Below are 127,796 nucleotides of genomic sequence, written 5' to 3'. Positions count from 1 at the left end.
AATACAAAAAACAAAACAAAACAAAGGGAGAATATTTGTAGACCACGAAGAGTACGGTTAGGCTAATTGTGCAGGAACCCCGCAAGTTAGCATATCTAGTGTGTTACATGTATGTTGGGCTATAGCTATGCTGGAACCCCGTACGTTAGTAGAATGTGTGTGATATCGGACTAACTGTGGTGGATAATCGCACGTTAGTACTTCTTGAACTTTTGTTTTATTTTCGATTTTTATTCAGCGAATACTTGAGCGAGTTTAATACATTGAACTTTCCTTTGAATTCACTATATGGATTTTTAAGGGATTTAACTTTACAATCAGAAATACAAATCAAATACAAGATACGTTCGTGAAACATGGGTAGTATTTTAGCAGAAAGCCACAACTTCATAGAAACTTTAAGGAAACGTAATGATAAAAAAATATATATATCACGCTTGAAAATTCATTGAATAACCAAAGTACTGATGTACTGAGGGGAGTTCATTTTATTGATTATTACGCGTATTTATTTAAAACGTGTATTTATTTAAAAATCAACGATATGTAATTTTGCACGACAAGCAGTATCTTAGCTGTATTGAAATAATTACTCTCAATTGTGTTTTACATGTTTTCTCGGGCTTTTCCGACAATAATTCTGAGCTGTTGATGGAAAATCCTATTTATATAAACTATGCCCGTTGTGTGATATTTAAAGGTAGATTACACACCATCAAACTCAATACGATACATTATGTATCAGTTTATATCAAACTATTTCTGGAAAATTGTATCCAAGCAATTTCTTAACAAACAATTAATAATAAAGTCTAGTCTATATATCCTTTATTCTTTGATTATCCATACGTTTATTAATTTTATGTAATTAATTTGTATTGTGTTTTACATGAAATCTCCGAAAAGGGGAACACCAAAGATTAAATGAACGCCAGTACTAGCTCTATCTATAGATTGAATAATCTCCCCTTGATCGCTACCTTTGTAGATTAAACTCTGGCGTATAAATTAATACAACTATAAAAAATATCTAAATTGTTCGTACCATTCAAAATCTGGCTACATTCAAGGTATTTATATATAAGTTTCCTTAATAAGCAATGCTTTTGAATAGATTACTTCGCATTTAGTAATTATTTTCAAGTACTTTGTTTTGTCAGCGGTGATGATTTGTGCTTAGGCCCAAACACTGTTTCACTTTCGCTTTGCCAGACTAACTGCAGAAGAGAGATGACTAAAATCAACCTCCCCAAAAGGTTCCCTATTTTCATATGTTTTGAGATATCATCCTTTTACAAATTTCTCTGTAAGACACTTTGGTATGACATTGTATAGAAGAAACCTTTTACTAAAAATGTTTTACTTTGAGTCTGTGCGGATTTTGTTTACTTTTGCAGTTCTGCTATTTATAGTAACAATTTGCTGACACATATAGCCAGGATGTTGCTTTTACCATAGTTTGGCTATAAAGTAATTATTATTCTTGAAAATTGAGATATCATAATGTTTCTATGTACCTCATTATTAGAACTATTTGTGTTTGGTTTTTTAAAAAAGTCCCTATTTTTGATTTAAGGAGTATCTGAACGTGAGTTTTTAACTTTGCTGTTTAGTCTACAACATAGAAACAAGCTGTAATACTTAGGACTACAAATTATACAGGGTCTTTCGTTGATCACGACATTCTGACTTACTTTAGTCGTAGCAAATTCAAAATGTATGCCAACAAAATATAAACTTGTGATGATGATTGTAATTTTTATATCTTAGGTATTTTTCTTAACAGGAAATAAATTGTAAAAAATGACAAAAATTTCTAAAGTTTATTTCTCATTTTCACGTTCACATTGTCAAGTAGTATGTGCAATATTAAAGAGGTTCTTTCCTCTGTTTTTGGGCAGCCATTTTGTGTCACCTCTATCCTGGAAATTATGCATCATGTATTGATTCTACTCATAAATTCAAATTTTGTAATGCCAATTAAAATATCTTAAATATGATAGTAAAGGAAGAATTACTTTACAGAGTTTAGTATTGGACTATATTTTGTGGCGGACGGTTTTTAAGAAGAAAATGAACATTTTTCATAACTCAGTTGATTAAGAGTACCTTCACTTTCGCTTCCTTATTTTCAGTGCAAACAAAATTTCCAGATATGTTGTGCATTAGGATATCTTCATTTTGTTACGAAAAACATAATTTTACAATTGTTGAGTATTTCTATCTACACATATTGTCAAATTTAACTTATATTTCATAAAAGTAAATGAAAAATGAATCCCAATTTTTGCCTAAAATCAGCTTATTTTATGCCATATCTCAAATTTTACATTATAGACCCATACTTTTTGTTTTATTTTCTGAAATTTTAAGATATTTCTGACAAGTTTATCATTATTTGAGAAAAAGTTTAAGACTTTTAAATAATTTCATTACATGTTGAATTGGTAATGGATAAAAACAGCGTTTTATCAGTGCAAAAATATCAATTTGGTGAAGAAATTGTAACATTTTTCCTTATATGATAATTTTAATTTTATCTTTTTTAAATAGTATAGATTTGTATTTGATGTCATGGTTCATTCCGATAATAAAATAAAGAAGGAAAAGCGATGTATGTGCAATCTGCACTTTCAGTGCAGAAAGGTAGTAATAAATACACCGTAGCGCTAAATGAAGCATATATAGACCCCAAAATTTTGTTTTGAATTTGGGTTAAGCTATGTGTGTAGATTTTTGAAAAATACTTTAGAATAAAAACTTAAAGACTTTTCATCGCAGGATCCAACGTCCTTTAGTGATAGGTTTGGTTTTTGAATTACATGAGAATACTCAAAGATTGCTTTTTGAATGTACACGTAGCTTAAATGATGGACACACTATATCATTGAAAAAGTTTATTATATGCCACTTCAATATCGAAGTACTTGTATCGAAGTTATTATACATACAAATGATAGAAACATTAAAATTAAATGTATAAACTTTTGTTGAGCCCCTATCTCTCCCTTAAGTTTCTTTTGACTTTGAGCGTAAAATTGAATTTAAATAACTAACGTAGGCTATTATTAACAGCTTCAGAAATTTTAGAGAAAACAAAACCCAGAAAGTAAAAACAAACACAGAATGACATTTTCGCATTTGATTTAATTGCGTTTGATTTTTTTTATAACGTTATGCCGGTCTTAAACTGTTATAACATCTGAAATAAAAAAAAAAAACATGAATTAAGTTTTGTCAAAAACAAATTAGCATTTACTATTTAAGACAGCTTCGATCTACCTCAAGGAAAGTTTTATAAATCCCAATATTTCACTCTAAAAGTATTGCTTAAAAAATGATACTTAAAATATATAGCAATTTTATAGACATTAAAATAAGACTATCAAACTTAAAACATGTCTATTTAGACTGTTTTACTTTATTTACTCAAGAGCTTAACCTTTTTCTGTTTTTACTACCAAGCTTGCTTAAATCGGTTCTTTCATTCATTGCATTATTATCTTTTAATATGTATGCACAGTATTGTTTGGAATTTTATGCACTGTCACAGTGGAAACTCAATTTGAAAAAAAATACGCACTTTGAAAAAAAAAAAACTAAATGCATTAAATCTGGAACCAAATCAACACATCTTCAAAAAAAAAAAAATCAAAGTGCGTTAGATTTGGGTCCACGTTCATGCATTTAATTTTTTTTTAACGTACGTTAGAAATTTACATCTACATCTTTTATTATCACGAAACTTAAGTTAACGCAGCTTATAAAATATTTATATATCACAAATTCTGGAAATTGAATTCCTAATTTGTTGATGGTATGATGATTTGTTAACACTAGTGAATTCCATTTACCGTCTTTGAGCACGGGGGTGGGGGTTGGAGTTAACCACTGAAACATGTCAATTGTCAGTACCTTATCTAATAAACTACAGGAAGAAGGTCCTCTAATTTTTACCTTTGTTTCTGAAACATGCTATTCAGCAACTTCGGATAAACGTATAAAAACGGAAAAAGATATACGCTTTCTTGTGCATGTAACTTAAGTATTGTGATATTGGCAAAACTGAGCTGACCAGACAATGACTTCTCAAAAGGTATGTTAAATAATTTGTAACCTTATGAGAAAAGAACAAAAATGGGATCGAGAAACTGTAGTGTCTTAAAAAGTATAAGTGTAGGTCTAGTGAGTACCTTAAGGAGGCTGCGCCCATCAGATCTACCTTAAAATTCATTATATGATTTCTCGTGCCATTTAGAATTATCATGTTGTCTAGTAATAAAGAGAAAATGAAAATTGTTTGCTTTAAAATTTGAATACTTTATAAACTTTATATTAACACAAGCTTTAGATTAATACAAACCGCATGCTGACTGACGTTTTTCATACTAATTGTTAGACCATAATTAATCACATAGTTGTCTATGTTTTTTTCCCGATTACGACAAAGAGTGACCAGTCAGCAGAGGATGCTCACTCCTCCAAGGTACCTGATCCTACCTCTAACTTTTTAGAGGTCCGTGTTGCTCTACTTTGAATTTGTATTTCGTTTAATGGATTTTTTGAGATGGTTGACAGTTTGTTATTGTCATTTTTTTTTTCATTTCAAAGAAAGTAACTCAACAAAAATGGCGAAGTCTTTAGTACAGTACTTACTATGCGATGCATTTTACCCAGCAAGAATAATAAGAGGAGAAATTGTTTTTGTTTCCACCGCATCCAGAATAGGAAAAGGTTTTGCATGTATTTGTATAGTAGTCGTAGTAATATCTTGTATAATGGCCATTACAGTAGCCACGCTCTCTAGGTTGGAAACAATCATAATACCCCCAATCTGTAAAAAAAAGTGAAAGTACGTAAATATGAAAATGCATTAAGTGTTTTAATTTCACACTGAAATAAATTGATGTCAAACTAGTATTTGACTAAAATTGTATAACATTTTGTATTGTGACTTTGAATTAACATCGAAATAGAACTACAGCTTAGAGCTCAATACTTCAAAGAAATATTTTTTTTTTTCGCGTGAAATGTTATATAACTGTTCTATTGTATACGTTATATTTACATGCATTAAAGCAATATGATCTGTTTTTGATTTTGAATTTTTTTTTATTACTAAAATCTTATTTTCCACTAAAATGACAAAAACATCATGTTTTTCTTAATTTCTGTTAGCCATATTTTTGTGAAAAAGGCCGTTAAGAAGCTTATTTGGATCAAAATTGAATTATTGTCGTCCTGTACAAAAATTGATTTGCTAATATATATTCCTTATCATACTAGCAGGTTTTAGCAGCAAAAAATATTCTTAAAATACAGTTCATATCGCTTTAAGTTAAATAATGTTTACATTAGATTCACTTCAACTTAGCGAAAATTCTGAATTTCTTATTTCTACCTAGCCAAAAACTTGGATTTTCTCACCTGAGTGGTCACCTGCGTTGGGTCAGTTTTAGACTTACATAGTATTACCTGTCCTAAGCAATTAAAGATGTACAGTTTCATTATTTCACATTAGAGGTAAATATTTAAGGGAAATGAAAACGTTATTCAAGGACAAACTTTGCAATGATTTCCCCCATAAATGGCATTTTAATTAAATATAGAGCTGACATTAAAACATTGAATCAACTAGAAACGAGCTTGTTGCAAAGCAACGAATTGGTTTTCCGTCGACGATACTACATAATTGTGATGTTAAACAAAATTGATAACCTGGCCATGATGTGATAAAATTTAAACTAAAACATTAAAACATTGCAAAAACCGTTATAACTTATAGCGAACACACTTCTGCATTAAAGAAATTCCCGCTAGCTTACAGCGAAGTGATTTTCATTCCCCGTGACTTTATCACATCTTGTAAACTTGACGGATGTTATACAATTATTGCTGGTTTTTCTTTTTAGGTCAGAACGATGATTTAGCTACCCGAGAAGTACAATATTCACCGAGCCAGAGCACCCCTGCGAATGTGTTCGGAATGTTTTCTTTATCGATGATAAGTATGTAATAAATCCAGAGGTGCTCAAATAAAAGTTCACGAGACTTCACCGAGATTTGTTCAGATCCTGTGAAATTTCGAGCGGAAGTATAGGTGTTCGGATATTCTCAAAATACGTAAGTACTGGTCGTTTTTCTTATCGTATCCTACTCTGGTTTGTATTAAAACATTAAATTCTTTTAATATGTTTGTCTTATTTCACCATTGAGCGGGTTTTTTTTTTATATATATTAAACGATAATATGAACCACGTGCTGAGTGGTTGAAAATATAGACATTGCGTGGCTGAATAAAATCATATCAATGTTTGATGCTTGTGGTGTGCAATACCATGTTTAAAAAAAACCAATGGGTGTCTGTTTTGCATAAAAACTTAGTATATCGAGTCATTTTCAAGGAACATTCTGCATAAAATAGTATAGTCTATTTCACTATTGATGCTATTACTAGGTCAGGCGCGGATCGAAAACTAATCCTCAGGGGGATCTCTACTTAGCATGTTAATTGTTGCAACAGCAGACAAAAACTATTTCTTGTATTTTCACATTTATTTCTTGAACACATTTTATCCACCAATTAATAGGATAAAGTTTAAAACCAATAAACCTCTAGATTTAATTTTTGACTACTATAGTATGAACTAGACTATAAACACGAGGCACAATTTTTACTGCGAAACTGAAAGGGTCAAATAAAACCACGTGGTCTAAAATTTAAATGACAATATTGAGTGTTATCATGCGAAGATTTTAGTTTGAATCCACAGTCAAAGAAACTGAGAAACGCAATATTTCATTGGAGGATCTACTTGTAGTCCAGTGTAGAGAAAATCAAATTTCTATTGACGTCACGTGCATTTGAATATAACGTTATAATTTTTTCCAGATATTTGGATATGAGCCAATCAGAGAGCTAGGAATTAATTTACAATTTTTATAAAAGAAAACGAATTCCATTAATAACAAAGTAAGTTTTCCCGTCCCTTGAACTTCGTTATAAGCGTGTTTTACTGTACAATGTTTGATGTATGTACCCATAATAAAATTTACAAATGCTTTCGATATACATTAGAGTTTGTTTCATGATGATTTATTTGTGAAATATAATCGCTATCGAGCCATATACATGTACATTATAATAGTTATTTGATATGCCGTCGATATTTTGTGTTATTATTTTCCTACTTGGATCATCTATTGGACTAACCCTAGACAGTCCTTTTACAATAAGAAGACGATGGCGCGTTTTTGTTTATATTTTTTAGGGGGGGGGGGTGGTACCAGAACTCAAATGTCTCAAGAATTTACCATAAATATTAAAAAATCTTTGTATATGACAGCACATAGGAAGATAATGTAATCGCAAATATAATTCCAGAATCAATTTCTTTAATTAAGTGACTTAAAACCGGAACTTGATTTGAGCTCCCAAAAATATCATTTTCCTTTTTTTATGTCTAGAATGGTAAATTGATGCTTTACAGGTTACAAAAGTGAAGTTAAAAACGAAATACAGACCTTAAAAGTCTTTGTTATGTAGATTAGGTGCAGTCCGACCCCCCCCCCCCCTCCTCCGCACTCGTAGGAAAATCAAATTTCCTCAAATATATACAGAAAAACTAGCAAATATATAGGTTAGAACCCCACCACCCTATCCCTACTACCACTACCCCACACTTGGCAAACCCAAATATTCCTCGGACTCCCCCTATCTTCCTAAAAAAAATTCTGCATCCCTGCCCAAAAACTTTCCTTGAAATTAATTGGTACATTTACTTCAGGCGACGTTTTCTTCAATCAACGATTTTTTATTATCCTTCTTTGCATGCCATCTAGCGTTAATTTGGTGCATGACTGTTGGTTTTGCATCAGCGATCGCTTTTTTGCATTGGTGTCTGTTGATTTTGTGAAAGAGAATGTCGATTTTTTAAAGCTGGTCTGTTTCGTATTTTAGCATGTTTTTAAAAGTAAGTTGTTCTTTTTTTGTATAAACGCCCATATACTATACCACATGTTTATATAAGCAAGAGAGATTTTAAAAAAAGTTGTATAAACGGTAGTTTGACTTCCGCATGTTATTTTTGCATGCGCAGTTTATTTTGAGAAACTTAAATGATCATCATCGAAATAGCACATGAGAATCAGATAGACGACAACTTTATTTACAAAAGACATAGCATTTTACACGCATTTTTTATCGAACGCGAAAAGCGCTCGATAAAATCTTTGAAAAATAAAGATGACTTAGTGGTTCAAATTACTAAGTTAGAAGTATACTATATCGTAAGTCAGTTAAAAATACTTTTAATTTGAAAACGTGTCTAGTTCCGAGCGAAGAAGATGAGATCAAAATGGCAGAAGTTGCAAGCATTCTTGTTTTTGTGTATAAAACTGAAATATCATGATGGAGAACGCCTATGAATATCACTTACATCGCTTCTGTAGCTTCTGTTTCGTCTGTGGCTTAGTCTCCATACTGCAGACAGAACACACCTTTAAAAAGATTTTAATCAATAAAGTTTAGATCACATGTTCTTGGTTGTGGTTTTTCAAACTGACTTCTAGATCTCGGGTAAACAACGTCATTTATCAGCGTACAAAACACCACGTACTATTTTTTTAACCATCTTCTTTTACCGTCTTACCATCTTATTTTCAGGGATGGCAATCGATTGCAGAGTTGAGAGTTGGTTGATCGTCATTTGTTTTTACCGATTAACCGGTTAGTTGTTTCAAAATTCGCATTTTTTTTGTAAAAAAAAAAATATTATTTTTTAAAACTGATAAATAACACAGAAAGCACTATGGGAATATTTTGTTTATGTATAAACCAAAATAAAAATATGAAAATTGCAACTCAAAATTATTCAAAATATTGAATAGTTTCACTGCCTACATGCTGCAATTTTGCATTACAGTCAGTTTTTGTAACCGGTTACAATCGTTCCGACCGAGATATCAGTTAACCGATTAACCGGTTAGGAATTGCCATCCCTGCTTATTTTACATTAAAATTTGCTTTCGATAATGAAAAACTAGATACATGTTTATACATTAATCTTTTGAAATATTTACTTTACCAAGCTATTTATCGTTGGCTAAAAACATATGAACTATTAATAAATACCATCAATTACTTTCATGTAACATTGTACAATAAGTATAATATTTCACAAGCATATCGGATGTGTTTATGATGCGTTAAGATAGCTGGATAGATGTGACGGTTTTTGGGCTATATATAAATCCTGGAGAGGAAAAACTGCCTCTCAAAATTAAATAAAAATAAAAATATTGATTTAAGCTTACAAAGCATATCTTAAAATAGAAATAATAAAAAATGGATCCTGTGGTTATCTATTTTGACCACGCATCCTTTTTTTAAGGGAAAATAAACTACACGATAAAGTTCATCAAACGCTTGTTACTGTATTTTTTTTTTATCACAAGACCTCTGCATATTGAATAGAGTAGACTGACCATTTAAAAAAAAAATTGACTCTAGGACATGCAAACGTAAACTTATTTGTTTCTGACTTGATACTTGTGTTATTTGGTTCACATAACTTCTATAAAAAGAGATAAAAGGATACGAATTGAAATGTAATGTTTAATTAATCTAGCTATGTTAATCAATTAAAAAAGAAGAGACGTAAGATGCATTACTATTCATTTTAAATAGTGTTTAAAAGAATGCTAACAACACAGATAAGTGGGAAGATACCCCGCCCCATATAAACAAAGTTGAAATTTTGAATTTAAAAAAAAAATGTCACAAGAACCACAAATAAATTTTTATACAGTTCTTATGATGCACATAACATTATTAACAGTTTTAACAGCAACAAACAAATTGAAAATAAAATTAATAAACTTACCAACACGATGGTGACGAGGAGCAAGACAGCCTTCATTTCTCTGTTTGGTTAAAACGAAACTTGTACAATGTACGAATAAATTTAGCCCAGATGCTGCTGTCTTTTATACCGTTGCCTCAAAAAATATCTTTTTAGGTGAAACAGAGCGAGAATTTTTTTTATATTTTTTTCAAAGTTATACATACGGATGTACACGTGTTTGAAATAAAAATAAAACAAATAAAACGCACTTTCAAATTTTTTAATCAGGATTTTAAATCAATAATTTGGTTAGTCGGTGAATGTTAAAATGATTTTGATTTCAAAATCAGAGTAAGGCCTAAGAATTTTAAATTTTCTTGGTTTTTCCTTTATCGGTATACTTTAAAAGTTATAACACGAATTTGTTTTTTAAAAAGGATAATGGGAATTAAACAATATAAGCAATACAAAAATCATCTGTTAGCTAACCTGTTGCCTTAACGGTCACCTGGGTAGCATATAACCCATACACAGACTTGTCGAGGAGTCTTATATATTCATTAAATTGAGTTTCATTCTCGAGTAGAAAAATTATTAATTTGTAATCACGACCACCTCCTTACCTGAAATCTTTCAAAAAGAACTACAAGAAATCATATTGACGCAAGCGTCAAATGGGCCGCAAAAAATATAATTGTTGTATGAATCATTGGTCGTTTACATAAAAACACACTACAAAGAAGAAAATAAAAGTTTGTTGTACTAATTTTTATGGTAAATTTTGATATACTTTCAGCAACTTTTTTTGAAGTTTAACATTTTACTATTATCATAAAGAATCGAGTTCGTTACTGTAAGCATTTCTAACGGCAATTATATGATCATTGCCATAGTATGAAGTAATGGAGGACACATTGATTTGTACATTACTCTAATACAAAGTTCAACTCATTATTTTTCTCTTGGAGATTATGTATTTCAAACCATTTTGGATTTTTTTTTGTTGCATTGTATCGAATTAAAACTTAATGCATTAGTTTATATGATTTCAACGGACCACTTAATAAAAAAAATGGATCAGTTCAAATTTTCCAGTCAATTCAAAATTTCATATCTGTCATATTTTTTGCGTAAATAATTGATATGGATGTCATTTCATGATATTTTCTTGCACATTTTACATGGAAATGTAATAAATACACACACAAAGCAATTTTATTTGACACGGCACATAGAAATTCAAATATATCATTAATATAAAATTAAATGACATTCAGGTCTTTAGTATTTCAGGTCTTTAGTATGTCCCACATACCGATTCTGATGCATTGTTTTGAAAGAATGAAGAACTCCAAAATTTTCCGAATAGATTATAGTCTCGATAAAAACGCACCAAACACGACAGTCTACTAAGTATGACCTATTTTTCATTTACGAGTAAAATAAAATATATATGATATTTTTTAAAAAGGCATAACACATATTTCTACATGCAAATTTATTTTTAATTCATAAAGAAGCATAATATTAATTCTATTAAAAAAGATCCATCCCGCAGAAACACAGTAACAATATTTAAATGTATATCAAATAACGGACCGCCTTCCGGCGGCCCGTAATGAAACCTATAATTTTGGCGAAAAACTTAAAGATCTGGTCAACAAAATCATCACAGTTTTCCTTTTAGGTGTGTGGGAGTAAAGAAGATAATTTTTAAACATTATATGCATTAACACCTATACATCCATTTTGACCTTGCCCTAGAGTTAAAACCCATTCTCCAGGGGATATGAAATTTAAAATTTTAGTAGAGGACTTCCTGGTAAACATAATTATGAAGTAAGTTTTTCATACAGATGTGTGGGAATAGAGAAGAAGATTAAAAAAAACATATCCAGCCCCCGCCCCCCCCCATGTCCTGAACCCCTGACCCAGGGGCCATGGATTTCACAATTTCGGTAGAGGAGTTAGTGGACATCATAACCATGTATTCGGTTTTTTGCCCACATGTTTTGGGAGTAAAGAAGAAGATTTTCTAAGACTTACTACATTTTTACTATATGGCCATATTGGCCCCCACCTTAGAGCCTGAACCCCTGACCAAGGGGCCATGATTTTACAGTTTGGTTCATGGACATCATAATCGTGCATTTAGTTTTAAACAAATATATATAAGAGTAGAGAAGAAGATTTTTTAAGATCTAATACATTTTAATTAAATTGCCATATTGGCCCCACCCTAGAGCGAGAACCCCTGACCCATTGGCCATGAATTTCACAATTTTGGTAGAGGGTTTTATGGATATTATAACCATGTTACCAATTTTTTTCTCACATGTGTCGGAGTAGAGAAGAAGTTTTTTGAAAATTTGGCTTTTTTGCATATTTGGCCCCACTTGTGGTGCCCCGGGGGTAGTAGAGTCACGAATTTCAGAATTAGATTTATCTTACCATAGAGATGTCTAACACCAAAAATGGTATCAATTTGCCTAGTAGTTTTTAAGAAAAAATTAAACATGTAAAATTGTTAACGCAGGACGACGGACGAAAACGGATAGCAACAGGTCACCTGAGTTTACTAAGGTGACCTAAAAATAGCGAATTAGCCTATGAATTTAATTGTTGTATATTATCATTTGTTGTTTACATTTCAAACTTTACGTCCTCGACAAAACAAAACACTTATTATGTTTATTACTGACTGTTTACAGAAATTTTTTGGGTCGGTAAAGTCGATAAAAGGCTCGGCTCCTGACCCCACAAATTTCTGTGAACAGTCAGCAATTTACCTAATAAGTAATATTATAAGCTTAAAATCGTTCAAACGGGCATTGATATGATTGTTGTCTTTCTCTCCAAAATAAAGCACTGGTTTGCCTGTTAGAATATGTTGCCAGTTGTGACCGAAATAAAGGATACAATGGCAAAGCAAATAAACCTTGAAGTTTGGACTTAGTGTGTACCAAGTTATTTGGTATGTCCAAAGTTGTTCAAGGTGCCAATACTGTTTGACTTTTATTAGTACCTATTCATTCAAATTACAAAATTGATATAAAAGTAATTGAGAAATTTACAACAACTAAAAGAAAAGCAAACTTTTTTGTTAGAAATGAAAATTTTAAAAAATGTATGAAATAAAAATCAAAAAAGCTTTTACTTTGAAATTTCAGATTGAATTTATTTTTATTGCCTACATCTGTAAGTTGATAACTTATATCTAGATTCTTTGATCCGTTAAAAAATAACTTTTCATATAAAATAGGTTAAAATATCGAACAAAGGTCTATGAACTATGTGCATCGGACTTTGCTTATGTAAATAATATGGAATTAAAGAGAGAGAGAGAGAGAGAGAGAGAGAGAGAGAGAGAAAGAAAGAGTGAATAAGTTTATGGTCGTCTTCTTTTCAGAATATGAAAAAAAAAATGTTTATTGCATTTTGCTTGATATAAAAACGTATCCACTTTGATTTCAGATCCCCATTGACTTGAAACGAGTATAAAAAGGTATACTGAACCTTAAGGAGGGTTCATTTAAATAAAAATATTTCTTGCTGATCAAAGATTACCTAGAAAGGTATTTCAGTCCAACTAGATATAGGTTTATCGATTTCCTGTGTGTTTTTTTAAAAACTTATTTAATGTGTGTTTTTACTCTACCACCTTCGAAGTAGAATTTGAAAGGTAAAGTATATATATATTAATATACTTTTGATGCACAAAGAAGTCAGACCGATACAATTTAATGAACATTTTATAACTTTAAATACTGGCGATAATGGCAAGGTATAATTCATATGCATGTTACATATATATAAAACATCAACTTCTATATTTATGTAATGGCGTTTACTTAGGACACATTTAAAAACATTTAGGCATTTGAACATTTGAAACGCGTCAATTTTCTAACTGAATACACAAGTTTTCTTGAAGAACTCATACACAAAAATCAACTTTTGAGAGAGAGAGAGAGAGAGAGAGAGAGAGAGAGAGAGAATTTATCGTTTTCATGTTTCATTTTTAAATTCATGTAAAGTATTCTATCCCATGGCAATACATCATGGCATAACTTGTTGTAAAATAAACTACCAGAAATGTAACTTATATAACTTTTATTATAATGTTCAGAAACAGATATAATGTAAAAGCAAGTTCTATAAATTGGTGTGATTTTAAACATAAAGCCTGAAAGTAGTTCAATATTGGTTTTATCAGGTATTAATATTTTTGTTTGTATTTGTGAAAATGAATCTTTTCTGTTCTTTTCATGACTTTAAATAAGTATAGAGTCATTACGTTAAATGATAGAGATGCATTCCTATGATGATACATATTAGTATTTTGTTTATTTATTTTTTTTTGTAAAATGCAAATTATTGATCATAAAGGCTTATAGTTATAACTGTATAAAGCTGGCAATTCAGATTGACATACATGTATCAATATAATCAGCTAAAAAGTAGTTTTCTGAGAACAAAAATATTCCTAATACATCTGCCATATTTGCACAATCCCTTTTACACTCTGAGATAGCAAAAGTTTAATCCACACAAAGACAGAGGGCTTGTTAAAAGTTATACTTCTAAATGATTTTTTTCTCGTATGGCAAAGTATAGACATTTCAGGATAAAATATGATTCATCTTATGTTCAAAATGTACATGACGGACGTTTTTCTTATTGAACATTTATTTGTGTATCCACCAATTCTTTCGTTAAGACAATCGCGTGATAATGAATTACATGATTTGCACATGAACTTCTTATATTGAAAAAAAAATTCTTGTCAGAAACGAATGCAAAGTACAATGATCAATGAAGAATCTGTATATTGTACATTTAGAAGAGACATTTATATCAACAAGCAAAGACTGTTTACAATTGTCAGATAGACGTTGCTTTCCTTTCGTAAAAATCTCATATCGTTTTAAAAAATCTTCTATAAGTTCATTTATCGAATACTTGATAACATATTCTTAATGTCAAAGCCCACTTTTAATTTTTTTTCTTACATACAGTTTGATCTTATAAAAACAATTCCAAGAAAAATAATAACATAAATTTAAAAAAAGAGAAGATTGAATACATCAAAAAAAAATAATAATACGGCGTTTTTTTTCGAAAAAAAAATAAGATCAGCAAATTGGCAAAGAACTGACGAACCAATTAACAACTCCGTCAGGTAGAAACATTTAATGAATAAAGTCAAGGTCAATCAAAGACTTGTTTACGATTTTCCTCGCGTGTTTGTTTTGCTTTGCTGATGATGGGTTAGTTATAAAACGAAATAACATCAAGAGCATTAGAAAAAGTTTTCACATAGCCACGTGAAAATGGTACGAGCAGTAACTGTACCTTAAAGAACTTGTCATTTCATTAGAGTACTGGTTTTCATTCAGAACTCATACCCTGTAACTCAAAGAGAGCCCGTATCTTGGGGTATTATATTTTTTGTTCTATTCTACATGCAGCTGTATTATTCAGAAACTCGAGTGGTGACAATTACCATTAAATGAACATCATTGTACTAAGAGTCAGATAATTATATAGTTTACCGTCAGGACTGAACTTGAAAGCATATGGACCAAAATCGGCAAAAAAGTTCCCTTGAGTTTTAAAATGTGCATGAGTTGTTCCAGCATTCACCCCCTTCAAGAGGGGCTTGGTACATACGAATATATCAGGTTCCTGTACATCTGAGGTTTGGATCTAATATGTATATTTTCTTGCGGTCAGTTCCATATCCCACTGGCGTAGTTTTTCTGTAATTTATTTAGATTAGAACTGTTCAAGAGTATCACGAAAATTATTAATGGTATTCGTGTGAATTTCAGGCAAAATTGTTTAGCTACTTTACCTATACCACCAGGGGCCCGTTTCACAAAGCATACTTAGGACTTAGTTGTATCTTAGGAACGAACATTTTCCTAAGTTCATTACTTATCCGTTTCACTATTCAATCTTATCTTATGAATTTCCTAAGTTTGTCCTCACTTTAAGACAGGTAAACCGATGTCTTAGGAATAAACTTAACATGGCGACTGTCTATCTTTATGAAATATAAACATATTAAAGTTGAACAAAAAAAGTTCTAAGAAAATACTAGACTACACGTATCACTAAAGGGCTATTATCAAGATTTTTAATCTTTTCAATTAGACGCAATATATGTTCCTTATAATGTAAAAATTAATGACTGGCCCTAAAAATGCGAGATTTATATGGTCCAAATCGTTTATTTCACAGCTTCGGCGATAGAGATATATTACTCTAAACTGAAACCTTAAAAAATTATCGAAATATACCTATATTTCTTCATGATCAGATAATTTTTTGGTGTAGACTTCTAATTTTTACATTTTTTTTAAAGATTATCTGATCGCACACGCAGATTGATAGCGGGTATAGTTATAGGTAGTGCACTGATGTTAATTAAATTATTTACGCCCGGGAATCACTGATCTCTTTAATAGTTTGATAAAATCAGGAATGAATACTCAATTACAGATTGACTGGATGAATTGTCCTATCCCTCCAAGAAATAAGCCTTTTTTACGGGAGGAAATTTAGATGCTAGGTGTGTGTGTGGGTTGTGTTTTTTTTTTTGGGCGGGGGGGGGGGGTGTGAATTGAATTTTTTGTTGGGGGATGGGGGTAGGAATGACCGGGAAGTGTTTTAGGAATGTCGACGCTATATCCTCCATAGGAATGCTGTTTAATACAGTAACTGAAAATCTTGCCTTATATCCTCGTTTCTTCTATCATCCGAGATGCATTTATTTGCGAATTTCAATTTGTTCTTTTTGTAAAAACAAAAGAAAACACACCATTTTCATATCAATCATTACAAGAAAACTAGCGTTATAAAAAACTTAGTTTAAAAGGCCCACATATGTCCATTTCAAATATTCCAAATCAAACTTGTCACTGCATATGGTTATTGTATTCCATTGGGAACATAACGTATGAAACAGTAAAAGCATCTGGCTATTTCAACGATCGTTTTTAGATTTAGGAATAATCATATCAGTATACGATAATACATGCTTTTTAAAATGGACCAACAAGACAAAAAAACACACTCGAACATTTATAAACATAACAGAAATTATAGCAGTGACCAATTTTTTTTAAATTAATTTATGCGGTCCAAAAATAATATCAAAATATAAATAACGAAATATATATATCTAAAAAATAAAAAATAAAGTACGATCTATCTATTCTCTCAAATTAAAAAAAATAAACTATACGAATTTATTACGTAATTTTGATCTATTCTTGTATGCATGTGAATGTAAAAATATCATACAACATTTTAGTACATGTACATAGACACTACACTATGTACACTCTATTTACACGTTTTACTTTTATTTCTAAAATGTTTCTAGGTGAATAAGGGAATGAATTTTTACATTCAATGAAATAGTTAACATTCGTGCCATATTTAAATTTAAAGAATTTAAATAAACTGTATCAATTTAGAATTACCAATATGATATGAAAGTGGCTTACATTGTATCTAAAGATAAGTCAACTGCGATACGCTAAGAAAGTTTTGTGAAACATCTATGACAAATCTTAGGAACTTCCTAAGTTATAACTTAGGCATATCTTAAGTTCTATCTTAGGAAACATCTTAGGAAATCTTTGTGAAACGGGCCCCAGTTGTCTAAAATGATGTTTTATAATTGATTTTAAGCAAAAATTGTGGCATATTTTTTTAGAACTACAGATGTACTTTTAGGAAATGTGTTATCTACAATCGTTTTATGATTATGCAAGGGCTATGAACACTTTTTAGGTCAATGCATACGTGACAACTAATTCTAATACCGAGCGCAGCGAGTATTTAAGATAACACATATATAGAAAAAAGCAGTGATTAAATGAGAGTGGAATCAGGGAACTATGGGCTGTAAAATTTCTTCCAGCCTTTGGCGCCACCATTTTGGCCGCCAATTTGGTTTCAAAAAGTTACTTCTATCATTGAATGATTGGCACATATCAATGTTTAATGCCCCTAAACTTAAGAAAAAAAAACTTTCTAAGGTTTTAACAGAAGGTTATGTGGTTAAAAGAACTAAAAGTGGAAACGTTTTCTGTTAAAATATTATATATTGGATATAAGCAAATGGTTGTTTTGCTTTTGTCTTTACTTCGTTCTAACTGTTAGGACTTTTTGCAGCAGCACCATTTATCATTTGCTTTCATTATCAATGTTAAAATGAACATATATCAATACATGTCATTTTTTTTTACAACCAGTGGCTGGTATAAGGAAGGTAACTCATTCTTTATTTCATCGATTTGATTCAAAACTGATTAACATCAGAAGAACTATGGGTTAAACGTTTTTTCCAGACCTGGGCGCCCCATATTGGCCGCCATTTTATTTCTAAAAAGTTAGTGTGATCATGTAATGCCTGGCACTCATCAATGTTTCATATGTATACCCCTAAACTCGGTAAAAATAATTTCTAAGGTTTCAGCTGAAGGTAATGTAATCAAAGAATAGAAGTGGAAACGTTTGTCTGTTGGTAAAAAATATTATAGATTTTTAAAACAAAATAAATTCATCCACAAGTTTACTTATCGAATTCTTGATAACATATTCCTAATGTCAAAAGCCCACTTTTGAATTATTTTTTAATAACGTTTGATTCTAGATATCAATATAACATGATTTCAAAACACAATTATTTGATGATAGAAAAAAAATCAATATTAAAAAAAACTCACAGGTTTTGAACACTTGAAAAAACATTCTGCCCAAATGCACGATTAATAACTTTATTTGGGTTGACCGTTAACACAAAAAATACATGTATTTTATAATTAATCAAAATGATTTTTTATCTCTATATATGTTTAAGAGTGAAAGTTCTAGACTTTTTGGACGTATTTAGTTATGCTTTCTACAAAGGATAAAAAAAAGACACGATATATATAGTTACATAATGAAATGACTGATGGTATTTTTTTTATCTTTACATGCGTACAACTTTGGTTGAGAAGTGCACATGAGTTACTTTATGTCATGCTTTTTCGGAAATGAACTAAACAGTGCGATTAATCCTTTAGTATAACATACAAACAGTTCATGCTTACAATTAGCCATACTCATACCGATCATTCCTTTAAAAGGAATACTTTATTCAAGTTTTTAAACCTTTGTTGTTAATGATCATTTCTATATGTATTTCCTCAAAGGAATACAACATTGACTGTAAATCGGGAGGAGAGTACGATTACCGTGTCGTCTGCGTATATCAGTGAAAATATGGAAATCTCTGTTAGTTCATATCAATGTATTTCCACTACTTAAAAATATATTAAGATATAGAATAGCGTTCAAATTTTAAAGTTAAAAAATGTTTCTTAACAAATAATAGTTTATATCTCAACAAATCATTTTCAAAAGTATAAGTTGGATCTTACGGTTAATTTATTGACCACCGAGCCTGTCTTACATAAACGTGTTCATGCTCTTAAAATTACAACAGCTCAATCATATAAAAGTGTCATTGTTTTATCGAAGTATCTGGCGACCGTTTCCTAACAATTCGTAGATCTTAAACGCACAAGTACACTTACGTTTTCCGGATGTGCACGTATCCGACGTTTCACAAAACCTATCGTAAACGTAGCACTTACGATTTGCGAGTTTCGTCCAACTTTGCGGAAATCTTCAGTCAACAGCGGTAACAATCTTTGAGAGACGACACGATCCGCGAAATGGACGACAATTTTCGCAAAGCGAACTGGACTGTCACATTCATGTAGATGTATATTTATAAAGATGTGCTAAAATTCAATAGATGTAATAATTATATTTAATACATCCAAAATCAATGATATCTATACATGTATGGTGGTACATGTACTATAAATTTCAACTTGAGCAAACCAGCTTGAAAATGGATGTGATGGAGCCCATTGCAAATGCTTTTAGTCATGTTACCAACTGCTCTTGAAACACTAGCCCTAGAGATATTGTGTAGGTCGCCGCACTCTGAGAAAAAAGCTGCCTTCGACAAGTATCTTACTGTCACTAGAACCTGAAAAAGTGTACGTATCATAAATAGTTGAACCTTTTATTACATACGTGTGTGTCAGAGAGAGAGAGAGAGAGAGAGAGAGAGAGAGAGAGAGAGAGAGAGAGAGAGAGATGACTTGCCATACATGTAGACGCAGATAGGTGTGGGGTGTTGGAAGAGTACTAAGACCTCGATTTCCTTGTATTACTATATCATACATCAATTCACTTACAGCAACTATTCACAATGTCTTTTAAATATTGAAATACGCCCAATATTTACATTATTTGCAGTACAAAGACCACATTCAACCAAAATGGTTGAATTAAATGTTGTTTTGCACTACGATGCCTTTGTAACATAGTATAGAAGATATTTTTATGGGATTGTAGTTTTTAAAGGTTCAAATATACTTATATATACGTATATAATTTTCTATTGTATTCTCATCAATTTTCCATATGCCTCTTTAAAAACACCTGAAGAAGCCGAGTTATTACTGTCGTTTTAGACATTTTCTTAAAAGCAAGTTACTAAGTGCTGTGTTATTTGCATTTTACTTGATATATATTTACTAAATTTTGTAAAATATTGAAAATGTTCTTCTATTTGAAAAGGTGCTACATCGTTGGCGCAATCGTATCTAGGCCTACTTAAATTCCCCAACCTCTCTCTCTCTCTCTCTCTCTCTCTCTCTCTCTCTGTCTCTCTGATGTCTGTCTGTCTGTCTGTCTCTGTCTCTGTCTCTCTCTCTCTCTCTCTCTCTCTCTCTCTCTCTCTATTACTGCATACCTAATCACAGAGCAAACTTAATCATATTCATTGGTCTTTTGCTGAACTGTTTTTACATGTTCTTATATATATTTCATATCAAATTAAATCGAACTGATTGCATTGTGAAATAAAGAAAGATAACTCTTATAGTGTGTCACAAATAAGCATGTAGAAAGTGTCGGACTCGTGCTTCACAATATTTCAATACCTGTGTTGATGTTGGCAAGGAGTTGCTTCATCTTGTCAGCCTTCTTAGCTCACCTGAGCCAAAGGTTCAAGTGAGCTTTTCTGATCACAATGTGTCCGTTGTCTGTCGTTGTCGTCGTTGGCGTCGTTGTTGTAAACTTTTCATATTTTCATATTCTTCTCAAGAACCACTGGGCAGATTTCAACCAAATTTGGCACAAAGCAACACTACGTGAAGGGAATACAAGTTTGTTCAAATGAAGGGCCACGCGTACGCTCTCTTTAAAGGGGAGATAATTGAGAATTATTGAAAATTTGTTGGTATCGTCTTCTCAAAAACTATTCGGCTTGAAAAGCTTAGACTTGTGTGGAGGCATCCTCAGGTAGTGTAGATTCAAATTTGTTCAAATCATGGTCCCCAGGGGTAGGGAGGGGCCACATGAGGGGGATCAAGTTTTACATAGGAATATATAGAGAAAATCTTTAAAAATCTTCTTCTAAAAAACTATCGGGCCAGAAAAGCTCAAATTAAAATGGGAACATCCTCAGATAGTGTAGATTCAAGTTTGTTCAAATCATGGTCCCCGGGGGTAGGTTGGGACCACAATTGGGGGATCATGTTTTACATAGGAATATATATAGAAAATCTTTAAATATCTTCTTATCAAAAACTATTAGGCCAGGAAAGCTCAAATTTGAGTGGAAGCATCCTCAGATAGTTTAGATTCAAATCATGGTCCCCGGGGGTAGGGTGGGGCCAGAAAAGCTCAAATTAAAGTGGAAGCATCCTCATGTAGTGTAGATTCAAATTTGTTCAAATCATTGTCGCCAGGGGTAGGGAGGGGCCACATGGAAGGGATCAAGTTTTACATAGAAGTATATATAGAAAATCTTTAAAAATCTTCTCAAAAACTATTAGGCCAGGAAAGCTCAAATTTGAATGGAAGCATCCTCAGATAGTGTTGAATCAAGTTTGTTCAAATCATGGTCCCTGGGGGTAGGGTGGGGCCACAGTTGGGGGATCAAGTTTTACATAGGAATATATAGAGAAAATCTTTAAAAATCTTCTTCTAGAAACCATTTGGCCAGGAAAGCTCAAATTTAAGTGGAAGCATCCTCAGATAGTGTAGATTCAAGTTTGTTCAAATCATTGTCCCCGGGGGTAGGGTGGGGCCACAATTGGGGGATGCATTTTTATACAGGAATATATAGAGAAAATCTTTTAAAAATGTTAAATTTCTTTTAAACACTGTTTGGCCAAGAAAGCTCAAATTGGGGTGTAACCATCTTCAGTTAATGTAAATTCAAGTTTGTTCAAATCATGGTCCCTGGGGGTAGGGCGGGGCCACAATTGGGGGATCAAGTTTATATATATAGAGAAAATCTTTAAAAATCTTCTTCTCAAAACTATTAAGCCAGGAAAGCCCAAATTCTAGTGGAAGCATCCCCAGATCGTATAGATTCAAGTTTGTTGAAATAATAGTCCAGGGGTAGGGTGAGGCCACAATGGGGGATAAATTATATAGAGAAAATCTTTAAAAATCTTCTTTTAAAGACTATTTGGCCAGAAAAGCTTAAACTTGTGTAGAGGCATCCTCGGGTAGTGTAAATTCAAGTTTGCAAAATCACAGTCCCTAGTGGTAAGGCGGGGCCGTGATGGCGGTTTGAATTTTTACATAGGAATCTATAAAGAAAATCTTTAAAAATATTCTGGGAAAGTTTTCGGTCCAAAACTCAGTACTTAGTGTGAAAGCACAGATTATGCAGATTTAAGTTTGATGAAACCATGATTCCCTAGAGTAAAGTTGGGCCACGAAATGGGGGGGGGGGGCGGGGGTATATAGGAATAGAGAAAAATCTTCTTACAGGTACAACAACAAAAGGGGCTTGGTAATTACCAAAAAGAAGAGGTGGATAAAAATTGGCAGATTTTCAATTTTTTTTAGCAAGATCTACTGTACTTAGTTGTCAAGATATTTTGATACTGTAATGCTAATTTGATCAGAATTAAGGAAATTGTTGCTCTGGTGAGCGATGTGGCCCCTGGGCCTCTTGTTACGTCTTCATTCACCAAGTCGATGAGTTTATACAAAAAGGCTCTAGGTAAGCTTTACCTCTCAATAACCTCTGTATCATTTAGATAATCGAGGGCATTTGTCCGATCACGGAAAATCCTTTGTCGACGAAAATATATCCGAGCTTGTCTGCTAATAGCAAAACGGCAGCCATTTTACTTTTTGTTTACGCGCACGCAAATCGTTTTAAGAGTGCCTCAGATTGCTCCTAGACTACTTAAGAGGAATTTCCATTGTCACTCGCAACTCGCAACTCTTAGTGAAACGCACTTACGTGCTACTTTCACGTTTACGTTTACGATCTACGATACGTTAGTGAAACGGTCGCCTGCCTTTCAGTGGTTTTTTAAACATAAAAATGGATTTATTAAAGTAAATATTCATTCCATATAATATATCATATAATGTATATAAACAAATGGTTGTTTCACTTTTGACTTTAATTCGTTTTAACTTTAACAACTTAAGACTACAAAATTTATCATTTGCATTCATTATCATGGTAAAAATGAACGTACGTCAATATATTTCATTGGCTTTTTACTACAGATGGTTGGTATATGGAAGATAACTCATTCTTAATCCCAACGATTTGATTCAAAACTGATATGAATAGCATTGATCTTTAAATAGTTTAAACTTACTACCAACTGAACCTGAAAAATTTAGAAATTTTGTAGTTTAAAGCTTTCTACCCACGATTCTTTTTTAAAAATCAACAAACTGTGATTTTGCTCTTTTAAACAAACATCAACTACGTACATAAACCATTTATAGAATTATCAGGTCCTAATTTGCTTACCCAATTCAACGAACTCTTTGAAAGTTGTTTTCTAATTCAGTAATTGATTTACTTCGTGTAAAAATACAGAACGAATTATCATAAAAAAGAAAAAAAAATCATTATATAAATGTTTTATTTCAAAAACAGATCAGCCCGTTTAGGAAAACATGATCTGTAAAACTAAACATTGTCTGATCTTGAAACAAATGACTATTTCTGTTTACTTTTTGTTTAATTCTAATTTTTTGTTTGACGACTTTAGGCTGCATAATTTATCATTTGCTTTCATTATCAATGTCCAAATGAACGTTTATCAATATAATTCATTGACTAATTTTACAAATGACGACTGGTATAAGGAAGATAACCCATTCTTTCTCCCAAACGATACAGCTGATTTTATCCAATAATGAATAACTTTGTTCTTTAAAAATCTTTGAAAAAGACGGTAAACTTATTACTAAATTATTGCTGTTAAATCCCTAGAGCTATGATTGTGTTTTATGATCCACACGATGCTCTTTCAAACAAACAGCAACTACAAGAGTTGATCCAAAAGTAATGTCACGCTATGCACCGCGTTTCACACTGGCGCTGTATTGTATAAAATGACACGGTAACATTTTTCTTATCAAAGTTCTAATTTGAAGTAAAATTTTGATGAAATTTCTTTGAATATTTTACAAGATATTGATGTTTATAGCATGATATATTACTGACATCGCCGCATCATGAATTTACGTCTTTTTTAAGGTTTCTATTTATGTATAAATTACATGTTTGAAAAATTGAAAAAGACCAAAACAACACAATTTGTTGAAACAGATATATCATAGACTTTTTCGGTTTTGAAAAAGTACGGAAAATTACCGCCCATTTCGGATATCTACGCAATGCATTTTGTCGTTAGATCAAGGAATAAAAAGACTGGACATACGACGAGTAATACGAGGCATTTTTCGCTTCGATGGATAGAAATCGCTAGACAATGAACTGGAATTGAGATTTCAATTTAAAATTGAGACCAAATTAACAGGGTACCTAACGTGGTTCGAATATCGAATAAAAGTATATGTCATCTTAAATTAAATGGACAGAAGATATACGCTCTGAAGGAAAGCTAAAACTAGGTTCTTACGTATTGAGCTATATCATAAAGCTACGTTCATGACTGCTTGAAGAGATTTCAAGAAACTGATCGCACATTAAAAATACTACCCCATCGGTTACAAAAAGAGTAATTAGTTACTTTATGAAAAAAATGTAAAAAAGAGCATCGTGGCTAATTTTTAAGAATACTAAATTACAAAATTCTACCAAAACACCAACGATCTACAAATGACGTCGCTAGCGTGCGGTGACTATCGGTGCTTCATGCTCTACAAAATATATTATCTTCAGAAATATTTATCATAATGCATTAGAATTTTCAGATCTGAATTGAATTAGCTAGATATCTCAAAGTACAGGTTTTTGTCACTTTACGCGGATTTTTCACGATGTTACCGCATCAGTGACATTACTTTTAGGTCAACACTCGTACATACGCACTTCGATTTTTATTGGATAATCATTTTGTTATCACTGAAGAAATTTGTTGTTTTCTTCATTCAGCACTGATATGTTTAATTTAATCAGTGTTTTTAAAGACAGATCGAAGCCTTCAGCAGATGTTTTTCGTGCGCAGAATTCGATTTGGTTGCGGTTTTCACCTTTTATATTACATAAGATACCCCAATATGTTCATTAAATAAAATGAGACAGTCTTTTAACAGCCTCTATAAAGATAATAAACCGCACTACTGCAACTGCATATGAAACACACACGAGTACTTAATTATGCCAACAAGATAATAAGAACAGCATATTAAAGTTCTTTAGTTTTGCAGAGACAAAAAAAAACACTGTATACCCTCGAGCTGCTCAAGATAATATATTACTTTTTATTGGCAATTCATTTATATATATGTGGCTATAAAATCACATTATAGTGAAGCATTAAAAAAAGCGATTAATTTTCGATTTCATGGCTGATATTCTTTAAAACACTTAAAATGTTTAATTTGTTTTTGTTTTGTTGAAAATTTATATTTGACTTAAATATCATTAGTAATTTGTTTTTTTAAAAAAGTCGTGAAATTAACGTTTTTTAAAGACTAGACTGGCTGGTAATGGTATGAATAATTGTGTTGGTATCATATTTGATGAAAGCATTCTGAATGGCTAGACATAATTACTCCGTAAATAGTTTGATACATTCTTATCCCCCCTTAAAGAATATAAAATTGAAGCCCCAATTTTGTAGTCTAATAAATAACGATCTTTTTGTATTTGTATTTCTTTTGATGTGTTTTGCAACACTGTTTTCCTTTTTAAAAAGGAGATTTGGCGGATGTTTTGACGATAAAAATTGAAATAACATTAAACAAAAAAAATGCTAAGTTTATTGGTAATGAATATTAATGCTTTACAAACTAGTTTAATGCAATTCCAAAAAAATAATGAAACTCATATTTTATTACGTTTTTATATTCATATTTTCTTTAAATCTTCGCTGAAAATATATTTTTACAACTAATTTTATTTAAAAGCTTCAGCGATGTAACACACTCTTTTTTGTCGAGATAATAATCAATTCCAAGAAAATGTTAACATATATTTCAAAATACCGAAGATTGAATACATCAAAGACACTAATTTGGTGTTTTCTCCGAAAATTTAACGATCAATTTGGCACCAAACTGACGAACCAAACAAAGTCTCTCTCGGATAGAAACATCTAATAAATAATGTCAACGTCAATCGAAGACTTGTATACGACTTAACGTGTGTGTTTGGTTTGCTTTGCCGATGATGGGTTAGTAATGAAAAAAAATTAAAAAACATTAATAGCCTTAGAAAAAAGTTTTAACATAGCCGCATGAAAGTGGTATGAGCAGAAACCGTACCTTAAACGAATATATTAGGTATCTGTACAGCAGAAGTTTAGATGTTATATGTATTTACTTATTCAATTGCATGCAGTTCCATCTTCCACTGGTGCAGTTTTTCTACATCTTCTTCAAAATAGAACCCTTAAAGATGATGACAAAAAATAAGTAATGACCTTTGTGTAAAATTTAGGAAAATAATGTTTAAGCGACTTCATGTAACCTTAACCACCGACGGTCCCAAAAATGTTTTATAATGTTATTTAGTCGTTTCATAACAATTTTTAGGTCAACTTTTTGTTTATATCTTTGGACTTTAATCAATATGGGTATTTAAACTTTGATAAAAGAAAACCAAATTATATAACATTGCAGCTGCTTCCATGTAACCCTGTGTTTGGCAGACCATTGACACTCGAATTCTCCAAGACACTCCTGGTGAGCTTGTGTTTGGTATACGAATTAGTGCAAGCATTTATCCGTACTTCGCTGTTTATCTTTATGTGATGGACAAAGCTAAATTGCTTGAATATGCAGACCTCTGTAAAATTTGCAATACTTACACAGGTTCGTGTTTGAGAAGTAAGCATTTATCATATGCTGAATTCTTTGTGCATCCAGGACAAATGCAGGCGAAGTTTTCAACTACTGTAGCGGGACTTTCACCACTTACATGTTCAATGTATATGAAGTGACTGCTGCAAAGAAGACCAGGAAGTTGGTTAACCCACTCTATTGATCTCATTCTTCAATACAATTGGATGGATTCTATTTCTTTCGTGCATCAATTGTCTTTCATGCATTTCATGGGGTATAAGATGTAAGTGCATTGGAGATAATCAAGAAACCAATTGATTTACTTTGTTGCACACAGCCCTCGACATAGTTTGATTTTTTTTCTTTCATGTGTTTTTTTTTATCTTGTTAACCCATGCTTCTCACATAGTCGATGTGATTTGTTTCTTTCATGTAAATGTTTATTTCATGTTTATCGTCAAAAATTGTAACAATAATGTAAGCAAGATGCTTTTTACTCAGTGTGTATGAATTTTTTTATGTTTGGCCTTGGAAACACAACATACCCAACGTGTTGACTTTTAAATGAATTCGATAAAAAAAAATTATGAATAAAATACAAATTTTCCTAATCCTGCAAAGGAATAGAAAAGACCAAACAAATCAGATAAAAATCATTTACCATCTCAAACTATGATACATTGTTTCAAATGCCCTTCAATTTCATTATATTACACAGTTCTTATGTGTAAATACTAATATTTTGGATTTTGAAGCAAATACCCTAGCGTCATTTCAAACGAGATGCGTGACATCATCGGATTGTCATATTAAGAAATTGTAATGTGGAGACATCTATCGCAAACTGAAGCAACCAAATGATGAATTAAATATTTGCAGTAGTGTAAAGCTTGGAAGGATAAATTGAAAATCAAATAAGATGTCATTAGATAAAACACTAGTTACAAAAATTAATTTTCAAATTTGATGTAAAATAAAAAGTTATAAACACATTCACTTCGATAAAAGGCTTATAATATAAATCAATAAAGTTATTTGTAACATTATTTTTCTAGTAAGTAAAGTTGTCAGATATTTCAACTCGTATTCTTTAAACAACTTTATATTCATAATACATTTCCAACGCTGATGGTCAGGATTTAGCAAATGATTCTTCTTGTACTGTTCTTTTGGTGATTGAATCATTGGCGTGACTTTTTTTGATAATTTTTTTTTCTCATATGTTTCAGCTTTACAGGAATTATGAAGACACTGAAAAAAAATTTTAACATTCAATATTCGACATTCAATCACGGGAAAAGTCATTCCAATTTAGTTCACCATCAGCTATCAAGGTAGTCAAGAACTTTTTACTGGCGTTTCAGGAGAAACTCTATGTATTCAAGATATGTAATTAGTCAACAATGAACAAAACTCCAAGATTTCTTCATAATTCATAGAAAATGGCAGTTTATTTTTCCTTGTGTTTACCATAATTTTCACGTTGATTATCACACATTTTAGCGCCGATACACCCTGCACAATTTTTTAAAGAAGCATTATTTGAAAAAATTCAAGTTTCTATGTTATGTTTCATAAACCTGTAGGCACTGTTCATTTAGAAGATTTTGACCTTAATCAACACCATCTCTCTCTCTCTCTCTCTCTCTCTCTCTCTCTCTCTCTCTCTCTCTCTCTCTCTCTCTCTCTCTCTCTCTCTCTCTCCTTAATATTTCTAATCTTCTTGAAGAAATTGTAAATCGGGTTCATTGAAAGTAGCTGTATGATTTGTGATGCATGATAACAAATCACTGAGTCAGGACATGACAATGCAGTTTAGACATGTTTTTACTGTGTGGATTAAAGACTGGTTACCTACCGTTTTGGGTGAGTGACCAGTGATAAATCGAATGACACATCCGATCTACCGGAACGTAGAGCAGCCGTATATTTGGAGCACCACGGCCTTCGCTCTGCATTCCGGATGAATGGTTTAATGGAAGCATACCACGGTCATTAAAAATGTTTAATTGATACTTAATGGACCATACGTGTACCTTACTCTACATAAAACCTCAGATAAATAAACGTACGTTTACCATATCGATGTGTTTTATTTGTGTGTTTGTTCTGATTTCTTTTCGTGGATCTTTGCATTTGCTCTATTGTAAAATATCTAATAAAAAAAAGTAGTGTCAGTGTTTTACTTTTAACTTAATTTCAAACATGTACGCAACTTTAAAGACAAATTGAAAAAAAGGGCATTTACAAAGCTTCTATTATTGCTTTATTAACCGCTTTTTGGGTTTAAAAAACGAAAAATCTCAAATGTTTGGAATACCCGTTTAACACATCAATATTTATTTATTTATTTGTTTGTCTCTTTTTTCCTAATCATTGAAGATATATAACTTTAAAACAAGTATTGTCCATGTCTTAATTTCTCAATTCATCACAAAGCATCAAACAAATCAGCAACCATAATGACAAAAAAAATTTTTTTTAAGTTTAAAAATTGATTTCACTATCACTTTATCAACTAATTTGGGGTTCATAGATCGTTTTCTGTCCCAATATATTTTACAGCGTAGAACATAAATAAGTAGAACATTCCTTAAATAAATTTTGAATTCATGTATGTAGAACCAATTTAACAAGTGTTTGGACTTTGGGTTGTTATGTCAAGAATCAATGTGACGTAGGCCTGTTTGTTTCATTGCTGGTCACTCAGCCATGGCTCTTTCAAATCAACAGGATTTGTCTGGCGAAGACTAAGCAATCATGTATATTTCACTCGAAACCGGCAACATTTTTTGTTTTAATGCAAGAAATAGATTGTGACATCCTACCGAAAGGCCAAGGTCTTAATAAACTGCTTCTAGTTTAATTTAACCTTGGATAGGAAAGACGCTGCGTTTCTTCTTCTTTTTTTTTCATGAAGTGCATTCGTACCCTAAACCTTTAAATGATTGTAACGGGAGCATTGATTTTTAATTTAATTCATGTATATTTATACATTTTATTGCAGTGATCGAGTGGAAAATTTCTTTTTCTTTGATAACATTTGAAAATAAATACTAGAGGGTAAGAACAAGGACTAAAGGAGACTTAAATTTTATTTGTCAATGTAGTATATATACTTTTCTACAAGATCAAAGGTTTCAAAGTCTTGTATTCTAATCTAAAAGTTAAGATAAAAACAACCAGTTTTAACAAAATCATAGCCATCACTCTCCAGTTAGGTAATTAAAATATTTGATATAGTCACATATGTTGAAATTGCATATTTGTCATATTGAGAAGAAGAGATCTGTATGAAGATAACAAAATATGTTCAAATTTTAAAAATAAAATAAGTACATTATTTTATTCTAGATAAAGTTTAAAATTCAACAAATGATATGTAAAGAATTTACAATGTGATTTCTTGTTTATTTTTTGACAAATCAGCCACCTATAAAACAACGATAAACCATTTAACTAGACAAACAGGTGTCAAAATGGGTTACCTTTGATATAATTTGATTATCAAAAGTAGGAGAAGATAGCCAACATTTAGAAAAAGATACAGGTAAAATACAGGTAAATCTGTGTTAGGTAGGTAAGACTGGGGTGCAGATGGGGAACAAAAGAATTAAATTAAATGCAAGTTATAGTCTGTTTTCAGATAAAAATGTGGGGAATAAAATTTTGTACAGTAGAATAAATATGAAACGAGCCAATGTCTCAGTTCTTGCAAATATTATTATCAAAGTAATTCAGATGAATATATCCATAGAATTGTTTAATTACGATTTCTAAGTAATTTAAGAGGCATATATTAGGGTTTGTCTATTCATTGCCTATGATTAAGCGTGGGTGTCAATAAATTGTGATTTATTGATCTTTCACGTTTTCAGATGAATGGTTTCGTGGTTAATCCTATCCATCCCGTCTCTATACATATAGGTACATGTTCAATTCTGGCCGTCAGAAGGTGGTGGATTATTAAATGTATCGACTTCCTTGCATGTCACCGGTTTGTATGCAGAGTTACAATAATTTACAGTCTCCAGGTTGTGTACTTCCTCTCCTTCGTTATTGGTAGTAAATACATCAATTAAAAATTTACATTAATTAAATATAGTGATTATTGGTATACTTTCTGCTTGAAAAAAAAAATGATTGTATCAAATTTTATCGCCCGTTAATTATCTTCAATAAGGTGTCTAGATATAAAGTTTGATCAATCTTTTTTGTTTGTTCATTGTTTATTTATTTTTTAATCATTGTATGTCACATTTGATAAACCAAAAGTCAATATACAATTAGTTTGAGTTAATCAGTTTGTCCAACTAAATTTATGCATATTAAAGTTCATCAATATTTTTCAAGTAATGTTTGTTTTTCATTCAGCTATTGTAGGTAATAATGAAACAAATTTTACCGAACGTTAGATCACTTAAATTGTCATGTTAAATGTATTGCCAATCAACGGAAGTTAATAACATTTTAACTATTAAAGTAGTGACAGAAGTAATAATAGTAGTAGCAGTATGAATATTAGTACATATAGCTGTACTATATGTACTGTATAATATTTCTACTCGCATAGGCGTCGGAACTAGAGGAGGGCTATGGGAGGGAAGAGGGCTGGGTCCCCCCCCCCCCCCCCCCCACGAACTTTTTGTGCAAAAATATACATAACTATAACAAAGGTTAAAAATCTAGCCACCCCCTCCAACTTTCAATTTGCTCCCAATGCCACTGACTCGTGCATATGCATAAACATAAATCTTAGTTTACACCAGATTTTGGACTTCTCTGCATCTTTTAAGCATTATGAATTAAAGAAAAGATTAAAAAAAAAACTAAAAGGTAAATAAAGCAGTGCATTTTAAATTGATAATTTTTATAAGCTGTCAGTTTAAAATATTCTTATTGTAGTCCACAAAAAAGTTTTAAAATATTCCAAGATGACCTTTAAGCTAAAAGAATATATTATATGAAACGGTCTGAATCGTTTAAATTTTACATGCTCAGAACATCAAAAGTACACATCTTGTGTTCATTATATGTTTATGAAAATAAAATAAACTATAAACAAGTGTGGAGTGTCATAAAATTTTATTTAAATCAGTTTAGTCATCATGAAAGTAATAATGAAGCACAGACAAAATTGTGAACCATGGAAAAGGGTTAATGTTTCTCTTATAATTTTTTTAGGACGACATCTGGTAAGCACGGGATACATTGAATGCATATGTTGACTGCACACAGCGTATTCTGATATGCTGATAAAATTTTGTGCACGTAAACAATTTTGTGGAGCCCATTAACAGCCACAAATATCACACAACACACTATTTTATTTAATCCCCACAAAACATGATTTTTAATACTTTTGAATAATGCAACAAGAAAATTAAAAGTGAGCTAAAGAGTTACTGAATAGAATCATATCTTTTTTTTTATAATTTAGGAGGAATAATAAAAATCTTTGTACCGTAGCATATAATAATATAAAATGAGCCTCCGTGTCAGTTCTTACAAATATTATCATCAAAGTAATTCAGATGAAATACGCACGTAATTTAAAAACCATGATTTCTAAATAATCTAAGCAATGTGAATATCAGATTTGTCCATTTCTATCATATTTTGAGTTAGTTACAAGGGTTGATCCAAAAGTAATGTCACGCTATTCACTGCGTTTCACTCTAGCGCTGTATTGTATGAAATGATACATAAAAATTGTTCTTATCAACATTCTAATTTGAATTTAAATTTTTATTAAATTTTGTTGAATACTTACCAAGATATCGATGTTTATAGCATGGTATATACGCATCGTCACCGCATCATGAATTTACGTCTTTTTTAAGGTTTGTATTTATGTATAAATTGCATTCTTCAAAATTTGAAAAAGACCCAAACAACACAATATTTTGAAACATATACATAATAAACTTTTTCTAACTGTTAAAAAAAATTAAGGACGTTACCATCCACTTTGGATATTTACGCAATGCCTTTTGTCTCTAGATCAAGGAACCAAAAGGCTGGACATGCGAATACTGATACAGGGCATGTTTTGCTCAGATGGGTTGAAATCACAAGACAATGTACTAGAGTTGACATATCAAGCTAAAATTGAGACCAAGTGAACAGGGTACCCTTAATGTGGTTCCAAGTTTAATAAAAGCATATGTCATGTTAATAAATAAGTTAGATTTAGACAATTTATATACGCTCAGAAGGAAAGTTAAAACTAGGATCTTATCATGAGCTATATCATAAAGCTACATTTATGACTTCTTGACGCTATCAAGAGACCTCGACAAACTGATCGCACATTAAATAATATCCAATATACTACCCCATCAATTAGAAAACGAGTAATTAGTTCCGTTATGAAAAAAATGTAAAATAGAGCATCGTGGCCAATTTTCATTGAGTACTAAATTGCGAAATTCTACCAGAACGCCAAAGACCTAGAATTGACGTCGTTAGCGTGCGGCGACTTCCCTTGCTTTACACTTTGCAAAGTATTTAATCTTAAAAAAATATATAGCATAATGCATTATAATTTCCAGATCAGAATTGAATTAGGTAGATGTCTCAAAGCACAAGTGCTTGTCACTTTATGCAGATTTTTCATGATTTTATCACATCTGTGACATAACTTTTATATTGGGTTACTAAACTTTAACATTTATGTCCCGTTGGTTTACACGATTTTACTAATTATGGCATTTGATTAAGCGTGGATTTCAATTATTTGTTTTTCAATTATCTTTCATGTTTCAGGATAAATCACTTTGTAGTTTTTTGTTTTTTTTTATCCCTCTGTCTTATGTTGATATCCGGTCGCAAGGAGGTGGTTGATTATAACCTGTTACAATTTCCTTGGAAGACGGTGTACAGTTAAACTCATTTACAGTCTCCAGGTTGTGCACTCCTCTCTTTTGTAATTGGTAAGAAATACAAAAAAAAAATTACATAAACTAAACTCTATTCCAAGCGTCTGCTTCCACCATTTTTTTGCGCAATATCTCGATAATAATGAACTATTCAACCATTTTCAAAGACTATAAAATCTACGGGGATTTCGCATTGCAAAGGACACGAAGTATCCCAGATGATAACGTCAAAAAATTGATTATGTATCCTGAATACTTTTGAATGGAGAAGTTAACATTTCCCATTTTGAATCTTTGTGCGATGTTTGTTTTTCTTCATGTGAAAATACAAACAAATATTTTTTCAATGAAGATATCTTAGATTGTTCCCTTCTATCGATTTGAATTGTTCTTCATTTAGAGGTATAATTTTCTTAATAAGAAATCGCCAAAAAGTCACATTTAAGTTCAATATTAAAAAGATAATTTGATGATATTATTTACGTACTATTTAACAATTTTCCAAGAATATTTTTATCTTCAATAAAAGTGTCTTTTACTTGATAACTGGTTGTTATGTATGGCTTCTTCTGAACATTGAAAATCTTTTAAAAGATTAAGTAAGATTAAAAAAATTGAAATATTACAAAGGCAGTGACAACTTTAAATGCTTTATGTGTTAAAGTTGCCAACATCGCAGATAAATAACCTCACGCGGTGTCTACGCAACTCTTTGAAGCTACAAGTACACAAAGTTGATTTTGAAGTTGTTTTCGCAGAGAGAGAGAGAGAAAGAATGAGAGAGAGAGAATTCGTGTATGAATTGGAAGATATTCTATATACATTCTAGAAAAAAATATTTTTATTTGTGTCTCTTTCTTTTAACGTGAACGTCAAAAAGATGCGTTTGATAGAATTTGCAGAAAGGAAAAGAAATCAAGTAATTAAACACCCTGAAATATTTAGAGCATTAACGGCCTTCTTACCTACGCATGTTGATTACTGAGTATACTCTGTTTAAAAAAGCGTATGCAGTTTAAGCATAATTATGCATTTTCTACAGTAAGGTATCTAAATATACAGCTGCATCAGTGTTTTTGTTTTTACTCTGTATATATTTTCTTTAAATTTTTAAATGTCAAACTTGAAAAACCGAGATACATTTACTTTAAGCCAGAGAATTTGTCCGATATCAATCCCTAGAGTAAATATGGATGCTATATTGATAAATAGTTTTCACTTATTGTTTGTTTTTCATCTAATAGGTTGTATGTTATTATAAAATAAATTTTACTACATTTCAGATGACTAAATTTCTTGGCTATCAATTAAACTTAACGATATTTTACTTAGTAGTGACAATAGTGATACTAGTAAAAGTAATACATATATTAGCTGTAGCAGCTGTATGTTTTTAATTTATTAATTTCTTATTATGTGTGCATAAACTTTTACTTATCTAGCACCATGCCCAACGGGTTTATAGTAAGCAAATACGTGAATAAGTCAGTAAATATCTTATCAGTGACATATTTATGTCAAAGTATAGTGCATCACAACTATACTTCATTAACTTAAACAAGCCAGGCTCATCGAACCTATATATTACTCTGAAACTATTGAATATACAACTATAGTACATATACATTATGTTGTGCGCATGAATTTAATTGGATTTTTACAGCTAATTCTAGCTTACTGAGAAACTTAAAAGTTGAGATATTTGACAAATTGTTTTTGATTTCTTTCTATTTAATACTTATTAAGTTGATAGTCTTAACTGAGTTTTTAGTTTCAATATAATTTTACACAATGAAAAAGAGAGTTCCTATTGTTTATGTAAAATTTGCAATTTAAAAAGAAATGACCTGTCTTTAAACAAAACACAACAGCGTACTTGTAAGGGTTCGTTTCGATAACAACTAGATTCGATCCTGAAAGAAATGATTCCACATCTAAATTGTGCCACCAAAGACCGCTTAAATGGATCTTTTACGCATTATAAATGAAACAAGAGGCCAATAGGCCTTAACGGTTACCCGAGTAGCAAATAACCCATATACAAAATTGTCGTGGAGTCTCACATACTCATTTAATTGGGTTTCATTCTGGGGTAGAAAAAGTATAAATATGTAATGACGACTACCTCCCTGCCTGATATCTTTCAAAAAGAACTATGAAACCTATAATTTTGGCAAACAACTTAAAGATCTGGTCTACAAAATCATGAATTCAGTTTTCTTTTCAGGTGTGTGGGAGTAAAGAAGATCATTTTTAAGGTAAATTGGATTAAACTGAAAATAAAAAAAAAGGGACAGAAAGAACACTTTGTCAAGAGGGGAACCAAAAAAAAATGCATTTAAAAACATACTTTATATTAGTCATCGATTTAAAATGCTCTTATTTTAATCGTCAAAAATGTTAAAAAAAAAAAAAAAAACTTCCAATATGACCATTAAGTCAAAGGTACACATATATAGGACAGCATAAATCATTTAGAATTTTAATTTTCATAACAACAAAAGTACAAGTATTATATCCTGTTTATAAAGAAATAGAAAATAGATTACAGAAACTAGTTTGCCTTTGTGTGAAGTGTCATAAATTTTTATTTGAATCAGTTTATTTACCATAAAGATAAAATCATAATAAAACACAAACAAAATTGTGAACCATGGAAACGGGTTAATGTTTTTCTTACAATTTCTTTGAGGACGTCATCCGCTAAGCAGATCTATGACACATCAAATACATATATTGACCTCACACAGCATATTTTTGACATGCTAATAAAATTTTGTGCGATTTTGTGAGCTCGTAAACATACAAAAAAGCTAATTTTATTTCAACCCTTAATTCATTATATTAGATATTTATGAATAATATGATAAGAAATTAAGAGTGTGCTAAAAAGTTACTGCAGGTAATAAAATGTTATCCTTGTAGATTTTAATGTATAATATGAAGTTCTCAACACAGAAACATGCAATATCACTGTGAAAATAATCCCCAACGAAAACACTTTCTTAGGAATACATATATTAATATTCTTAATATTCATTTTCGATTTTAATCACATTTACGTATCATGTAAACATAGAAACGAAAAGAACATTTAATTTTGCTTTGTAATTTCAAAGGGAGTTGGACACGACTTTAGATCAAAATTTTTTATTTTCTTTTTTTTTATTCATAAGGTGGTTTACTTGCGCATCTTAAATGATTGAACATAATTTGAATGCTAAAAGACAAGTTATGAAGGATATACAGAGGTAAGAAGTTACTGTTATGGAAACGAAGTTCGGATCTTGTTTACAGATAATGTAAAGTATGGAATTTGAAAACAAGGTAATCTAATTCATTGTGTTGATAGTGATATCATTCACAGAAAAAACCCCAATATCTTATTGAACTTTATACCAATAAATAATAACAAGACGCGAACTTTGTAAACAAATCAGATAATTTTAAACTATTTATCTTGCTAATAACTCACTATTTGACTTTTAAATTTTGAAAAAAAAGCATTAAACATTACTATAAATTGTTGATTTACATATTATACGTATCAACTTCAAACCTGTAGTTTACCAGTTATAATAATATAATATAATAATTATATAAATATGATAGTAAAAAAAATAAACCCGCATGGACAACACTTGCGCGTGAGTGTCACCAACAGAAAAAAGCGTAAATCCTATTGCGTCAACAAACTAAACATCAGGTCTACCTCAATGTTACCTTTTAATTTGAGCTTTTTTTTTACGTCCTAATAAAAAAGCTCTTCATTATCAACGAGATTGATACAGTCCAACATGGCCGTGACAATTCAGTCTTCTTAAGCTGTCCTCTCTGAGTATCACTAGCCAAGTGTTACTAACATATTCTTTTTTACACTTATTTAACAACTAAATACTCTCTCCAGAACCATAGTTTATATAGTCTGAAGTGTTGAGCCTGAAATTAAAACCAAAGTTTGAAAAAAAAATATGCATTGAAAGACAGTTCAAATCGAGACTATGTTCTTAAATGTATATTTTGACCTAATCATACTTATATCCAATGAAAAATGAAAAACAAATATTGGTACATTAGTAAATCATAATGCCATCGATCATTTCGTGATGTCATGGCGTTTGCATTAAAGTGCATTCATGCTAACTCATGATTGGTGCTCAAGTCCTAGTAAACAGTACCAAAAAACTGCAACCGGAAGCATATTTATATATATTATCTAAAAAGGGGTATAGATTAATGATTTTTGGAAGTAAAAATTAAACTATTATTATTCCTTTCAAACCCGATATAAGAATACATCCGGTTAGAGCGTAATATCGCGCTTTGATACTGTGTCATTTAAATTTTACGGTTTGAATCAACTTCCAGAAGCATTTATATTGTGGAAATGGTAAAGCTAAATTAAAGCTATAAAATACATCTAACGTAAGCGTTAATTGTTTTAAAGGTTATGTAAAATAATACTGTTTTGAAATCCATAAAACAAAATTGATACTGGAAATTAAAAGTCAATTTAGAATTAAAACCATTTCAATTCCTACAAACTTTGAACTACATTCTCTTAAATAAGGCCATGGATTTTTGGACGTAAATAACGGGTTATTAAGCAAGTTGAAATTTGATGTCGTCTATTGTGAAATATCAATGACTTACGCACGCATAGTTTTTAATCGGAAATGTCTTGTTGATTTGTTTTAATCACTTACTAAATTGTTGAACTTTAAGAATGAAAACAACTGAGCTCAAAATGAAGCTTCTCACAAACTATTCAAAATTTATGGGCTTCCTTTTATTCTATTGTCTTAGTACCCATCTAATGAAATAGCATTTTCACAGATTAATTAATCATACATTCAAGTCAATGCACGCAGAAATCTCGCTCAAATTAATTTCCTTGAGTGTTTCATTTTAAATGCACTTTGTTAAAAATCTTACTGTGTCTGCACATATCATAACTGTATACAATGTTGAAAAACGACATAACTGGAGAATGGAATGTTATTCCAAATAACAAGCAACCCATTGTCTCAATGTCTTTCCTTAATTTCTTTTTTAGTGGAAATAAGAGGCAGAACCATTTTCCTTCAACGATAAATTGATTCAGACAAATTTTGCCCTGTATTACATTATTAAGCATAAAGATAAAGTACATATTAAATGATTCTAAATTGCATTAATACATGCATGTAGTGTACATGTTAAACATCATTTAGATAATAGCCCACTACAGTCGCTAAAGTTCGGTTGAATGATTTTTCGAACATTCACAGTTGGATAATTATATAACTGATCAGTTAAGGTTATCATAAATTTCATCAATTATATAACTCTAAAATAATGTATTTCTGTACTTGGTGTTCTGATGTATATGATTGATAAGTGCATCAATAAAATGCGATCATTTAAGTCAGTCACCGTATTAAAAAATCAAATTCATTTCACGTTATGTGTGAAACCGAGTTTTATTTTATCATTCATGCAATAACCCAAAATCTTGAGAAAAATAATCGCCAATCTTTTAAAATTGATTATTTTTTTTATAACTGAGGAGCATTACTTATTACCAATTATCATCATCTTGTGAAATGACCTTTTCTTCATAGTTTTAAATAACTTTTAGTGTGAAATGACCACTCTTTCATGGTTTGATAGCTTTTAGTGTGTTACGATGTATTTTACATTTCATTTTTAAAACGTTCGTGTTTGGTTTATATTTCTGAATTTGTTTTTTAAGGACTCCTTTGGTAAACGATTTTTTAATCCTATTTTGAATCAGGATTATAAAAAAGGGGGTAGTAAGGTACCGGTGAATGGGATCAATTTACCTATATATAGAACCAGAAATATCTGGATCATATCGGACGTTGTCCGATTAATGACAATGACACGGAACTTTTTGACCTTTCTGCCCTGACTAATGACGTAGAGCCCGGGTGTTTATATTGCTTGACCGTTTCGGGCCGCTGACTTTGTGGGTTGCATTAATTTGACGACAATGGTTAATATTTAGGTCACTGAGTTTAAATATACGGATAAACACTAAAATGGATTTAGATTCGTTTTGAAAATGATTGTTTTAAAGAGAAATAGGAAAAAAATGTTTGAAAACAATTTAAAGACTGAAAACAAAGTTCAAGAATAATTTTTCCAGTGCTGTAAAAATGTTGACTGGTTGATGAGGTGAACTCCCTATTGAAGTACCATCGCCTATCGTTAAAAAATACACACTTTTTAAGTATTTTTTGAAGAGTACCAAATATAAATACATAACAAAAATAAATTAATAAAACAAACTTTAGTTAGAGTTGCTCCAATTTACATATTTTGTTTATGCTTTTATAATTCTGATTCAAAATACGATTAAAAAATCTTTTACCAAAGGAGTCCTTAAAATACAAATTCTGAAATATAAACCAAACACTAGCGTTTTAAAATGTAGTGTAAAATACATCGTAATTTTATTTTTACCTGATGTTTAAAACAGAAAACAAGAATTGAAAATCTTTTCATCTTACTGAGAGAAAAAAATAGATAATAAAATCTTTCAAACATTTTTTGAGAAAATTATAGGCTGTGATCGGTACACGGGACCTTAAAAGAACGACTTTGATAAAAACAGAATTATTCTGTGCATAATTTTACAATTTTAACAAGTTACGCATAATATCCCACTTTAAAGGGGAGATCATTCAAGTGAAAAATGACGTCAATGAGCGGGTATAAAATCTTCTGTGAACGACTTGAATTTTCATAAACCCGGTTTTGTCAAAATGAAGTTTGTTCCATTACTCGCAGTGATTTGCCTGTCATTTTTTCTCATACCAGAATGCCAATCGAAATCCGTAGAAAGTAAGTGTATTACTTTTATAATAATGGTTTTAAGCGATGTAGCCATGTTGTTACTTTATTCCAAACAATGATTCAATTTTGAAAATTCTTATTGTTTTCTCTCTTTTTTAAATTGGTAGGTTATTGCGCCAAGTTCAAATATTTTCTCCGTTTAGTTAGAATTCATCTTTATCTATATTAAGATTAGTTGTATACGTGTAACTTGTTCTCCTAAATGACTTTTAATTAAAAAAAAGATATATATTCACATCGTTTGAAAATAATACCGGTATCTATTGAGTTATTTGTTAATGTGTGTGTGTAAGTATTTGTATGAAAAAGATGAAGATAGAATCATAGACATTTTCCGCCGTTTAAGGAGGTTGAATAGGCTGTGCGGTCAACAAATTACCCCATCAGATATGCCTAAAACTTAAAAAAAAATGATATTTTAAACCATACACTACTAATAGTAAAAAAGAAAACTCAATAATTTAGCTTTAGTATTTGAAAATTGTTTTCTTTATCTTATATAGAGCTCTTCATTTAAATGAGGTAAATATAGCCTTAGAATGGCCACGACCACCCAGGCCCCTTAATAAACGTTTACGTTATCACTATACAACAGATAACTCCTAACATGTATACTACATAGGCGTCGGCGTTTGCAAAGTTAGACATAACCATAATCCCCCCCTTTTTTGTTTGCTTGTCAAGATTTCTAATGAGTCTAGCCCCCCCCCCCCCCCCCCCCCCCCCCCACTTTCGACGCCACTGCAATTTGTTATTGAGTTCAAGAATCGTATATATTAATTATGTGCTACAGGTCAATTTGATGCGTATTTTGCCAATTCCCGATATGCGAGGGCTGCTAATGGAAAGGAAAAGAAAGAAAAAAAATTTGACCCCAAGGAACTTGATAAGGTAATGTTTGATTTGAATTTTTCACTTCTTTTCCGTTTAAGAAGAATGTTTCTTCGTATTTTTCTATCTTTATTCATCAAAATTGCATGTATAAATGCCACGTAAAAAGATGCTTCTCCAGTTTTTGAATTTGATTTAAAAAAAAAAACTTGTCTCTCTTCATATTATTTCTCTCTCTCTCTCTTCAAATTATTATCTCTTTCTCTCTCTCTCTCTCTCTCTCTCTCTCTCTCTCTCTCTCTCTCTCTCTCTCTCAAATGCATTTATGAGAATTCTTTTATCATCGTATAAGTCTATTGTTAAATACCAAATATAGCTTCTAAATAACATTGAACTGTAGAAGTTATTACTAATTTTACACTCATTGCAAATACTATGTTCTGGGCTTTTAAAATTCTGTTCAATTGTTTTGACTAATGTCTATTAGCCCCTTCTTGACGAAAACTCAATTGAAGAGGAGTATGCTGAAAGAATGTTGGTGTTTTTGGACGGCAAGAAAACAAAGGTAATTCAATTCTTAAAATTATCACAGATTATGTACAGTCTCAAAAGTTGTTTTACCTTTCTTGAACTTGAACTTTGCCTTTCAATTTCTACAAATGCTTGTATTATATTTTCTCACAATCTTAAAAAAGTTATTTATTCAGTTAGCTGTTGACACTTTTTCGGACTCTACATTTGTCGTTATAAGAGACTTAGTGTTATGTCTCAAGAGCCGCTTAAACATATTTTAAAACACGAACAATCTTTCAATATCGCTTTATTGATATCATCACTTGCCAATTTTCACCTATTCTTAAAGATCTGTATATGATCGCACTTGTTGATTAAACTGTTCTTTACAAAAATTTTGTTTGATTATTGGGAACAAAAATTTAATTATCAATATTATTACGATTTCGAATAATCTAAATTTCTGCATGTAAAGGAAATAAGCAAAAGACAAAGTATTTCGTATTAGCTGGATTAACTTACAGCGCGAGCAATCGCTGTAAGAAATTAGTTATAAGCTATCTTGAGAAATAATTCAGAACGGTCTTGTTATTAAAAGTTTGTCCATGACCGCGAGAATAATGTAAAACGATATAATGCATGCAAATTCACAGACTTTGGCGGATACCATATTGATACCAATCAACAAACTATAAGCTAGTCATTAAACGTAATAGAAGAAAACGCAAATGAAAATTTCTTTTTAAAAAATCAACACGATGTTGGCAATCCATTGCATAGAATACTTAATCGTGAGGAATTAAATAAGCCAATTCAATACAAATATTTAATAAAATAAAATAAATTTATAAATTTTTGTAATTGAATTTTTAAAACGATAAACTTGTAAAATATACAATATATTTTCAGCATCTTTTTACGCTCCGTGTATTTCACGGTGTATAGAAAAATCAACACCTTGGCGGAGTCTGGTCATTTTAAGTAAATACAAGTTGCTGTCCTTTAAAAAAGGACTACAATACGTGGACCATTTGCATGTGTTTCCAACGAAAACGTGAAAGCCTTAAGTTTATCAGAAATTCCACCGACTCTAACCTTCTGCTTTAAACCACTAAATTTGTACGTTGTATTACGTATACATGTATGTACAGCCGTGACTTTTCATCTCAGAATTTAAAGGATTCATACTTCTAAAATAATTATGATCTATCTATGAATAAAGTTTGCATGTATAGTATCAGGCACTCGGTGAATTCTACTATTTGCGCACACATTACGATTCGCACTACTTTGTTAACTATGCAGTGACAGCTTTGTGTAAATTAAAAATTTCATATTTTGGTGCATTTTTCTTGAGATTTAAACTTTTATACAGTGAAATATTTATTCAATCATACTTAAATGCTTAAAGATTTAATCGGGAAGTTCTCTAGCCTCGCCTACTATAGAAGTAAAGTTAAGTTACATGTGTATTCGGAAAACAACAGAACATTGCAAATTATGCTATTTGATGCATGTTGTAGTTTCGGCATAACATTAACTTATTTCATAATACTGATAATTCATATCACATGCCAATCATTTCTTTAAAAGGAATACTTTGTTTCTGTCCTGTTTACCGACAACATTACACTTACAGCGCCTTTGAACTTATGTGTGCATATGACACAGAATCCCTATCCCGATTCAGATAAACGTGTGCTAGCCTGGTTCCCTGAGCTACCCATTACGCACAGGAACCAGACTAGCTCATGCGCAGGCTGAATTTTCCCCATAGCATCCGGTTTAACCTCGCTTATATATTTTCTGCGTGGACCTCAGGGTCCACGCAATAACACCTGTTTTGACTACTATTTGTCTGTAACAATACGGCCAACCTTGGCCACGTAAGTCCCCACTAAAAGTCCGAGTCCTGAGGCAAATACCAACCATACACTATTCGCTTGTATCATTTTCGTTTGCAATTTGTTAGATTAAAATCAGATACGCAGATAGTAGTGGAACAGCAACATGTAATTTTAATCAGATTTGGTTTGTCTGTTCATTGATTCAAAGTGTTAACATCGTCGAGACTTGTTCAATAAATTCGCAGGGGTGTCGGAAGGTATTTCATTTTGGGGGCGGCAATTCGGGCGGTGGGATTAATCGATAAGATCGATCGATAAGAAGGGTGGGGAGGGGGAGGGGGAGGGGCAGTGAACTGGATTTGACTTATTACGGTCACTTATTTGGTGGCACCCTAAGAAACAAAGCAAAGTTGCACTTAATATTTGTTTATTCACATTTGGCGACATAAAATGTGATAAAAAATATATGGCAATAAATATTTAAGCGTCAGTTTTGATATAACTGATTAGGCTCTGTTGCACTTTAAGAAGGCCCGTATTTGGATTTCCGAGAATCGGGCACTTACAAAAATTCTTTTACGGTAATGTAGGATGTCGGTGAGCAGAATCAGACAATTTTTATTTTCGTGTGTCGTGGTAAAACGTAAATATTCAAAATTAATTTTGATAAGAAGATTTTACAGCAGCAGAAAATATTCTGATTTACTGATATTTACACGTGCCCAGTCAGAATTTACGGTGACAATAACATTGAGTAGAACCTAAGCACCTAGCTATATTTAATGCAAGGATCACTATTTTTAAAAAAAATTTCAACACTTAACAAGTAACACATGCAGAAAATGTTACAGGTAAAAACTTACAAAACTTTATGTATACCAAGTTGTCGTAAGACTTATTGTTAAGTAATCGGTGCTTGGATAATTTGTTTTATGCTTGAAAAGTGCCATGTATGCAATTGCATACGACATGCTTACACATTATGAAGAACTATCTTAACTTAAAAGGTAACATTAAAGGTAAAATAAATCAAAATCATTCATAGTTTTATGCCATTAACAAAACCAGTTTTGTAAATACAGAATTGTCGTCTGAAAATCGTTTGGCAATCGGTGCGTGAAGAATTTGTTTTTGAAAACAAAAAAATCATTAATTTTTAGCTTGAAAAGTAAAGTGTTTGTACCTTAAGGTAGTCCATCCATAACTGTCATATTTCATATCTAATGAATTGCAAGTTTGATTACTAAAATCTTAGTATGATTTCAAAGGGTTTATTTAATAATAAAGATTCATCTTTAAAATTTTTAAAAAAATTTGAATATTAACAAATTTATCCCATCTCCATGTTAACACTGCAGTCTATGGGAAAAATGCATTTTTAAATATATCTTTATAGTACAAAAATTTTTCTCACAAATCTCTTGGAAAAAGTTGCAAAAGCTTTCCTTTTCTTTGATAAAATTAATTATTTACCGTACATATTTTTAATAATATAATTTTATTAATTCATGCAAGGGGTAGATAACTCTTTAAAAAAGTTCCAAGTGCAAAAAGTTCACTTAATGGACTGCATACATATTCCCGAGTTTGGTTTATGTCGGCCTCATAATAATTTCAAAATAGATAATCAATATAGTTCATATCAACCAACTTGAAAGTTGTTAAATTCACCTCAGTTATGGATGGACTACCTTAATGGAAGCAATACTGCATACATACTAAATAGGAAGAAATCAAAGATAAACATTAAAAAAAAAACCTCCATAACTTTATTCAATTAAACGATAACGTTGGGTTCATGAAATTGGTTGAGGGTACATGTTCAGATTCATCGTGAAAATAATATTGATAAAAAATAAAATTGAATAGAAAAAAAATCTTCAATGAATTGTACTTGCTGGTTAACACCAGGGGCTTTGTTTATCCGTAAATCGTTACACATGTACAGTTAATGCATTATACGAAGTCGGAATCAAAGAACTTGTAGTTGTAGTTTATTATCTTTAACATCATTTAAGGAGGTTGGGTGGTCGTGATCATGCGTAGGCTTTATTTACCTTCTTTTGAAGAAGAGCTCTATATAAAGATATAGGAAGTTGCTAAAATTTTGAAGCCGAAGTATTTGGATTTTTGTTTAGTAAAATATTATATCAAAAAGTTTAAGGCAAATCTTACAGTTAGAATTTATTGACCAACCGGCCTCCTTAAGTGCAAGGCAACCTTAAGCATGGAATTCAATTCACTTTTAGCAGAAATAAGAGATGCTTATGCTATTATATAACATCTTGAAACAATTGGTTTTTTTTTTCAGATTAATCACTTTGCCATTGTTAATATTACTATCATAATATCTCTTTACACATTTACAACAAACTGTTAAGAATATTAGTAGAGATTCGGGGAAAAAAGCACATACCCTGGATTTCGTTTTAACCATGTTTCAACAAAGTGACTATGCCAGTAATTTTAACTTAAAACGAATGCATGGTTTATAGTTTAAATTCTATTCAATGTGCATAGTAAGTTATGTCAAATAAAGAGATGTAGACTTAATCATAAGTTTAAGATAGGTTTTGCTTTACAAATACAAAATACCGATCTATTTGAAGATATATGTTATTCTCTTTGACATTACACAGGCGTCAAAACCGGGGGAGGGTGGGGGGGGGGGCTTAGCCCTCTCACTTATTTTGCAAAGTTAGGTATAACTAAGCACGTACCATCCAATAGGGAGGGACCATCCCCCAACTTTCCTAACTTTTTCTTGCAGCAAACGTCATTTTTTAAAATTACATATCAATTGAATTACGATGCCCCCCCCCACACTGTTTTGGGAGTATGTAAGGAAATTAAGAGTGATATTAAAGATTGAAGTTATAGGTATGCTACTCTACCCCCCTCCCCCCCCCCCCCCTCCCACACACACACACCATCCCCTTCCCCTGAGGGAATCCCGATGAGGGATTTTCATGATTTTTAGAAACTAGCTTCTTTTTTTGGCTTGTTTAGATTTTTTGGGATGAGTTTAACTATAATCGGAATCTTAATTTTTTTTCTTTTGCTTGTCAAGATTCCTGATGTTAGGTCTAGCGCCCCCCCCCCCCCCCATTCACTTTGATTTGCTTCCGACGCCACTGCATTAACAGGGTCAATGAAAAAGTTTCGACTTAAGTCAAATTTTCAGTCATTTGTTTTTCAAGTACTAGTTTAGAGCCATTTTAACAAGAGCATAGACTTTGGGTAGTTGTGTTAAACAGGACGTAGGCCTGTCTATTTCATTGATGGCTACTCAGCCATGGCTCTCTGAAATCAACAAGATTTGTCTGGCTTTTGAGCTCAGACTACGCAATCGGTGCATATTTTGCTTGAAACCGCGTCATTCTAAACTTGTTTTGACGAAAGAAATAGATAGCTTCGTCCTACTGAAAGTCCAAGGTCTTGTTAATATCGTTCTATATTAAATTGATGATCAAAATGTGTTATAAAAAGGAAAAGAAAACAATTCTTCATCAAAATTTGACTATGGCATAAAAAAAAGTTGTAAAGAACAAATTCCATCTCAAATATAAATCTGATTCATCATCCAGAGTTCTCCTGTATTTGTCCCTCAATTTGAAATATAAACTAATGCGGTTATATGTTTGTGTTATAGCCAAAGAATATGAATTTGAAGCAGAAGAAGAAATCAATGGAGGCTGACCAAATGGACAGGCATCCCCGGGGACCAGCCAACGAACCGGTACAGTGAATCTAGCTTACAACCATTCATAGACTTATGAACTAACACTAGGACAATGTCAATCAGTTTAGCTTACTTTTAAAAAAAAAAAATAATAACTTTTTTTTTTTATAAAAGAATATTGCTGTGAAAAAACGAACCGGTATAATGAATCTTACAACCATTCATAGACTTATGAACTGCGCTAGGATAATGACAATTAGTTTAGCTCACTTTAAAAAAAATAACTTTTTTATAACAGAATAATGCTGTGAAAAACTATGAATGAGACCAAAAAAAATCTCCAATTTTATGGATTTGAGGCCAAGTTTCATCCAAACTATTAATAAATTTTGAAAATGTTAATTGTAGTTTTAAACTCAAAAGTATAAGTTCACAAGTAAAAACAACTTTTTATGGGAGGATAAACAACATTGCATAGTATTTATCTTCACAGAGAGTACCGACCAAACGAAAGAAGAGAGTGTTTGTATCCGAAGAAAACGTCAAATGGCCGAATAGGATTATCCCATACACCATTTCTTCATCCACCTATGCAAGCAGTAAGTAAATTGGGGATTAAAAGAAATGAAAATAATCCATTATTCATAATGCATTTTTTTGTTTGTTTTTTCTAACACAAAATTTTAAGATATTTCACGATGTAGCCCTTTTTTAAACTGATAGTTACATGTAATTTGTTTTTGTTAGGAATAACAAAAAAAAAAAATAAAAAATAAAAAAAAAAACAGAATGAAATATTTACAATCAGTGTATATATCCCCTCATGTTTGCATTGAAAGTATGTGACGTTCAATTTCTTATGAACATACTTAGCGTGCACAAGAAAAACGTCATCACGGGTTATGAGTATCTTTATGAAGAAACTTGCATAACCAATTTGATATGTAATAATGAACACTTAGCATGCACAAGAAAAACGTCATCACAGGTTTTGAGTATCTTTATGATGAAACTTGCATAACCAATTTGATATGTAATAATGAAAAATATCGTCAAATTCGTCAGTAAAAAAGACAAAGTTTTAAATCGCGGAAGGTAGATAAATACATGTAACATGTTAGTAAGGCTGTTCCATGTGTGTTTCATATCCTTGACTAAGAGCGAATATAATGGGTTTAAAGAGATGATACACACATAGTTCATATAAATTGACATCAGTATGAAGATATGATATATAAGCATTGAATGCTAAATTTTGGATGTCGTCGGTCCTATAACCCCCAAGCCGTGCAGACATATTGAATATAGTGCGTTAATTATTATACCGCGCTAACGCGTTGTATTCAATTTGTCTGCACCGCTTGGTGTGTTATAAAACCAACGATATCCTAAAAACCTAAAAAAGAAAAAAAAAAGCATTCAATGCTTTCATATGATATGTATAATAAATTGACATACAGTTATATCATTCTATTTGCAGCCAACGGTATCAACTCGGTTTGGTCGACGGCCGTTAATCGGTTTAACGAAGCTGGGTGCGTCAAATGGGTCCCACACACCTCCGAGACTCACTTTGTCGAAGTTGTAGGAAATTCGGCTAGGTAAGTGGAATTAAACATGCTGGAAAACAACAAAATTTCGCAAAGATTTTGTTTTTTTAGGAATTTTTCAGGAAAATACGGTTCGCGGCGACCAATTTTTGCGAGAGAAATATAGTATATATTTGGACCGGGACAATGCGAGATTATTTGATGACTAGCTGGGGGTGTATTTGTACACAAGTGAAAGCTGGTTTACGATAATAAATTGATTTAAAACTGCCTATCTAATGTAATAATAACATAATTGAAAAACTAATTAGTGAAGGAGAAATCGGACGTGTTAACACTGAATATGTTTGAACATGTCTTTTGTAGGTGTGCATCCTATGTTGGATATCTTAGAAGGAGCGCCCAAACTCTCTGGCTGTATGAATATGGATGCGTATATGTGAGTACTTTTCAAAAAGGCATGATACATGTACATACACGTGTATATCCTTGGCTGCAGTTGAATGAACGTGAATACAAGCTTTTTTGCTTTTCTATTAATTACCCGATTACAGGTTTATCAAGAAAAAATACAAGTGACAAACAACATATAATTCATTGTTTTTATGACTGCTTAAAACAAACGAGATTTTGGGGTTCTAAGGATCTGATCATGTGACCAACCAAGTTCATTTTTGCAATTACATTTTTAAATTGCAGTTTATTTCTTAATATTAGGTTGATACAGCTCTGCATGAAATGCTTCACGCCGCCGGTACCATGCACGAACAGTCCCGGATACAAGATCGGGAAAACATCATCTCGTTTAACTGGGCTCCAGTCTCAAGCGGGAGCGAGCTGAATTACGAAGGCTACCCCTTATACAACGCGAGGGAGTACGACCTTAGCTCTGTCCTACAGTATGGGTTAACGGTAGGTCAAATTTAAAATGCCATGTGAACTTGTGCCATTCAGTCAAATGAATATTAACTGAAAAATTTGGAATGGTGTCTGAATTACATGGGTTTGCCAATCCAGTCACTGTTAAGTTACCTTTCAGTCAAAATGACGTTGGTTGAATAGCAAAGTTCAATCATGCGTTACCGGTAATTGTTTTATGATTAACGACCGCAGGAAATCGGTATCTTATAAACAATGGAAGTGACACAATTCAAACATAAAATAAGACCAAGTTATTATAAAATAAATTGGTTATTAACTAGTCCAGAAATTCTTTGACTATCAGTTTTTACGAATTTATATAAAGGCAATCCTTGGCTTACAAATGATATGACCAAGTCGACAAAAATAATTTTTTTTTTAATTTTGAAACTGAATTCTACACACATTGCTGGGTATGACAACTATTGGTCTAATTGTTTGTAGTATGGATCCACAACATACATGTATGTCAATGACCCAGATTTGGCCTACTTGACCAGAATTACGCAGAACGACCTATCCTTCTATGATAAAGCTGAGCTGAACGCCTTTTACCGATGTGCTGGTAGGTCAATCGCAACTTCTCGGGCCTTTCCGGCAAGCTCGATAAAACACCTCGAATGTATTTAACATCACCGGTTGTTACAATTTTATACAAAATGGAGTCGCTTCCCATTAAAATAAGTATTGGCTAGACAGCATTGTATGTCGCTTCTGTGTTATATTTTAGTGTATATCGTTTACTTTAACGAATTATAGCACACATCAACAGATCGTAAAATGTATTGTATTTATATCAAGTTTTATTAAAAGGGTGGTTGTCATGGACGCCTAGTTAATACATTCGAGGCGTTTTTCCGAGCCTGCCGGAAAGGCCCGAGAAGTTGCGATGTGCTGGTAGGTGTCACGTGTTTCATCTGTTGTAGGAACACGATTCTATAATATGTTTCTATATTATTCGTTGTAAAAAAAAATTACTGTTAATTAAACATTTTCACAAATAGATGACAGTGTGGCAACGCATATTGAAACAAAAAAATTCGCACTTTAAATCAAATGCTGCATGCACACAGAGAGAAAGAAAAGAAAATGCAGTTGCTATGCGATTAGTTTGTTATAACTGGATAATTCAAATCTCGCGAATCTTTCCTGAAGTGTAATTATCAAAGTACGTGTACGTAATCTTATGGGAAAAGAAACAATTCTAATCGAGAAACTGTTTATCAAGTTAGCTAAGAATACATTGGGTTCTTTTTTAAATATCTCATTGAGCTTTACAAGATTAAATCAATCATTTATTGTATATAAAAGTAATACTTCTTAACCCTAAACAATTTTTTTCAAAGTGAGATAATATCGCCGATATCAACGCACTTTATAAAGATAAAAAAATTCAAAATGCGTTGACTTGCTCCAAAAATTAACGCACTTTGAAAAAAAATTGTATAAAAAAAAGTGCATAATTTTTCAAAGTGCGTTGTAACATGGCAGATACATCATCAAGATAATTTGACAAAATTATGGAAGCAATTTTGCTAAGATTAATAAAAAAAAGTATTATCAGTATTTTTTGTATTTAGTATGCTTGCAATACGTTGTATTTGTCAAAAAACTTACACAGTTTTGTTTATACAAAAATTTTTTTTTACTCTGCAGATGATTGTACGAACCCTCCCGTTTGTCAGAATGGTGGTTTTGTGAAGCAGGTTGATGGTGTATGTAGCTGTGAGTGTGTGGATGGGCTTACTGGGTCAGACTGTACACAACTGGACACGAGTAGCGGTAAGCTTCATACAACAATGTTTTTATATAAATTGGGAGGGTAACAGTTGAAATTGACACCCCGAAGAAACCAATGTCAACCGACGCGAAGCGTACCCTCCCAAACGTTTCCTTTGTGTACCTTTCATATTATTTCTAAGGCATGTTTCTGACAAAACATGATCTTAATATTTCATTACAATTTGGAACTTTCGATTCTTGAAGAAGAAATTCCTAAACAGTTCCACGGCAAAAATGTTTGTGTGTTTTGTGAAGTTATATTGTCGTTATATATCTTTCATATCATTTACCAAGCATGTTCCTGCCAAAACGTGATCTAAATAGGTCATTATATCTTGAAACATTTGATTTCCCAAGAAATGCATAGACAGTTCCAAAGCATATGTATATGGGCTTACTAGCATATATGGGTTTATGTGTATACATGAGTCTATGTGTATTATATTGAAGGATGCGGAGGAACTATTGACCTGACTTCACCTGGGGCTTCAGACACGATTATCATGAATGGGTACCAGACGGGTCTGACTTGTACGTGGTTGATCAAGGTAAAACATAGCCCAAACCTTTGTCATTCAGTCAGCTCAGTGTAAACTGAAAAAGTGTGGGAAACTGACTGATTGACAGACCTTAAACAGTCAGTCACCTTTCAGTTACCTTTAAGTCACCTTTCGATAACCTTTAAGGCACCTTTCAGTTACCTTAAAGTCATTTTTTTCAGCTACATTTAAGTCACCTTTCAGTTACCTTTCAGTTACCTTTAAGTCACCTTTTAGTTAAGAAGGCTCGGTGGTTGTTGTCATTTTTAAAACTATTTCAAACTCCTTAATAAGGTGCTCTGAATAAAGATAAAGGAATCTGGTCAAATTTTATAGCAAAAATATTTGAATTTTTTTCTTGACTTAATGATCGTTTATAGCTTAAAATATTTGTAAAACATTAGAAAAGATCCGATGGTAAGGATTTTAACCAACCAACCTCCTTAACTAGATCAAACATGTACAAAATATTTTGATAAAACATACATTTTTTCTAGACAAATATACTGGTAATTTTAAAAGAAAAATATAATATATTTTTTCTTCATTGTTAGCCGATACTGAATTAAATGCAAGTAGACTGCAAGGCAAATTTGCATATTATACATTCGTAACAAATACATAAACGTTTGAATTGTTCAATAAGGAATGCTTATAATTTCTGCACGACGTGAATATTTTTCATACAGGGGCCTGTGAAAACCAAGATCACTGTGTACGTGGACAGTCTTGGACTACCGACCAGTTCCCAAGGCAACTGTTACCATTACATCGAAATCAGGGACTACCTGTCAGGATCAAAAGGAAAACTGTAAGAAATGTTTACTATGATATTAAAAATCATAATTGATATTCAACATTAGAAAACCAATATCATGTCTGTAAAGTTTTCTTGTTTTGACGTCTTGACACACCCCCATTACAAAGGGCTGGGTGGGCGGTGCCATTTTTAGACGTTAAAAAGAAACCTTCTGGATAAAGAAAAACATTCACTTTTTTCTATAAAAAATTATCGAATTTTTTCTTTGCTATAAAATATTTCATGATTAAAAAAATTATTTAAAAAATTAAGGTAGATCTGATGGTTGCTGGCCAATAAGCCTCCTTAGTTAAATAAAATATCAAACGAAGTACCTTAAGAACTGTTCACTTAAAAACATTAACACAACAGTAAACTGACTATAAACAAATACTCCATACACAAGAAAAAACAAAAATTATAAATGTAAAATTTATTTTTTTGTAACAGAATCTGTGGCAACTCTGGTGGAGCAAGTTTCACAAAAAAGAACCTAGGTCCAACCAACATGATGATTGTCCGATTCAACAGCGCTCAATATAACACTATCTCTCCTGGAAGTGGTTTCTCCTTAACCGTGGCTGCTGAACCCTCTGGTAATAACTTTTGCACAGACTAAACTTACCCGACTAATTTTGAGTTCGGATACTTTTACATTCCTTTTTTTTTTATTACAGGTAAAAATAGCACTTTTACTTATGTAATAAGAATAAGCTAGGAATTCGCTTAACCGATCTTAAAATGATATTGAGGGTTATGAACTTTATGTACTGTACATGACAGTATTAATTTTTAATTTTGCCAGTAAAACCATAATGAATTTTTAGGGACTGTTTTGATTAATTTTGTTTTATAGGAGCAAACAAAAATGTACCATTTGCGGCATTAGCATTGTACATGTATGTGTATGTATGTCTTCAGCTAATTAATAGAATAAATATGTAATACAAAAGAAGTCAAAACATATTATTGGGGGGGGGGGGTGCATTTTTTCTTGCCATATGAGTACATTATCGATTTTTTATTATGTATTTATCAACATTATTTGATTATAATATTGACCTTGTCAGTGATGCATTGTAAGAGCTTGCTTGGCAGATATCTGGTTAAGACTAAAGCTAATTATATACAAGTTAATTTTGTGTTGACTGTGGTTAAGATAAGTGCTATTAATACTAAACCGTTTTATTTCTTATATTTTAGCCTGCAGTAGTTCCCCTTGTAAATACCCTGCTACCTGCACAGATGGCGCCACTATCAATGATTACACCTGTGTCTGTACTGCAGGATACTCCGGAACAAACTGCGATACAGTCGCTGGTATGTTATATGTCCATCGGAGTACTAACAGTGTCATTTAAGAAATAAACAGCAATTTAAAAATTTTACCGGGATATGAAGTTGGTTGGTCCCGTGAAGTTGGTTGGTCCCGAAGGGCTTCTCGGTAGATTTGGTCACGTACCAACCAACTTCATATCCCGGTTAACTTTCTAACATTGCTGTTTATTATATATGCTAACAGCATGACAACTGTATTTTTTTGTTAGCTTCTGCAACTGTGAGTGACAGCTTTGAAGACGATTTTACCACGTTAATGACACATGGAACATCAGAAGTTGATTTCCAATGGTCAACAAACAAGGTTAGATTTTCTTGAATTCTCTAAAATTAAAACAAAGATTCTTGGATTTTGAACAGAATTGACAGCAAACTTGTTCTTGATAATTAAAATAATTAAGGTGCTTATTGTTTTCGTACTGTTTCTTCCTCTTTTTTTTCCCATAAATTTTGTGCACGCGATTTCTCACTTCTGGTTACGACCGATTATTATTTTTTTTACGACCTATTTTGTGCAGACCTGATCTCAGAAACTATCAGAGATATGAAAACGAAATTTTCAGGATAGGTAAACTATAGTTCGAAGTTGTGCACTATTATGTTGTTTTACGCCAGTGCTGCCATTATTTGGAGCTCGCCAGGGCGTGAAAAATGGGTAGGAATTTAAAAAAAAAACCTTTTTATTGTCTGCAAGATTTCTGCAAGATTTCTCAAAAATGGCTCGATAGATTTTCTTGAAATTTGCAGAGATGATAAAAAATGATCTATATCTATGATAAATATCTATTTATTTTTTTTTAAATTTGTGTCCAGTCGTCCTTTTCTCGTCCCGCGACAAAACGTTTGTGACATCGATATCCCAAAAATAATAAATACTTGAGTATTCAGGCTTTATAGGATACTAGACCTATAGTTTTAACTGTCTTTAAACTATTTTTTTTTTGTCATAACTTTCGGTAGTTACCGGAAGCGCTTCTTTTCTTTTTTGCGAATTTAATTTATTTTTACATAGAATTGAAATACAAGTATTAATTATTACATATGTCATATATTCTATGTTAAATAAACAAAAACAATCTACTTTCGGTGAGATATCTCAAATATCTCAGATAGTCTTTTTTAAACAAATATTTTACCCGCGAGATCTTAGAGAGTGCATGTAAATAAGATACCAGACTTACATTTATGATAGGCATTTCAAAGAAAATGCATTTAACCACTTTCATTTTGTTAATCGTCACTTCCGGTTCCTACTGGTAGGGTTTAAGCAGATCAAATTGTTTGAAATTTTTATCTGTTTTTGTTTGACAGTTTTAGTAAAATTGATAACAATAAAGTACAGTTCTCCAGTGTTTAAGAAATACTAACTTTTATTTTCACTGAGTACTTCCGTTTGTCCGTTTCCTGTCCGTAGAAAAAACATCTTGACTCCACGAGATCTCAAAAACGGTAACGACTTAAACAACCAAACTTTGTAGGATGATCGCCCTATGAATGTATTTGTGTTTACATTATTTTGTTTGATTCGTCTTAAATTCCAGTCGCAACCGGCCGAATCTCTGAAATTTATTGTTTTTCCTTATCTTATTTATTTTACATGGAATGCATATATCAGTATAAAATCTTACATATGTTAACTATACAATGAAATATTGGCAAACATACTCTACTTCCGGTGAGATATCTCAAACATCATAGGTAGCTTTCCTTTTTACAAAATTGATACCAGCGAGATTTTAGTCACTGTAACTGATTGAGACAATAAAATTTTATAAATGATAGACAATTAATTGAGGATGTGTGTAACGGGTGTTATATTGTTTAATCACTTCTGCTACTCACCGGAAGAGGTTAAACAATTTATAATTTTAACAAGTTTAATAACCTTTCTTGGGTGTTTCATCTAGACTGGCAAATAGATATGTACACTAGGCAAATATAAAAAAAAGAATACCAGCTGTTATTTCTATTAATCATTTCTGTTCGTCCGTTTCCGGTCCCGAGACAAAAAGCCTAGTTTCAACAGGATATCAGATTTCGCAGAGAGTATTGATATTTCATCATATCATATAAAACAAAATCGGACTGAAAAACTAGTCGTTACTTCTAACGAGATCTAGTTTTCTTATAGTTTTATTTTATTAAAGAAGCACAATGTTTATATTATGAAACTTCTACAGTTTTATCTTAAATTTAGTATAATTCGTAGTTTTTTTTTATTTGTTTCATATACTAAAAATCAATAGTACGTGAAGAACGTTTTGTTTTATTAAAACTAAATGCAAACTGATAATGACCTTCTTTAAAACCACATTTTTCTGCATTAATCGTGACGAATTTAAATTATCAGGTTGGTTTTTCCCCAGTTTTTTATTCAGGTTTTTTTTTTTAAATATTCAAAAATTCCTCCTTAATTAGCATATCACAAATTCCAAATTGTTTTACATTAAATATGATTTACTTCTGCGTCAAAAGGACTACAGGGACTTCTGTGTCATTCTATTGATAACTAAATATATCTATAAAATACAAAGTTCATAAATCTGCTCCAATATGTTTTGATACAGATCAAAGAATGAAGCTCTGTCGTAATAAATAAATCAGTTAACACAAAGGTAGAACCATTTTAACAAGACCTTGGACTTTGGGTAGTTGTGTCAAACAGTAAATGTGACGTAGGACTGTCTATTTCACTGTCTGCCACTCAGCTATGGCTCTTTGAAATTAGCAATAAGTGTCTGACTTTTGAGTTAAAAGTACTCCATCAGTGTATATTTCTCTTAAAACCAGCGTCACTTTTTAACATGTTTTGACGCAAGAAATCAAAAGTTATGTCCAACTGAAAGTCCAAGGCCTTATTAAAATGATTCTAGCTTAAAGGTATAAAAGGTCAATGAATGGCATAGATATGAAATTAAGTCACCTTTTAGTTGACTGGCTGGCATAGCTTTATTCTGCATAGGCACACATACCTGTATATTTCTCTAGCTTGCGCTTTAAATGCGTGACGGTCATCTGTTCGTAACTCATACCTTTTTTGACCTTTCATTGCATTTCAGTACCATCGTTTTAACACTATTGACAAGACAGCATCTGATGGGGATCTTATGGCTGCACTCCGCAACAATTTCTTTTCAACGCCATTTTATTATAATTACGTGGCAAAGATGGAGACATCCGTTGTTTTTGAAAGTACGGGATCTGTTTTTTATTTCAATATTTTACATTTACACCATTGCTCTAGATTTTTTCTGAATCATTACATTAAAAAAAGTTTAATATGTATGCCAAAACTACTTTGTATATATTTTTTTAGTTCAATCATGAAATTATATATCATTATTATCAGATATCAATAGATCAACGCTTTTAACCGGATTTAAAAACATAGCATTTTTGATATGGTAGCCTGAAAAAAAAAATGTTTTTAACATTTGACTTTTTGACACGGTTTTCAGGCGCCAACCGATGTCTTAGGTTTGATTACGCTATAGCCGATAATAACATCGGAGGAACTTACACCACTAGACTGACAGTGAGAGTGTACAGTGATGCGGCTCCCAGTACCAACGAATTTATCACCAATACTGGCAACGAATGGGTGACCGCCGAAATAGACCTCCCTGCAGTCAATAATATGAAAGTAGGTTAATTAAAAGGGTATAAATGAATGATGACACATTGAGAGAGAGAGAGAGAGAGTAAATAAAAAAAAGAATATTAAGCTTTATAAGAAAAGTACACGGAATTATGGGAGATATATAGTGAGAATAAACAATTTAAAATTGAAACCTCTGTTTTTAAAATGTAAATAAATAGCCGCTCAATGCTTTAATGTTAGGTTTAAAGGGGCTTGAGCTCAAACCCCGACGGGGCTGAAGTGGAACTCAAATATAATGGACTTCCTTGAGCGTTATATATTTAAAGAATAAGGAATCATTCTTTGAGTAGTATGAGGTGATAATTTCGGGCATGGCCTGGTCAATCCAAGAATGGTCAAAGGGCTTTATGATATATTTGACTATGCTCCAACCGAAATTGTCACCTCATAATATTGAAAAAATGATTCCTTTTTACTTATATTTATATTATTTCCAATTTCTATACTTAAAATTACATTATTTTAAAACCATTATTTTTAATGCGCACATGCAATGTATTACTACGCGGCGCAGCCAATGCCGTTTTTCGGTAATGCATTAAGACACGCCCATATTGTGTCAATCGTGTTATAAGAAGTTTGGGTTCAACATTGAATCGTAATGTTATCACAGACAAAGACAATTGAGATGTAAACATATGTATATATACATTCCGCTTTGACTTAGGAAATAGGCATTTTCTTTGTAAGAAACAACATGATCACAAACTACATGTATAATGTTTTCAACTTTACTTTACAGGTTGAGTTCGAAGGACGATTCGGATACCAAGGCCTGGCTGTTGATAACATCCGCATTTCCCCGCTACTTTGTAGTAAGTTACCTCTACACCATCTTCAAACATTGCCAACACTTGCACGACGTTACTTGCTGAGTCGTTAAGTGAAATCTCAAATTTTTAGCTTTAAAAAAAAACAGAAAAAAGTTCCATTTATAGTTTGAGCCAACGTATATTTTCGTGACAAATATGATCAAATTATGCTTCACAAGTATACATAGTAACTGCGAATACTTAGAGGCTACTTTTCAGAGTGATATATTTGCAAGGAGATTTTTGAAAGTATAGAATTCAAGTAAAACTGTTTCATTAGACAACGCATAAATAAAAGTTAAAAAAATCTTCACTCTTTTACATGATTTCTACATCTCTAAAACTCTTCATATTAATGGAGTTTGATAAAGTTTGTGTTTGATGAATTTTGTGTTTGATATTCTTAAAATGATAGACATGTCATGTTGTAAATTTTGAATTTACCGGATTGGAGTAAATAGAAAGTGTATAACATGATAACGTGGCAGTAAATAAAGAATAAACAAAATCACTGTTTAACAACATTTCTACACCTCTGAACGTCTTCAAAATTTTAACAATATATAACAATGTAATTTTGTGTTTGATATTCTTAAAATAGTAGACATGTCAGGTTGTAAATTTTGAATTTACCGGATGGCAGTAAATACAAAATGCACAGCATGACAACTTGGCAGTAAATACAAAATGTACAGCATGACAACTTGGCATTAAATACAAAATGTACAAGACAACTTGGCATTAAATACAAAATGTACAAGACAACTTGGCAGTAAATACAAAATTTACAATTTGACAGACGGTCCAGATCCCTGTGATGGTGTTGTTTGTCAGAACGGTGGAGTTTGTGATGTGAGCGGACAATGTAACTGTCAGCTAGGATTCTCTGGGGAGTTCTGCGAAAATGGTTGGTGTAGTATCTATCTATCTATCTATCTATCTATCTATCTATCTATCTATCTATCTATCTATCTATCTATCTATCTATCTATCTATCTATCTATCTATCAGGAAGTTGTCACAACATATATGTAGTGATTATGATAAAAATATGCCATTTTTAATAGAGCTTGGTGGCCATGGCCATCTCTTGTAAAAGAAGAGCTCTATGCAAGAATATAGAAAAATATATACCTAAAGTTAAGTTTATTAATAGATATATTTTATCTTTACTTAATAAGGGTTTATAACTAAATAAACTATATATATCTAACTATTAACCATCATGTCTCCTAAAAATCAAGTTATTTTTTTAGACGTATGTTCCGGCAACACCTGCGTCAATGGCGTCTGTGACCGGACCTCCTCTACAGAGTACACCTGCCAGTGTGACTCTGGTTGGTACGGGTCCAACTGTGACGTGGGTGAGTCAAAGCGGCCTGTGCTGGTCAAATGATGCAAATCTATTACTGTAGATTCAAAATGAAAGGCGAGGAATTAATTTCTGCGTAATCTCGCGAGAAGCAACCCTGGTGGATTTTTAAGTCTCGTTTTAATTTTTCAGACAGTTTTGAAGCATTGGAAATTACAAAAAAGAATTGGAGATCGCGATCTTATATTCTCGCGATTTGATACCAAAAAGCGGAATTGGGAAATTAAGTATTCGCGTGAAAAATGAAATTAACAGTAGATACTGTTAAAGGAAAACATTCGCCTTCGTGCTATTTTCATCCCATCTGCATTTGTTAACAGCGGACAAATTTAAGACTGGATGAATTCCAACGTCTCTTATTAGAACCATTTTAAGAGGCCTTGGACTTTCAGAAGGAAAACAAAATACTTATGTTTTGCGTAAAAACAAGTTAAAAATGACCCTAGTTTTCGCGGAATACACACTGATTGAGTAGTCTTAGCTCAAAAGCCAGACAAATCTTAATTTCAAAGAGCCATTACTGAGTGGCCAACAATGAAAAAGACCGGCCAACGTTACGTTTACCGTTTGCCATAACTATCCAAAGGCCAAGCTCTTGTTAAACTGGTTCTATCTTTCTCACAACAAAACTGGGTCCTGGCAAATTCACAACAGAGCAAACCTGTTTGCAGGTGTGGAAGAGCAAAAATTACACCGGGCGAAAATGACCATGTAAACAGTATTTATAACCGCTCAATTCAGCTTTACCAAACACATTGCAAGTGGGATAACTTTTTTTTCATGTTACAATTAAAGCTGTTGCACAAAGACTTCAAATGTTGTTTAAAATGTTTATAGTGAAACATTATCAAGTATCAAGTTTAGCACTATATGTCAAAAAAGTAACATACATTATTAGAATTTACAACGCACATATTATTTGAATCAAATCAATATTACATAATATCAGAATAATAATATCATATACATATTTAATTTTTTTTAATTTTGATTTATCAATAAACAACCATGTTCATCTGCGCAATGGTTGATTGTGAAATTAAATGAGTTTATCAATTAAACGATACATTTCACTATTTGGCGAGGTCTAGCCTATTGGCGGCTATTGAAAAATTAATTTGATTTTAAAACACTTGCTTGTTCTGAGATACTTTATGGTATTTGTATAGATTTTTTAAAGGCTGGGGTGGTAGATTCATACAAAGTGTGATCTATTTTTCATTTCCTTTAGACCCCTGTTTAAATACGAACTGCAACCAAGGAAGTTGTGAAGCTTTGTCAGAAACACAAACACAGTGTAATTGCGACCCTGGATGGTTTGGATCAAATTGTGACGTTGGTAAGTTTTAACTGAATCTGACGGTCAATTGATCATGGATTCATTAATGTATAGTAGATTAATACAAAGTGTGATGTATTTTTCATCTCTCTTAGACCCCTGTTTAAATACGAACTGCAACCAAGGAAGTTGTGAAGCTTTGTCAGAAACACAAACACAGTGTAATTGCGACCCTGGATGGTTTGGATCAAATTGTGACGTTGGTAAGTTTTAACTGAATCTGACGGTCAATTGATCATGGATTCATTAATGTATAGTAGATTAATACAAAGTGTGATGTATTTTTCATCTCTCTTAGACCCTTGTTTAAATACGAACTGCAACCAAGGAAGTTGTGAAGCTTTGTCAGAAACACAAACACAGTGTAATTGCGACCCTGGATGGTTTGGACCAGTTTGTGACGTTGGTGAGTTTAAATTGAAGCTGAAGGTCAATTGATCATTGATTCTTTAATGCATTTTTGTTATGTATGCATTGAATTAATTTTTCTTATTTTGGAGTTGAACGTTTTCTTGATGCAACAATAAAAAATAATTTGAGAGGTTGTATGAATGCCAATATTTAGTTTTGTATGTTAAATGAAAAAGCCAAATTATACGGAAAGCCATTTGTAAATATCTGTAGTGTATACATTTGAAGTCGTTCAACGGCCATGAAAAAGCAAATTCATTTGGAAATTGATTTTCTTCGCATATGAATGGAAATGGCGATTATAAAACTAACATAATTCCATTCTGAGTAGAGAACGCATGGCTCATGTACACTAATTCAACCAAAGTGTTTATATCCCCGCTTAGAAGGAGAAGATGGTATGCTGTTTTACCCTTGTGTTTCTATCTGTCTGTCCATCCTTCTGTCTGTCTGTCAAAAACAAAAAAATCTGTTGCATTTTTCACGCAGCATCTCTTCATCGCAGATGCAACTGTCTGTTAAATGACGCCCTTCTTTATTTTGAGCCAACTTTTTAAAAACAATTTTCGTCAAATATTTCTCAGCAACTATTCATTGCATATGCTTGAAATTTTAACAAACCATTTGCTAAGACGTGCCATACAGTGGGATTAATTTTTGTAACTCTCTTTTATTTTTCATATTCACATCAAAGCGGGGGCATTGCTAATGAGCATTGGCTCACAAATATTTTGTTTTTACTCCAACATCATTTAATTAATTTACATCTAAAATTTTATCAATCGGTATTCTCTTGCCATTTTCTATATTAAAGTATTAAAATGATCTGTCTTGGGAAAAGAGATATTTTACAAAAGGGTTTAAATCACGTATGATGTCTAAAATGATCATTGTAATAGTATTCTTATGTTACTTGTTTTCATTTTCTTTCATATATTACAAGAAATTACTTTAAATGATACGTAACAAAAATCTAAGTTCATTCAATCGTACATTCATAGGTTAAATACAGATCTATATGAATGCATTCATTTATTTCGATTATTCTCAATTTTACACTATTTTTTTTTTTACAAACATATAGCTGGAAATGATGTCGTTGAAAAAAAAAATATTTATTTCAATTTCAACAATTGCCTTTAGTTTCCATTACACATATAAAGCAATGTATCCACGGTAACACTCAAATGAAACAAAATTTATTTCGTAAACCCGTGTGCTAGTGTAAATTGTAACCCAATGTAATTATAATCAGAGACATACACCCACTGTAAATGTAATCAGAAACACAATGTAATTGTAATCAAAGACATAGTCTCAATGTTATTGTAATCAGAGATACAGAGACAATGTAATTGTAATCATAGACATAGACCCAATGTAATTGTAAACTTTTTAGACGATAAAGCTGATTCAGTTCAATGATGTGAGACCGATGTGTTACATGTATACTGGTATTCACTGATAATGAATATGACACAAATGATACAATGGTACAATGATACAATGACACAAATGATACAATGGTACAATGATACAATGACACAAATAATACAATGGTACAATGATACAATGGTACAATGATAAAAAAACCAAATCACATTGATTCAATTCATTGCATAAGTCTTTTGCAAACGCTGCATACTTGTGACCTTGTGCCTATACAATTGGTCAAAAATATGGATTTTTTAACAATGACTTCGTTACAATTTGACAGATCCCTGTGCTGGTGTAAACTGTAACAATGGCGCCTGTGTGGCACAGTCTGAAACACAAACTCAATGCAGCTGTAACGACGGCTGGTCTGGAGATTTTTGTGACTTACGTAAGTTAATTCCAATGAAAGAGGTTTGTAGCAAAAAAAAAAAAAATAGCCATTTTATATTTCTGAAACTTGAGGATATGTTATTTAAGCTATAAACTATTGTTAAGAATAGAAAGAAAAAGAGTTTATATATTTTATTTTTCAAATTATCCTTTATTCTGATAGGGATAGATTCTTTTAAAGAAGATCAGTGCATAAAGTCATAACTGGGCATGTGCTCTGTATCTTGCATATAACTCTACGACTGCAATCAAATTTTGGTTGATTACCGTAAACGTTTTGTATTTGGCGTGTACGATATTTGGCGGAAATTAGTTTTCGAACAATGTGGCGTGGATTTTAATTAGCGTATTCCTGAATGTGACTATTCTTATACATAGATTTATGGCATTTAGCGATGAATTTGATTAAGTAGAGGGCCACATTCCGCAAAAAGCGCTAAATAGAATACACAGCCAAATGTAGTACGTTTACAGTATTAGAAATACATTTCTAAAGAATGATAAACAATAAAAACAGAATTATAAAAATTAACAAAAATTGTCACCATATCATTTAAAATGACTATTAAAATTTGAATTAAATAGTTTAACTCGACATTTTTCTGCATAACAAAGTGAGCATAAAATTTAGTTTGAATTATTACAGAGCTGGTTTCTTATACATGCGACTTTGAAACTCCCACTGAATCTAACTGTTTTCTGGTTGAGAGTTCCAGCGACCAATTCGACTTTACCCGAAATACGGTTTGTTTACAATAGCCCTCTTTGGAGTGTTGCTTCACACCGACACATAAAATGCATATCTAGTGTTTGTTTTGTTGAAATCATTACGCTGATTGTCGTCTTTATGACCTAACGGATAACGCTTATAATGAAGTGAGAACGTCTGTTCCTGGCACATCGTTACAAGCGTGTTTTCATGAATAACGATTTATGCTTTAGAATCGCTCTTTTGTTTTGGAAGCTTTTTACAATGCACTACAAAAATAACATATTACAATTGTGTTCACAGGGAGGTACCCCAACAGGGAGAACAGGTCCTAGCTCTGCTTTTACAGGAAGTTATTACAAGTTTGCAGAGGCAACTAATCGTTCTCCGGGAGATATAGCTAGCCTGGAGAGTAATATTCCCTTCAACGGTAAACGTCATTTAGACACAATCATTTAGTAGAGAGAGAGAGAGAGAGAGAGAGAGAGAGACAGAGACAGAGAGAGAGAGACAGAGACAGAGAGAGAACCGATTACACCTTTTTAAATGAACATAAACTTTTAATTTTATGTAAATGAAAGTTCAGAGTAATAATCAATATTTATAACCTATTATGACAAATCATGGTATGAGTCAAACATACATAAGAAATTGAATGGTCCACAGTTTTCTCGTGTCTTATATTGTTGATTTTATTTTATACTCACTATTTCAATCAAGACATGGTGTTTCTTTTAAAATAAAATAATGAATGCGCGAAATGCATTACCGTAAAATATTGTATTGCAATTTTATACACCTTTAAGCTGGAACGTATTGCCTCAGTCTAAATATCCACATGAGCGGAAGGGACATTGGTTCTCTGAGAATTTTAACGAAGGAAGGCTCTGCTCAAGCTGTGACCCAACAGCAATACACTAATGCGCAATCCAACGCTTGGTTCTCTTTCTCAAAAGAACTTAGCCTGACATCTTCAACAAAGGTATGCAGCTTCTTTTGATTGTCTTGAGGCCTTGTGGAGCACTCTTAACCGATGAATTAATGTTCATAAAACGACACTGTCACTGCAATGAATAGATATTCATACAAAGACACTTCTGGTCAGCTTTCTATTGTTAAACAAAATGTATTTGTATGCAAAGAAGCAAGAAAATTTAAAGTTCTCTGGGAAATGTGTTCTTTTAGAGAAAGTGCATCTAGTTACGTGTACGAAAAAACAGATATCCCATGGTTAAATGGTAACATGTTCACCAGGGTACAACGTGATTACCATTTAAACCAAAAATGTTTGTGAATTTTTTTTTAAAGCATAAAAACTATTTTTCTTTCTTTTTTTTGGGGGGGGGGGGGGGGCGGCTTATAAACTTAAACTTACCTCTAACACTTCTACGTATGTATGTGTACACCTTTGCTAAAAAGAGATTTTTGTTTAGATCATACTCGTTCGATCGAATAAAAAATGATTTATTTGTTAATCCCGCATATAGAAATATAGCATAATACTAATGTTATGTCTTCAGATTATCATTGAGGCCACAAGAGGAGGTAACAAGAACAGGCAGCAGAGAGGAGACATTGCTGTTGACAATATCAAACTGACGTCATCATCATGTATGTAACTGACGTCATATTGTATGTCATGCAATAATTGTTGATTTTTATGACACTTTTATCTGCATTAACTAAGTTTTTTCTATCCTTTGATAACAAATAATAGCTTATGATGCCGAATAACCCTCATACAGCATATTGATATTTAGTTTCATGTTTCGACATAACTATTATCAATTATTTTCTGCATAATGTATGCATGCATACATTGGTTTTTTCAAACACTTTTTTTGTTAATTTAGGATAAAATATTATAGATCTGCGTTGATATTGGTATGTTATTTTAGTAGAAAACCTTAAATTAAATTGTCCTCTTGTGTTACTCAGGCAAACTTGTTTGTGTTTTTAAAAAACAATTTCATGCTTTCTGCATTCTAATTGATTAAAGGAGAGGATATGTTTAGTACGTGTATTATTCAGTACTTAAAAACACGAACGATATGAAATTTTAATATATACTGTTCAAGCAGAAATTTTTGTTGGATTTAATTTCGTTATTTTCGTTGGTAGTCTAGATCACCAAAATTAAATCCATGACGAATTTTTCACCAAAGTAGTAATTAATACAAAGAAATTAGGTTATTACAAAATTAAATGCCAATAGAATTTTATTTGGTTGAGGAAAAAAAACCCAAAATTTTGACCCAACGAAAATATGTGCTTTTAAATTATTTTGGTTCATAGAAAATTTGTAAAACTACTAAATCCTCATTTTATCGCTTTATTTACGGACTTGAAGGAGAATTAACTTTGATTTATAGGTCCTCCAGCTTCCGGTTCAGGTGGAACTGGACAGCCAGGTAAAGGAAATGGAAAGAAATAGCGAAGATAAGACAGGATCAGCATTCATGTAGAGTGCACTCAAACCATTCTTATTTACGGACATTATACTCAGAGGATGAGATCACATAGATATATTGATGGACCATTCCCGATCCCATCTTTAATCACCAGCTGTTAATTGAAATGCACCGATAGTTTTTTTTTGAAGGATTTTCTTTTTAATTTTTTAACATTTTTTGCTATTGAAAAAAATCTGACATATATATTTTTAATCAGTTTGTAGTGAAAAGTATTCATTGAGCTGAATAAATTATATTTTTCTCTGTTTTTTTCTGTTTTAATATACAATATTTGATCTTCTGTAAAAGAGCAAATAATAATGAAATTTTGAAAAACGGTTTTTAATCAAGTTTCTGAGTATTGTCCATCAGCATGGAGTTGTTGCTAAAACGATGGGCCAATATATTATGCATCATATCATAAAACACATGCATGGAATCCCTGCTCGTTTTCTTAAAAATGTGTTACCTTTTTGAAACACATTTTCAATATTCAATAATTAACATGTTAATAAGTATAAATTATAATATAAAAAACGGGATTTATGAAACCTGAAGATTTTTTAAGTCACCATTCAGATCTTGACTCTCAACGATATGATGTTTGAAATGAATGCCCGTAACTATTAGATTTCAAGTAAATGAAATGTGTGGTGTTTTTATTCAACATTGAAATTCTAACATTTTATCTTCAAATTACTGCATGTATATGTGTCATACTACAGATATATAAAAGTCTGTCTTATTTGTCAATTAAAAAGTTCATTTTGTAAGAGCAGATTTTTAATAACATATAATTGAAAAAAGTTCATTCTAATAAAGCTGAATGATTGAAATTAAACAAAAGTACTGGTATCGGACCAGCTAGGACGCAAGCATAAACGTTTTAACACTCAACAATACAATTTTGGAATTGTTTTTAAAAAAAAATTCATATTTTTTCGTCTCAAATATAAATTTTGCAAGAAATAAATATTCAAATCATTGATTAAACATTATATCTGATAAAACACATAAGTACAGTGGGTAACAGTACCAGAGTGTTGGTCAGTACCCTTTATACTGGTGTAGAGTGGGGTACAGTGCTGGTCAGTACCCCATACAGTCTCATAAATTGCGGTACAATGCTGGTCAGTGGATAGGTACAGTGCTGTCCAGTGGAGTACAGTCGTTCTGTATAATGGGGTACAGTGCTGGTCAGGACCCCGTAAAGTGGCATAAATTGGGGGTAATATGCTAGTTGGATGAGTACAGTGGGATACAGTAGCTCTATACAGTAGGTGTACCGCGAATTTACAGAAGGTTACAGTGATTATACAGTGAATGTCAAACAATGTCAGTCAATTTTCGGAAATGGTAGTTGATTTTGAATTCATTAATGTTACGTTCTTATTAAACAAACAATGGTTCTTTAATAAAGGTTGTTTTTAATCTAAAAGTATCGTTAATGTTAGAAACACGGGATACATACAGACGTTTGAATAATTTTTTCTGCGAATGTAATAAATGACGTTGTTCACTACTCTATCCTCATATTTCTAATTTAACTGAGCATGCAGAGCATCATTCTGATGCACAACAGTACATATGATTACCCACACACACACCACGGAATAAAAAAGGGCATTGAGTTTTTTTTAGCGGATATAACAATGGCTAGGGACAAAATTCTTGATTTGAAATATGAATTTTACAATTTTATAATTGATCGATGTATCAAAGGAAAAATTGACTGGACAACTTCATCAATGCGCGCAACAGAAAAATAATTTATTGTATATTACAACATGCGATCGAAAAAAAAAATACAGTATACAGGGGCATATTCGCCCCCGTTTTGATTTTGCCCCTTTCGCCCTCATTATCAGTGGGCGAATTTAAGACATGTCGAATTTCAAGGTCTTAAATTATATCTCTCTAAACAAACCTATATCTGGGCGGATTTAAGACGGGGCAAAGCCGTTTGCAAGTGGAGAGGGGCGAAAATAACATGGGGCGAAAAAACCCTCTATGTCGACAAAGTACCCAGTATATCGATGTTTGTGCGACTTTTGTACATGCTGTGGTAACTAGATAGCAATTGGGGTACTTAAATGGTGTATCTGCCGCTTGGAAATCGCTTAGAATAATGATGCACTATTCATAGGTATGCTTTCAGAAGCTTGTTTTGATGGCCGATCAAGTATTTGTTCTCATTAAAAACTCATCGTTACCAAAGTTGAACAGCAGAGTTACAGTGGAAGTATATTAGCCTATGCTCATTACAAGTATGCCCGGAATTGTAACAGCCAGCTTCACCGTAAGTGTTGATCGCTGATCTGAAGCAGACGAAATCGTGAGAAGACCCTTAATTGTCTCTTAAGTAAATTAATGTGTATTGCTTGTTTTTCAAAGTATAGCTTTTATCTTTTTTATATTTATAAAATTGTATTTTTTTTGTTTACAATTAAAAAGACACAAATTTACATCTTGTTGACAGTGTTTTTTTTTAAACTACCGTGCATTATAATAGGATTATATCAGAATTGTAGAGAAAAGTAGATTCGGCAAACATTCTATCATTGTAGGTATCAAAGAAATCTTCGACCAATGAGAAGCGCCAATATCTCGTCAAACTAAAATAGATTAAATGACATGTGTTATTAACCATGATTCCAGACTTCTAGACCTTTGATATACTCTAGACTAAGGATCCCAAGTAAGGATTAACGTGGTTGCAAAGTAAGTCACACCAGGATAAATTTACATGGCATAACTTCACAACTTTAAACACCGGGGCAATTCCAAATAATAGATTGAACCATTCGTTTCCGACCTTTTTTAAAAAAAAAAATAATCGATGTTATGTTTTATTTAATTTTTAATTTTTTGGCCCAAAATGATTTTTTTATCTTGGTCTTTTCTCAAGTAAGTTGCAAAGAAGTAAATCACACCAGAATAATTTACATTGCGCAGCTTTACAACTATAAACACCGGACAATTCGAAATTAAAGATTGAACCATTTGTTTTTGACTTTAAAAAAAAAGAAGAAATTACTCGATGTTATGTTTTATTTAATTTTTCATTTTTGGCCAAAAATGAATTTTATATCTTGGTCTTTTTTCAATTGTCATTGTTAGATATATATGTACTCGATACTTAAATGTGTTTTAAATTGGATTAATATTTTTTTTTTTTTTTGGGGGGGGGGTACATTATTACATGTATATCACTGTTAGCGCTGAAGAGAAAACAATATGTATCAAAGCTTTATTTTTCTTTAAATAGACTAAAAGTATAGAAAATACTTTAAGTATTATCTTTCTACAAATACATTTTTATTCAGAAAAAAGGATTCATAAAATTTCGTATGCAGTATACATTTTATAGTATTGACTATGTTACCGTTGTTCTTTCTGTTTAATCAATTAACAAGTCACATTTTGAAATAAAGTACCAATTAAAAACATCGATTCCTTCTCAGTAAAGTAAATTTTATCATCAATATGACTTTTGGTAATCAACACTAAATCAATAGAAATTTACACTTAATATGTAAAACACGGGTGGATGCAAAAAAAATCAATAAAAAGAGAATGTTAGCACAGTTATTTACAACTATAACAGTTTGATGCTAACATAAAATAATTCTTAACTGTTTTGTTCTGTTTACAAGTTATAAAAACCTTCATTCAATAAACCTTTTCTATTCCATAGTTTTGTCGTGGTTGTTTCATGTACAAACTCTAACGTCGTGGAGTAAACATCCCTAAAATAACGATATAAACAAGATATCAGACACATACTTAAGTTATATGATAAACGTTAATTAATTTTCATACACACGTTCTTACTTGAATGTTTACTCATATATCAACATGATAACTTACGTATATCGCAATATTTTCCAATCCAATGTATGCTGTTGCAAACACACCGGGCCTCTGTTGTCGACATTACTTCACACACGCCGTGCTTACAGGGCATATAATCACAGGGGTCTTAAAAAAATGGAAATAAGAAATAGCGACTTTATATGTAAGAAATATGCATGTGTGCCATTATATAAATAGTGCCTGTTTGGAAGGGTAACAGTTGAAATTGACACCCATAGAAAACCATTGTCAGCCGACGAGAAGCGGAGGTTGACAATGGTTTTTGAGGGGTGTCAATTTCAACTGTTATCCTCCCAAACAGGCATTATTAATTTTGTTATACTGAATGTTTTAATTTTTAAGAAAATTTTACTGCTTTCATATAGGAATAACGTGAATTCTACAGCGTACCGTACACGCATAATTTTCGCGCATGTAACAATATTATTGTTATACTTTCATGTTAAATACTTAAATCTGATTGGTTAAGACGCAGTTCATAATCCTTTCTATTACCTTCAGCGTTAGCAACGCAATTAGCAACGGGTAACATTAAAAATTGTTACATGCGCGAAAATTATGCGCGTACGGTTTGCTGTAGAATTCACGTTAATCCTTTATAAAAGCAGTAACAATTTCTTAAAAATTAAGACATTCAGTATAACAAAATAAATAGTGCCTGTTTGGGAGGGTAACAGTTGAAATTGACACCCCTCGAAAAACATTGTCAACCTCCGCTTTGCGTCGGTTGACAATGGTTTTCTCGGGGTGTCAATTTCAACTGTTACCCTCCCAAACAGGCACTATTTATGTAATGTTACCCGTTGCTAAGTGCGTTGCTAACGCTGAGGGTAATAGAAAAGATTATGAACTGCGTCTTAACCAATCAGATTTCAGTATTTAACATGAAAGTATAACAATATCTATTATTCATTTTGTCTGTTTGAATAGTAAAGATATTGCAAATCGACACGTTAACACAACATTTAGAAATATAACTTGTAAATAATATGGACAAAAATGATAATAGGAATGTGGTTGTGGTTAACACTCACTCGTTATATCACAGAATTCTCCCTCCCAGCCATTATCACAAATACACCGTGTTTCTGTTTCTGAAAGAGCATCACACCGGCCTTGGTTGCACTCAACATTACCACATACATCTATTAAAACCAAAGATAGTTAGTTCATCCTTTCTATAATTTCTGCTTCAATTGTTCTTATCTGTCCTTTTATGAATCATTAGACATTACGCTTTATAAAGCAAATAAATGTATTATGCATTATTTAAAAAAAGAGTTAATTTTACTGAATGCTGAGTTTTTTTTTCGGCTGATGATATTTTCGGCTTCGTTTTTAAAACGGTTTGTCAGGTCTCTAAATAGCATAAATATGTTTTGAAACAGATACTAATCTTTAATTTACTCAGGTATGATATAAATCAGCGATTCTTCATTTCGCCAGACAGACAGCGAGAACAAAAAGAGCCGAAAAAACCCAAACAAACAAACAACAAAAACGAGCGAATACTTTCCTGTCTAATGAATATTAAACTATTTTCGAATAGTTTGTATATCATCACAATACATATATGCATAACTATATATTTTTTCTGTCCTTTTACATTTGAACAGTATAAAATTCTAAACAGTTAAAACTGACAGTTGAGATATTTAAACACATTTGTCTGCCCCCCCCCCCCCCCCCCAACGGGATGGTAGAGTCATGAATTTCCAATTTTTGATTCCTCTTACCATAAAGATGTTGTTACACAAAAAATGTAAGCATAGGTCTATTTTAATTTTTAAAAAGTTAAACAAAACCTACACTTTTCACAGTTGTCCCCGCTCCAGCCGTCATCACACTTACAGGAATAAGTTGAAGAAGATAACGGGAAACATATGCCATTACCACAACTGTTTTTGTTACATATATCTGCAAGAAAGAATGGAAGCACAGTAAAACACGCTTATGGCTATCACGCGTATAGTAAATAGACGCTATCAGCTAAGTAATTTCACTACCCGTGACTTTACTACATGCAAAAACTCAATGAATAAATCGAATCATACTTAATCTTTTGTATCTATTGGCAATTTGTTATAGACGTGTCAACTGTACTGTGAAATCAGAGTTCATGGAGGACCAATAATCGTTATTTTCGTAGGTTACCCTTAGCCACGAGTTTACATCCCCATGATCGTGTCATGCAAGTTATTGTTGAATATCATCATCTTGAAATAGTTAGACTACCGACGGTTTAAGGTACCAACGGCCGAGATAAGTCCGAGTCTCTCACATTTTTTTACCAACAGAAATTCATATAATTCCACAGTAAATTATTGTAAAGAGTTTTTTTTCCAGTATTGGCCTTCAGTTTATGATCGATTTTGTTTTTGCATCACAGAAATTAACAGGGTTATAAAATTTACCAATTAATCTGTCTTTGTATTTTTTTTTTCATTATTATAATTATGCAACGTCTTTTCCTTTTAAAAGACCGCAACTTTACTTTTTTACACAGGTACTTATCTTAATTTCTTTACCTTCTTTATTGCAATTTTATAAATTGAAAATATGCTGACGTATTGAACCAAACATTGATACATTATATATTCTATTTTTTTTGATGAATCATAATAAGAAATTATACCATAGTTATGCTGTATTTACAAAAGAAAAAATATTTTAGCTTGAGAAGCATTTTTGACTAACAGTGTTCACATAACTTTCCGAAGAATCCAAACTGGCAATTGCAGCGAAAAGAAACACTTTTTGTTTTATCCACAGAAACCTCACATTCACCGCCATTTTGACAAAAAACGTCGTCACAAGGATTATTTGCATCTATTAAAAGAAAGATCGAATTTAAAAATCTAAACAGTGTTTGATATATATCTTTTTTAAAATCAAAAGTAGCATAACCATGACTTTAGTGAGATATAACATTTATATCAAATATTCAAACAAGAGTAATCTTTCTCATATGATATCTGACTAAACCTATTAAACTAAATCATACCCTAAGGAACAAACTTTTTTTTTACAATTTAAGGAGTTAAACTCAGATATATTTTAATATTCTTTGATATTGAAACGTTACAAATTCAGTGAAAGGTTAGATAATAAACTCAAAATGACTTACATTTTACCAAAAAGAGTCATATTAAAGCATGGCTATCATTCTATTTTAAAACACAAATTTTATTGAAATCATTTACAAGGACATCGAAACTACCATACATGAAGAAAACTTACTACACAAAAGCGGAGTTATGCGAATGTTATCCAGGATTAAATTTTGTGGTCCATAGGAACCATCAAACGCAACCTAAAAAAATATGATAGAAAATGTTTCTTTGTCCAATATTACACTTATCCAGAATTACAAGTGATTTAAGAAATAAAAAGTAAATATTTTAGTACATTTAGCTACAGTACATGATTGTTCATCACTTTGAGAAAATGTTAAAAAAATATAAAGTTAAAAAAAACTTCGATTGCTTGAACGCTTCGAGTGAGAACCGGAAGTGACGTACGACCGAATGAAACCCGTTAAACACATGTTTAATCAAATGTCCATTATCCATATAAGTTTTGTGTCTTGATCTCTCACAGTTTCTAAGATTTTGTGGGTACTTGTTTTTTTTTAAAAGAAGGCTAACTGACTTATATGAGATGTCTCACCGGAAGTAGAACCTTTTTTTGTTTTGTTATGTGTAGATGGCCTTTGTATTTCTATAGCTAAAATGCTACTTCCATGCTAAATGACCAAGTTATTTTTAAAAAATCAAAATTGGGTGTACCTTCTGTGACGACCGGAAGTTACGCCGGATTAAACAAAATAGTGTTAAAACATGTTCATACATAGGTCTATCATAGTCTGGTTGTTTATGTCATTACCGTTTTTGAGATTTCGTCGAATTAAAGTTTTTTGTCTCGGGACAGGAAACGGACAAACGGAAGTGCTCAATGTAAATTGTATTAAACATTTCTATATCAATGGAAAAAAGTTAAACCGATAAACAGCGTCATTTGTTTGAACTTTTCCTGTGTGGACCAGAAGTTACGGAAGACAATATGAAACCAGTTTAACACATCTTCAATTAAATGTCTATAATCCATGATTATTTAGAGTTTCTGAGATCTTGGGGGGTACAGAATGTGTTTTTAAAAAGCTACCTGAAATAATTAAGATATCTCATCAGAAATTGAATTATTTGGTTGATATAGCATTGCATAGATAACCTATGTATGGATTTATATTAATATATTATTCTATGGAAAAGGAATTTAATGCGTAAAAATGATTATTTTTGAAGTGCTTCCGGTAACGACCGGAAGTTACGACGAACAAAACAGTTTCAACACATCTACAAATATATGTCTATCATCCCACAAAGTTTAGATGCTTTAGTGTTGTCAATTCTGAGATCTGGAAGAAACAAGGTTTTTTTACGCGGGACAGGAAACAGACGACTGAAAAAGAATGTTGAAAAAAAAACCCGGGATATTATCATTTTCTGTCACTCTTGAAATTTTCCAAAAAAATCTATCCAGCCACCCCTTAGAAATCTTGTGGACAAAAAAAAAAGAAAAAAAAAAGAAGCACTACTATCTTTATAAGGTATACCGTTGGAAACGAGGACCTTAATAATAAGAACTGGACACGATCTCGTTGCAAGCAACAAGAAGGTCTTCCGTTCAATTTTAAGAAGAGGGCAAGACATTGCCCTTGATCTTCGTCAACGAAATATATATGGAAATGGAGACGGGATCTAAGAGTTATAGATGAAAAACCATAAACCCTTCTTGTGTCACCTATTCGTGGGATCAAATACTTTTTCTTCATTTCAGTTAAAAGGTATTTTTGTATATCAGCAATGAGTTATAGAATTTGATTGACGTTCTTCGGCTATCTGGAAATGATCGTTTTGAGAATCGATATTACAACTCCTTTTTGGGTCCAGATAACAAACAACATATGTCTGTAGATTTTAAGCACATTTTCTGATTAATATTGCTTTTTAGAAATTTCTTCTAATTTGGATATTGAGGATCAAAGTTTCGGACTTCTGGCCCCTTAAAATTTCCAATTACGTAACGAAGGAATATATAATTGTCATGTGGAGATTAATAACGTTTTAATGAATATAATTGCTTCTCTAACGTATTAAAAATATTTCACAGTAAAACGTTATCAATGAAGGAGTTCAGAAGTTTTAATGAATATAATTGCTTCTCTAACGTATTACAAATATTTCACAGAAAAACGTTATCAATGAAGGAGTTCAGAGCCTTTCAGGTCCCTTATTCGAAAGGCTAGCCCCTTTTCTTGATGTCAAAAGAAAGTTCTTGACTTTATAAAGTCTTTTTTGTTCTACATCCTATAATAAAAACTATCGAGAAAAGAGATATTGAAATAAAACCATTAAAATTCAATACACTTTTTTTACCGTAATTTTCGAGCTCTGGCAAGCTTCTATTCGCTCACCAGAGGTCGTGCTACACAAGCTTCGCTTACACCTCTGTCAACGCCCGATGTACAACATTCTTGTACAAACTTAAACGATGGGCAAAATGTAATTAAAATCTATGTAATAGTTCTTTTTGAATAAATATGATTATAAATAATTAAATATAAATCTTAAACACCGTTATTTATCTATATTTTAATGTTACTGGGAGAACTATTTTGCGGAGGTAAACATTAAAATATGATCACATGATCTAGTTTGACAGATGTTTGAAAAATCGGTTTCTGTACGCTACCGATTCATCGGTGATTTTACATAAATCAGCAGCAATGTCATCTCCTGTGATGTTTTTATACGTGTCCTCAAAGTCATCGCCCGTCGATGATTTCCCTTCAAGCTGATTGTACAGAAGAAGCGAACCAACAATGCCATGTGCTCGCCATGCTTGTTTTGATCAGGTGACATACTATTTTTCCGGCGTTGACAGAGGTGTAAGCGAAGCTTGTGTAGCACGAGCTCTGTTGAGAGAATGGCAAGCTTCAACACTATTGGTCACAAGACAATATAAATATCACATGTCAGATCTACAACCTGTCGTCTACAATCCCTAAAATTCCCTAAAATTTTGAATTCAATATCTTAAATCGTTTAGGAGTTAACCCCTTGACAAGCCGACCCTATGAAAATCGTTAAATTGTGAATATTGGGAAGTGACGTCATCGTTTAAACAGATTCCTAAAAGGTTAAGATCATTATCTATTAGATCTGACAGTTTCGTGTAAATCGGTCGACCAATTTCAGAGAAATCGCGCACACAAAGTTGGTTGAAAAAAATTATTTCGAAAAAGAAACCGAACGAAAACAATAAGGATTGTCGTTGAAAACGGAAGACCTTATTGCAAATCAAATTTAATGAGCACATAGCGAGTTTTGTGAAATGAATGCATAGCTGACGATTGACTTAATCGAATGCATCAGCCAGTTACCCACCTTTAAGACCTTAAAATTAAAACTGATAAGCAGGACATAGGTATATTGTGTAAAACATGTCATTCTACCTGCAAATCTTTCACAGCAGGGAGATCTATTTCTACAGTTGTCCATTTGTTTCCAGTATGTTGATTGTACATGTTAGTTTCGTAACGGTGTGGGTTTTTCGGGTCCTCGTATATTTTAACAATTAGCACTGTGATCGAACGACGACCTGTCAGATCAAAGTCTGATATACCGTAATCAAAACGAAGGCACCGATCAGCTCCTAAAATTATATCATGACAAGTGCAGATTGGAGGAATAGCTAAAAAAGAGAATAAAACGTTCATTTTGTTTCATATTCAACTTTAAGTTTAATATAAGGTTTCTTTTATTCTTTCACTTTTTTTTGTTTTTTTTCTTTTTCGTAGTAACTGTAGTATTTTGAATAGATACATGTCTTAAATTAACTAGATAATAAATAATAAAGTTATAAATGCAACTTTACTTTCGAATATAACAGATGTTACAATGCTCGCTTTTTGTCCAAAATTGAAGTTATTAGTAAAAAAATAATCCCTTAGAGTCGCCATGAGGTAACCATCTGAAGCAGTTGTTTGAATACCGTTCATTTTTACATCCTGCAAATAAAGTATTATATATACACGATTAAATCAATGAAACATTGAGTATAAAACATTTTAGCATCAAAATATACAATGGAACTAACTTGAAACAGAATAGTTTATAAAAATTGAAAAACCTATTGTAAGGATGATTTTTTCCCTATATAATATTGTTTTGAAAAATACACACATGAGGGTTTTAAAGCATATTATTATTTTTTTTATTATTACTGTTTTCATTTTTGTTCTGTTGTTTTTTGTTCTTTGATTGTTTTTTTTTGTTTGTTTGGTTTTTTTTTGTTTTTTTGTTTTTGTTTTGTTATTAGTTTTTATTTCTCTTTTTCGGGTGATAAATTATAACAATGGGTAAGAAAAAAAACCCAGTTAAACAAATTGACTTTTAAAACTAATTAAAATTAATATGTACATTAATCCATATTAACCTTATTAGTAGACCATTTGATATCCGTTCGTGGTAAATGAGTCATTAGTGTTGTGAAGTCTTCCTCAAAGCTGTCCCCCACAGTTGCAGAAGCTAGACAAAAAAGATAAAAAAAGAAAGAGTCAAATCTAATAGGAAAAGCCCCATGTCTGTTTGGGTTAAAAAACGAAAATGAAAAACTATGAAATGATAACCCAATAATTAAAATTCATTATGTTTCATTACTTATATAAGTGTTTCCCTTATGTAACCTATTCTCGGTTTAATCGCGGCGATTTTCGAATTATTGAAAGAGAGTCAGGGTAAATTTAATACAAACTATGTTATTGAATTTTGAAATTGTTAATGCTGTTATAGCAGTATAAAAATATGGCGAAGAAAAAACAAACCTGTTATACGTTACATTACACATTCGCTTTCGTTTATTATATTACATGTTAGTGTATATGAGGTTATTTTGTAGCCCGCGTAATGTACGCCCCTTCTTCACTTGCAAACAGTTTCGCCCCGTCTTAAGGACGTTGTTTACTCATGGTTTGAATTCTCAAATCCGGATTGTTAAAAAGTTCAATTTCATGAGTAAAATTTGTTTTAAATACAAAAAGTATTTATGAAATGAACTATTATTGACATAACAATCGATATTTTTACTTAATTATGGAATTAGGCTCTGACACAGTTTGACCTTTAGCAAAACTGAGGAAATTCGGGCCAAATTTTTCAGATTTCGTTTTCCACTTAAATTTTTTTGGTAGTACTACTATATTAAAAGTTAAGATTTTATTTGTTAGTCAGCATAATTTTGCACATTTCCTGTTGGTTTTATCTTGCTTTTTCGTTTAGATAACCGTATAGCACACACAACAGAAATATTGAAAAATGCTTAAAAATGATAAAAGACACCAAATCTCAAAATTTTGATCATTGACCTCATATAAAAGTTATGCCAGCAAAGAGAGGTCAATATACGTAGTTTATTACTGTAAATGTTTTAGCATTATCATCATTCAGTTTTTTGATATATTGAATCAAAAATGAGTAGTAATATGAAAACTGATAGAGGAAATTCGGACTAGATTATCTATAAAAAGGTGTGAATGAAAACTTAATGTTTTGTATCCATTTAATGTCACTACCATTTATAAACTGTATTTCATTTGTTAAAGAGTTAAGCAATTTGTATTATTGTCAAAATTAAGAAAATCTTAATCATAGTGTAACATTTTTATGCATTTTTCTTAACTTTTCAAAAAATATTCAATTGCCATTAACTCAAAAAGTAGGTCATTGACCTACTTTTTTGAAAGTGAAGAATAACACTACCATATAAGGTCTATAACACACAATAGTTGGTTTTTCATTATCATCAGTGGAATTTTTTATATTCTGAGTAAACGTCATCCTTAAAATAGCCCAGACACAGCTGTGTTTTAAGAAATTTATGATGAGACAGTGGAATTCGCCAAGACCTAAATTAATAAAGAGATAATTTTTGACATTAGAATTCGTCCAGACTTAAATTTGCCCTCGGACAACGAGTGATAAAGGAGCAATACTAAAAAAGAGGGGAATATTATCCTGCATACAGTATATAAATCAAGGTATACATGTACCTGTCACTCTGTCACAATTGGTTCCAGAATATCCTTTGGTACATAAACATACGTAGTCTTTGGTATTAACCCCATCAACACACGAAGCTGGGTACTTGCAAGGTGAACTACTGCACGCTTTCCAAAAAATAGGTTTTTAGTTAAATACTATCATACATATTCAACACCTTACGGCTTTGGTATTTTAAACGATTAACTTTTTTGTTTCCAGTATTTTACGTAATGGTGCGTTGCATTCTGTTTTCATTATAATTACATTTTTTAATTCTTTCATATGCATTTTTATAGTATTTCTTGTGGCTGTGGGACGACTTTAAATTCGCTTTTGTTTAAATAGTTTATTTTTTAGTAACCTGTGATTGGATCTTCAAGCAGCTTTTGGTGTAGGTACTTTTGCATCATTATTCAATAAAAAACAATATTTTGCCATCTTATTTACTTGACTGTTTTGTTTCACTATGAAAAAAAAGTCAATTTTCAAAAAAAAATTAAACAAGAGGCCCATGGGCCACATCGCTCACCTGAGCAAACATTGATAACTATTTTGACTTAAAACACTTGAAATAATAGAGAAAGTTAATTTTTAGCATAGTTAAGTACCATAATTTTCTTATGTAAGATTAAATATTTTTTATAGAGGGGTGGGGATGAAAATAAATTGTGTCATTTAAATTAAAATGCATTACTGGTATGTTAATTCCAGTAGTTTTTTTTTGCACATATTTGAAGAGTAATGGTTCTTTAAAGATAAAGTTTTCATGCAACTGCTAAAATGTATATTAGTTTGAAATTTAGCACTTATTGTGGGCCAACCTTATCACCTGTAGTCATAATTTGAACAAGTTGAATCTACACAATTAGAGGATGCCAATATTCCAGTTCATTTATTTTCATATAAGAGGTCATGCAATACATATCCAGTTTAATATATATAAAAAGTGGTTTACCATTTAAACGTACTAGAACCATTAAGGCTACAGGCCCTTCATGACGGCATATGATAGTACATGTTATTTCATGCAACCTTTCTTTATTTCCAAGATTAAGTTATGACAAGAAGTACGTGCAAAATCCTATTAGATAATCTGTAATATAAATTGTGTCTGTTAAAATCTAGCTTCATTTATTTGCCGACTCGATATATCCCAGAATTTGAAATGTACAGAGAAGCTTTCATATGCGTTTTGGCTAAATTGGCTTTAAAAATTGGCAACATTCTCTTTGGTGTGAACCCTTAAAAATAAGAAACCTGTCGAAATATGTTTCAATCACAATGGCATGATTTAACTTATCTACAATGAATACAATTACTGGTATAATATATCAACATGAGACATATTTCATTTTAGAAAGCAATTTTATTTAGAAACAAACATTTCTGGTAATAATTAAAAAGAACCTCGTGAATAATTTTTATGCACACACATTAAAAAAAAACTAGTTACTGGTAATACATTAGCTATATCAAATTTTACAAATATACTGTATTAAAATGTAAACATGTAGTTTCTCAGTGTCTTATAGTTATGCATATTGTACATTAAATTAAATGAATATAATGATGAGAAAATACAATAAATCATACTTTAAAACCAGATATATACATGGATATATAATTATGTTAGTCATATGTATAGACAAAGTTTAAATAAATTAATTTAGAAGATTCACTGTTTTTTCATAACCTTTCTCCGAAAAAGCGAAAATAGAAAGGTTATGAACAGTATTGATTTACAAGACATAATTAAATGAAAATTATTTGTCGATAGAATTTTATACAAAAACTAGTAACATAACTATTCTTGTGTCATTTACTTAACTGTAATGCAACAGAAAATGATAAGATAAAGAATGATTTGAAAAAAAAAGTTTTATGATAATTTTGTCATTTGAGTGTGATTGTTTAAGCAATTGTAAAAAATAATTTAATATACTTTATACTTTAAAATGAGCATTATCAAAAACAATAAAGTTTATGACACATTTATGACAAGTTCAATATAACCATACAAGATGAAGACATCTTTTTTGTTCTATATGACACAAATAGTGTTTCGATCATATTATATATTTGCATATAAATGCATGCACCATATGAAATAATACTATATTTGAGTATATAAGCGTTTAGTGTGTGTGAATGATTTTGAAAATGTGAATAAAACTTAGATGAATATTTGTTTGAAATTAAATTCACTTTTAATGCAATGTATTTCTCATTTTTTAATTTCTTTAAATGAGATTTTCTATAAAGTGTACATTAAGAGTACACTGCATCAAATAAGCAACCAGTGTGCAATATTTCTTTTGTTTTTTCTTTATACATGTATGCCATATTGTTTATAACTATGAACTCTGTCCAAAGATATGAATTTATTAGAAAAGGCAGGTTTACCGCCCGCTACAGGCTGGCCAGTGACCTCCTTTCTTTATACTTACCTGTCATTTTTGAACGATTGGAGTTAAGTTTCTTTAGATACAGGTGCTTTTGTATTTATAAGAGAAATACATGCATTCAAGTAAATTAATAACATTGCATTAGTAAAATATATATAATTTTCATTATAAAAATCATATTACCTGGGTAGTTATATAGTTTACATAAAAATGATTTGGCCTTAAGTAATATAAGAAATCCATAAAGGACAAGTTCAAATCAAAAAAGAGAAGGAAGTTGTCATATTACTGAAAAGATGTCTTCTTTTTTTGCTCCTATATTTTCGACCAACATCGTACATGTAATAACATGATTTAATATACATATAACATGCACTCACATGAAGGATTCGTACATATTATGTGTGTATTGTCCGTATAAATAAATATTAAAGAATTTTAAAAAATGAAGACAGATTGACATACATTTATTGTATTGTAAGACACCAACTTTTGCTTGATATAATACATTATTATTGAATGAAGTCATTGATAACAGCTATAAAGATAATAATGAAATAATATTAAATTCAAAGACATATTTGAAAAAATAGTTTTTCTAGAATATAGGGTGTAATTATTCATATGAGATGCAAACAATTTTGATTTGAACTATATAATCTAGTATAGACTGTATAAATATATGAGTACAATTTAACTTCTATCAAGTTATTATGAAAATACAACAAAAAATATATAAATAAAGCATCAGTATACAATTCTTTTTAGGAACAAATAAGTGCAGGTGCATGATTAATCAGTTTTTTTATTTACTCTCTTGTCTTCTCTTCTTCAGATATTGCCACATTCTGTTTTGCTTTAATATGAAGGAAACGTTCAATTTTTAATGTGGCTTGTGCACAGTATTGAAGTTGTTTACATGACTTCCAGAACTGCAATTCACAGTTAACTCGCATGTAGTTCATTTATGGAGTGGCTAGTGGTTATTGGTGTTAGGCCAGTAAACCAAAGGTTGCTGGTTAAAATCAGCTGTGGTCACTTGATGTTTTGTTGTCCCTTACACAAGGTTCTTTATCAATCTTTGTCTCAGTCCACCCAGCTGTAATTGGTTACGAGGAGTAAGCTGGGAGTTAAGCTGTGATAGACTGGTGTTTTATCCATGGGGAGTCGGTGACTGTAATCTGCTTAGCACCTTGGAAAGTGGGTATAAGCACCGGTCTTGTGCACCTTCATGGCTTGGAGAAGGATTAAATTTAACTATTTTTAATCAGTGTTTTTCCTCTTATTGATGCAAGTGTGCAAATTAATATTATCTTAGAATATTGAAGAAATATACACAAATTTACACATGTTCACTGTACAGTAGCTTTGAATATAAGACATAGGCATTTTTTGGTTCAATATATGTATATATAGACATAATACAATATAATGTATGAATATAAAAATATTGGCATAGTCATGTTTTAGGTGGGAGAAGGAGTAGAATTGATGAAAAAAACATCAGTGAAGTGGATGATATCTGTGTAAATTTGGGCTAGAAATTAAAAATTGAGAACAGATTTAACAAATTCTCTACATTCAGAAAACAGTGGAATTGTTACAAATCAAATGCTCAATTAATGATTTTAATCCTCATCCCCCTTGAACCACTGAATCTATGACACTGCCAAAAGCAAATAGTTGGTGTCTTACAATACCTATATATTAATTAACAGACCATTTGTCACCTTTTAAAGGTGACCATTTGTCACCTTTTAAAGGCGACAACTGGGATGAGGGAGGGGGCATTATTTTCACATCTCCCTCTGATGAGTTTTTACTTTGGTGCCCCATTCTCTTTAAAACACAATTATTTCATTCAAAAGCGCAGTATATCATTTTATGATCAGACCAGTATGCTTCAATCACATCTGTTGCACATGGGGCTATGTTTGTAAAAATCAGGTCCAGCTGAGAACCGGTATTATGTGTAGCCTTTGTTACAATTTGTTTACATTTAAAGCATTTTTCAAAAAAAGTTAAAAAGTCAATATGCCCAGCAAACAAATCGAAATTGAAATCCCCTAAAAGTACCAAGTCCTTCTGGTGTTCAGTCAAAGGCTTAAGATGTGTGTTTACATGTTGCTTGAAATTTTCCAAAGAACATGATGGGTATTTATAAAGTATGATAACTTGTACATCTCTACTTTGGCTTAAATGTACATTTGCAGTGATGAACTCCAAGGAACCATTGTTAAACTTTGAGATATACGTTATCTTGTAGTCATTTTTCACATACAGTGCTGTTCCATGATGTGGACGTCTATTCAAGTGACATGAAACCTCATTATTAAATATTGCTGTGTAGCCGTGTAGTTGAAAATTGTCTTCATCTGCACTGCATAGTCTTGTCTCAGAGAAACCAACTACATCTGACGCTAGAATATTTGGCTCACTTTTTACTTGTGAAAAGTGCTTATGAAGTGACCTACAATTGTTGAAAGCAACTTTAAAACAATTAGAATTGATTTGATACATTGGAACATAACAAAGATGCAATGGCGCCTCAGTTTTCATTCTTTCCATTTCCTCAAGCACTTTTTCATCCATAGCTAATGCGTGCTCATTGAAGTTAAGGATGTGTAGATTATCTACTGACCGTACTCGACTTAGAGCAACATAGTGAATGTGTGGAGTTTTCCCAATTTTAGTTTGAGACAAGTCAATTACAATTTCATCAACAGTGCACCCTTGAGCTTTATGAACTGTCTTTCCTGCAGCTGGTCGCAATGGAAACTGAATTCTCTGAAAAGTATTATGATTCAATACAAAAGACCGCTGAACTTCAAAAATAGGTGTCCAGTCATCATTTATTCCATCATGAAACAAATGCTTGTATTTTTTGCGAGTTGACTTTCCAACAGCAGAATCAAAAAAATTGACCCAAACTATGCTTGGTCTTGATATGCCTTCCATTTTGCTTTCAATCAGTTGAACTTTACATGATGACCCATTAGTAAGCCCATCAGAGACATCAACATTGACCGAGATATCGTAAATCATCCCAACAGCAAGAATCAATATTTGCATTAAATTGGCAGTTTTGCTAACATCATCCTCATTTACTAAAGACCTGAGAAGCTTTTGTTTCACTTCCTTTGAGTAATCTTTGATAACAGTATCAACTGATTTCACTATGACCTTTTCTCCTTCAAGTCTCTCAATCAACTGGTTGTTGTATGCATCTACTTTAGAGTTCTGAGTAAAGAGATGTGGAGCATGGTTTGGATAATTTTCATTTGTTTCTGTTATCATGCATCTCTGAATTACATTCTTGTCTTCTGGTGTTAATTCATTATAACGAAGGCGATTAAGCAGTTGTGCAAACTCAATATCATCTTTTTGTCTCATTATTTCATCCAATTCAAATACACAAAAGTGTTCCCTCCAAAGATTGCTTGCAAGAGCTTGGGCATTACATTTTAAATCCTGAAAGATCCAGCTGTCCATCACAGGTTTGAGTTGAAAAAAATCACCAACTGCTAAGATACTAATACCACCAAATGGCTTTTTGATGCCTGTAAGAAGTTGCAAACGACTGTCAATCAGAGCCAAAGACCTATTGCCTACCATTGATATTTCATCAATTATGATTATTTTCAGGTTTCTGTATTTGGTACGAAAAGTATTCAATTCATCGCAGTGTAAACTTTGTTGGCTTTGATTAATTTTTTGATGAAAAGCGGACGCTATGGTTGACCCTCCAATGTTATATGCTGCTTTTCCTGTGTACGCACAAAGAAGTATTCTAACATCATCTGGGCTTCACCTTCAGTTGAACATAGATATCGGTGCAAAGCTTGATAAAGTGCTCTTATCAAAACAGATTTGCCAACACCAGCACCTCCAGATAAAAAAGAATAAATCGGCTCTTTTTCCGTTTTGACCCAGTGCATGACATGATTGAAAAATTCCCTTTGCTTCACATTCAAACTTTCCACCAATTTCAAATATTCATCCTCTGGCAGTCTAACAGAACTTTCCTCTGTAATTTGTCTTGATGGGATACCAACATCTGCTCCAATATCATATATTCTTTGTTCAACTGGTCTCTCAGGGTTAAACTGGACATACTTTTCTGATTCAAAAGATCCTTCAGCTTCATCTTCTGCCTCTGTTTGCCGAGTATTAGGTGCTAATTCATCAAAAGCGTCTGTTAATTCATCATTTGCTATCTGTAATGCTGCATCTAGCATTTCAGCATTAAACTCATATTGCTTGATTTTATGAGCCAAAAAAGACTTTCTAAGACTAAATGAATTTTCAAAAGTGTCAGTTCCAGACAACAGATCAACTGATTCATCTCTCCAGGGCAAAAACAACATTAACTTTTCTCTATAGTAATTTTCAGGGTCTGTTTTTAGATTGAACCGGACATATCTAATCACTCTAGGTACTTTGCGACGTCTGATGATAATGCCATTCTTTAGAGTAACAAGTGTATCACTCTCATTAAAGTCAACATCCGACTCATCATTTTCATCATCATTTATTTCTGTTTGATCGAATGTTTTTTCACATTCTTTTGGAAACACTACATCAAGTTGAGATACATAGTCAGCTAAACACCAGTTTTCAATTTGTTTAGGTCGTTTTGCGTATCTTTTAATAACATTACTGCATTCAACATCTGTAGAATTTGGTGTCAACTTTTCCAATTCAGCATCTGTTTTGATGAGAATTACTCTATCATCAGAGGGACTTGTGTTGATAAAAACAACATCTCTTGATGCTTTTGTTAGAGGCATTTGCAACACTAAGTATGCAGCTTCTTGTGCTCCGACTTCCACGCTATTGAGAAAATGGTTTCCAATATGACGCACTTGTCTTTTTATGTCAAGATTTCCTTCTCTAGCTTCTTTTGCAGCTCTGTTCAGTAAATCACTCATTCCTCTTTGAGATTTACTAATATATGAAACAATATACATTGCACAGGCATATGGATCCAAGATAAATTGCATGTCAATGTTTGCTTTCCAAGCATCTAGAACAACACTGTTGTAAGAATTTACTCTCATATCGCATGGCTTTCTTTTAAGAAAAACCTTTGGACCTCTCAATGAACTCCTAATGCATTTGATGTAATCTTCCTCAGATATTTCTAAGACTGAATCTAGGAGTTCCTTGTATGATAAATCACAGCCATTTTTCGACATATCATTCAACTTTTTCTGAATTTTATCGTACATTTTCCTGTACTTGTCAACATCAGCATCTAAAGGTTCTAGAATCATAGACTTTTCTAAAGGAGGTAGTGGAAAGCCAAATCTGCATACATCTTTTCCTCCCTTTTTGCATGTTTGAGAATGTTTATGTACTTGTAATTCTGTCAAGTCATCATCTTCATTCTTTTCACATTTCAAGTAATGATCTACAAAATCCAAAATCTCTTTTTCATCATTTTCTTGATATTTTGGGGCATTTTCAATCCAGACAACCATATGGACATGGGGTGATCCTCTCTGCTGAAATTCAATTCTATAAAAATAGTCTTTCACTTTGCCGATTGGATGATGGTCACTTTTCAAAACAGAATTTAGGAACACCCGAAACCTATGGTCAAAATATCTGGTGCATGTAATTGGATCTTTCTGTACCATTTTTGATTTTTGAAACCATGACATATTGTCAATTTCTTCATCTGTATATTCCTTTACATTGTTTAAAATGCCCAGTGCTCTGATTAGATCAGTCCATCTTGTATCAGCAGCAGACAGAGACATGAACCATGTTGGTAAACCTAACTGTCTGATCATGGCAAATACATCTTTTTTCCGAGTTTCAAGATATGCAGGTGAATTTCGTAACTGTCTAAAGATAAAATAACCCTCATTGTGTCTAACAAGACTATCGACATGTTCAGGATTTTGCACATCGTTTGCTGTGAATGTTTTTCCCTTAGTTTTACATTTTCTCAAAGCTAAATTGCATTTGTCAGTAACTTGCTTCATTTGTATTTTTTTCAACTTAAAAAACAAGTTTGGAACAGACTGTGCTGCACGTCTATCAAAACTTCTCAATTCCCACTTGACTATGTCTGCATATGAAACACGCAGTTCTCTTTCTTCATCATTTAATCTTTTCCTTCCACAAAAGATTGTAGGAAATGATAAATATTCAGCAGCCTGATCTTGATATAAGCTTAGTGGACGTTATCCTTCACCAGGGGCAAATGTGTAAACCTCATTCATGTCTCGTGATGCATCATCTAGCAACGTATCACAATTTCCATCTCTACCAATTCCATCTACTTCACAAAATTCATCATTATCAGACTCCAGACAATCAGTATTTTGGTCCCTTCTTGACTGTGTCTGAACTAATTCTTGAACAATTTCGTTTGCCGAGGTTGTGACTTCTTGAAACCAGTTGTCATCAACATTGATATTTGCGTTCTTGTAGAATTCACTATGGTTCATAAGCCAATGCAGTGCTATCAGTACTTTTGCTGGTCGTACATTTTCATGATAATCGCATTTTTGATACGACAATTTTTTCTTCAATTTTACGGGAATTGTGACATTTTCATCTAATTTTCTAGGTAAGCTATTTATTGTAGGCTGAATATCAACTGGGACATTCACAACATTTCCTCTGGCAGAATATTGTCCACCTCTTGGTAACTCTCTAATTTGCATAAAAGGAATTCTCAAAGACACAAGCCTTTCCTCTAAAGGGAACAAATCTAATTCCATTGGTTTTTGTGGCCATGTCATACCATTAAAAACAGACAACTTTGGAGTTTTGTTTTCTTTTAACGATGAATAACAAGTATTGCAAACCCACTCCTTATCTTGAACAGAACGAGTACTAGTCAAGTATTTGTTTTTAATTCTTTCATCCAGTTTTGTGTTCTCCACTTTTAATACACTTTCTTTAAACCACGTTTGCTGACAACAAGAACATACAAAAATGGGACCATGCCTGATCTGTTCATGAAAATTTTTGATACAGTCATCTATGTCTGCTCCAAACTTGAGCTGTCTTTGTCGTTCATTTGCTTTGTTACAGTATTCAACATCTGTCCTCTTCTTTTGTTTCTGTTCCCTATTATGAAATTTTTCATTTTCACGATATGAAATGATACATCGTTTAGCTTGCTTTTTCAATCTTTCTTGTTCAAGGACAATTGGGATCTTTCTCTTTAATTTTCTGGCTTTTGTCTCTCGTTCATTCTCTTTATTTCTTACATTAATGTTTTGTCGTTTATTCCTTCTAGCAATTTTGTCGATCTCTCTTTCATTTTCTTGAATTTGAATGCTTTGCCTTTTAATCTTTCTTCCTGCTGTATTTTGAGTTCTTTCCTTTTCTTTAACATCGATACATTGTCGTTTCAACTTTCTTCCAACTGTATTTTGTGTTCTTTCCTTCTCTAACACTTCAGGATTTTGTCTTTTCAGTTTCCTTGCACTTTTGTCCATCTCTCTTTCCTTGTCCTGAATATCAATACATTGTCGTTTTAATTTTCTTCCAGCTGTATTGTGTGTTCTTTCTTTCTCTAACACTTCAGGATTTTGTCTTTTAACTTTTCTTGCAATTTTGTCCATCTCTCTTTCCTTTTCTTTAACATCAATACATTGTCGTTTCAATTTTCTTCCAGATGTATTTTGTGTTCTTTCTTTCTCCATCACATCAGGATTTTGTCTTTTAACTTTTCTTGCAATTTTGTTCATCTCTCTTTCCTTTTCTTTAACATCAATACATTGTCGTTTCAATTTTCTTCCAGATGTATTTTGTGTTCTTTCTTTCTCCATCACATCAGGATTTTGTCTTTTAACTTTTCTTGCAATTTTGTTCATCTCTCTTTCCTTTTCTTTAACATCAATACATTGTCGTTTCAATTTTCTTCCAGCTGCACTTCTAGTTCTTTCCTTCTCTGACACTTCAGGATTTTGTCTTTTAACTTTTCTTGCAATTTTGTCCATCTCTCTTTCCTTTTCTTTAACAGCAATACATTGTCGTTTCAATTTTCTTCCAGCTGAACTTCTAGTTCTTTCCTTCTCTGACACTTCAGGATTTTGTCGTTTCAATTTTTTGGCAAGAGCATCTTTGCATCTTTCTTCAGTTTTAAATTGTGCGTTCTCTCTCTTTCTTGATATGTATTCTCTCATATAGCGTTTTCTGCATTGCTTCTCACCATTTGTAATAGATGGAGTTTCATCCATTTTGTAGAATTTTTTCTGCAGTGGGTCTCTCTCTGGAAAACTGTGATGCAAAGTACTAATTGAGATTGGTAAGATTTCAAACTGCATAGAAAAATCAATATGCATGCTGTTGTACATGTTGTACAAATATGTCACCAAATCATCAAGACCCTTATTCATTACCAACACAGAATTGCCCTCACATGCAGACATGCCATCACGGTCATGTGAATGAGAAATCGAAGAAATAATATTCAGTGTTTGGCATTTTGTATACACCAGAACAAATTGCTCCTATCATAATTAGCAAATATCTAGAAATCTGGAATGCCTCATTTAATGCTTGATGCAATGATTTCACAGGGCTATTTTGTTCTCCCGAGACAACTAATCCCCAAATGGTATCAAATTTGTGAATGACGTGATGATTTTCTCCCAAAGTTAAGTTAGTTGGTAATTCATCAAAGTTGAGAAGTTTGTTATGAAAGATTTGTTTTTGCATCAAACTTTTGACCACTGTTGTATACACCTGGTCTCCTGCTATTAAAGTGTTATCTAAAAATTCAGTTGTGAACGAGAATCCTTCATAACATTTGATCAACATAGTAAGCGCATTGCAAGTACATTGACTGCCCCTTGAAAATGATGAAAATCTTGTATCTCCTTGATGAAATGACCCAATAACTAATTTCCTTTGATAAGCCAGGTTATCTTCACGAGGTTGCAAATTATTTTGCATAGTTTTAGTCTCAGAGTTTGTATGATTTTTTTTCACATTGTTATGCAAATTCATTTCAGCAGAGTTTTGACACAAAATTGTTTCACAAAGTTCATTGAGCAAATTCATTTCGAGTTCATTGTGCAAATTCATTTTGAGTTCATTGTCCAAATTCATTTCAAGTTCATTGTCCAAATTCATTTGACAAGTTTTTTTATTTTCCTGTTTTTTTTGTAACCTGAGGCCAGGCTCCTCAGGGTCAACATTGGTTTTACTGTTTTTCACGAGGCCAGTCTCCTCAGTCATTTTAATGTCAGAAATTGTTTTACTGTTTTTAACGAGGCCAGTCTCCTCAGTCAAGTCTGGGTCAGAAATTGTTTTACTGTTTTTAACGAGGCCAGTCTCCTCAGTCATGTCAGTCTGTAACTCTTTCCTGTTCATCCTCCAATACTTCCGCCGTGGCATCTACAAAAAATATCCTTATATATATAGATCACGAAATGTCATGCAAAGACCATTTTTTATTAGAGAGTTTGGACTGTGAAAATAAATTGAACTAGATGTAATTATAATTGGGGTGGTTATAAAGTCTCCCAAACGATCAAAGCTATCATTGGGGGTGGGGATGACCAACATGGGTCAAACTTTACAGACAAAAAGAGTTACTACTTAAATATTTCTCTTTGTGGAATTTTACGAGGTTCTTGAGGGGTCATTCACTGTTTATCAGGTGAATCGATATGACCTAAGGAACAAGAATATATATGATTTAGGAAGCGTTTTCAACATATTCCGGCACTTCCTGTTTGAGGGGGGTCAGGACTACCCCCAGGCCCATGACCTACATAGACCACTTGATGCCCCTTAACACAAGGATCAAGAATACACATGTATATGATTTAGGGGTGGGGATCTCAACCGTTTTCAAGATATTGGGGCACTTCCTGTTCAAAGAGGAGTAAGGACCACCCCCGGAGCCCATGACCTACATAGACCACTTGATGCCCTTTAACACAAGGATCAAGAATATATGTGGTTTAGGGGTGGGGATCTCAATCGTTTTCAAGATATATGGGCACTTCCTGTTCGAGGGGGGTCAGGACTACCCCCGAAGCCCATGACCTACATAACATTTGATGCCCCATTACAGAAGGAACAAGAAAAAATATGGTTTAGGGTGGGGATCTCAACCGTTTTCAAGATATTTAGTCATTCCCTATTTCTGGGGGGTGGGGATGACCCCAGGGTTAAGAACTATTAAACCTCATATATTGCCTATAATTCAAATGGTCCCCACCATTATAAACTACTGTTGTTTACCTGGCATGAACTTCTGTAACTTTTTGTAACCTTACTCACTTGATCGATGAATACACTTGTTTGGGGAAAATGTTGTCGCATGATATGTTAAAGAGCTATTTAATGTATTGACAGGCATGTTAGTAATTACTCTAGTGTACTAAGGACCACCCATTATTTTCATCTTTATTAAAAAAACAAAAACAAATGGCTACAAACTAAGATGATTTTCCATTGCAATATGTCTTTAAGAACAACGATATTCTAGATACCACAATGAAAATGAGTCAGAACTATAGAAACTGTTTAAAGGACATTGTTTTTGTTTACTCTTGCAAATTACCAGTGTTATAAACTCGTCAAAAAAATAACTAGACACTCAGGGCTGACAACTTGTATAAGTTGTCAGCCCTGTTAAAATTTAACCAGCCTGGAGAAAAAATTTGACATCTGTTTACGTTTTTCATTTGCATGTAAACCATTCAAAAATCTGTTATGATTTTGTTCCTTCATAAACTTGTCGTTCTGTTATCATCCACTAATCTCAGCGGAATTTTTTACATACGTTTTAGGAAATTTCTGAGAGTATATATGAACTTAACTGGAACTCTTAAGCATTTTTGAAGTCGTACTGCATGTGGATATGAATTAAAAACATAAACAAGTTCATATGATATAGCTTTCCAAAAATTCAAACATATTTTTATTTAATTAAATGTTGTGAAAGAACTAGGTACGTTAATTGCCAAAAAATGGAGAATATTTTACTGAAAGATAGATAGGAATATGTAACTTCCTTAATCCTAAAATAGAATAGTTTTCATAATTTCAAGTCTTCTTTATTTTTATGTGTGCCGCTGCTCAAATACTTGACCATTTCAGTCATGTTTTAATGAAGTCTCATTTAGTATTGTAATGTATAACAATAAACAATTATCGCATTAATATGATACACTTCATAATGGAACAAGTGAAAAGCTGTCAATGTGACAGCAAACCGGGTTTTCTTTTATGTAAACTGTATCCATAATCCATGTCAACCCTTATCCAGTGAAATGGAGTACCCTACATGTATATGCAACATTTTGCCAAAAAATGACTAAGTTCAAAAGCTAGTATTTTTTTCATAAATTATCGGAAATCAAAATCCTAGCAATATGCACACCTCTGATATATGTACAATTGATCTGCAAAAGAAAAACTTCCTATCTTGAGAACTGTAAGAGGAGTCATCCGTACAATGAGGGTACCCTATATGCAACATTATGCAAAAAAATGACTAAGTTCAAAAGCTGGTATTTTTTCGATAAATTATCAGAAATCAAAATCCTAGCAATATGCACACCTCTAATATATGTACAATTGATCTGCAAAAGAACAACTTCCTATCTTGAGAACTGTAGGAGGAGTTATCCGTACAATGAGGGTACCCTATATGCAACATTTTGCCAAAAAATGACTAAGTTCAAAAGCTGGTATTTTTTCGATAAATTATCGGAAATCAAAATCCTAGCAATATGCACACCTCTGATATATGTACAATTGATCTGCAAAAGAACAACTTCCTATCTTGAAAACTCTAGGAGGAGTTATCCGTACAATGAGGGTACCCTTTTGGCAGCCGCCCGCCCGCCCGCCATTTTCACCATTTTAATAACCGGATTTTTCCGTTGGAAAACCCGGTTAAAAACCACATGTGCAGCTGAATTTCTATAGGAACAAAACTTTAATTAAGATTTGAACGATTTAACCAGAACCAGAAAACTAACATTTTATGTTGATAGGAAATTAAACAATGTTCAAAGTAAAAAGCTGAAGCAGGCAGTCGATGTAATTCAGCATATTTTTATCCTAACAACTAGCCAAAGTTGGAGCAAATTTTACAAAATCACTGTGTGTTGCACTGGTCTGCGATTTGGAAGAGACGTACCAGCTTCAAAATGTTTCAGCCTCGACAAGACAACCCTATTTTATTCCAAGCATAAATGCAAACTCTACTTAGCTGTCATGATTATATGTCAAGCATAGTCTACGTGAATTAAATGCTTGTATTGACTGTTGTTAATTGACCATACAAGGAAGGAAATAGAGTGACAAGAATTAGTTTAAAAAAATGAAAACACTGATCCCAGTTTTATAAACAATTGGCTCAAAAAATATTTACGTCCAGTCGGACGCTCGTATAAACAAATTTGTTCGCCCGTGCCTAAAGTTATGCGTCTCAGTCGGTCAGGCGGACAGTTATTTCAAACACTGAAATTACTATCAGAATTTTTTGTAAATTTCAGATAATTCTTTGGAAAAGAAGAGCCCGAGAAAGTAGTTATCTGTAACATATCATCTTTAGTAATTTTTTTGCACATTACACATTACAAGTATTTAATGCTTGGTAAGACATTTCTAATGATCCACCAAAATTTCAGCAACAGTCATAGAATCATAAGAAAAATACAGAGCCCACAATCAGGGTTTGACACTAACTTTTTTTTTACTTTGGTGGACCGCAGATCCACTGTTCAAGAATATTTGGTGGACCTTCACAAATTCTGGTGGACCTTTATTAATGTTTTAATTTTTGTTTGAATTAATTTACTCCATGCTATTCATGTTTATTAAATGCAATTAATTTGAACATAAACATGTGTAATCTTTTACTTTACTGAATTAACTTCATTTTCCAACATCATCATCATTTCCACTAGTAAGACATATTATATAATATTTAAAAAAAATTTACTGGGTCACAATTTTTTGTAGGAAGATTTCTCTTCTCCCCAACAGAAGAATATACAGAAAGAAGTTTGAGAATTAAATCAGGGAGACTTCATTTTATTTATTAAGTTAACAATGATATTCACAAATTAAAAACTTATATTTAAAATACTGTTAAATATCTTGGTACAGACTATACTTAAAATACATGTAAATTGGATTACAATGTAGAAGCATGTCCATGGCAATAAAAAATCAAACTATTTTTTTTTTTAAATTAAAAGCTTGTCTAATTTGAAATTTGATTTACTTAATCTTTAGTATTTTTATCTCTAATAAAGATAATATCTCATCATTTTGTAAGCAAAGTGATAAATAAAAATCTGTCTCTTTACTTCAGTGTATTTAGGGGTATGACTAACCAAATGACCCATATACCACCGCTATGTAAAGGATAGCCAACTGGTTAAATTATAATTGTTTTACATGTAGTTTTTATTTTGTATTAAAAATGTCTTTTTATTATTCAACTATCATTTTATTGCCAATGAAGTTGATTTACACAATCATAAATTCAGAGAACAGAAAACTTCAACTTCTTTTGATGAGGAAATTCTGATGAAGTTACCGCGTTCATAAAACTTCATTGATTCATTTTTCATTGTCAATTTCAATATAAGAATTTACATTAATAATCCGATTTTCATAATGAAAGTTTAAAACTTTAGTGGACCGATGGTCCACCAGGTCCTGAACTGTTGGTGGACCTTCTCAATTTTTTAGGAACTCAGGCCGCCTGTCTGCCATTAGTGTCAAACCCTGACAATTCTGCTAGGTTTGAGTCACAGACACCTTAAGTTATATTACACCTTTCATAAATAAAAATCGCCCTTCAATCTGCATGTACTGCCTTAGGCCTAAAAAAATAAATTGTGTGTTTAGGGTAACACTGATGAACAAATTAGGTTAGGTAGGTAGGGATTTTTTTTTCTTTTATCATTTTTTTTTGTATGAATCATAAGAATGTTTCTTTGTTTTATATTCAAAAACGTAATTTTTATTGGAAATAAGATAAAATTCACATTCGGATAAAATCAGACATCTAACAATGTTTTCCCCAGAAAATTTTTGAAGCATGGGGGGAAGTTTGTCAGAGTAAGTGCGTGGTGCGGTATTAAAGCGCCTAAGCCGGCAAAATCACTGTGCGTAATAATATAACCATTTGATGAAACGTACTACATGATATGTACTATAACTGATGCATTTTCATGAAATCTACGTCAACAAGTTTCATTTCAATTCATAATTATATTTTAATATCTGTGTATATTTAATATACAATTTTTCTGGGTTTTTTTCTTGCAAAACTAATAACATTTTTTTTTCAAAATCAGTTTTTTAAGAGGTTGGTCCTCACAAGTTTTCACAAAACACAAGAAATATAGATTCACATGGCAGTTCAACATCAGCTTCTGTCCCATTCCACTCCCACTCCTTATAGAAGAGATTTTTTTAGGGGGGGTGTTGAACAAGAAATAGGCAGAACAAGTCCATACAATTACATCAAACTTGATTCAATTTATTCTGGGCAGTTAATATTTCTTGTTTAAATTGGGGGTTCATATGAAAGTTTCTGTGATATCTTGACACCAGTCCCCTTCCCCTTTTACATGTATGTACACAGTCAATCATTTTAATAGGCATACAATATACGATGTTTCTAGTCATGTGACATCGCTTCCGTGCATTTCTGCAAATAACTGTAGTTTTTTTTTCTTTATTGTGTACATTTTTTCAAGTTTCCAATATCCTTGCGGCAAATAAAGAGTTTAAGCATATCGAATCCAAGCTAACACCATCGAGTGAACATTGTGCTATTTTTAGATCTTGGAAAATCCACAACATTCGATAATGGCGGAGATGTCGAAAAAAGCACATTATATGTAAACAAGAAGTAATCACGTCCCTATTTATGCATTAATCACCAATTAATAAACTCAGTTTATATATATCTTAATCATAAGCTAAGTCCTTAAACCGTAAACCACGTGTGCCCCATCGCTGAGATCGATGTCGAAATTAACTGCGCTCACTGCGGGTGCAAGTGTTTTTCTGAAGTTTGAGCGGATAAACGATAACTTTATATCTACTAATTACAGTTTAAAAGATGTGTAATAATCGGAATTTTGCTTTGAAATAAACATGCATAGCGGGAAGCTTGGCGGCACTGTGTGATGCGTGGCGGGGGATCTTCAATGGCGGTACCGCCATGCAAAATCGGCCTGGGGAAAACAGTCTAAAAATGGTAGGATCGGGCCATTTTTGTAGGTTAGGTCGGGTTACCCGAAACACACAACTTTTTTTGTTGGGCCTTAGATGTGCGACAAATGATTAAACGGTGGACGGAAGTTGACATAATTGCAGCATACTTTGGGTAATCCCTTCCAAATATAGTACTGATACGTCTAACGAATATCCAAAAGGCATTAATATTGAATTCCATCAACAGACAAGTTATATTTTGTAATATTGAAACAAAACATAGCGTATGGAAATCTCATTTACATACAGGCCTCAACTTCCGGCCACCCTTCAGACATTTATCACATATCCAAGGCAGTAGATGCAGATTGAGGGGTGATTGTTATTAATGACAGTTGTGATGTACCATTTTGGTTGAATTGGTTGTAAGCTTAGATGTTGAATGACCGATCGGGAGACAGAAAGGGTCGCAAAATAATTTTACAGATGAATCGAGCACAACTTCCAGTTGATGTGACAGTATGAAATAAATTCAAGAAGGCCACGATGGGTACCTTGTGTGTCATTAGATAAAAAGATGTTTTTATTATGAAAAAAAATATAAAATGTCAGGTGCCTATGGTTTCAGTAATGTTTTTTGTTCACATGAGTTTAATGAATTCAACTTAAGATTTTTAAACTAGGTATTTACTATTCAGCATTTAAAATGTAAACAAACAAAAACATGACCTAAGCTCTATGTACTATCAAAGAATTGTGAGCAAAGCTCTATATCTAGTAATCAGAAAATTGTAAACAATAAAAACAGAGGAAGTGCACCATAACAAAGACGGAGCACAATTTATTTTTTAAATCATTCATACACCTACATATATCCCTTTAGCGAAAACAATGTCTGTTTAGACTGAATAGACTCTAGAAAATGCTAAGCATATTCACGTAATTCAATGCATACAGTTGTTTGACCAGTTCCGAATAGGGTATAGATTTGGAGGTGCTGTAAATGTTCCTGGGTGTTATTTTTAGATCTAATTTTTTGGCCAATATACACCATATCCCTGCTGATATAAATGCAATATTACTGTATTTAATTTTTTTAAAATAAAATTTTATTCTAACAAATTACGTGGGAAGCCATTTTACCAGTTGCGAATAAGCCGATGGGTTCCGAATAACATAACTGTTCCTATACATATGGAATGTAGATAAAAAAGTTTCGGTCCTAAAACTATTGATTGAACCTGTTGAATAACAGGTTTAATGCAAACATCTCAGTTATTGGTATTTTCTTAACAATACAGTTTGATTTGCACGGAAATGACAGACAAAATCACCGTAACAATAATTTAGCCTGGTTTCTAACACCTTGTCGGAATACAGTCGCAGCCCCTCCACTTATCATTATTGTGGTACAATATGATTTATTTAAGACGGAGAATGACATTTAATGAATTTCAGAAGTATTTGTTTCAATCAATATCTTCATTAAATCCTAAAACAGAGGGAAACAAATTGGGTATTCGAAACTCGTAAAATGACGGCTAAATAAAATTCTGCTTCCATTTGCGTTTTTATTTTATTTTTTATCCTGTTTGCTTTTGGGTATGTTAGAATACATACTAAACCTTCATTTAAAAAAAGAAATCTTGTTACAAGTAAAAATTTAAGGCACCGACAGACGATTGTACATGCATATTAGCATTCCAATGACCTGGATTTATTACAAAGCGAAAGTAGGTCGACTAATCTAAGACCGATATCAAATACATGTATGACCGCAAAAATGAAACTACAGCAGAATTCAAACAAGCATTAATACGTGTTTATATTAAAGGTATTGATTTTTTCCCACATTTTTTATTTCATTAATTTTTTGCTATTTAACTTCTTAACTATTCGAAACTGGTCAAAATTCGGAACTGGTCAAACGACTGTATATCAACCACTGCGCAGAGATTACACCGATTTACCAAATGCATGAATCGTCTTTTCACATGTTGTTGATACATCAGATTTTGCTCATTCTGCGCAGGTAAACAATCAACTGTCTGAATTATCGAAGTTTATGTTTGATTTAATACGAAAAAAATCCAAAATACAGGCGATTGTTCCCCAAGTTCAAAAGCACAATGAAAATGAAACAAACTAAAAACCACCGTCGCGTCACAACTGAAAATGTCAACGCATTGAAATATTCAACCTCGATTTACTTCACACAATTATCGGCACCAATAGATCTTGCAAGTTTCAAACATTACCTTTGCGCGTGAACTGTTCCTCAACAAACAAATTAATCGTTATCGTTTGTCAGAATGGGTCGAAAATGGCCGCTTGGAACGAAGAACCTCGTTTCCGAGATGGAATGTCGTCAAAAAAATATATCTGGTACAACGAACCCGAACTTAATAACCGAAAAATAAACAGATTAAACCCCATTTATTATTTTTCGTTATAACTCAAATTTGGAACCGAACTAGCGCTTAATTTTTGCAATTTATATTTTCCTTCCCATAAGGATTATTCATGCTAAATTACGTTGAATTTGAATCAGTAGTACTTGAGAAGAAGATTTTTTAAAATGCACCCCCCTTTTTTTTACAGTTTTGATGTTTTCTCCGCTATTAATGGAAATTTTTCTTTCATTTGTGCAATTTATATTCCTCTTTCCATAAGAATGCTTTGAGCCAAATTTGGTTGAATTTGGTTAAGTGGTTTTAGAGAAGAAGTTCAAAATATGAAAAGTTTACAGACGGACAGACGGACGGACGGACGGACGGACAGACGGACGGACAGACGGACGACGGACAAAATGTGATCAGAATAGCTCACTTGAGCTTTTAGCTCAGGTGAGCTAAAAAAAGTGTAGAACACAAACTTTTTAAAAAGTATTCTTCTTTCTGTATATTTTATAAGACAATGATTCTATTTTATTTTCTTTCCTTTGGCTACTTTAAAGCACTGTCTGTGCGTTTATGTTCCATTTTTTTTATCCTCAGTTAAATTTGCAAATAATTCTAGATATTAGTTTTTGCAACTTTAATTATGTTATTAACTTTATATAACAGAAATCATCTTACTGGAGAAAGCGAATTTTTATTACATTCAAAGCTTTTTTTTCATAAAGGAATTTTTGGTCGATTCATTAAATGTATTGTATTGAAAAATATATGAACCCCTACAAAAGTCTTTACGCCTAGTGAGTTTCGACTAATTCTTTATGACTTTTGTTTTTGTATTTTGTATTTGTTTTGCTCTGATGTAGATGTAATAGAGTTTAGTCTATATTTTATTACCAAATAATCTTTGTTTTTAACAGTTATTCCCTCCTGCACATACATATTATACCACAATCTGACCACAAATATACTATGAAAAGAAGAACATTTTCTTCTACGTTTACGTTTCAGGTTTTTTTCTGCATGCATTTATAAGGTTTAAATGTGTACCAGATGGCGCTGCAGTCACCGATAATTCAAATCCATTTTCGGGAGAGACAGTATCGTATCGGTCACTGTAAAAACGGACGATCATCATATTTGTAGGACCTAAATTTTGCTTTGTAAAAGTTTCACCGCCTGAATTTCCACAGATTCTGTAAAAAATTAAAATGCTATTTATATATTCTCACACGTTGAAGCTAAACAATTAAGTTTAACATCTCTTAAGGCACATTTACGATAATCAGATGACGGTTTGAATAACACATCAAATCTGATTAAGCAATTCATCAATATGCAATATAACAATATTACCATAGTTGAGATGAAATAAAGCAACAGCGTGTGCATCAGTTAACGTTAAGGGTTGTAAGCTTGAAAATGAACATACCCCACACATTTTCGATCTAAGTTTCTTATTTTTAGAAAATACATTTCTAATTTATGCATTTTGTGGCTTTCCAATGTATTTTAAATAAAATGTTCTATTACGTTTAAGCGTTTAATTTAACTGAACGTTTTAAGAATGAGTTCAGTTTATTAAACCACCTATACTTATTTATCCTTTTCTGTTATCTTACAGTTTTCCTGTTGATCCTGACAGATAGTCCCGAACTTCCACAAAGTGGTAACATACCCCCTGTGTACTATAAGGAAGATCGAGGCGAATGATGTTGACTTCAATCTTTGTACTTTCAGGACCCTGTGAATGGAGATGGGGAAACTCGAAACGGTTGAAATATATACCAATATAAATAATATAAAACTTACACGTTCTTCTATTTCATATCATTTTTTTGTAGAAATATTGATGATAATAACACATTTATCTTTTATTACTTTACTTAAGCATTATCTATGAAATTATTTATTTACTTTCAAAAGTACTGTACAGTAAACTAAAAACACATTTTTTTTTTAAATATAAAATTTAGAGGTTAGATAGCTATAATTGTTTTACATGGTTGCCAAAATGTATGTGTAAAAAAAAATATTGAATTTTTTTTTACATAAATGTGAACAGATAAAAAACAATAACAGGATAACGCAACAGGGGTAATATTTTGGCTATAAAATGAAAAGATAGATTATTTACTAAAACACTTAAGGTATACCACTTCTAGATGTTGTTATATCAATAATTTCTTAAGAAGTTTATAAATCTGCAGACAAAACATACTTAGAAAATCAAAAATAATGGTGGGGACAGTATTTATGCATCAGAGTTATGGCACTTTTAATGTTTCCATTTTGCACCTATAATGCAATTTTAGCCTAATTAGGATTTGTTGTCAGTATTTTTGATTAAGCAAACCTATTTCTTCAAATACTGTCTTTCATTATGCACAACTGTCCTACTGAAAAAAAAAGATTACAAAAAATGTACGAAGCTGCATAATATTTGATGAGACCTTTTTTCACTTAAATAAGGCAGCTTCTGCAATAGTAACAATTGGATTTTAAAGGAAAATAACAAACTGTTACCCATCTCAAAATTCCATAAAACTAAATACAAATTCAAACCAGAGCAACACAGACCTCTGAAAAGATAGAGGTAGGATCAGTTGCCTACAAGGAGTGGACATCTTCTGTTGACTGGTCGCACCGGACTGTTGATAGTCATGTTTTATCAACTTGTATGTCAGTACCTTGCCTTTTTTGAATATTAAGAATTTCTTAAAATCAATCTAGTTTGTCTAGATATGTGAGTAAGTGAAGTTATATTTTAGATATCGGGTTCCAAAGGTGAAATTATTGCCACATTTGGTATGAAAAATTTTGGACATTTTCTGTATAATTGCATGAGCCCCCCCCCCCCCCCCCCAAAAAAAAAAACAAAAAACAAAAAAACAAAAAAACAAACAAAACAAAACAAAACAAAAACAAAAACAAACAAAAAACGAAAAAAAAAAACAAAAATAAAAACAAAAAAGACTGTTTTTGTTTCTTGAATTCAAATGGATTTTGTTGAGGAATGTCGTGCTATTATGAAATAATTATCTTTTTGTGATGATTTAAATATTAATAAGGTCATATTCATTTAAAATATAATGATCATCTGCTGAAACAAAAACGTGAAGAGTGGGATACCTTAACTTTAGGACATTTTTGATATCAAGATTAGGAACTACACTCGATTAAAAGTAAAAAAAAAACTGCTAAAATATTCACCTTAATTAGCCACGTGCACTTCAAACCCGGCTCGTAGCCATACATGTCGATTAATTCGGAACCTCCAGTTGACAAATCAATGAACCCTCCGCATCCTTTTTAACAAATTAATGCAAAACCTTGTAATATATATTTTAACTTATATAAATAAGTGCAGTTGGGTTTGCATTCAAACAAGTAATCTTTCTGTATAGAATAGGGAAATTATATTATTAGCTTGATTTTTATTTCTAGATAGTTTGATAATATGACCACCAGCTTTACCTTACTGAAATATTCAATATTAAAAGCGTAGTTGAATTGTTGTATGCATTTATCTTTATTGGTTTCAACTTTTAGATGTTCCAACTATAGATTGTGTAACAACTGAAGCAAAGGGACCAAGCCCGTTTTAACATAATTTTAATTTTGCTTTTGAAGAGAGCTGGTAGTCTTTAATCTGGGTCAGAGTTCGACACTTTTTTATGGTTACATTGAAATTAATGTTAAAAAATGTTTAGCCCCTGTGAATTGAAGTACGAGGAGTTTTGAAATTTTACCACTACTTGTGTCGAGCTTTGAACAGTCTCTTCCTTGAAGTCCATCCACACACTCACATGAACAATTTCCGCGCACCTGCTTCACAAAACCTTCGTGTTTGCAAACTGGAGGATTTGTGCAGTTATCTTAAAACGCAACAGAAAGAAAATATCATTTTTAGAGAATGGACAAATTGCTATTATGGGTATTTCAAAAAATAGTTTGATTGGACTTTTATTGTTTAATATTATATGTTGGAAACTACTACTTAAAATTAAGTAATTTTTTTTCAGAGAATGCAGCAGATGATAATGTATTATTTCAAATCATTTAGAAGGATCGTGTTGGTACTGTTTTCACCCCGCACTAAATGTATGCATTCTACGTAATATAGATAACGTCAGATTATTAAAGAAATTTTTGAGATGACCATTTGATGATCCGAATTCTTTTGCTATGAAATGGTTCTTCAAATGGATTTTTTAATTAATATATCTTCATTATTATTTAAGTATTCAATTTAAAACGAATAAATATTGTATTGAATAAATGAGTGGTTGGGAATTCCTAATCATAATATCAACCCATTTGAATATTTCAATTAACTAGTATTTTGTTATAGTTCAAAGGTGAACATATTTCCTTATCCAATTATATGCTACGACATTTAAATGTACCAAGTATTGTATGTGAAATCTTCAATATTGCTGACCGAAGCAGTTTTTGTTACAATACTATACAACAAAGTGCTATCAAGAACTAACAAGTACCGTTTCACATGTCTTATGACATTTTTGTTTCATTAAATCTATTTATTTTCATGTTGATGAAAATAAAATAAAATCAAAAATAAATAAATAAATAAATGAATAAATAAATAAACAAATAAATAAAAAATGAAAGCAGAGGCCATGTGTACCTTCATTGCACCATGTTTTTACCGTAGTTATTTTACATAATTTCTTGTCGATTCAGGGGGAATAACACTGGCAAAATAGTTTAAAGTTCAAAGCGATCGGCTTCTTATAATTTATCATTAATGTGAGTGTTGTCACTCTCATTGCTATTTAGCATAACTTAACATTAGCAATATTAATTTTTTATAAAATGGTTCAAAATCTATTAATATGCGCTTGGTATTTTAAACATGTATAGTTATTTGCGTACTCAAAGATTACTTTTGTTTAGTTTGGTAGAATTTTAAAATAGTTTTATAACCCCCCCCCCCCATACAAAAAAATAAATAAATAAATAAAAAAAATAAAATAAAATATAAATAAATAAAACGAAAATAAAAGAAAGACAGTTATAAAAAATATGAAACAACAGTGACCTAGACAAAGAAGTCTACAGGTATAAAAAAACAAACAAAATAGAGTAGATATTCATTTAGCTAAGTTAAGCAAAAGAGAAAAGAGTCATAAGCTAGATTTGAAGAGCAGGCCTACCAGCACATTTGTAGAATGCGTTCAGCTCGGCTATGTCATAGTATGACAGGCCGTGTTTATTTCTGGTCAGGTAGGCCAAATCCGGGTCCTTGGTGCGCATGACTGTTTTATTACCATTCTACAAACAACAAATTGCTGACACCTACTGAAGTAGACTGACAACACTTACTTTGAATTTCAATTTGTCTAACATATCCACTTGTTAATATATAAGCTTGCTTCTATAAAGCAACTTTTAAGCTCATCATAATAATGCTTTTTTTATTCTTTGAAAAAAGAAAAACAATTTAAAATGGCCTAACATAAGAACTTTATTACATTTTATTTCTTGCGCCTATTTTATGGAAGATTCAGGCGATCCTATGTTGCATAGTATCATTAGTTATAAATATATTAGCTGCTCATCGAACATTTAACCTTTGTCAATGTAGAGTATACACAATTATGCAATATTTTGTGTCAATTTCTCATATTTTTTATATCCTACTTTTCATTGTGGTAAAATTAGAGTTGTTATAATTACACTGAAAAGAAAGACAAAAATAATGGTCTATTAACAACAAACATAATTATGTAAACATCTTTGTCCTTTAAAGGACTATGTGCGGTATCGTCAAATATCTGCCCCCGATTTCAATCAATTTTTAAATAGTATCGTATAAAAATAGAATCTTCACAAATCATTGTATAGAGGATGCCTATAAGTTTAATAATGATTTTAGTCATCATTGCTCATTCGCTGTGTATCTATGACGGCACCTAAATGGCCAAATTCCCGCAAATTTGCAATCAAATGAAAATATACTGATTTTTGCTCTATATTATGCATTCGGAAGTATAGATCGCAGGTCTGCTCAACTGCGATTTTAACATATGTTTTTCTTCATATTGTTATACACATTATACTAAAATATGGTACTTGAGCAAGCCTGCGCTCGATGTTTCCCAGTCGAAAAACCATCGGAAGACACCCATATTTCGCTACAAAACATCAATTTATCAAAATAATGCAATCTTCATGACGTCATTTCTACATTATGACGTCACTTTGGTGATAACCTTTTACACCTTTATTTCAAATATGATTTTAACTATATTTCACCTTATTTTTAGAGCTTTTTGTAAAACTTTGATTTTGGGGGCAAAAAATGCAAGAACCGCACATAGTCCTTTTCCCCTAATGCTCGCTACATGTACTATACCGTTAACCCATACTGCATAACTGATCCAAGATCGTATTCTCTAGCGTTGTTCAGATAATAGCCTTCAAAATTATATTCACTATCGATGGGTACATTGGGCCAGTTGAATGAAATGACTTTGTTCCGATCATCTATTCTGTTTTGTTCATGCATAGTTCCCGTGATATGTAGCATCTCATGCAGGATACTGTCTACCTGTCAATAAAATAGAATTTTTAGTTACATGTGTGTAGGTATTACTCTGTCGAACATTTTAATTTTTAATTGGTTAATTGTTTTGTGTTATTCTTAACGTAAAAAAAGATGTGTCCTTATGATATAATGATTTACACGCAGTATGAATGATTTAACGGCTTCGTATAAAAACACTTCACAGTGATTATGATCTCTTCAAAATTACCCCATGATCTTTGTCGTATTCTTTTGAATTGCTCATAATGCAAACCCAGTCTTTTGACTACTGTTCTAATTTTACTCTATTAGATATTATACATTATTTTACATTTTTCCATAAGTTTCAAAGATTTTATTTTGTTTTGTTTTTTAATGTTTTTATGTTTTTTGGTTTGGCATACTATATACCTATGCACTTTCACTCCTGTTTGTGACATTTGAAACTTCAATAACTTTGGCATTTGCTACATGGATTAAAGATGGTTGTGTTTAACACGTATTCTTAATTTTTTTATGCCAATGTCTGTAATGGTAATCCTTATAACAAGACTTTTTCATCTTGTTTCACGTAGATTCTGGCTTCTAATGTCTTAGACGCTACTTTCTATTTCTTACCTATACCGCACCGATTTTACACACTGATATTATATAGATTTTCAACTTTTCAACTTCTTTTTACAACTGAACTTAAACATCTCCGCTTTACAATGAGCAGTTTTAAGAGCTTTTTGTTCAATTAACAACAAACAAGAGGACAGTTGGTCACATTACTCACCTGAACAACAAAAACCATAATAGAATCAGGTTTATCAAGTAGTGTACAATATGTACAAAACATTTGATTAAAATGTTTGGATAAATCATGTATTAATGGATTTTTTTATGATATTTTCATGGTAAATATAAAACCCCTTTGTAACTGAATAATATTTTATCACAATTTTAGCATTGCAGTTCTATACAAGATCATATTAACCTACATAAAACACATTAAATTTGTTTGAGGCACACGACTTGTCTAGAGACCACAATGAAGAATCAGTAACATAGCAGTTTGGTAGCATATAAATGATATTATATAAATGATATTATAACAAACAAACAAAAAACAAATAAACCCACACTTTAATTTTGAAAAATTGGATTCAACATTATCTGATGTTACTTTCATTAAAGTGAGAGTTTTTTTTTGAAGGCAAATTTTAAGATTGTTTTTTAGAGATTTAAATAGGAAGGAGTTTAACAAGCACACCTTGTGGCCCCACTCTACGCCTGGGGATCATGAATTGAGTAAACCTGAATAAAAAACCACCAGAAGATGATTCCAAATAAATTATGGCTGTTCCGACCAAATGGTCTTTGAATTAAAAAAAATTATAATTGTTCAATATATATTCCAATATAACAATTCGACCTTTTGGCCCCGTTGTGGCCACCTCCTACCCAAAAGGATAATGATTTGAACCACATCAGAATAGACTCACACGTTTCATTATTTCTTGCTAAATGGTGTTCGAGAAGAAAGTATCAATTCTCAATATATTCCTATGTAAAATGTGGACCCCTATCACCCTGATCGCGGTTTCATTTTTTGTTATATTGTTAAAATCACGACACCATGTTTAAACAAAATTGTGGTCCAACACTACCCTTCGGGATGATGATTTTGGGAAACTTGCATTAACTCCAGTTGAGGATCTTCTATCCAAGTGTCAGCTTTTTCTGGCCAAATGGTGTTTGATAAGAAGATTTATAAAAATGCCGCCAGGTTTTCAATAATCTATTATATCCCCCTTTAAAGAGGTCATGGTCCATAATTCAAACAAAACGGTATTTCCTTTACACAATGATACTTAAACATTGATAATTAAACATTGGACCATCTGGTCAGGATATGAACTAAAAAAGGTTAAAAAAAATTACTGAAGTACTGACAGAGAGACACACTGACGCTGCACATAAAGTATTCAGAAATGCTTAGTTAAGGAGGGTTGAAGGGTTTTAACTTACATAAAGACACCCATTTTCGGCCAAACGGATGGTCCGTGTAGATCCATTATATCCAACGTCCGCCCAACATCTGAATAAAGAAATATAAATCATACACATTTACACATATAATGTTATTCACTACTACTTTACATTACCAGAATAATTGAAAATCCAGACAATATTTTTAAAATTTATAATAAAATTTAGCTTTCAGTACAAAGATCCAAAGACCTAAATTGATATTCTAAATTTCTTTGTTATTTTGCATAACATTTTCACAAGCCTATTTCAAAAAGTAGTGTTTCTGTGTGTGTATGCAGATAGATAGATAGATAGATAGATAGATAGATAGATAGATAGATATATATATATATATATATATATATATATATATATATATATATATATATATATATATATATATATATATATATATATATATATATATATAATCTAGTTTAAATATAAGATGACATTTTATATATCTTCGGAACTTTATTCGTGTTCAACTTACGGGCCTCGATTGTTCATTACTTTAACATAAACAGGTTGGAGGGTGTGTTTTACCCACTGAACACACCCGGCCTCATTAAATCGTCTGACGGCTTCCGCAAACGTATCTTGAAAGTGTGTTGCTAAAAGATAAGGTATGTAAATCAGCCATATCAATCACATTTCTAACTTGTCTTTGGAATGGAAAATGATTTTGATAGCATACAATAGTTTACTATGAACTATAATATTTATGAACTGATTAAACTATTGTCACTGAAGGTACTGAAAACAAAGCAAGGTGGTGAAATGGTTCGCAGCGACACATATGTTTTATAAGTGGTGTTTTATTGTGTTGGTATTACCCCTCATGGCAAGAACTGGTTCGCAGCGAGAATTATTTACGATGCTTTTGCCCTTGCAAACTCTTAAGAATATTTTTTAAAAGCAAATCAAAAAATTATTCTACATTCAATGAAGTTTAAAATCCCAGATAATTTTCATTACAAATTAAAATGTCTACGTTTATCTGAGTGAAATTTCACTAACACAAATCTTTCTTACACGTAAGATGAAGTTGCAAATACAGTGAATGTTCAAAAGTTAAATAGGTTTTTTATTTTAGTTTTTAAAGGGACTTGGACACGATTTGAGCTCAAAATTTTAGATTTTGTTTCTTCTTTTATTGTTTAGAATGGCTGATATTAGTACTTTATATAAAACTTTATAAAACTTTCGAAAGTCAGATATTTGAATTATGAGCAATATACAATTTGGAATTTTTTGATTTGTAAACAAAGCCTGATCCTTGTTATTGTTTATATATGTGATTTATCGCTATAAGTGTCAACCAACTGTAGCTTTTTTTATTGATAATATATTTCATAAACACATTGAACAAGTTTATCGTGTTTCTAACGAGTTATTTTGTCGAAGAAATTGTAATATCATACTTAACATTATTTGTAAATATAAGACACGAGCTCTGTTAGATTCTTACCTCTGTATCTCTTTTATAACTTAAATTATAACATTAAAAATTTTGGTCATTAATTCAAAATATGCAAGTAAACCATTTTATATCTAAAAAATAAGAAACAAAATGTTTAGCTAAAGTGGTGTCCAAGTCCCTTTAAAAAAAAAAAAATCCAGAACAGCCGATTAGATACATGAATTATTTTTTTTTCATCATGCACCAAAAAGCACTTATCAACACATACATTACCGATCAGACCCAACCTAACGGAAAGAAAACCCTAATTAAACCCTGGGTTTACTTTCTGGGTTTACTCTGGGTTTACTTCAGGTTCATTAGAGTAAACCCAAAGTAAACCCAGAGTGGACACAGAGAGTAAACCCCGATCAGAAGTACCACACTGAAAACAGATGTTAACTGTGAATTCGGAATACACAAGGGGCAAGAATTACAGACAGTAGGATGAAAAGATAAATAAGTGGTCTGTTTCACACTTTAGTGTGTACAGTTGACCAAAAAAGCGATTTTCAAATTAACCCAAAGTAAACCCCGAGTAAACCTAAAGTAAACCCAATTGCAAAGTATACCCCAAAAGTAGACCCATGCTTCAGTTGGGGTTTACTCTGGTCTTAAGTTGGGTCTGATCGGTACTGTACCTAGTTGTAAGTACAGTTCCTAAAGGTCCAATAAAAGAGATCATAGGGGATGATCTTATCTGGCCATTTGACTCCATTTTCCTTTACAAAAGTTCTCTTCTTTTCTTTCTGTAAGAATAAAATAAGTCAACCACATTAAAAATGATATCATTTATAAACATCAAATGATGACAGTCTGTAATATATTATAAATTATATAATATGTGTCTTTTCTTTGCTTTAATTTTCTTTTTACCTTTGATCGGGTATTTGTGGGCAGCATAAAAAGAACAATCAATGCACGGTATTTTTCCATTTATCAATTTTTGAGAAATGAAGAGATCTTGTGTTTTGGGGTATTTAGTTGGTTTTCAAAACAATGCGTGTCAGGGTCTATCACTTACATTTCTATCAACAAATAAAAAAGTTCAGTTTTAGTAAAACGTACCGGCCTTTGATGATGTTCGAGCTGTTCGGCTACCATATGTTGTTTTCTTTTCCTGTTAAGATTCTTGGGCTGAAACACAGCAGATACAATTACAGCATGCGAACGAAAGATAACTTTTGGGCTAAATCATCTAATAATTGAAGTGGACACATGGTTGACCCCTGATGAATTTGAATGAACCAACTAAGTTTATATCATGATTAATTAACGGATAAGATTGGTAATTGAAATGATTTGAGTAGTGTTGGCCTTTAAAAAGGCATTTGGTCATTAACGATTACTTTAGAATAATTTAAGCTCATGGAGGACACTTTTTGTATGAATTGTTTTGCGTATTCTTGTGGTTGTCATTTTCCGGATGCGTTGCTTTTCAGTTCCAGAAAAATAAAATCTTTAAACATTTCTTTTCGCCAAGAATGTAAAATTGTTGTGAAAGATACTTACAAATAACATAACGTATATCTGCCACAAATTCTAATGCTTCCACAGTGTATGTCTAAACATTTTTTTTGCTAGGCTAATATTTATATTAAGCGTTAATGTTTACTATTTGGAAACTTTTATAAATGTTGCAATCTACAAGTAAGCAGAGCGGATATCCTTAACTTTCAGCTTATTTTTCAATTAAACAGTGAATGCAATGCTAGTTTTTTGGTGAAAAAATGCAAATAAGATATTTTGGAAAAATTTAGAGACAAAAGGTTGGTAATTCAGTCGGACATCACATTAACATTTATAACATTTGTCATTGGCATGTTTATGTATATGTATGACTTTTTTATAACCAAGGTTAAGCGCGTCTTTCAAATTTACTGTAGATTCCTAATTAATCGCGATAAATTGATATTCGCGAAAAATCACGATGAACAACAGATTTTAAAATATCGCTTTAATTTTCCAAAGTTAAGAACTATAAAACTATTGAGATTGTAATTCCACGTTCGCGATTTTTTGTTTTCGCGATCTTATACCAGAGGGCAGGATTGCAACATTAAGTATTTGCGCGAAATAAGGAATACACAGTATATAAATGTGCACATTTACAAAGGAAATGATCAAGTTTTTTTAATAAAAAAAATATCAGATAGAGATATCACTTCATAGATTATTTTAACAGTCAATGTACACGCATTTACTTAATATTAACATTGAATATATTAACCGTTATTGTTTACGCCCATATCAATGAACTGTCTAGCGACTACCTAGTTTTGATTGTTTCAATTGATGATATAAGATATGACATTGATATATGCTAGCATGATCGTAATTAATTACCTTTGTTTTCTTTCCATCAATATACACGAGCATTCTGTCAGCATATTCCTGTTCAATTGAGTTTTCATCTAGAAGGGGCTAACACAAAATAAAATCGCAAAGCTATTGCATGAATGTGTTACATGTTCTAAAGAATAATAAATAAACGAAGTGTTAAATGAATTTAACTAAATAATTAATAGAATAATAAAGAGACACCTTTTCAATCTCCTTTGGATCAAACTTTCTTTCATAATTTCTATTGCCTGATCTTTTTTGTCGAGAATTTGTATTTGGCGTAGATTGCCCTAAAACAAACACTGGTATACCTAAATGATACTATAAGGTGTGTCTTATAATAAGTAAATGATAGAACGTATTGCTTAGATAATGAGTTAAGATTTGTATTTTGCAAAATTTTAACTTACAAAAAAAAAAAAAACCCAAAAAACAATATCATGGTATTTTCTCTTCATCAAAAAGTAAGATCGATTCTTATCAAGTTTTAACTCCAAAAAAAAAAAATCTTCATTAATAAAATCAGCCACTAAATGTTAATAACACAAAATAAAATTAAAAATCACACTTGTAAAGATTTTTTTTCAGTTATGTTTTGCTAGCTTAATATTTAGATATTATCTAATCTATTCCTTTCGACTTGTATGCATTCAAAGTCTACAATCATGCGTGGATATACAAAGCAAAAACAAAACAAATTAACATCACTTACCATCTATAGATTTTGATGAAGTTTCTGATAGGAAAATAGCCACAACACAAATTACAATGAATGAGGACGTTTTCTGCATTTTGACAAGTTCGGATTCGTGTCGTAGTTGTACACGTATACTCCATATCTTGCTTTAAATTTATATCTTTTTACATGCCATATTTACTCCACTGTTTTTCAAGATGGCTATGACACAACAATTTCAAACCACCGGGTGGTAATTAATTAATATTCATAACAATAAAATGCCAAAAAGAACAGCATGTAAATGAAATGCTTCTTGAATTCATCTCAATATTGTTATTTGCGTTTAACGCTAAATTTACAGTTCTGAGGGTTTATATTTTATGTGATAATTGATTTGTTTTTATTCCAAAAAAAAAATGTTATGAGTAAATTGTTATTTTTGTTTGTCAATTGTGTGGATGTACATTTTTTTTTGTAAAGAGCCCAACAATGCTAGTTCGAAAATCGAGATACCAAAAACAGTGCATATTATTTTTGTTTTCTTTTATGCATTTGTACTTAAATGAAATCAATTGATTCATGATAAAATATAATGATGATACGTTGTTATTCGCACTATGCGAATTTCTGCATTTCAATATAGCTTAAAATAACATGCATTATAGGGCCTATAGCAATTTTCAAAAAAGTTGTTTTCATTTTGACGCCAAAAAAATGATTTTATAAAAATAATAACGTGCTTAAAAACGAATGGCTATTATGTCAGATAACAAATGCATGTTAAAACATGAAGCATACCTTGCCTTAAGAACTACAGAAAATAGTCTAACAAAGTAATAAATCATCGTACATGGACTGTTGATTTAAATTAACGTTTATTGTTTAAGGGTGTTTTGATATACTATAAGAGTACTTAAACAATTTTGAAGCTATAGAAAAGTACTTTGGATTATCGTTTGAGGTGGTGACAACATGGTAACAAACAAATTGAATTGCAAATGTATTTAATGTGTCTGTGTGTCTGAGGTTATATTCTTTAAGCTTTGCATCGACGCCAATGATTCATTCAACAAATATTCTAAAAAAAGAGATAGTAAACAAGTTGTAATACAATAAATTATATGTTTTTGTAAGCGATAGAATGCTTAAAAACCATTTTATGCAAGCATAGGGACCACACCTTTTAGATAAAACGGCACTAACATTGTTTAAAGTGGTATTGTTTTTGTTTGAATAATTGATGATTGATGTTGAACTAGTTGAGTTTATTTCGGTGTTGTGATTTTTTTCATACACACATATATATATATATATATAGATAGATAGATAGATAGATAGATAGATAGATAGATAGATAGATAGATAGATAGATAGATAGATAGATAGATAGATGATAGATAGATAATTTAAACTATTTTTAAAAACAATTCCTTATTTTCTTTCCATTCATGATCTCTATCATTCCTTCCCACTATTACTCTTCAGATAGGTTTTCGTCAGGAAGCGGCTATTAAAAAATAGGTCTTTTGGCTACACATCTATGAAAAGCGTAGACGGAAAACTTAAGGGGAAAGTATGTCCATCTTGTACATTTTGTACATGTTGTCCTCAAATGTTCATGATGACGGCACATTCTCCTTAACATACTAAGGGACAGGGCAGACAAATAAACAGCCAGAAGAACGGAAGGGAAAAAAAAGACAAAAGGTGATAAGAAAAGCTCATTCAAATCTTCGGTTAAGTTCAGGTTAAAACTGACTTTTTCCTTATTACTTAGGGATTGGTTGGGGGGGGGGGGGGCATAACAGGGCAGATATTTTACTTACTGTTAAACTATTATGAATAATAAAACTCTTTCAAACAAACAAAAAACATTATTGAATAACACCGACACTACATATATGGAAGAATTAGGTTTTTATTGACATCTAAAAAAATTATATGGTCAAAATTTAACCAACCAAAAATACAAAAAAAAAAAGATGAAAACACTGATGCATTTACAGTACACTATTTAATCATGTATTAAATTTAAAAATATAACATCAATATTAGGTCAATATAAAAAAATATGTTTGAACTGTCTGTCAACGATTATCTTTATAATGAAGTGAAAAAAAAACCAACAGAAAAGTGCACAATGAAATTGATTCACAAATACAATCTTAATTCTAAGTCAATACCATAGCTCTTCCATAAATCTTTTAGCAGGGTTGCAATAAGTCCATTTTTAGGAGCCTGATTCAATAACATAAATGAAATATTGAATGCTATGCCAAAAATTATTTATTCTTTTGATATGTTTTTGTATTTAGAACACATTTTACTCATGACATTGAACTTAGTAACAAATCAAATTTTACAACTCCAACCGTAAGTCTTAATTTAAGTATTTACTTACTTTCAGAAGATACTACTCTACATTCTAAAATCATAGACAATATTATGCAAGTCACCACTAAAATAAGAGATGTCTTCCGCATTTTGACACCGCCCGGATTCTATCAATTTTTTTGAAATACTGATTACATACATACCTGAATGAACCATACGAACTATTCACTCATTATGATGATGCAAGTTTTTTCACAGATTGTAAAGATACGTGGACCAGACTATATAAATAAAAGCGTTTGAGTTCGTTTTTAATGTACTATGCAATTTGAATTTATTTCATTTGCATTTATTTTTATTACTTTGTTTACATAAGAACACTCTTGGGATTACAACGATTTTCGAAAAAAAAATAGAGAGACGAACGTGCATCGCCGTTAGATATAAAAACGTAAAAACGACCTTATTGGCTTATATCTATTTATTATAGGGTACTTTAAGGGTTCAGTATCAATTGCAAGTCTACACTAGCATGTTTTTGCTCAATGCTATGACAACATTTTAAAAAATCAAATTCAATAAATAAATTGAAGCATTGTCTATGTATTGACTAAATTTCACAATTATTTTGTTCAGATGATTGGATATACTTTTTTTTTTTTACATGTAATCTTCGTGTATAAACGAAACACAAACAGTTAAAGATTAACACATGATAAATGACCACCTTTAAGTTTTTAAAGATATTTAAAAGGCACTTAGTGGTAGCTGAAATTCTTTCAGCCACCTTTGAGCTATATATGCTGCTTAAAATGGCTTAAATGAGACTTGAAGAAAACCGTAAAAAGGTGCTTAAAGGCAGCTTAAAAACTATATTCAAGCAACCTTTTAGGCACCATTAAGATCATCTCATCAGTCCTTAATATTCAAACCTTTTTAAGCCAAAAATTATTACAGTCTCTACTCAATATTGTGCTTAATTTACAAACAACAGGCGGCATTAACTTTATGACAATTAAATCAAATGTGATCAATGGATAAATATTTTTAACATGCGACGGATATTGAAACCGATCCACGCATCAGCCCGCTTTCAGTGTTCAACAGTAGCTCATAGTTACATGTATGGCTGTTTTTATATACTGTACACAATTGGCTATTTACTTAATGTAATGTGTTTGTATTTATTTTTGTTTACTTAAAAAATTTGTACTTCCATTCAGTTTGTAACAATAAGTTATATGTAATTACACGTGTGCATATTTTTAAAAGGAGTTACGATATTTGGTCTACAGTGAAAACAAGTACAAAGCATACATTACTAAGAAACTGTAAGACGTACAATGGAACTTAACACGGTTAAATATATGTTTACCTAATTCATAACTATGAAATGCAAGGAAGAAGATAAAACTATTTTTCAATGTATTGAAACTATTAGGGTATTGATGATCACGGTGCCGTTCCAGCACGTAACATTTTCAATAATATTGATTTATATACATTTACAATAGATCTACGATAAGAAATCAGATATTTTTTTTAATGTTTAAATGCATACATTATTTTAAAACTTTCATTTTATAACTAACAATATCACCAATTACCGGTGAAAGAAAATGACAAAAACAAACCGTCAACCGTTTCAAGAATCCATAAAACTAAACACAAATACAAAGGAAAGCAATATGGATCTCCAAAAGATAGAAGTAGGATCAGGTGCCTTGGAGGATTAAACATTCTCTGCTGGTCACACCCGCCGTCTGCTCCCAGTGGGATATTGTATTTGCTGACATGGTCGTTGTATCGATCATAGAATTTATTAAAAGATGGCTTCAAACGAGACTGTTGATAGTCTTGTTTTATCAAATTGTTTCTCAGTAGCTTGTCTCGCCTTAGAAACTGTTCATACAAAGAGCACGCCCTTGCATATCGAATTAAATGAGAGACAAGAACACCATATGCAGGTAATCAAGATATATTGCTACATAAGTAAAAACAAGTTGACTTTAGAAACATTGAAGTCATCGCGTTTACTATAAAATTGTGTTGTCAGGTTATAATCAATTTCCATTTCCAGTAAAATATCCAAATATGAAACAGATGATGCAGACTCTGTGGTACCTTTTATTACAAGTTCACTGGGACATATCGAGTCGATGTTAGAATGGAAATAACAATTGTTAATTGATAATATGTCGTCGATATACCTGAATGTTAAGTTGAAGACGAGTAATTTATTTTCTTCACGTACGAGTTTTTGAAAAAATTCTGCTTCATAAGCATTCTAAAATTGGTCTTCTAACAATGAGGCACAATTGGTATCCATGGGAAATCATTCAGATTATTGGAAGCCTTGATTTCCAAACACTACATAGATATGATCAATCAGAAACTCAAGCATATCCTAATGTCAAATTCAGAGTACCTGTGTGTGTGACGTATTTTACTGCATGTACCAATTGCAAATGGTGGATACATGTACATATGTTATAATGGACCTATTATGTGCCATATTATATTACCTTTTATAAAATATGAATTAATTAATCCCTACTTCACCTGTGTTTGTAAACGTTTTGTGGTACAACATATTGTATCTTAACGACAGCTGGTCGAACTGAGCCCAGTATTCTTTCAAACTAGTCCTGTGTGTTTATAGTTTGTCCCATTCTGATCTATGAGCGTTTTTTAAACACTCTATCACTTTACCAGTCTCTTAATTGCTGTTTTAAAAATATGTTAAATTCGTTGCAATTGTGATTACTGCTACTGGTCTTCTCTCTGATTTGTTCCTTTTAAGTTTCATAATCAATTCTCAAAAGCGCGTCAGCATCTCCGTGTGTTTTCGTCAAGCTCGGTAACGAATCTCAGTCATACTCTGATAATGTATACAGCCATCGGGCTAATTGTCCTTCCAGTTCTTTGAAGGTCATTATCCATTTTAAGCTACTATGATACAAAAAACGAAACTCCCACCATAAAGAAAGAGACTGTACGACTTGATAAAATTTACAACCGGTAAACGTGAATGTACTGCAATGCTGTGTCTTTTTTTGCTTTAGTTAATGAATTATTTCCGTAGGAAATGGCTCGTTCCGCACCATCTTTAATAAGTATTGTGCATTAATCATCTTTAATCAAAAAGACAAAATAACACAAATGCTTGATTTTCTTTTTTAAAAGGTTGCATTATCTGTATTTATTTTGAATGAATAAAAGTCAAAATAGATGATTCAAAAAGGAGCTCACAACCACTAAAGTGACAACAATAACAAGACTTGTTTTTTTTTCGGGGGGGGGGGGTCATCTTGTGATTTTTTTTCCATTAGAGGATTATAATTGTAAAAAAAGTTCCCGGTGTAGATGCCCCTTTGTACGAAAGACGAATAGGGCCACTTAAAAAAATATTTTTATCTCGTAATTACGAGAAAAGATCTCGTTATTACGAGTTAATAATCTCGTTATTACGAGTTAATATCTCGTTATTACGAGAAAAGATCTCGTAATTACGAGAAAAGATATCGTAATTACGAGTTAATTATCTCGTTATTACGAGAAAAGATCATGTTATTACGAGTTAATTATCTCGTAATTACGAGAAAAGATCTCCTTATGACGAGTTAATTATCTCGTTATTACGAGAAAAGATTTTTTTTAAAAATGGCGCGTTTCATTATTCTATTCTTTTTATGTAAAGTGTATGAATTACTGCAATGTCTATTAATATACACTTACTTTGCATAATCATCGTTTAAAACGCATAATTTGATATAAAATCGGACCAAGCAGTTTTAAAGAAATTTCGGAAAAAATAGCAAAGCAGATTGATTAATAAATTCATTGAACTATTTGTCAATAATTAAGAAAGATACGTGTAATTTGTTTTCAGACTCCAAAATGTTAATATACAAAATCAATTATCTTCGGGTAAATCCTGTATATCCATATCCATGACTGAAACTATATAGTCATTAAAGTTATCTGTAACTAATAAAATTGTGTTTTTACGACTATAGGACTACCTGGTATTTACTTCGGAGTGGGATTATAATATATATATATATATAAGTTGAATAGAAAAATTACATGAAGTTCTTTCCTTTTATTAATATCAGATAAAATGTCAAATCCAATCATTTTGATATGTAGAAATTAGTGAATAATGATCGTTGTTATTTTTAAATATTTATTCAAAATTTAATCAACGTTTCTGGCATGAAAAAGATAGACTGAAAGTGTGATCCAGTCGAATCCTTTTCAGAAACGCACCATTTTATATAGATCTTTTCTCGTAATAACGAGAAAATTAACTCGTAATAACGAGAAAATTAGCTCGTAATAACGAGATAATTAACTCGTAATAACGAGATCTTTTCTCGTTATTACGAGATCTTTTCTCGTAATAACGAGATAATTAACTCGTAATAACGAGATAATTACTTCGTAATAACGAGATCTTTTCTCGTAATTACGAGATAAAAATATTTTTTTATGTGGCCCTATTCGGCTTTCGTACCTTTGCCTAGCCAGAACATGACATACCATACAATATTACATTGTAATAGCAGATCAAGCTAGCATGATATAATAAACTACCGCTTTTGAATGATAACGTTTTTTAGAATATTTGTGAATATTATGGATTTTTCTATCCCTTTTCATGTTAACAAAATAAAATGATTTGTAAGCTTCAATTTTTGTAGATCATTCCTTACTTTGGTCAAGATTTCCCTACCGGGAGCCCATTAGCATTTAACCCAAGTTAATCTGACTCAAATGTTGTACTAACGAGCTTCGTGAAGAGTTGAATTCACATACGCATACTTGTTGGATATATAGATCATTATCATAGATATCGACGATAATCTAGATCATTCTGTATAAAACAAAAGGTGGTGCCTATGTAGTGAATGGTCAATGCACTCGCTTTTCACTGCTGCGACCCGAGTTTGATCCCCGTGGTCGACAGTGGTTGTATGTGATGGGGTATGCCGATCGCCCACTTGGACCCGTGGGTTCTCTCCGGGTACTCCGGCTTCTTCCCACACCAATTACCTTCTCGCGCTAACATCCGTGCCAACGAGAGATATTAATATAAGTGGTAGAACGTTTTTATCAATCACTTTGAAATAAAAGAAAAATAAGTTTTTAGCAAAGAAAAATGGCATCCTTTCAAATACACCTATTTAAACCGTCATAGTTCATCACTTTGTATGTATTCATATGTTAACGATCGTGTATAATAAATAGGTATTTTGTTAGCAAACGGAAAATATACTATTTTACTTAAAAAAAGATAGTAGCGTTATTTTGTCAAATTGACTTTTAAAGAACTTTACATGTATATCATGTTTATATTACTGGTCTTTGTTTTGAAAAACACCAACTGTATTTCATCAAGGATTTCATTTAATAAAATTGTTTGTTGTGGTACATTATAAATGTTACGAAAAAATCATACTAGGTCTCACAAAGGTACCCGAATAATTGTATTTGTCATGTTTTTAAATATCTAATTGTCATATTTCCCGAGAAAAATGTACAATACACTCCATTGGCAGTTATTATTATTCATCTGTCATTTAAACAGAAATGCGTCTTTGCTTTTTCGTTTTCATTTCATTTTATATAGGTCTGTCGTAATTATATTTCGGTAAGTATAACCTAAATAAATTAGAATTCGCTATTTTACTGAAATAGATGTAACGTTAATTTCATATCCCTCAATCACATTTCTCCGACATTTCATGTGGTATATATAGTCCAATCCGCATTTTGCAACAGGAATTTTCTTTTGCATGGTCAGATCAAATGTCAAAAGGATATAACCAAACTTTATATTCATAAAACAACAGAAAGATTTTCATTTCTTTGTATTTGAAATATTTCTGCAATTAGATGGCGCCACCTTCTTGGGACAATCAAAATGGACACCTAACAGCGATTGTAATGTCCAAATTTAAAATACAAACCTCTGAACTACAAAGGTCACTACGAAAATATTAGGCTGTCCCTTTACGTTAACCGAGTGCCATCAGGTTTGTAATGTGTAAATTGGTATATTGCATCACAAATTGTATGTTTAAGGAATGACAACCCCTTAGAATAATGAAATTTGCCACTAACGATCCCAAAAATTTAACATTGGTAATTTGACAAATAGGGTGTTTGGGATGAACTAATTTTTGTTAACAGAGTAGTAGAATTTTCACTAAATATACCTTGTAAGTGTAAACGCGCTTGCAAAGTGAGTCAAATAATATTAAATAAACATCGCATAACTTTATATTTCTATACACGCAGGTAAATCCAAATGTTCAAACTAATCGTTTTTGACACTTATCTCCAAAAATGTGATGGTGGTATTTTTTTATGCTTTCGATTATTGTCCCATATGAATTGCAGATGTTGGTCTTTTCCTTATACTCAAACTCAGATATGAATGCACAGAGCACTATAGACGGCTTCAACGTGTTTGATCAATTTGATTATACTGTTATGTATTTTTTCCTGTTATATAGGCGGAAAGGGACGAGAGCATCACATGTTTACATTTATCACAGTCTGCGTTGAATGTGATTTTTGTTTTGCTTATTTGCCAATTTCCATAATTTGTTTCTCTTAAACAACCCAAAGGAAAAAAAAAATAAAAGAGAAGAAAATCATAAAATTGGTATACACTATTCATTTAATAGCATTAACGACGCTACATTTTTCATGTTTATCTTATCAATAAACAGGTCACAATAAAAAAAATATTAACCAAAAGAAATTATAAAGTCATCAAGAGCTGAGGTGCATTCAACAAAATCCAGTAGATAGTAAACTTAACCGTTGTTATAATTTTAATGTTAACATGGTTTCCATAGTTTTGACGTGGTTGTTACAGGCTCTACACTCGAGGTTTAAACATCCCTGAAATGATGATATAAACATTGATGTCTGACACATAAGCAACATATAGGGATGAATGCAATTTGATTGTCATAAACACACTTTTGTTCATATGTACAGGTATTTATGAATACATTTGTATAATAACTTACGTATATCGCAATACTTTCCAATCCAATGTATGCTGTTGCAAACACACCGGGCCTCTGTTATCGACATTACTTCACACACGCCGTTTTTACAGGGCATATAGTCACATGGATCTTAGAAATGGAAAGAAATCAGAAATAATTGTTTTTATGTCAGAGGTTTGCGTATACACCGATAACTAAATTTGTTTTGAAACATGAAAGTTATAGTAGAAAATCTCAACAATGAAAACTTATAAAATAATATTGCAAAATTTAACGTGACAGTGGTCAATATTAATACTCACTTGTACTTATATCACAGAATTGCCTATGCCAGCCATAATCACAGACACACCGTGTTTCTGTTTCGGATAGAGCTTCACAGCGGCCTTGATTACACTTGACATTAGCACATGTATCTGTTAGAAAAACACCCATTCAATAATTTATTTTTCAATTTGTGTCACCCGCTTTTCTTTAAAATAATTAATATTGCGTATTATACCTTTTACAGCAAAGAAATAATGCATAATGTATCGTGCAAATTAAACGTGTACTATACTGCTGTAGGCGATTTTCTTAGGCTATATATACTTGTCAAAATTTCTAACGCCCCATGAAAGTGTCTGTATTATACTGTTCGTAATTCTTATTATTTTGATCATGAACAATTATAAATAATATTAAAGCATTTTATGAAAAACTTAATCAAAATTTGATCAAGGGCTTTGTAAAATAAATCAAGAAGGTAGAGGTACCTAAGATATAAAAATTACAACATTAATACCTCATACGTTCCCCATTTGCACTAATGTTATCATCTCATAGAGATCCCATGATTGAATATAAAAAAACCTTTGGGAAAGGTTGTTCCATATGTTAATGTGGACTAATTCTGCGAAATTCGGATGCTGAGGATCTATCTCACTTTTGGATTTTTATCGTTCCGCCTATAAAGGCCATGGATTTGGTCTAAAATGTGCTTAGCAGTTGCGCGTGCTGTACGGTGTCTATCGGAAAGGTGAGTTACTCTTATGAAGCGGTAATGTTGACCTGTTGTTACAAGACATTTTGGCCTTCATGGTGAGTCTTCAACACTTCCGGTTGTATTGAACTTCCGGCGAAGTCTTCGAATGATTTAGTGGTGTCTAAAAATCTAGCAATCTGTGATGAAAATTATGAATTAGGAAAAGTTGTAATGTTGTTTAGGACCTCCTTTTTAAAGGTTAAAAGTAATTACAGCAAATGTTGTGAAAGGAAACAAACCAATTGTGATCCGAGCTCTCCTTGGACCACGCAAACTGGCCTTGAAAGTTCTTGGGCAGAGGCGCACTGCATTTTTCTGAATTGTTTTTAAGTCTTTTACAATTACTTAAAGATAGGGAATAGATCGAAGCGATTCCTTTTGAAAAACGTATCCGAGAAACATATCGAACACGCATTCCACGCTTTTTAACAAAAACGGTCATGGTCGAGCTATTACTTACTCGATTACAATTTTTCGACATGAACAGTTGAGCATTTTAAACAGCAGTCGATAGTTGCAACAACTTAAAAATTGATGTTGATTTTTTGTAAATAATAAAAAAATAAAAACGTGGCGTTAGAAATTTTGGACAGTATATACATTGTATATCCCTTTAAAGTGCAAACAGTTCATTTCGTATTTAAATTGCACAAACATATTAAGAAATATGTACACTTTTTTGATAAAGATAGTTAATAAAAACTAATTTAACACGGAGTCATATTCACTTGCTGACAACCAGGGCGAAAGAAAAGAAAAATACATACAACATAAACATATATATTTGTTCTGCTCTTTTAAATTTTGAAAAAAAAAGAAATTGTAAATAGTTGAAATCGAAAGGTAAGATATTTGACCCACATATATCACATCTGTCCCCGCTCCAACCCTCGTCGCAATCACACGTGTATGTCGAGGACGACAATGGGAAACACACTCCATTCAGACAACTTTTATCGGTACAGATATCTGTGAACATGGAAATATAATACTTTAACATTAGAGCCTTAACTTTCTTTATAAATAATAACAATAATGATGATTATAATAATAATAATAATAATAATAATAATAATATTAATAATGAACCAATCAATTTCTATTCAAGCTCCAATTCAGTAATTGTACAAATATTGCTGTTTAATTTGTGGGATCAATACGATAATATAGCTACCCGATAAGTAGAATATACTGCTCCGAGCATAGCTTCATCATCATATTGAGAAAAAAACAGACAAAAATCAACAATTGTTATTTTATGATGTGATTAACAATGAGCCATAGGCGGGTACGACAGGTCAGCAGGGAAAGCTCACCCCTCCTAGGCATCTGATCCTCCATCTACCTTTTTGGAGGTCCGTGTTGCTCTGCTTTAAATTCGTATTACGCTTTATGGATTTCTGAGATGGTTGACATTTTGTAATTGTCATTTTGTCATTACAGGCGAACTGAATCGGACAGTAGAGTACCGATCAAACCCAACCTAAAGCAGAGAAGACCCGAACCTAACTCCGGTTTACTTTCGGGGTTTACTTGGAGCTTGACATTTTGTGTCCACTCGGGGTTTACTTTGGGTTCACTCTAGGTTTACTTTGGGTTTGCATTCGGGGTCCACTTTACGAATTGAAGTGTGAAGCTGATAATGTTCTTATTTTTACAATCTTACTGAGAGTACTTCATGTCCGTTGTATATTCCAAATACACACGTAACGTCTTCCTTCAGGGGTATACTTCTGATCAGGGTTTACTGTTTGTGTCTTCTCTTGGTTTACTTTGGGTTTAGTCTGGGTTTATTCTATCATATACGGAGTAAACCCAAAATAAACCTCAAAAGTAAACCAAAGGTTTTGTAGATGTTTAATTACTATTAGATAGGATCTGATTTGTATCATATCTAATATACAAACGAACAAAATAGGTATCATCTTTTAGTTTGCAGCAATGGCCGAACCAATTCAGAAATGTAATATCTCATGGAACGACATAATAGAAATTTATCGTTGGGTTTTTGAAATTTGTAATCTTTTGTTTTGGTTTCATGCCGGAAAAATTTTAACATCATAAAATGAACGCTTTCACCAATGTTACATTAAAAAGTATGTCATGATATATCACAACAAACTTGTTTCTCTCTATAGTAAATGATCACTAAATGCAGAAAAAAATGTAACAACACACATTTTTCGCAGTATTGTCCGGAGAACCCTATCTGGCAGCTGCAATGAGAGTGGACAGTGAGTGTGCTTCTGTTGACAACAATTTCACATGTTCCACCATTTTGACATGAATTACTTTCACATGGGTTAACTTCATCTGTTGTAAAATGAACTATACATTTTATCTTAATTGCAGCGTGACGTTTGAGAAACAATTAAATCTCCTTACCTACCGTATCAAAGAATGAATAAATAAAAGTACCACCCCCCCCCCCCCCCAGAAAAAAAAAAAACAAATAAAAAAAAAACAAATAAAAAACAAACAAACTTTACAAAAACAAAAACAAAACAAAAACGAAACTAGCAAAACAAAAAATGAAGGGAAAGACGGAAAATCAAAAACATTAGATATATACATATAAGGCAGAAACAATTTTTTTTTTAATATGTCCATCCTTAAGTATTACATGCTTAATTGATAATTTTTTCACATCAACGCAACGCAAACATCTCCAATGCTCACTTCGTACAGTACTTCTTTGGAATCACTAGAATTCGTTGTGGCACATAAACTGAAAGCTGACGCAGTCACATGATGACTTCCCAATAAATAAGCAGAAACTTAAATCCCACTACGATTGGTCCACGTAAGTCTCAACCATTCCACGATATCATATGATATCCTATGCATAAAACTTACGGCAAAGTAGTGGTGTTATGCTAATGTTATCTAAAGCAATGTGTTGTTGTCCATAAACCCCATCAAACTCGATCTAAAAGACACAGAAAACGTTTTTTGGTTATCGACTATGTTGGTATTTCATTTCTTAAAAAATTTTAATGTGCATATTTTTTCAATATTTGTGCGAATTGTTAAATACTACAAGCCAGTTAATTCTCATTTTTACACTACATCTATTGCAATTCTATCAAGGACCTAAACATACCTTCATGTTATTGCCTGCAGGAAGGTCAATTTCAGTACTTGTCCAGTTGTTACCAGTAGTTGTATTAAATACAAGATTCGAGGTTCCTGAATCACTGGATATCCTGACCGTCATTGTGGTCGCATTATTGCCTCCATTATTGTTTTCCGCTAAAGCATAATCAAACCGAAGGCACCGATTGGCTCCTAGAAACAAGAACAGTTATGCAATATGAATGTAGCAATCTTTAAAATAATAGTTATATTCAATCTTCTGAAATTGTCATATGCTGTTTACATGTACCTGACATAAACAATGAGTTAACTTTAAAACTTGAAAAAATTACTTTCAAATACGGCAGATGTTTTCAATTTTGCAATCTTTCCATATGGAATTGAATTTGAATAAACGTTATCTACGAGTATAGCCATCAGGTAACCATCGGAGGCTGTTATTTCAGTGCCATTTAAGTCCCAGTACTGCAATAAAGATGTATTAGTTTACGGATAGCTATACAATAAGATACATTTAATGCTGTCATTGAATAAAACCATTACTTGCTAATTATGCCATAATTAAAACGTATGCAGACTACATGTGTAGTCTGCCAAAAAGACACGTCTTTGGTACGAATGCAAGTAATTTCTCCTAAAGTATTCAGGAATCTATCTCTGGTATTGTTTATCAGTTCTTCATGTATTTGAAATAATATAATTTTTTTCTAGATAGGCACATGAATTTCATATCAATTTAGAGTTGACAAATAGATATATGCAATAGATATTGTTCACACATGCCAAAAAAAAATAAATCTGTAGCCCTTTCCACAATAAATCTAAAGATTTTAATAAAAGTTTCTTGAAAGAAACCTTTAGTGCTTTTCATGTTCGCATCCATTCATGTAACCGGTTTCACTGAAGATTTCGCTTACAATTATTTGTTTTCTCATAATAACTGACCGATTCTTTAAATGATTGTTTTAAAAAAGAGAAATATATAAATAAGTTCTTATA

At 31.9% G+C, this 127,796-nt stretch overlaps 3 protein-coding genes across 4 annotated transcripts in view; 1 reads left to right on the top strand and 2 right to left on the bottom strand.

Moving 5' to 3' along the window:
• Positions 1-40,824: 40,824 nt before the first annotated feature.
• On the top strand, positions 40,825-67,559 carry LOC128171270 (neurogenic locus notch homolog protein 2-like). 2 transcript variants are annotated; one of them, XM_052837037.1, is made up of 29 exons: positions 40,825-40,903; positions 41,709-41,806; positions 42,234-42,311; positions 47,759-47,845; positions 48,282-48,387; positions 49,269-49,389; positions 49,705-49,777; positions 50,056-50,250; positions 50,704-50,824; positions 51,916-52,041; positions 52,492-52,589; positions 53,270-53,391; positions 53,830-53,975; positions 54,583-54,699; positions 54,927-55,021; positions 57,777-57,909; positions 58,176-58,360; positions 59,121-59,193; positions 59,990-60,097; positions 60,447-60,554; positions 61,794-61,901; positions 61,997-62,104; positions 62,200-62,307; positions 64,030-64,137; positions 64,786-64,883; positions 65,152-65,278; positions 65,655-65,830; positions 66,369-66,459; positions 67,221-67,559. In XM_052837037.1, exons 1-29 carry the CDS (start codon positions 40,825-40,827, stop codon positions 67,280-67,282), a joined length of 3,255 nt encoding a protein of 1,084 aa, XP_052692997.1. In that variant the 3' UTR covers positions 67,283-67,559. The 2 variants fall into 2 exon arrangements, with proteins under 2 accessions (XP_052692997.1, XP_052692998.1); XM_052837038.1 differs by lacking the exon at positions 62,200-62,307.
• A 3,100-nt stretch (positions 67,560-70,659) lies between these two features.
• LOC128174017 (uncharacterized) lies at positions 70,660-109,671 on the bottom strand. The gene is made up of 19 exons (XM_052839665.1): positions 109,665-109,671; positions 109,322-109,442; positions 108,826-108,895; positions 106,642-106,836; positions 105,440-105,557; positions 104,012-104,137; positions 103,473-103,567; positions 101,882-102,003; positions 101,310-101,455; positions 80,290-80,406; positions 78,678-78,769; positions 78,117-78,249; positions 77,695-77,933; positions 74,418-74,490; positions 73,875-74,006; positions 72,987-73,094; positions 72,212-72,322; positions 71,172-71,282; positions 70,660-71,050 (listed from the first exon to the last, which is right to left on the bottom strand). Exons 1-19 carry the CDS (start codon positions 109,669-109,671, stop codon positions 71,028-71,030), a joined length of 2,139 nt encoding a protein of 712 aa, XP_052695625.1. The 3' UTR covers positions 70,660-71,027.
• Positions 109,672-122,463: 12,792 nt separating this feature from the next.
• Positions 122,464-127,796, bottom strand: part of LOC128174016 (uncharacterized) — a 17,269-nt gene continuing 11,936 nt past the window's right edge. The window contains exons 12-17 of the mRNA XM_052839663.1: positions 126,805-126,989; positions 126,558-126,630; positions 124,563-124,670; positions 122,986-123,093; positions 122,696-122,806; positions 122,464-122,564 (exon numbers count right to left, since the gene is read on the bottom strand). Coding sequence (XP_052695623.1) covers positions 122,542-122,564; positions 122,696-122,806; positions 122,986-123,093; positions 124,563-124,670; positions 126,558-126,630; positions 126,805-126,989 — 608 coding nt within the window. The 3' untranslated portion in view covers positions 122,464-122,541. The remainder of the gene's footprint in view (positions 122,565-122,695; positions 122,807-122,985; positions 123,094-124,562; positions 124,671-126,557; positions 126,631-126,804; positions 126,990-127,796) is intronic.

The sequence above is a fragment of the Crassostrea angulata genome, chromosome 2, assembly GCF_025612915.1.
Source record: "Crassostrea angulata isolate pt1a10 chromosome 2, ASM2561291v2, whole genome shotgun sequence".
Lineage (NCBI taxonomy): Eukaryota > Metazoa > Mollusca > Bivalvia > Ostreida > Ostreidae > Magallana > Magallana angulata.
This window is presented reverse-complemented; position numbering and strand designations above follow the sequence as displayed.

What these genes read in the sequence shown, in the direction of transcription:
- LOC128171270 (XM_052837037.1), top strand. Translation starts at nt 40,825, where the DNA reads ATGAAGTTTGTTCCATTACTCGCAGTGATTTGCCTGTCATTTTTTCTC. An exon ending in CTGCAGTCAATAATATGAAA is followed by an intron (nt 58,361 to 59,120) that starts GTAGGTTAATTA and finishes TTTACTTTACAG; the next exon opens with GTTGAGTTCGAAGGACGATT. An exon ending in TGGGGAGTTCTGCGAAAATG is followed by an intron (nt 60,098 to 60,446) that starts GTTGGTGTAGTA and finishes TTATTTTTTTAG; the next exon opens with ACGTATGTTCCGGCAACACC.
- LOC128174017 (XM_052839665.1), bottom strand. An exon ending in CATAACTCCGCTTTTGTGTA is followed by an intron (nt 74,007 to 74,417) that starts GTAAGTTTTCTT and finishes TTCTTTTAATAG; the next exon opens with ATGCAAATAATCCTTGTGAC. An exon ending in CGGAAAGTTATGTGAACACT is followed by an intron (nt 73,095 to 73,874) that starts GTTAGTCAAAAA and finishes TCTTTCTTGCAG; the next exon opens with ATATATGTAACAAAAACAGT.